Source organism: Schistocerca cancellata, chromosome 12 (genome assembly GCF_023864275.1).
Source record: "Schistocerca cancellata isolate TAMUIC-IGC-003103 chromosome 12, iqSchCanc2.1, whole genome shotgun sequence".
In the NCBI taxonomy this organism is placed as follows: Eukaryota; Metazoa; Arthropoda; class Insecta; order Orthoptera; family Acrididae; genus Schistocerca; species Schistocerca cancellata.
Window position 1 is genome coordinate 55816345 of NC_064637.1, and position 144179 is coordinate 55960523.

A 144179-nucleotide genomic window follows, 5' to 3' on the forward strand; every position below is an offset into this window, starting at 1 on the left:
TACGACCCCTTTTTCTTCTGCGAAAAAAAAAAAGTTACAGGACACGTGTATCTGGACATGCTGGAAAATTGGCTCATGCCACAAGTGCAGACCGACAGTGCCGACTTCATCTTTCGACAGGATGGTGCTCCACCGCACTTCCATCATGATGTTCGGCATTTCTTAAACAGGAGATTGGAAAACCGATGGATCGGTCATGGTGGAGATCATGATCAGCAATTCATGTCAAGACCTCCACGCTCTCCCGACTTAACCCCATGCGATTTCTTTCTGTGGGGTATGTGAAAGATTCAGTGTTTAAACCTCCTCTACCAAGAAACGTGCCAGAACTGCGAGCTTGCATCAATGATGCTTTCGAACTCATTGATGGGGACATGCTGCGCTGAGTGTGGGAGGAACTTGATTATCGGCTTGATGTCTGCCGAATCACTAAAGGGGCACATATCGAACATTTGTGAATGCCTAAAAAAACTTTTTGAGTTTTTGTATGTGTGTGCAAAGCATTGTGAAATTATCTAAAAAAATAAAGTTATTGTAAAGCTGTGAAATAGCTTCAATCATTTGTAATAACTCTGTATATGCAGTAGCTTGGACTTAGAATATTTTCACAGTGCCAGCGGAACATTCTGACCTCCCGCAGCTGCGTCGGGCTTACGCAATCACAGGGTGTATACGGGGACAAGGAAAAAAAATTCCCGGATTATTCCCGGATTTCTCCCGGATATCCCGTTTAAAAAATACGCTTTTTCCCGGGCGAAAATACACTTTTTCTGTGCTAAGTGACAGATTTTCCGTAGATTTTCCTTCGGAACTGTAAAACTTATCAATTCTTTGAATGGTTAACGTTTTATACAATCGCGTAGAACTTCCCGAAAAAAAAAGAAAAAAAAGACTGGCAGAGAAGTTTTGGAGAGACTTTTAATAAAAAATAAAAAAAATAAAAGGAGAGAAGTGTTGGAAAGACCTTTGATTTGCAGCAACATATACGTTGCATATTTTCTTATTACAAAAGTATAAATTCGAATTGCACCAAACAGCGCGTTAGTTTGCGGAGCGTTGAATCCGAGGTTGCGATGTCATTTTGTAAGCGAGTCATATCTCAAGCCACGAGATCTCGTCAGCCGATGACAGCAGCTATGCAGAGCGTAGGACACGTGTTATAGTCAGCCAATAGCAAGATCACTGGTTAAATAGCGCGAACACGCAAGAGGAAAAGTTTACGGTTTACATTGTACATGTACACAGTACCGTATATCTACAATAAAAGCTAAGCTTTCACATATAATATTATGTCTCTAAGATTAACACGCTACAACAGAAGCTTAGGTTTCACATGTAATATTGATCTTTTTTGCGTGTGTTATACTTTAAGATACATCACACAAATGTGCCAGTAAATTTAATATTATGACATAAATGTCTCGGCTCGAAATTCTTGTAAGTGGCTGGTCCTCAAACTGTTCAGTTTCGAACGCTCTGTGATTTAGATATCCAACCCACTTTCTCACACGTAACATAATTCATCTTGCGTAAAAAGAAATTTACTTTGAAAGTAAAGCTTTTCTAACCACCGTTCGCAATACTATCCGAAGACTGTTAGAAATAGGTTCGATTTACCAGTTTCCAGAGAGCGCCAGAAAACAGGAATTATTGTGCGTGTACAACTGCAGTGGTGTAGGAAGCCCTTATGTTCATGGGTATAAAGCACTAAAAGAGCTTACATTACACCATAAAAGAAACAGGGCATCAGAGGGTACTCCAAAGAGCATCAGAATTTCGTAAACCATACTAAAATGCATAATTCGGCTTGAAGTGCGAATTGGCTTTTTCCAGATTCACAATGAAGTATGTCCCATCTCATACTAAGCTTTCCAGTGTGGCTTTTGGGATGTAAATTTTCTTGGAGTACCAGTACTCTACGATCTCATTTTTGGTTCTTTATTATGGCATAATGCCATGTATGACAGAAGATGATAACGTGCACTTGAAATTCAGCGAAAAGTTGGAACTAGCCAACACTGTAGAATGAAACACTCCGTTTCAAATAAAATGATTGCCTCAGCGGAAAGATTAATAAAGCCAAATTTCTTTAGCAAACTTGCAAAAATAACTTCACTGTTCTGCAAGGCAATTAATGCTTGACTGCTGCTAACTTGGAAACAAAATAAAATCAGAAAACTGAAATTAATAATATATTTTTGCCCTCCATAATTATGTGAATGTATTTTAATTCACTTGATAGCTCCCCCGCCACAGAAATCCGTTTTGTTTTCATTTGACTTGGGAGCTGTACACGAAGAGAAGCAGCGAAATCACTTAACGTAAACACGCGTCACGTGGAGGTTAACCCCCTGCCCACTACAACTCAGACAACTTTGTGCAAGCGTGAAACTGGCAGCTATGGCGCACGAAAAAAATTTTTCTCGTTTGCATCTGGCTGCTTGCTGCTACTACCGACACAGTTAACAGTCAAACTTCAAGTAGCGGGAGAAGGTACTGCTTATACGCGAGTCAAATGCGCATGCCCAACAGACCGCTGGCAATTGGTCAAACGAACCTAATGTGAACAGTTGTGACGTCATGCTCATAGCAAGCAGTTTATTGTTACGAAGAATTACAGTCTGCGCCCTACGGCCTTTGACATATTTTTGCTATTTTCAAACGCTTGTGCGTGCACGGTTTTTTGTTGTTGTAAATTGCACATTTCCTTTGTCACTAAAGTTTTATTTTTTCCCCCTCTCGTTTATATTTTATTGATGCAGTATCATTCTCCAGTAGCAGGATACAATAACATTCTTTGCTAGAGAATCAATTCTGCAGCCAAATTAAAAAATTTAACTGAAAGCTAAAACAATGAAAAATTCCAGGAATTCCGAAAAATTCCCGGGTTTTTCCCGGTTTTCTCCCGGATGAAAAAATTCCCGGGTTTTTCCCGGATTTCCCGGTTGTCCCGGGTCGTATACACCCTGAATCATGGCGGCGCGCCAGCGGACGCACACACCTAAAACACCCAGTGTGTGTGTCCGGGATAACGTTCCGCGTACGTACATGTGTGTGTGTGTGTGTGTGTGTGTGTGTGTGTGTGTGTGTGTGTGTATGTAAAATGGAAATTTGGATCTTAGGACAAGTGGAGAGACAAGGTTGTGGAAGAATCATAAGCCACCACTGAACAATTCATAACACTTATGATTTTAAAAGCTCCTTTATTAGTTTGCAGTGCCACTGTGGAATGAGCTCACTCAGTGTGAGGCGATCAGAGTGATCAGTCAGGGTCGACGCTACCCGGGAAGATCCGTGATGACAAATGGCGTCAGCACGGCGGCCACTTCCGCGTGGCCCGCCACCAGCGTCACGCCCACGCTGGAGGCTGCCGGATCCATGCCACCGTCCACTGTGGCCACTTCCTCGTCCCCCAGGGAGGCGACCAGGGCTTCCAGGCTCAGCACCTGCGGGTGGACCCTGCACACAGAGATTGCAGCCACTTGTAACAGAGTGACATGGGGTTGTTCTTAAAGAACTCCTGATGGCAATGTTTTCTCTTCCTTGTTTCACCTCTTTTCATTAACACTGGCATATACAATAGTTATTTTGTACAACTAACTTCTTGTTCGAACAGAATTTCATTATTCACTGTTAGGATTGCCACAGGTTCTGGAACTCAGGGAATTTCAAACACATCAGGAATATCAAGGAAATATCAAGCACATTTGGAAAACAAAAAGGCTGGAAAAATCTTGTTGTTGTCTCAGCAGATGAAATGGTTCATTTACTGAGGTGTCACGCATCAACGCTCATTGGGTGCAGCTGAATACACGTGCCATTTCCCTACTCCCTCATCACTACTGCTTCTCTCCTTCCTACCACCCCCATCAGCTCTCTCCTCAAACTTCCTGGCAGATTAAAACTGTGTGCCCGACCGAGACTCAAACTCGGGACCTTCGCCTTTCGCGGGCAAGTGCTCTACCATCTGAGCTACCGAAACACGACTCACGCCCAGTCCTCACAGCTTTACTTCTGCCAGTATCTCGTCTCCTACCTTCCAAACTTTACAGAAACTCTCCTGCGAAACTTGCAGAACTAGCACTCCTGAAAGAAAGGATACTGCGGAGACATGGCTTAGCCACAGCCTGGGGGATGTTTCCAGAATGAGATTTTCACTCTGCAGCGGAGTGTGCGCTGATATGAAACTTCCTGGCAGATTAAAACTGTGTGCCCGACCGAGACTCGAAAGCTGTGAGGACCGGGCGTGAGTCGTGCAGGACCGGGCGTGAGTCGTGCTTCGGTAGCTCAGATGGTAGAGCACTTGCCCGCAAAAGGCAAAGGTCCCGAGTTCGAGTCTCGGTCGGGCACACCATTTTAATCTGCCAGGAAGTTTCATATCAGCGCACACTTCGCTGCAGAGTGAAAATTTCATTCTGGAAACTTCCCCCAGGCTGTGGCTAAGACATGTCTCCGCAGTACCCTTTCTTTCGGGAGTGCTAGTTCTGCAAGGTTCGCAGGAGAGCTTCTGTAAAGTTTGGAAGGTAGGAGACGAGATACTGGAAGAAGTAAAGCTGTGAGGACCGGGCGTGAGTTGTGCTTCGGTAGCTCAGATGGTAGAGCACTTGCCCGCGAAAGGCAAAGGTCCCGAGTTTGAGTCTCGGTCGGGCACACAGTTTTAATCTGCCAGGAAGTTTCATATCAGCGCACACTCCGCTGCAGACTGAAAATCTCATTCCAGCTCTCTCCTTCCTACCACCCCCATCAGCTCGCAGTCAGTGCTGCCACTTCTTTTTGCCGCCAGCCTAGTAGCTGCCGACGAGAGGTGGGGAGGCATGAGGAGTGGTTTGTTTGGATATGATTATCAGAGATTGTAGATACAGTGACCGAAGATGACAGTCATGAGCGATTGTGTGAATGTGTGTGTGTGCGCTCCTGTTTTCTGACAAAAGCTATGCCTGAAAATTTAGTTGTGAGTGTGAGATTGTCTTTTCTATGAGCTTGTCTGCGGCTCAGCAATCCTTTTTAATGGGAGTTGCTACCTATCTACATTATTATTGATTCTCAAAATATTTGAACAAGTTATCTGTTGCACGGATTGATCACCGCAATCTCATCCACAAGAGTGGATTCTCACAACGGGCCAAAACCACAGACCATTTCTGTGGGTATCTGTAACGGATCGGGCTTGCCGATCTGAAGCCATTCGGTTCTCACTAATGTGCAGGCCCTGCCTGTCAGATCTGGTCTCACCAATCTGCCCACTGGCTGCATCTATCTATGTGTGCCATAATGCTGTGGATTTTCATGATTTATCCATGGACCCAGGACTGCGGTATTCCTCAGCAAGCCAGAGGCCATAGGTGCTGGATTTCAGGAATTGCGACTGTCTCACCACAAGTACAGGGTAATTCAAAAAGAATACCACAACTTTAAAAATGTGTATTTAATGAAAGAAACATAATATAACCTTCTGTTATACATCATTACAAAGAGTATTTAAAAAGGTTTTTTTTCACTCAAAAACAAGTTCAGAGATGTTCAATATGGCCCCCTCCAGACACTCCAGCAATATCAACCCGATACTCCAACTCGTTCCACACTCTCTGTAGCATATCAGGCGTAACAGTTTGGATAGCTGCTGTTATTTCTCGTTTCAAATCATCAATAGTGGCTGGGAAAGGTGGCCGAAACACCATATCCTTCACATACCCCCATAAGAAAAAACCGCAGGGGGTAAGATCAGGGCTTCTTGGAGGCCAGTGATGAAGTGCTCTGTCACAGGCTGCCTGGCGGCCGATCCATCGCCTCGGATAGTTGACGTTCAGGTTTCATAACTAACCTTTTTCGTAGGACTCTCCATACAGTTGATTGTGGAATTTGCAGCTCTCTGCTAGCTCTGCGAGTCAATTTTCCTGGGCTGTGAACAAATGCTTGCTGGATGCGTGCTACATTTTCATCACTCATTCTCGGCCGTCCAGAACTTTTCCCTTTGCACAAACACCCATTCTCTGTAAACTGTTTATACCAACATTTAATACACCACCTATCAGGAGGTTTAACACCATACTTCGTTCGAAATGCACGCTGAACAACTGTCGTTGATTCACTTCTGCCGTACTCAATAACACAAAAAGCTTTCTGTTGAGCGGTCGCCATCTTAGCATCAACTGACACTGACGCCTAGTCAACAGCGCCTCAAGCGAACAAATGTACAACTAAATGAAACTTTATAGCTCCCTTAATTCGCCGACAGATAGTGCTTAGCTCTGCCTTTTGTCGTTGCAGAGTTTTAAATTCCTAAAGTTGTGGTATTCTTTTTGAATCACCCTGTACTTTGTACAGTGTGGCGTTTTATAGACTTTTTTGGTCTAGTACATTTTGGCACTTCAAAAGTAGTTTATATGTTAGAAAGTATGGACAATAAGGAGAAGAAAATTATGTCAGTTGCTTGCAGTTTGTATGCTATGTGTTCATATATTTCTCAAAAGAAAAATCGCACGACTCCTGTAAAATACGAGGGGCATTTGGAAAGTTCGTGCAAAGCCTAAGAGATGGCACCACCAGCGTGTATCAAGGTCATGTTTACTTAGTAGCATCTTTGGAAAGAAATGCACACCAAGTTTCAGCCATATTGGTCTATTTCTTTGTGTTTGGCATTCGCGTGAAACAAGGACATCGAGTGATTGCCAAAAACTGGACGAAAAAGAATTTCGAGTGGTGATTAAACATTACTTTATGAAAGGCAAAACGCCTCAGGAGACTGAAGAGAAGCTTGCTAAATATTACGGTGACTCTGCACCTTCGATTAGAACAGTTAATAAGTGGTTTCAAAATTTTCAGAGTGGCCATATGGGCAAAAGTGCTGCTGAACATTCCGGACGCCGTGTGGAGGTTACAACTCCAGAAACCATTGATAAAATCCATGATATGGTGACGGATGGCAGAAGAGTTAAGGTGCGTGAGGTTGCTAGTACTGTGGGCATCTTGAATGAATGGGTACATAATATTTTGCATAAACATTTGGACATGAGAAAGCTAACCACAAGATGGGTTCTGCGATTGCTCACGCTTGACCAAATACGGAATCATGTGAAGTGTTGCAAGGATTGTTGCAGCTGTTCAAGAAGAATCTGCAGGACTTTAAGCATCGTTTCGTCACTGTGGATGAAACATGGATACATTCCTATACTCCTGAGATAAAACAACAATCTAAACAATGGGTTACCAAGGGAGAATCTGCACCAAAAAAGAGGAAGACCATTCCTTTGCCTGGAAAGGTTATGGTGACTGTCTTTGGGATTCACAAGGGATAATCCTCATCGACTACCTGGAAAAGGGTAAAACTATTACAGGTGCATTTTATTCATTGTTATTAGACCATTTGAAAACCAATGTACAAGAAAAACGCCGTCAATTGGACCACAAAAAAGTCCTTTTTCATCACGACAATGCACCAGCACACACCTCAGCAGTTGTGGTCGCAAAATTTATGGAAATAGGATTCCAAATCATTTCACATCCCCCATATTCTCCAGACCTGGCTCCTTCGGACTACTATTTGTTCCCCAATTTGAAGAAATGACTGGCTGGACAAAGATATTATTCAAATGAGGAGGTGATTGCAGCAACTAATAGCTATTTTGCGGACTTGGACAATTCCTATTATTCAGAAGGGTTCAAAAAATTAGAACAGTGTTGGATGAAGTGTGTAAGTTTAAAAGGAGACTATGTCGAAAAATAAAAAAGGTTTACCCTAAACACATAAATAATTTTTATTTTTGCACGGACTTTTCAAATGCCCCTCATGATAGATATAACACAGTGGGTAATAACTGACAATAACGAACATAGTAGAACCAAAATTTTACTGCTGGTCACCTACAGTGTTGCTTTACATAATTTTTCCCCCTTATACACTTCTTTATTTCTGAAAACAGTGAAGGTATTTTAAATCCATCTTGTGACTCCACGTAAATGCGTATTTTTGCCACCAAATGTGTTTTGTATTATTGAAACAAAATATCAGTTGTCTTAATAAAACACTTACACCATTGGCTTGCTTTTGCCATCTAAAAACAGTTCATTACAAAAGATGTTGATGTTAGTACTTAAGATTTTGGCTCACATCAGAAAACGCCATCTGCTTGCAAGGTTCTTTTTAGATATTTCCTCATTTGCACTATTGTTTCTTGTACCACAGCTGCAAAGACAGATTGTCAATTTATATCTTAACTTATCCTTTTGTTCTCAAAATTTGTCAGAAAAATGCTAAAACTTGTCTGGAAATCGGGGAAATATCAGGGAACTGCACTTGGGGAAACTTATGGTAGCCCATTGCTGATGACAATAGTATAGTTTGTTCTTATAGAAACATTTTATTTACAGAATATCTGTGATTTATAAGGGGCAGTCAAATAAAAATCAGATAGATGGAGAAAAGTAAGTGAGCTATTTATTACTTCAAAAGTAACGGCCATAACTGTTAGTACATTTATATTACAATGATACAAGATGGTAACCACCTTCACGGAAAAATGTTTGCAATTACCTTTGGAATTACAACTGTGCACAGAGATATCCCTCTTTATCCAAAGTGAATCCACGGCCACTGACATCTTTCGTCAGGACTCCAAGAATATGGGAACTGCATGGGGAGAAACTTCTGCAACATATCTGAAACAACCTCGGCGACATCTGGCCGGGCATTTTGTTGGCAGGTTGTTTGACTATGCTGCAAAAATGTCACTGGGAAGCCCTTACACATCCTCTATATAGTCCCAATCTCTTCCCATGTGATTTCAACATTTATGTAGTTATGAAGAAAGAATTTCGTGGCTGTCGATTTGCTTTGGATGAAGACGGGTACGGTTGGGTACTATCGAGGTTCCATAGGCAACCGCGAACATTTTTCCGTGAAGGCAGTGACCATTTTATCTTATAGCGAGATAAATTTATTAACAGTTATAGGAATTACTTTTGAAATAATAAACAATTTACTTATTTTTTTCCACATATCTCGTTTTCATTTGACTGCCCCTTATAGAATACCTGCAAGTCATGTAAATGTCAGAATTCAATTATGATGTAAACTGTTTGCTTCCAGATTGAAAAGCTTATTTGAAAGTTCTTCTTTTCCTCCTTCAAACAGTCAAAAGTTATGTAAAATTTATGCTATCTTTCGAGCTTTTTACTCTTTGTCTAATGAAAGCACACACATACATACTATATCACACAGACACCCAAAATGCGCACAACTTTGGCCACAGTGACGCTAACTGTTGATTAGTTAGAGCAGTTGCAAGGGCAAGGGTTATCGTATTTACTCGAATCTAAGCCGCACTTTTTTTCCGGTTTTTGTAATCCAAAAAACCGCCTGCGGCTTAGAATTGAGAGCAAAGTAAGCAGAAGTTTGAAAAATGTTGGTAGGCGCTGCCACAACTAACTTCTGCCGTCGAATATATGTAGCACTACACAGGCATGCTTTGCAGGCACAAAGATAAATACTGGTGCCAAAACCTCTGCGTCAGTAAATAAATTTAAAAAAAAGGTGGAAGACGAGTTTTTTTCTACGCCCCGAGACTGGCTAGACTGTTTAGGATGTTTGTCAATATGGCCAACTCTACGTTCTGAACATTTTCCTACCTGTGACAAGTGATGGTTGCTAATAGGAACTTTTATGAATTGTGAATCACATGCAGTATTCTCCTCACCATAAGAATAATACGAATGTAAACATTTTGCCATGTATTTTTTCGTGTTTGCTGCTATCTCATTTAAATCCTGTCTGCCTAATAAACTACGAAACTAGAGTGAGACGAGGGAGGGAGGAAGGGGGGCGGGGAGAGAGAGAGAGAGAAGAGAGAGAGAGAGAGAGAGAGAGAGAGAGAGAGAGAGAGAGAGAGATGAGACAGTGGAAACAGGTTAGACACATCATTCAACTATAGGTGATTGCTTCCTTTTCTTTCATTTTATGTATTATTCCATTTATCAATTTCTATTGTTATTTTTGTGTTCCACAATGGTCCAATCTCCAAAAAGTAATTCTTTCAAAAATTTGGTACAATAGCTTTATAGCTTCAACTTTTCTATTTCCAAAAATATCTAGAGTTGCTTATATAACTCGTTAGTTTGTTAATTATTACAATTAGAAAATTTCACTTTTTCAAAACTTTTTGGTGAACTCTGAGAATCCCTGCGCACGTTAAAACTGCTCTCCCATAAACAAGTACTGATAATTTTTCTATTTGCTAGTAGTACAGCTCTTGATTAAATAAAATTACTTCACTACCTGTTATACCTATATCTTTTTAAAATTTCACATCTTTTATGTTGATATCTGAAATGAAATAGATTAGTATTCTACCAAATTGTAGTTTGTTTAACGTGCACATCTATAAATACTTGTGTGGTCACGGCTTCAGATAGTCAGCACCTGGGAGTCACAATGTGTAAATCTAAGTGAGTCATTTTTGGACATTCAGAGTGTGTAGTTACTGTATCACGTTCACAGCAAATCTAATAATTTGTGCAGTTGTATTGTCGAGTATTGCCACTTATGAAAATTTTGAACATCCTCAGAATTTTTGTAGCTTACTGACTTGTGCAAAGACAGTGATATCCAGTAGTTTACAAAGCTGATCAGCTGTTCACCAGGCTCAACTATGTGTTAATAAATGTAAAGAAAACTGAAAACTAAATTCTGCAATGTTGTGTGCATCATTTAATAACAGTTCACCATTGCCACTATCTGCATGAAGGAGAGCAAAGCAGCTGGATTTAATACCCACCTTATGCTGCACTACCTGCAAGGTACGTAATTCGTTGTGCCATTCTGACCTAACCTCAAGCCTCATGAAAATGGATACTAGTTACTTTGGAGCAGTGTTGGCCATGTAGAATTTGTGTCAGGCAGCCGTGTGTCCCTCATCCCTCCACTGATGATGTAAGTCAAGGGAGTGAAGTGGTGTGTGTGTGTGTGTGTGTGTGTGTGTGTGTGTGTGTGTGTGTGTGTGTGTGTGGGCGCGCGCGCGTGCGCAACTCAATTATATGGAGTCACTGCAGTAAGAAGGGTCAATGAGGAGGTGTGACAGAATGGCAGAAAGGAACTATCATGCTTGGACTGACCACACCATGAAGAAAGCTGCCCGATTTGTTGGTATATCAACACGGATTGCCCAACGTGTGCACAAGGAATGGAGTATCACTCAGGGCCCTGCAACGCAGTACGAGAACAGAGGTTGGAAAAGATTCTAACCGACAGAGACCAGAGATGAGGGTAACACATTGTCAGTGATACTTGGTTTCAAAGTCAACAGGAAATGCTACTGCTAGTGAATGGAGGTCCACCTCAACCACTTTCTGACTGAAGGCAACTGCATGCAGCAGGCAGCACTACTGCTCACAGTGGCACATACAGGGGTTGGACAAAACCGTGGAAACACCAAAATCTTAACGCATTACCATGCTTAATATGTTGTAGTGGTAAGCCTATGTGAAATCAGCCAGCAGTCTGATTCTTGACAACTCAGATTTTCATTATTTTTTGTACATTTGAACTAGTAGTTGTTTGCACGAAAAATTCCAAATTAAAAATTTTTCAAACCTTCATTTTTGAATTATCAATTATGTGATTTTTGAAAATTTTTAAATCAGAACTTTTTTCTTTTGAAAAACATATTTACATTGGGCACAAATTATTTGTTAATGTATGTGCCAAATTTAATGATGGTTGTGGTGTGCGTACTGTAAGACCTTCAGTACGCACATCATCAGATTATTCGACTTGTCGCTCTAACGAAGTAGGCGAGTGTCAGCAATATGTCTTGTGGTCTTATCGTGGCGTATTTATCTTCTGCCATTAGGGCAGACGATAGAAATGCCACTTGCATGCTTAGAGTAGCAGAGTGACGGTGACCAACTTTAAACAGAACTTGATTAATGTTGTGGGTTGGCAGGAGAGCCAACACCGGTTTACTAGAGGAAGCCGAAAGGCATGCGTTGTAGCTCACGCAGGCTGGCGTGAGGTCTGGAACAGGACAAGGAAATTAGACTTTAGAAAAAAGGACGTAGCTGGTGGAATACTTAACTTTAATTCATTAATGATGAGCGTCGCTCTTGACGGTACATGATTACAGTATCAATAGTAACTGGTAGTGGCGCCTTGCTAGGTCGTAGCAAATGACGTAGCTGAAGGCTATGCTAACTATCGTCTCGGCAAATGAGAGCGTATTTTGTCAGTGAACCATCGCTAGCAGAGTCGGTTGTACAACTGGGGCGAGTGCTAGGAAGTGTCTCTAGACCTGCCGTGTGGCGGCGCTCGGTCTGCAATCACTGATAGTGGTGACACGCGGGTCCGACGTATACTAATGGACCGCGGCCGATTTAAAGGCTACCACCTAGCAAGTGTGGTGTCTGGCTGTGACACCACAATTAATTTTCACACACATTTATTAAAATAATAAAAAGCATAAAAATTACTTAACTTGGTTCTGGATGCTATTTACAATTGACAATCTGAAGTTCCTTGGTATTGGTACGTTAATCTTATTCTCACATATATCTCTGATACTTGACAAAAGTGTCTATACATTTATTTTCACGGCTATGTACAGGAATATGGTAATCTTATTGGGTGCAGACTGAAACTTGACTATAGACTGGTACAGACAAATGTAGAACTCGTACAGGCTGTTGCAGACAAATGCAGACTGACTAATCGGAGGTCTGTACACTCGTTATAATACCTCGCGCGTTCATATATCACTGCGCGAGTGTGATCCGCGAGGAGAAAAGGTTCTACATTAGCAGCAATCTCATTGGCTGCGTTACCTATTAATACACGGATCGGCGGAAGCAGAATTTGGTCCGTCTCTATGGCAGCGCCATCTCGCAGTGCGGAGATGGACGAGCGCTGCGTCTGCGCTGTTGTGCTTAGTGGGGCGCGCTCTATTGGGAAAGTTGTGTACACACTGACTACGTGGAACTATGTACACAACAATGGTGTTCCAGTGGGAACATATTAAAATAAATTTCACTTAACAGGTCAGCGCAACACCTACTGCATAGTCTGTAGGGCTTTGAACTTGTTACTGAGAAGTAATATGTCAGAAACCAAATAAGACTGTCAAATCATAATTTTTGATTGAGTGACAACCAATTAATTACATTATTTGAATCACACACTTAAATTTCAATTCACATTTGGTCTTTACCATGCTGACTGTGAAGATATTTTAGCACACACCATAACATATGCCCAAACAAGTCTATGAATAATTTATTCATTTATGCCTTTGTTTCACAAATACATTGACATTATTAATTCAGCAATCATGTAGCTGTTATTATTTAGAAATGTGTTGTTTGAGAACCTTGCAAAGAGAACTTTTTAACTTATCTTCAACAAGAAAGATGTTATGGTTATCCACTAACAATCTTATTACAGTGTAAGATCTTACATTGCTGTTTTCTTTGTAATAACATAACCCAGTTCTCTCAAACGATAATGACAGGTTATCGTTGTAACAAGACGTTCTTTTACAATACAATCTAAGCCTTTTTGCAGCTCTTCATCTGAATGTCTATATGTCCTTCCAGTGACTGTTGCAGGATTTAATTTACGAAGTATGAATTTTTTTATTGTACTCAATTTATCTGGTCTTCTTAAGTATGAAAAATAAAGAGCTGGTCCACAAGGATGTACAAATATAAGGTTTACTTTTACTTTTTCATCTCTGGATAGCAAAGAAGACATCCACCATTTGTTGTCAAAGGCACAAGCAACAAGTCCTGTAATCTGTTCACAAGCTGCAGCATCTGGACACATTAATTTTATGAACATCAAAATCATTAAAATTGAAAACAATTTCTACTTTACATTTGTCTCAGCTCCTAGGAATAAATGCATGATACTTCTGCATGCCAGTGACTGTTATGGCTTTATAAAATCTGTTAGTCAAGTTCCTTTTTTATGCTGCATCCTCATCCTTTGTCACATAGATGTGACTGATGAATACATGCTTTACCCCACTGAAACAATTGATCATGTTGTGCTTCAACAACTGATTAATTCGAATGTTAAAAAAGTTATTTGGTCTTTTATTTTATGTGCATAACACCCAATGGTTTCATTCTATATGAACATCCTCACGTGACAAAGTGGCACATATTTGCCAGTGTTACAAAGAGTTAAAATGCTTGATTTCCCAATAAAACAATGAACCGCTCATGTCGGAATACAACAATTGCAACATTCCACTTCATTGGCTGTGCTTAGTACTTGTCATGTTCGGTGATTAAGCACTTTAAATCATGACACCTGTTCTTTTGTGCTACTTTATCCCCTGAGGAGATGTGCTTAATGAGTTACACACGCACACAACAAGCTGGTCCTATACACTCAGCAGTGCTCTGCTAGTTTTATCTCAATTTATCTCTACTGAACTGAATTACTGTCAATAGAAGTGATTGTTTTTGTTTCACTTGTTACACACACACACACACACACACACACACACACACACACACACACACACCACACATCTGTTGCTCTGCAAATACGAACTACAGTAAATTAAAAGTTATATAAAATGAAAACTGCATACTATCTCTTACGTTATTTATGTTTTATTTGACATAATTTAGTACAGATTTTAAATGGCAAACTAGAGTATGCTTAATTAGGACTCAATAATTTCATTTTAATAATACTGTAATGAACCAGCTTCCAAACTATGTGCAGTTGAGATACATTTGACAATACGAATAGCAGTCAAATAAAATTTATTCCATATATTCCCTTTGGAATACCATCATGAAATTTTGCACGCAAATTCAAAAATATTGAATGATTGGCATAGATTTTTTAAAACAAAAAAACATTCCAGTGTGGAAATTTTCAAAATTTAAGTTTTTTTTAGGAAACTGTAGCATTTTGATGAATTTTGTCAAACAGCACACATTTCTAAAGCCTATAATAAATTTTTAAAGCCTGTAATAAACTGAAACAATCTGTATACATTTCTGGTCTGTACATCAAATACTTTTTGGGATATGTTGCTTTAAAGTTTCAAAACATGGCAAAAATTACAAAATTTCAGAAACTTTAAAAATTAATACCTCAAAATGACCAAAAAATATTTTTAATGTCCAAAAATCTTTAATTAAATTACAAATTCCTAAAATAACAAGATTCCAATTTATATTTTTATTGGTTGACTTCACATGGAAGAATCCCGTTGGCATTCAAAACAATTTCCAGTTATCTCAGAATGGATGAATACACGTCCTCTCTGGTATTCAAGGGAATCGTTTACCATTCTACCTGCAAAACAGGAGCAAGTTCACGGAATGATGATGGAGGTGAATAGTGATTATGCACCCTTCTCTCCAAAGGCTGAATAATATTGAGATCTGACGACTGCGATGACCAGAACGGATGTGAAAATTCATCCTCGTGCTCACAAAAGCAGTCCTGGATGATACGAGTTGTGTGAATTGGAGCAGAACAGACATTCTACTGTGGGATGGACCTCCCCACATAAACCAGTATGCGACCTTGCATAGTACTTGTCGGTCCTGTGGAATATCACAATGGCTGCCGAAACCATCATCGAATCTCCGCCATGTGTCAGTCTTGGGATGTGAACTCAGCCACAAGTTGGGAACAGTGACAAAAAAGACCCATCCGACCAAATTACTCTGTCTATGGTTGACAAAGGCCTTAATGGCCAAAAGTTATAAAGGTGAGAGTATCTTTTTGTTTGCCTATCTGTGACTCAGCATCTGCACAATATAGTAAGTAGCAACTTTCTTCCTCATAATATTGTTACATTCCATCAAGGATTTTCCACTGTTCCATAGTCCAGGTTTTAAGACTTCAACACCACATTTTCCTGTTACAAACATTTGCACCATTGGTGAGTGCTTTTGAAATTCCAGGTCACCCTGTAATTTCCTGCTTATGGAGTTCCCTTAATGTTCTGTTTGGCACTGACAGGGTTAGAAAGTGTGACATTCAGTTCTACAGCAACTTTTACAGCTTTCATCTTCTTATTTTTTGGCACAATCCTCTTCAATGATCATGTGCCATGATCACTCAACATGTACTTTACTATGATTAAGACTTAGCAGATGACATTTCTCCAGTTTCCTTGGATGTGGTTCAAATCTTTGATGTGGTGCCTCTTGAATCACCAAAGGTTTTGGCTGCCTCCGTTGGCTTACCATATGAGTGCCAACAATTAACCCATGTTCAAATTCATTTAGCTCCAACATACACTATATGATCAAAAGTATACGGTCACTTGGCTGAAAATGACTTACAAGTTTGTGGCACCCTCCATCGGTAATGCTGGAACTGAGTATGGTGTTGGCCCACCTGCTACCTTGATGACAGCTTCCACCCTCGCAGGCACATGTTCAATCAGGAGCTGGAAGGTTTCTTGGGGAATGGCAGCACATTCTTCACGGACTGCTGCACTGAGGAGAGTTATCGATGTCGGTCAGTGAGGACCAGCACAAAGTAGTCGTTCCAAAAAATCCCGAAGGTGTTCTGTAGAATTCAGGTCAGGACTCTGTGCAGGCCAGTCCATTACAGGGATGTTATTGTCGTGTAACCACTCCGACACAGGCCGTGCCCTATGAACAGGTGCCCAATCACGTTGAAAGATGCAATCGCCATCCCCAAAATGCTCTTCAACAATAGGAAGCAAGAAGGTGCTTAAAACATCAATGTAGGCCTATGCTGTGATAGTGCCATGCAAAACGACAAGGGGTGAAAGCCCCCACCATGAAAAACATGACCAAACCATAACACCACTGCCTCCGAATTTTGCTGTTGGCACTACACATGCTGGCAGATGACGTTCACCGGGCATTCGCCCTACTAACACCCTGCCACTGGATCGCCACATTGTGTACCGTGATTTGTCATTCCACACAATGTTTTTCCACTGTTCAATCGTCCAATGTTTACCCTCCTTACACCAAGCGAGGTATCATTTGGCATTTACCGGCATGATGTGTGGCTTATGAGCACCTGCTCAACCACAAAATCCAAGTTTTCTCACCTCCTGCCTATCTCTCATAGTACTTGCAGTGGATCCTGATGCAGTTTGGAATTCTTGTGTGATGGTCTGGATAGATGTCTGCCTATTACACATTACGACCCTCTTCAACTGTCAGCGGTCTCTATCATTCAACTGGAGAGGTCAGCCTGTATGCGTTTGTGCTGTACATGTCCCTTCACATTACCACTTCACTAACGCATCGGAAACAGTGAACCTAGGGATGTTCAGGAGTGTGAAAATCTCATGTATAGATGCATGACAGAAGTGACAGCCAGTCACCTGACCACATTCGAAGTCTGTGAGTTCTGCAGAGCGCCCCATTCTGCTCTCTCACAATGTCTAATGGGTACTGAGGTCACTGATGTGGAGTATCTGGCAGTATGTGGCAGCACAATGCACCTAATATGAAAAACTTATGTTTTTGGGGATTTCCAGATACTTCTGATCACATAGTGTAATACAATCTTAACTACACAGACCACTGTCCACTCAAAGCAGTAGAAACACGCTGATTCTCTGCCACCAAAGAAAGTACAGACAATTTCTTCAGCTGGAAAGGTCATGGCATCAGTGTTCTGGGATGTGAAGGGGAGTCTGGTTGTAGATTATCTCCCCATTGGGTAAACAATTACTGGAGAATACTACGCTAACCTCATGGACAAATTGCATTAAAAGATACATGGGGCGAAGGGAAAAAAGAAAAGAAAAAAAAACAGGTTTAGAAGGGCAGAAAGTCATCTTCCATGAAGACAATTCACACCCGCACACATGTGCCATCGCCATGGCAAAATTACATAGACTAAGGAATGAATTGTTGCCACACCTGCCTTATTCACCTTATATGGTCTGTCAGACTTCCATCTCTTCCCAAAACCGAAAATTTTTCTTGGTGGATTAAGATTCTCTTCAAATGAAGAGTTGATAGTGTGGTGTCACCACCAGACACCACACTTGCTAGGTGGTAGCCTTTAAATAGGCCACAGTCCGTTAGTATACGTCGGACCCGCGTGTCGCCACTATCAGTGATTGCAGACCGAGCGCCGCCACACAGCAGGTCTAGAGAGACTTCCTAGCACTCGCCCCAGTTGTACAGCCGACTTTGCTAGTGATGGTTCACTGACAAATTACGCTCTCATTTGCCGAGACTATAGTTAGCATAGCCTTCAGCTACGTCATTTGCTACGACCTAGCAAGGCGCCATTACCAGTTACTATTGATGTTGTAAAACATGTACCGTCAAGAGCGATGTTCACCAATTATGGATTAAAGTTAAGTATTCCAACAGATATGTACTATTTTTGCTAGTCTCATATCCCTGACCTGTTCCAGACCTCACGCCAGCCTGCGTGAGCTTAAACGCATGCCTTTCGGCTTCCTGTCATAGTGGATTGGCTGTCTTGCCAGTCCACAACAGATAGCCAGAGTTGACAACTATTTTGAAGGCCTCAAGGAAACTCATTTTCAAGATGAAATCAAGGCACTGAAACATCATTTGATTGAGTGCATTAATCTACAAGGAGACTACATTAAACAATAAAAAACAGTTTCAGTGATGTAAGTACTTTCTTTCTATTCCGTTCCAATAACTTTTCAAACCACCCTCATACATTGCACCACTTCTGAGTCAATTAACAGTGAAGTTAGCCGATCGGGCCACCGCACGTGCAAATTTATGAGCGGCCCACCGGAATGGTGTCACCGTATATGTTCTTTGTTTGGTTTCCTAAAACCAAATGAGAGACCGATACAGATATCGGACGTGACACAGTAGAAAGGATCCAATCCATACAAAAGCCCGGGCAATGTTGTACACTGACACCTGCGCTATGAGAACGACTGACGCTTATTGTATCTGGCGCGCTGCTCAAATTTGTACACGCAGCAGCCTGATTGGCTAACTTCGATGATAATTAACTCAGAAATGGTGCAACATATTGAATTTTTTTCATAAGGATCCCACAGCACAGCCTACCCTGTGACATCCCTATGAGCTTTTCAGAATGTTTCTGACTACCCTCTGTAATGTAGTATTTTCAGCGAGGGGTACAGGGACTTTTCAGACACTTTGAATTCAGATCTCATCAGGCAGAGGTAAAGCAGTTTAGATAAACATATCACTTTTACTGATATGTAAAATGCAATGAAATTATTTGATTGGACAGATAAAAAAATCTACTGACCAGAACACACACATAAAAGACTGTTGTGGTTGGCAAGCTTTTGGAGCCAGTGGCTCCTTCTTCAAGCAGAAGGGTGTCTGTGGGAAGAATCCAGTTTCTCAGAACTCCGCAGGTGGGAACTATCACTACAACATTTCCTTGGTTCTCGCCACCCACCTGGCCTTAATTTACGTTAATTTCTTCCGTCTGAGCCTTTCTTCACTGTTATTACTCTTCGCTTCACTACTCTTTAGTTTTCTACATCTTTCATTGCCTTTCCAGTCTATTTTTCACTGCCCCCTCCCACTTACGTTACGTACAATGTATTTAGCTTACTCACCCTTATTAACTTGTGCACAATGTTTTAGCAGCAATCTCTGTCTTGCATATTATCCTGTCTTCCACCTTTAAGTTCTCAGGTTTCCAAATCTCATCCGATGCAGTCACCAACAATCAGTCTTTCCTACTCATCCTGTACGGTAAGTCTCCCCAGATCCACAGTTCTGGGTGACTTTCCCAAAATATACCCCTTTTCCTAGACCTCTCCAGTCATTTTCCTTCACCCTTCTTCCTTCCTCTTCAACCCTTCTGCCTGGAGAAGGAGCCACTGGCTCTGAAAGCTTACCAATCACAACAGTCTTTTATGTGTGCGTTCTGCTGCCGCTTGGTGAGTAGATTTTTTATCTATCCAAGCAAATAATTTCAACAATAATTTTTGTTGTTATAAAATACTGTGAGGAACCCTAAGACTGTTGTCTCAGACACACAGCAACACAATCAAGTTTTCAGCTGGCACCGCTGTAGTACACACACGAAAATCTGCCACCTCCACCACACTCACCTTCGCACGTGCTCACGGAGGTGCTTCTGTTCCTTGTACGAGCGTTCGCACGTATCGCACCGGTACGGCCGTTCGCTGCTGTGAACACGCACGTGGGACTCGTAGTGACTGCGCTTCACAAATCGCTTCTCACAAGTTTCGCACTGGTAACGAAACTCTCCGGTGTGGGTTTTCCTAAATTGGAGAAAGCACTCAATACAGCACATCAGCGTAATAACAACCTTGTGGTTGTAACAAAAAGAAAACCAGTTAACTTGCAAAAACGATTAATTCCATTACCATACCATGGCATCTGTGAAACCAAGAAGTGTTAAGACTGTAAGGACAAAAGGAATAAACAATGTGGAGAAAAAAAGGGACTGTACTGTAGCTGAATATTTTCAGCATCATGAATGTGTAATACCACAAAGACCCAGTGTTGAGGACACTAAAATACACAAGTTTATTCCCTTTGCCCATTTGCATTATGAATAACAACATTCACAAAATGAACATTAAACAGAAGAATAATGTCCACCTTCATAAAACCTGCTTCAAGGCTGTACAGAAAAGTGTGCATTATCTTGTAAATTCTATTTTGAGCAGGCTTCTAACAGAAATGAAAGTTACGAGCAAATGCAGATTTTTTAAGCTAAATTTACAGACTTTCCCCTTGCACTATCCTCATTCTGAGAGATCACAGACATAATTTAGACTAATTCCCTGCAGTACATGTTTTCTTGGTTGTCAAATTGGGCTCCACATCGAACAACACTTACACATTAATGTATGTCTGTTTTGGTGCTTTTTTTTAAAAATTTTCCCTCTGTTATGCATTTGTTATACGAGGGTCACTCCGAAAGAAATGCACACTATTTTTTTTATCCATCTTTTATTCTATATGTTTGAAAGTTTTACAGTGTGTAGATACATCCTTTAGGAACAATATTTTCATTTCTCAACATAATTTCCATCCCTCTCAACTGCCTTACGCCATCTTGGAACCAGCACCCGTATACCCGCACGGTAAAATTCTGGACCAACCTGTTGGAGCCACTGTTTTACAGCGTGTACAAGGGAGTCATCATCTTCAAACCTTGTTCCACGAAGAGAGTCTTTGAGTTTCCCAAAGAGATGATAGTCACATGGAGCCAGGTCAGGACTGTATGGCGGGTGTTTCAGTGTTGTCCATCTGAGTTTTGTGATCGCTTCCATGGTTTTTTGACTGACATGTGGCCGTGCATTGTCGTGCAACAGCAAAACATCCTGTTTTTGCCGATGTGATGAAACACGACTCAGTCGAGCTTGAAGTTTCTTCAGTGTCGTCACATATGCATCAGAATTTATGGTGGTTCCACTTGGCACGATGTCCACAAGCAAGAGTCCTTCAGCATCGAAAAACACCGTAGCCATAACTTTTCCAGCAGAAGGTGTGGTTTTGAATTTTTTTTTTCTTGGGTTAATTTGCATGATGCCACTCCATTGATTGCCTCTTCGTCTCTGGTGAAAAATGATGGAGCCATGTTTCATCACCTGTCACAATTCTTCCAAGAAATTCATCTCCACCATTCTCGTACTGTTCCAAAAGTTCGCTGCATACCGTTTTTCTTGTTTCTTTGTGAACCACTGTCAACATCCTGGGATCGCACCTGGCACAAACCTTTTTTAACGCCAACACTTTTAGTATTCTGCAAACACTTCCTTCCCCCATCCCAACGTAGCGTGACAATTCGTTCACTGTGATGCGTCTGTCAGCAGTCACCAATTCGTTAACTCTCTGCACACTGTCTGGAGTGTGTGCAGTACGAGGTCTGTCGCTGCGAGGACAATCCTCAATACTGCCATGCCCGCTTTCATTACGTAACCTGCTTGCCCACCGACTAACTCTACTGCGATTGACAGCAGCGTCTTCATACACCTTTTTCAACCTCTCGTGTATGTTTCCCACTGTCTCGTTTTCACAGCACAGGAATTCTATGACAGTACATTGCTTCTGACGAACGTCAAGTTTAGCAGCCATCTTGAAGACATACTGTGATGGCACCACTCATGGGAACAGGTTGAACTAAGTTTGAAAACAAGGGGGAAGGATGTATCTACACACTGTAAAACTTTCACACGTGAGGAATGAAAACTGTATTTTTACAAAAATAGTGTGCATTTCTTTTGGAATGACCCTCATATATTTGCTTCTTTGTGGAGGTCACTGGTGGTGTTGATAAATGCACTGACAGAAAAAAAATGGCAACACAAATAAGAAGTTATGTGACATAAACAAAAGTTGGCATCCATATTACTACCTCTGAAAGATAACGTGTATTCAGATTTTGCTCCAGTCACTTGAGAGTGGTGCCAGTAGAACTGCTATCAGGAGGCAAATCAAGTTTACTTTACACACATGCTTTAAGATTGGACATGGTGTGTTGATATTAAGTCAAGAATGCCTTTAAGGTGATGAAGAAGCCATATCGACACCTCCCCTAGTTTGAACAAGGTCACGTAATGGGGCTATGAGAAGTTACCTTCTGTGATACTGCAGAAAGATTTGGCAAGAATGTAGTCACCACATATGATTGATAGCAAGAATGTGTGGTCACAAGAAGACTACATTTCCGATGGCCAAGTGGCACTACCGAAACAGAAGACCGGCGTGTTCGGTGTACGGCTCTCGCACATTGTACCGAACCTGCAGCAGCAATTTGGGCAACAGTCGGTGTCACAGTGACGCGAGGAAGTATTACAAATTGGTTACTTCGATGACAGCTCCGAGCCACGCACACTGTAGCACGCATTCCACTCACCCCAAACTGCCGCCATTTGTGACTTCAGTGGTGCCAAGCGAGAGCTCGCTAGAGGGCAGGGTGAAGATCTGTTGTGTTTTCCTGCTGAAAGCTGGTTCTGCCTCGGTGCCACTGATGGCTGTGTATTGGCTAGATGGAGGCCAGTTGATGACCTGCAACCAGCTGTCTGCATACCAAACACACTGGACCTAGACCTAATCACATCTTAAGTGTACACACAACCAGCATTAACCAACCGTGTATTGACCGACCAAGTGCAACAGGCATACGGCAGTTGTACAACAAGTATTTACAGGGTGTTTCAAAAATGACCGGTATATTTGAAACGGCAATAAAAACTAAACGAGCAGCGATAGAAATACACCGTTTGTTGCAATATGCTTGGGACAACAGTACATTTTCAGGCGGACAAACTTTCGAAATTACAGTAGTTACAATTTTCAACAACAGATGGCGCTGCAAGTGATGTGAAAGATATAGAAGACAACGCAGTCTGTGGGTGCGCCATTCTGTACGTCGTCTTTCTGCTGTAAGCGTTTGCTGTTCACAACGTGCAAGTGTGCTGTAGACAACATGGTTTATTCCTTAGAACAGAGGATTTTTCTGGTGTTGGAATTCCACCGCCTAGAACACAGTGTTGTTGCAACAAGACGAAGTTTTCAACGGAGGTTTAATGTAACCAAAGGACTGAAAAGCGATACAATAAAGGATCTGTTTGAAAAATTTCAACGGACTGGGAACGTGACGGATGAACGTGCCAGAAAGGTAAGGCGACCGCGTACGGCAACCGCAGAGGGCAACGCGCAGCTAGTGCAGCAGGTGATCCGACAGCGGCCTCGGGTTTCCGTTCGCCGTGTTGCAGCTTCGGTCCAAATGATGCCAACGTCCACGTATCGTCTCTAGCGCCAGACTTTACACCTCTATCCGTACAAAATTCAAACGCGGCAACCCCTCAGCGCCGCTACCATTGCTGCACGAGAGACATTCACTAACGATATAGTGCACAGGATTGATGACGGCGATATGCATGTGGGCAGCATTTGGTTTACTGACGAAGCTTATTTTTACCTGGACGGCTTCGTCAATAAACAGAACTGGCGCATATGGGGAACCGAAAAGCCCCGTGTTGCAGTCCCATCGTCCCTGTATCCTCAAAAAGTATTGGTCTGGGCCGCCATTTCTTCCAAAGGAATCATTGGCCCATTTTTCAGATCCGAAACGATTACTGCATCACGCTATCTGGACATTCTTCGTGAATTTGTGGCGGTACAAACTGCCTTAGACGACACTGCGAACACCTCGTGGTTTATGCAAGATGGTGCCCGGCCACATCGCACGGCCGACGTCTTTAATTTCCTGAATGAATATTTCGATGATCGTGTGATTGCTTTGGGCTATCCGAAACATACAGGAGGCGGCGTGGATTGGCCTCCCTATTCGCCAGACATGAACCCCTGTGACTTCTTTCTGTGGGGACACTTGAAAGACCAGGTGTACCGCCAGAATCCAGAAACAATTGAACAGCTGAAGCAGTACATCTCATCTACATGTGAAGCCATTCCGCCAGACACGTTGTCAAAGGTTTCGGGTAATTTCATTCAGAGACTACGCCATATTATTGCTACGCATGGTGGATATGTGGAAAATATCTTACTATAGAGTTTCCCAGACCGCAGCGCCATCTGTTGTTGAAAATTGTAACTACTGTAATTTCGAAAGTTTGTCTGCCTGAAAATGTACTGTTGTCCCAAGCATATTGCAACAAACGGTGTATTTCTATCGCTGCTCGTTTAGTTTTTATTGCCGTTTCAAATATACCGGTCATTTTTGAAACACCCTGTAATATTTGCAATAACTTATCTCGTGATTACATTAACTATTGCGATGTTAATCACTTAAATTTGCTAACCGTGCAAATATATTCCTGAAATTTTGTAACTCTGCATTAATTATTTTTTGATGTTGCAATTTTTTTCCCCATAAGTGTAGTCTGAAGTGCAGGCTGGAATCTGTGTCTCCCTGAACAAGGCCTTGTACTTATTTATAAGGCTCTGTTCAGCAAGAGGAGGCTATTCTATAGTAATGTAGTTGATGTGCTGCTAATTTTTGGTACATTTCTGGAAAATGGTTCGAATAACTGGTCCGTGTACTTCTGCCACATCATATGGAATGTTGTAAACACCCAGAACTCTAAGGCCACAATTACGCTACATGAAGGACCAAAAAAACCCATAATATGTGAAGTACATACACGAATAAATAATATGTGGGAAAATGGAAGCATGCCTGAGACCAGAGAACTGCAATAATATGCCTTATTTATGAGAAAGGAGAAAACTGTATAAAGCACTAAAGGAACTGGGCATCTGAGACAGGCTACAGAAGATAGTTGGCAATGAAAGACACAGAGGCAAAAGTAGAGGTGAAACCAAAATGACCAAGAACTTTAATTTTACAAATGGAGTGAAACAGGGTGATGGTCTCTCTAGAGTGCTGTTCAACTTTTCACTTCACAGTCTGATAAAAAAAAAACAGAGATAATAGTATGAGACTGCGTATTACAATGATACAAAGTGGAAACAGAGCCTATTATGCAAACACACAGATACTCAAGAATTCTCTAACAACAATATCAACCAAGTTAATAGCATATCATTCCACGGTGCGGCCAGTTGTTACATGTGGGCCACAAATGTGGGCAACAATAGTATCAGATATGAGTAACCTAAGAGCATTTGAGCGGAAAATCCTGTGAAAAATTTATGGGCCTGTTACAGAATCAGAGAGTTGGAGAGTAAGGTTGTTGTTGTTGTGGTCTTCAGTCCTGAGACTGGTTTGATGCAGCTCTCCATGCTACTCTATCCTGTGCAAGCTTCTTCATCTCCCAGTATCTACTGCAACCTACATCCTTCTGAATCTGCTTAGTGTATTCATCTCTTGGTCTCCCTCTACGATTTTTACCCTCCACACTGCCCTCCAATGCTAAATTTGTGATCCCTTGATGCCTCAAAACATGTCCTACCAACCGATCCCTTCTTCTAGTCAAGTTGCGCCACAAACTTCTCTTCTCCCCAATCCTATTCAATACCTCCTCATTAGTTACGTGATCTACCCACCTTATCTTCAGCATTCTTCTGTAGCACCACATTTCGAAAGCTTCTATTCTCTTCTTGTCCAAACTAGTTATCGTCCATGTTTCACTTCCATACATGGCTACACTCCATACAAATACTTTCAGAAACGACTTCCTGACACTTAAATCTATACTCGATGTTAACAAATTACTCTTCTTGAGAAACGCTTTCCTTGCCATTGCCAGTCTACATTTTATATCCTCTCTACTTCGACCATCATCGGTTATTTTACTCCCTAAATAGCAAAACTCCTTTACTACTTTAAGTGTCTCATTTCCTAATCTAATTCCCTCAGCATCACCCGACTTAATTTGACTACATTCCATTATCCTTGTTTTGCTTTTGTTGATGTTCATCTTATATCCTCCTTTCAAGACACTGTCCATTCTGTTCAACTGCTCTTCCAAGTCCTTTGCAGTCTCTGACAGAATTACAATGTCATCGGCGAACCTCAAAGTTTTTACTTCTTCTCCATGAATTTTAATACCTACTCTGAATTTTTCTTTTGTTTCCTTTACTGCTTGCTCAATATACAGATTGAATAACATCGGGGAGAGGCTACAACCCTGTCTTACTCCTTTCCCAACAACTGCTTCCCTTTCATGTCCCTCGACTCTTATAACTGCCATCTGGTTTCTGTACAAACTGTAAATAGCCTTTCGCTCCCTGAATTTTACCCCTGCCACCTTCAGAATTTGAAAGAGAGTATTCCAGTCAACATTGTCAAAAGCTTTCTCTAAGTCTACAAATGCTAGAAACGTAGGTTTGCCTTTTCTTAATCTTTCTTCTAAGATAAGTTGTAAGGTCAGTATTGCCTCACGTGTTCCAACATTTCTACGGAATCCAAACTGATCTTCCCCGAGGTCGGCTTCTACCAGTTTTTCCATTTGTCTGTAAAGAATTCGCGTTAGTATTTTGCAGCTGTGACTTATTAAACTGATAGCTCGGTAATTTTCACGTCTGTCAACACCTGCTTTCTTTGGGATTGGAATTATTATATTCTTCTTGAAGTCTGAGGGTATTTCGCCTGTCTCATACATCGTGCTCACCAGATGGTAGAGTTTTGTCATGACTGGCTCTCCCGAGGCCATCAGTAGTTCAAATGGAATGTTGTCTACTCCCGGGGCCTTGTTTCGACTCAGGTCTTTCAGTGCTCTGTCAAACTCTTCACGCAGTATCTTATCTCCCATTTCGTCTTCATCTACATCCTCTTCCATTTCTATAATATTGTCCTCAAGTACATCGCCCTTGTATAAACCCTCTATATACTCCTTCCACCTTTCTGCCTTCCCTTCTTTGCTTAGAACTGGGTTGCCATCTGAGCTCTTGATATTCATACAAGTGGTTCTCTTCTCTCCAAATGCCTCTTTAATTTTCCTGTATGCAGTATCTATCTTACCCCTAGTGAGACAAGCCTCTACATCCTTACATTTGTCCTCTAGCCATCCCTGCTTAGCCATTTTGCACTTCCTGTCGATATCATTTTTGAGACGTTTGTATTCCTTTTTGCCTGCTTCATTTACTGCATTTTTATATTTTCTCCTTTCATCAATTAAATTCAATATTTCTTCTGTTACCCAAGGATTTCTATTAGCCCTCGTCTTTTTACCTACTTGATCCTCTGCTGCCTTCACTACTTCATCCCTCAGAGCTACCCATTCTTCTTCTACTGTATTTCTTTCCCCCATTCCTGTCAATTGTTCCCTTATGCTCTCCCTGAAACTCTCTACAACCTCTGGTTCTTTCAGTTTATACAGGTCCCATCTCCTTAAATTCCCACCTTTTTGCAGTTTCTTCAGTTTCAATCTGCAGTTCATAACCAATAGATTGTGGTCAGAATCCACATCTGCCCCAGGAAATGTCTTACAATTTAAAACCTGGTTCCTAAATCTCTGTCTTACCATTATATAATCTATCTGATACCTTTTAGTATCTCCAGGATTCTTCCAGGTATACAACCTTCTTTTATGATTCTTGAACCAAGTGTTGGCTATGATTAAATTATGCTCTGTGCAAAATTCTACAAGGCGGCTTCCTCTTTCATTCCTTCCCCCCAATCCATATTCACCTACTATGTTTCCTTCTCTCCCTTTTCCTACTGACAAATTCCAGTCACCCATGACTATTAAATTTTCGTGTCCCTTCACTACCTGAATAATTTCTTTTATCTCGTCATACATTTCACCTATTTCTTCATCATCTGCAGAGGTAGTTGGCATATAAACTTGTACTACTGTAGTAGGCATGGGCTTTGTGTCTATCTTGGCCACAATAATGCGTTCACTATGCTGTTTGTAGTAGCTAACTCGCACTCCTATTTTTTTATTCATTATTAAACCTACTCCTGCATTACCCCTATTTGATTTTGTATTTATAACCCTGTAATCACCTGACCAAAAGTCTTGTTCCTCCTGCCACCGAACTTCACTAATTCCCACTATATCTAACTTTAACCTATCCATTTCCCTTTTTAAATTTTCTAACCTACCTGGCCGATTAAGGGATCTGACATTCCACGCTCCGATCCGTAGAACGCCAGTTTTCTTTCTCCTGATAACAACGTCCTCCTGAGTAGTCCCCGCCCGGAGATCCGAATGTAAGGTACAACCATGAAATACAAGAGCTTATACAAGGGAAAGACACAGAGTAATTTGTTAAATCTGAAAGAGTATGTTGGTTGGGTCATATGAAGAACAGGATGACAGACAACAGGGTACCTAAATTAATAATGAAAGGCAGCCTGTGTTCTACCAGAAGGAGGGGCCAACCAACAGCTAGATGGCTTACACTTACATAGAGCTTTCGGTCACAACCTTCATCAGTAAGAGAGACATACACACAACTCACACTCAAAAGCAAGCGCATCTCACGTACACGTGATGGCGAATTGCAACATTTCAAGCCTGAGTGCTCGTGGCATTCCAGCCAAAGATGCTGGAGTTGGTGGTCATGTGTGCGTGAGGTGTACATCTCTCTTTACTGATGATGTCTGTAGGTGAAACCTCTATGTAATTGCCTTTTAAGTGTGCCAGTCTGCAACTTAATGTGTTTTCTTTACAGTAAGTAGCAATCTGTCTTTTCCTACATTGTTGAGATTTCTACCTGGAGTTTCGATTGTTTCAAATGTAAAGAGGTATGATAAGACAAACATGAAATTGACCATTTAAAAACATGCACAGTATACTTCCTCAGCTTGTATTTAAGATTGTCAATTGAGGTGAACAGCCAGAGTAGTCACTTTCGCTCATCCTAGCAGACAGCTATAGCATCGCTCCACCGATTTAGTAACTTACCTATTTACTTCCCCCGACTGCGTGAGCAACTCTGTGCCCTCCTCCCAATCGTGGTGGTCGTCTCTGCACTGCTCGCTCCTGCAAAGCTCACGGTCATTGGATGCTACACGATTTTCAACCTCTTACTCTACATTATGCCGCTACATCTATATAGGCTCTGTTTCCATTCTCAGTTCCCCAGTCACCGGGGTTGGGTGACATTTCTTATATTTTTTATTTCAACTAGCCCAATCACAGGTAGAATTCTAGCTAAGATAGTTCTTACTGGTATCCACTGCCTTATAAAGACCTTTTACAACTGAAGCGATTTAACTCCATACGAGGCAGCACAAAAAGAACTATATATTTTCAAATTGTTTACAAAACAACCTTATCCCCTTCAAAATACTCTCCATTACAACTAATACATTTGTCCCACTAGTGCTTCCACTGTTTGAAACATTTTTTTGTAGTCATCTTTAGAAATGGCTGAGAGCTTCTCCCTTGTTTTTTTCTTGACTTCTTCAGTGTCATAAAATCAGTGTCCTTTCATCCCCTTTTCACACTTGGAAACAAGAAAAAGTTGCACGGAGCCAGGTCAGGTGTGTAAGGTGTGTGGGACAGTGAAACTGTGCCTTTTTAGTCAAAAAATGTCTAACAGAAATGGCTGTGTGTGCAGGTGCCTTGTCTTGATGGAAGGACCAAACTCCTGTCTACCATAAATTTACTGAACCTAGCTCCGAGATAACCAACTAATCTCTGACAGTTGAGCAATTGTCTGTCTACTGTCTGTGAGCACAAGCTCTAGAATTTTTTCAATATTTTTTGGTCAATTCGGGCAGCTGATGGACGTCCAGAATGAGATTTGTCATCAATTGACATTTTGCCATTTTTAAATTGAGCAAACCATCCGTACACTCGAGTTTTTCCCATAGTGTCATCTTGGTAAGCTGTTTTCAATATTAAAACAGTTTCAGGAGCATTTTACTGAGTAGAAGACAAAATTTCACAGCTGTAAGTTGTTCACTTAAACTTCCCATCGTAAAAAATAAAACAAGAACAAAACAGCAGTATCAAAAAGAATCACTGCAGATGAACACTACAGGCCAGTTCGACAACACAGTTGGGACTGAACGGGCAACGAGTTGCGCAACACACACACACAGTGGCAGAAATGCGTACCACCAAGCCCCGCTCACAGCAATGTTACTCCAGGTTTTTCATACCCTCCCATATTTACAATAATGCTCAGTTGAGGATGTTTATTAAATGGGGCTACTATTGAGAAAGTTTAAAGAACCAGTATTTCTGAGTGCTGCAGATCCATCCCACTGCCACCGAGGTGCACCTAACGTAAGGAGCACAGAGGAAAGATAGGAGATAATGACACTCCTACGGAAGTATACAGGCAGATGTTTTTCGCTTCCTCCATTTGGAAGTGGAACAGGAAAAAGAGCTGACTTCAAGTGGTACAAGGGACTATCCACCATACACCACACGTGTGTGGATGTAGGTGACAGTGGCAGATACTGTCGGAAGCTAAGGTTCGGGTAGAGAAGTAACACAACAGTTAATGCGAGAGGTGCTCCTAGACTCACGTGTGCTCGATGAAGCTGCTCTTCTGCAGGTAGACCTTCCCACAGGTGGCACAGCTGAAGCGGCTCGCCTCGGGCCGCTCGGTGTGGCGCGCCTCCACGTGTGCCCGCAGGCTGGAGCGCGACGAGTAGCGCCGCCGGCAGCGGTCGCAAGCGAACGGCTGCGGGTCCGTGTGGCGCGCCACGTGGCGGTCCAGGGTGTCCTTCCGCCGGAAGCGGGTCCCGCAAAGTTCGCACGAGTACCGCGGCTCCTGTTGCACCGGGAAATGTAAGATAGTGTGGCATCTCCACTCACTCTGGTGTCACTCGTACCGTTTTAATAAGTACTAAGATTTAATTTTTCTCAATTTTTGCTATGTGGTGCACTACATATGTAACACTAATTTCAAGACTTCTGGAAGGCATGATGTCGGCAACTATTCTGTTTAACCCCCCCCCCCCCCCTCCCGCATGATTTTTATATATATGTCTGCTTGTGTCTGTGTATATGCGGATGGATATGTGTGTGTGTGCGCGCGAGTGTATACCTGTCCTTTTTTCCCCCTAAGGTAAGTCTTTCCGCTCCCGGGATTGGAATGACTCCTTACCCTCTCCCTTAAAACCCAAATCCTTTTGTCTTTCCCTCTCCTTCCCTCTTTCCTGACGAGGCAACCGTTGGTTGCGAAAGCTAGAATTTTGTGTGTATGTTTGTGTGTCTCTCGACCTGCCAGCGCTTTGTTTGGTAAGTCTCATCATCTTTCTTTTTAAATATATTTTTCCCACGTGGAATGATTCCCTCTATATATATATATATATTGTTTATTAAATGGGATTACTATTGAGAAAGTTTAAAGAATCGGTATTTCTGAGTGCTGCAGATCCATCCCACTGCCACCGAGGTGCGCCTCACGTAAGAGAGACATACACACACATACAGGGAAACATTCCACGTGGGAAAAATATATCTAAAAACAAAGATGATGTGACTACCAAACGAAAGTGCTGGCAGGTCGATAGACACACAAACAAACACAAACATACACACAAAATTCCAACTTTCGCAACAAACAGTTGATCATCAGGAAAGAAGGAAGGAGAGGGAAAGACGAAAGGATGTGGGTTTGAAGGGAGAGGGTAAGGAGTCATTCTAATCCCGGGAGTGGAAAGACTTACCTTAGGGGGAAAAAACGACAGGTATACACTCGCACACGCACACACATATCCATCCGTGCATACACAGACACAAGCATGAAAATGTCTGCATGTGTCTGTGTATGTGCGGATGTATATGTGTGCGGATGGATATGTGTGTGTGCGGATGGATATGTGTGTGTGTGTGTGTGTGTGTGTGTGTGTGTGTGTGTGTGTGTGTGTGTGTGTGTGTGTGCGCGTGCGCGAGTGTATACCACACACAAGCAGACATTTGTAAAGGCAAAGAGTTCGGGCAGAGATGTCAGTCGATGTGGAAGTACAGAGGCAAAGATGTTGTTGAATGACAGGTGAGGTATGAGCGGCAGAAACTTGAAATTAGCGGAGGTCGAGGCCTGGTGGGTAACGCAAAGAGAGGATATATTGAAGGGCAAGTTCCCATCTCCGGAGTTCTGACAGGTTGGTGTAAGTGGGAAGTATCTAGATAGCCCAGACAGTGTAACACTGTGCCAAGATGTGCTGGCCGTGCACCAAGACATGTTTAGCCACAGGGTGATCCTCTGCTCCAGTCCGGAATCCCTGAACCATTACACCAACTACCTGCAAACAGCTTTCGCATCCTGCAACTATCCTCTCGACCTGGTACGGAAGTAAATTACCAGAGCCACTTCCTCATCCCCTCAAACACAGAACCTCCCACAGAAGAACCACAAAAGTGCCCCACTTGTGACAGGATACTTTCCGGGGCTGGATCAGACTCTGAATGTGGCTCTCCAGCAGGGATACGACTTCCTCAAATCCTGCCCTGAAATGAGATCCATCCTTCACGAAATCCTCCCCACTCCAGCAAGTGTCTTTCCGCCGTCCACCTAACCTTCGTAACCTCTTGGTTCATCCCTATGAAATCCCCAAACCACCTTCCCTACCCTCTGGCTCCTACCCTTGTAATCGCCCCCAGTGTAAAACCTGTCCCATGCACCCTCCCACCACCACCTACTCCAGTCCTGTAGCCCGGAAGGTGTACACGATCAAAGGCAGAGCCACGTGTGAAAGCACCCACATGATTTACGAACTGACCTGCCTACACCGTGAAGCATTCTATGTGGGAATGACCAGCAACAAACTGTCCATTCGCATGAATGGACACAGGCAGACAGTGTTTGTTAGTAATGAGGATCACCCTGTGGCTGAACATGCCTTGGTGCACAGCCAGCACATCTTGGCACAGTGTTACACTGTCCGGGTTATCTGGATACTTCCCACTTACACCAACCTGTCAGAACTCCGGAGATGGGAACTTGCCCTTCAGTATATCCTCTCTTCTCGTTATCCGCCAGGCCTCAAACTCCGCTAATTTCAAGTTGCCAACGCTCATACCTCACCTGTCATTCAAAAACATCTTTGCCTCTGTACTTCCGCCTCGATTGACATCTCTGCCCAAACTCTTTGCCTTTACAAATGTCTGCTTGTGTCTGTGTATGTGCAGATGGATATGTGTGTGTGTGCGAGTGTATACCTGTCTTTTTTTCCCCCTAAGGTAAGTCTTTCCGCTCCCGGGATTGGAATGACTCCTTACCTTCTCCCTTAAAACCCACATCCTTTTGTTTTTCCCTCTCCTTCCCTCTTTCCTCATGAAGCAACCGTGGGTTGCGAAAGCTTGAATATTTGTGTGTGTGTTTGTGTGTTTTTTATTGTGTCTATCAACATACCAGCGCTTTCTCGTTTGGTAAGTTACAGCATCCGTTTTCAAACTACGTACCAAACAGCCTTATCCCCTTCAAAATACTCTCCAATTACAACTAATACATTTGTCCCACACTTGCTTCCACCGTTTAAAACATTTTTTGTAGTCATCTTTAGAAATGGCTGACAGCTCCTCCCTCATTTTTTTCTCGACTGCTTCAGTGTTGTCAAATCGGTGTACTTTCATGCCTCTTTTCATGCAGGGAAATAAGAAAAAGTTGCACAGAGCCATGTCAGACAAGTAAGACGCGTGAGGGACCATGCTATTTGTAGTTAAAACCTGCATAACAGTGATGGCTGTGTGAGCAGGTGTGTTGTCATGGTGGAAGAACCAGTCTCCTGTATGCAACAAATCGGGTCCATTTTGATAAACAAGATAATCCATTAATCTCTGACAGTTGATCAACTGTATGTCGATTGTCTGTGAAAACAAGCACTCAAATTTTTTCAATATATTTGTCGATTTGGGCAGTTGATGGATGTCCAGAATAAGTCTTGCCATCAATCGATATTTGCCATTTTTAAATCGAGTAAAACACTCTTACACTTGAGTTTTTCCCATAGTGTCATCTTGGTAAGCTGTTTTCAACATTAAAACAGTTTCAGCAGCATTTTTAGTAAGTAGAAAACAAAAATTTCACAGATGCACATTGGCCATTTAAGCTTGCCATAATAAAAAATGAAACAAGAATAAAACAGCGCTACCAAAAACAATCACTGTGGATGAACAGAACAAGCCAGGTTGACAACACAGGCGGCACTGAACTGGCAATAAGTTGTGTTATATATGCTCAGCGGCAGAAATGCACACTACACAAGGTCCATCCACGACAATGTTATTGCCTTTTTTTGTGAGTACCCCCTCGCATGCACTAAATTTCAGAGAATTGTCAAAGTTACAATATTAATTTTCTTTATTACTTGATGACCTTGAGCACTGGGCCACTGACAGGAAGGATACAAGAGTAGTGGACATGATGAAAAGGAGAAAGCTAGATATTTTAGACACGGTAGAGACGAGATGGAAAGGAGAAGGCTGCGAGCAACCGAGGAAAGTTTACTGATTCTACGGGCATGGAAATGAAGAAAGAAGACAAAAGGGAGTGGCAGTTGTTGTGAGGGAGGGTCTAAAAGACGAGATATAGAGGATAAGTGACAGTATGATGGAGATCAGAATAATGAAAAGGGAAGAAGTATGAAGGGAGATCAGATGTATGTCCCTGAAGTGGGTCACAATAAAAGCAGGACTTTGGAAGAGCTACAAAGCAGTCAAATTGACAAAGGATAATAGTCAAGGGAGACTTGAATGCACATGTAGGGCATGAAATATAAGGTTATTAAAATGTTCTGGGAGCAGAAGGATGGGGAAGTGGAAATGGAGAAGGAAAGAGATTGTAGGAATTATGCAAGAGAAATGGTTCAATGATAGGTAACTCAAGGTTTTGGAAGAAAGAGAGCCTCAAGTGGTATAGCAGGAATCTAGTGCAGAAATCTTTGGTACTATCATCTGAGGTACTGGCTACTAGGGATGAACATGAGAATCATGAAGGAATGGAAGAAGACAGAGAACAAGGAAAGGAGTATCAGGGTTTGGAAACTGAAGTCAAGGGAGAATGCCAGGAGATTATAAGGGAAAGATTACCAAAGAATGAACCAGAAACAGGAAAAGAGGAATGGCAACAGTTTAAAAGTGCTATGGTAGTAGGTGCAGTAGCTATATGTGGAAGGACAAGTAGTCGAAAACGGAGGAAGGAGACACCATGATGGAATGAAAGAGCCAAGGAGATAGTCAGAAGGAAGAACAAAGCCTTCAGCCCATGGTTCAGAGCAATGACTGAATTAGCAAGACAAAACTATAATAAAAGGAAAAAAGAGGCAAATAAGACAGTGACTGGGGAGAGAAGAAAGTGGATGGAAGAATGGACAAAGATGGTGGAGGAAGATAGCTGAGGAAGTAATAAAGTGCTATATGGAGTGGTCAAAAGTAGGAGGAGAGATTTGAGAGTGCATGCACTGTTCGAAGGTATACCAAAAGATCCTGAGGAGCAGAATCTGAACAGGGTTTGAGCAGCAGTCGATAGCACCTGTAGAAGAAAGGTCTGGGAAGCACTAGAAAAGAAGGGAGTGGAAAAAGAGACAACAAGCAGTACAATATTCTGCCACAAGAAGTCTTCAGGTACACATTTTAGCCACTGTGGCACAAAGTTGTGTCATCTTTTGTCGGATGCAGTTGGGAGTTGTTGTGGTGCACATCAGGACATGTTGCAGTGATCCTGAAAACTGTGAAATGGATAATGTGAAGGAGTGACAGATTTGCATCAAATTGTGTTTCAAGTTGAAGAAAACTGTGGCTGAATTTCACCAGGTGCTGACAGGGGCATTTGGTGAGAATGCATGAAGTCAAGTGTGAACATTTGAGTGGTTAAAGCACTTCAAGGCTGAGAATCTGTGGAAGATGACACACATTGTGGTTGACCGTTAACATGCACAACACTGGAAATTATCACAGAAGTGCATGACATGAGTCATAAAGATTGAAGGGAGACAATTCACAATGTTTGTAACAGACTTGGGCAATCATACGGTGCGTGTCAACGAATCCTAACCAATGAACTAAGCACGAGACGAACTGCAGCAAAGTTTGTCCCTCGCTTTCCCAGCATCGACCACTAAAACTTCCAGGATCCAGATGTGCAATGAGTTGCAACAAAGAGCTTTAGAGTGTCCCAAATTCTTATCCAGAGTTATAACAGGTGAGGAATGTGAGGTCTACAGTTATAACCCTGAACTGGAGCAGCAATCGTCACAATGGAAAACCCCATCTCCTCCGAGGCTCAAGTTTGCAGCAACATGAAGTTGATGCTGATCATTCTTTTTTGACATTCTGGGGATAGTGCATAAAGAATTTGTTCCACCTGGTCAGACTGTCAACAGGCAGTTTCACTGCAAGATTTTGAGGTTGCTGAGGAAAAATATTAGGCCCAAATGTTTAGAGTTGTGGAAAAAGACCAATCGGTGCACCATGACAATGCAAGGGTGCACGCTTCGCATCTTGTGGAAGAACTCCTGGGCAAAAGCAACACGGCAACAGTCCCTCAACCTCCCCACTTGCCAGACCTAGCCCAGTGTGACTTCTACCTGTTTCTGAAGACATTTTGGCTTGACTAAAGACGTCCGAGTGGAATCACTAAACAGATCCCGAACACCTTTCACCCTGTGGACTTCCAGAAGCTCTTCCAAAAATGTGAACACCACCAGGATCATTGCATACCATACAATGAGGTGAATCCAATCAGGTGGTATCAGTCGGATAATTTACCCATTTTTCCATGTTTGGATAACCGAGTGTAGCATTTTAACAATTACATTGCAGCTGACCATTGATGTGAATTCTTGACTAATCTATCAACAACAATGGCGTGTTGGAGTGTGCGCAACCAGCAAATCACATTGTCAGTAGGTATGTGATTCTTGTGTTATATTCGTATAGTCAAAACAACAGTGCGAAAACTTCTGCTGGCGCCTGTTACTTCTGAAGTGTAACTGGTAAGTTGCAATATTACTGCTTGCATATGAACGTTTTAGGTGATACAGCTTTGTTTATTTGTTCATTGCTAATACTGCTTAGAAACTATGCAGGCCTAATTGCAAAATTGCATTTTCATAAGGTGAATCCGATCATGCAAGTCTGCCAAAAGGTTCTGGGACCAACACAGAAATCTAACTACAAACCAGAATTTCTTCTAAATGTGGTCAAAGCTGTCAAATCAGGAAAATTAAGCATCTGGAAAGTTTCAGAGCAATACACAGTTCCATATACCACATTAAATGACAAAATCAAGGAAAGGTACAAATACAAAATAGACAGCCAACCAGTGTTAACCATTAGTGAGGAAAGAAGCCTGGTTGAAGGATTATTGTGTTGTGCAAAGTGGGGGGGGGGGGGGGGGGGGGGGTTGAGGAATAAAAGTGTTAGGGACATTGTACAGGCATATTTCAATCGAGTAGGGAGGATTGAAAAAAGATTTTGTGACAATCGACCTGCACACGTGTGGGTAAAATATTTTATGAAAAGAAATAAAGAACTAACAGTTAGAGTAAGTGAACATATGAAGAGGGCAAAGGCAGCAGTTGCCCAAGAAACAGTGACTGATTATTTTAAAAACCTTGAAGTGACCTTGAGTGGTGTCCCTCCCTGTAACATTATAAACTATGACGGGACAAACTTTTGTGACGATCCTGGACAAGTGAAAGTAATAATGAAGCGAGGCTCAAGACAGCCTGAAAGGATAGTGTATAGTTCTAAGTCAAGTGTCAGTGTGATGATAGTAGCAGCTGCCAACGGCTCAGTGCTCCCACCATGCACAGTTTATATGGCAAAACATGCCTACAATACTTGGACTGAAGAGGGTGTAACTGGTGCAGGTTATAACAGAAATCAAAGTGGTTGGTTTGACTGAACAATCTTTGAACCATGGTTTGTTGAAATTGTCTTGCCTTATGCCCAGCAATTAAGGAGACTTAAAGTGATTATAGGTGACAATCTTTCAAGTCATCTGTCATGTATCGTGATTAAACTGTACCAGGAACAGGACATTAAATTTGTGCTTCTACCCCCTAATTCTACTCATTTGTGTCAGCCACTTGATGTGAGGATTTTTAGATCTTTAAAATTTGCTTAGAGAAATGTGTTACATTATTGGAAATGGAAGAATAGAGGGGTAGAGCCAAAATCCAAATTTCCTAGGTTGTTGAAAAAAACTTTGAAAATATAGCTATCACGTCAAAATCCAATGTAATATCTGGGTTCAAAAAGGAGGAATTTTTCCTTTCTGTTCTGATAAAGGCATTCCACAGATTCCAGAAGCAACCAATAACAATAAACCACTCATCAGAAGTTTCTTGGGCAGGAGCCTTCAAAATGCAATTGAAACAGGTTCGCTCTAATGAAACAAAAGGAAAGCCGCACCAAGGAAAAAACATTAACTCCAGGAAAAAGGAATTGTTATCAGAGACTTCTATGAAAATGATAGGGCTGCAAGCAAGGAGTCCCTATCCGGAACATCTAACAGTGGTTTAGAACAGCACGGGTCAAATGAAAATGAAGAAATGGACAAGAAGAAGAATAACGATTGGCATGAATTTCAAGAAAATGATTTCACCATAGTAAAATTTCCTATGAAATGACATTTCTGAGAAAGAAAATTCTTGATGTAATGGTTATTTTGTCTTTCCAGAAAGTGATGATGCAACTGAGGTAGAAAGAGACCAAATTATAAAACAACTTGTTCCAGAACATAGAAGGCGAAGTATTTTTTTTTTTTTTTTTTTTTTTTTAAGGAATAGATGATTATGACATACTTTTCGTATTGATTATGACAGACAATAACTAAAAATTAATATTTGTTTGTCAAATTTCGTGAATGCAAGGATTTTTATAGCAAAAATATCAAGTTTAATGTGCTTGTAAACATTTGTTTAGTCTAGAAATTGTAAAATTTTGTTGCAAGTACAGCAATATATTCCTTAAAAATCAAAATAGTGGTCAGATTCACAACACTGAAAGTCTGACTTTGTTCCTGCATACAAAATATAATGGCGATCAGATTCGCCCCAATTGAGGGGGTGAAACCGATCAACAGTTAACTTAAAATAATAACTGCAAATATAAATGAAAAATAACGTAATATATGAATATATCACTATCAAGGTTGTGAAACTGACATACTGAATTTTTATTCCGATATCACAACTGTAAATGGGCAAATTTTTTTAAAAAAAGTGCCATTTTTTATTCGATTCACCTCATTTTACAGTACATGTTCACTTTAAAGGTGATGCAGGACATTGTGACATAAGTATAGTTTTCTGATTTTTACAACGAAATTTTCAAATATTTTGGGTAGCACCGCGTACATAGATGGAGAGCAGCCGTATCACACTTCCCCAGGGCACTTCTGATGATACCTTTACCTGTGAAAAACACTCACAATGGTACCTCCATAACACGATGTACAAACAAATGCAAGAGTGGCACGATTCCATCTGAATTTCACATCTGAAGCAAAGTCAGAACAAACTGTATGCATTAAAAGAAACGGTACCTCTAGATGGCTGACAATGTGCACCTGCAGCTTGGCCTTGTGGACAAACGTCTTCGGGCAGTACGTGCACGCAAAGCCGGGCGCGGGCGCAGGTGCCTGCCCATCCCCGTGATGGCGCCTCTCGTGCTCCCTCAGACGGCAGCACTTCTTGCCGCAAGTCGAGCACAGAAACGACGCTTTCACTCGTGTCCTCTTTGCCTTCCCGTGCAGCTTCTTTGGCTCCGAGCTGATGCCGTGTGTCTGCAATGCAGCAAAGTACAGCACGATTACTACTACTTAGAATGTAAGGAGGGAAACACATTTAGAGACACTGTAAGAGAAAGGGTGTCGTCTCGGTCCGGACAACATTTCAGAAATCGACCAGCTGTCGTGTGAAGACAATCACTAACTATATTGGAAGACCTTCGAGCAGGCACAGTATTGGGATAATATTAATTTGTTCACCGTATCCCAGAAGTCTCAACGTAAAAGATAACCTTCGGGCTTGTCGAACCAGTCAAGGTATACAAGGGGTGCACATATACAAGGGGCATTTGAAAAGTCCGTGCAAAGTCTGAGAGATGGCACCACCAGCGTGTATCGAGGTCATGTTTAGTTAGTAGCATCTTTGGAAAGAACACACACCAAGTTTCAGCCATGTTGGTCTATTTCTTTGTGTTTGGCATTCGTGTGAATCAAGGAAGTCGAGTGATTGTCAAAAAACGGAAGAAAAAGAATTTCGAGTGGTGATTAAACATTACTTTATGAAAGGCAAAACACCTCAGGAGACTAAAGAGAAGCTTGATAAACATTACGGTGACTCTGCACCTTCAGTTAGAACAGTTTATAAGTGGTTTCAAAATTTTCGGAGTGGCCATATGGGCACAAGTGATGCTGAACGTTCTGGTCGCCCTGTGGAGGTTATGACTCTAAAAATCATTGATAAAATCCATGATATGGTGATGGATGACAGAAGAGTTAAGGTGTGTGAGATTGCTAGTGCTGTGGGCATCTCTAATGAATTGGTACATAATATTTTGCATAAACATTGGGACATGAGAAAGCTATCTGCAAGACAGGTTCCGCGATTGATCACGCTTGACCAAAAACGGAATCGTGTGAAGTGTTGCAAGGATGATTTGCAGCTGTTCAGGAAGAACCCGCAGGACTTTAAGTGTCGTTTCATCACTGTGGATGAAATTTGGATACATTACTATACTCCTGAGATCAAATAACAATCTAAACAATGGGTTACCAATGGAGAATCTGCACCAAAAAAGGCGAAGACCATTCCTCTGGCCAGAGAGGCTATGGCGACTGTCTTTTGGGATTCGCAAGGGATAATCCTCATCAACTATCTGGACAAGGGTAAAACTATTAGAGGTGCATGTTATTCATTGTTATTAGACCGTTTGAAAACCGAGCTGCAAGAAAAATGCCAGTGATTGGACCGCAAAAAAGTCCTTTTCCATCACAACAATGCACCAGCACACACCTCAGCAGTTGTGGCCACAAAATTAATGGAAATAGGATTCCAACTCATTTCACATCCTCCCTCTTCTCCAGACTTGGCTCCCTCAGACTACTGTTTGTTCTCCAATTTGAAGAAATGGCTGGCGGGACAAAGATTTTATTCAAACGAGGAGGTGATTGCAGGAACTAATAGCTATTTTGCAGACTTGGACAATTCCTATTATTTGGATGGGATCAACAAATTAGAACAGCGTTGGATGAAGTGTACAAGTCTAAAAGGAGATTATATCAAAAAATAAAAAAGGTTTACTCCAATTGAAAGTAGTTTTTATTTTTGCACGGACTTTTCAAACGCTCCTTGTATGTGTGAACTAAAACACGTCATACTACGACGCCTAATACGGTTTAGCAAACCTGTTGACATTCAACACAGTTTCCAGTCATCTTGCAGCGAACAAATAGAAGTCCTATATGGTTTTCAAGGAAATCTCATATCATTCTTCCCACAAAATAGTGGCACATAGAGGTAGAGATGGTCGAGAAGGATACTGATCATGCACCCTTCTCTCCAAAGCAGACCACAAAGACTCAATAATACTGAGAACTGGTGACTATGGTGCCCAAAGGATATGTGACAATTCACTCTCGTGCTCACAAAACTAGTCCCAGACGATGTGAACTGTACAAACTGTACAAACGTAGGACCGTCCATATTTCACTTCCATACATGGCTACACTCCACACAAATACTTTCAGAAATGACTTCCTGACACTTAAATCTATACTCGATGTTAACAAATTCCTCTTCTTCAGAAACGCTTTCCTTGCCATTGCCAGTCTACATTTTATATCCTCTCTACTTCGACCATCATCAGTTATTTTGCTCCCCAAATAGCAAAACTCCTTTACTACTTCAAGTGTCTCATTTCCTAATCTAATTCCCTCAGCATCACCCGACTTAATTCGACTACATTCCATTATCCTCATTCTGCTTTTGTTGATGTTCATCTTATATCCTCCTTTCAAGACACTGTCCATTCCGTTCAGCTGCTCCTCCAGGTCCTGTGCTGTTCTGACAGAATTACAATGTCTTCAGCGAACCTCAAAGTTTTAATTTCTTCTCCATGGATTTTAATTCCTACTCCGAATTTTTCTTTTGTTTCCTTTACTGCTTGCTTCTTTCTCTAAGTCTACAAATGCTAGAAACATAGATTTGCCTTTCCTTAATCTATCTTCTAAGATAAGTTGTAGTGTCAGTATTGCTTCAGGTGTTCCAACATTTCTATGGAATCCAAATGATCTTCCCCGAGGTCAGCTTTACCAGTTTTTCCATTCATCTGTAAAGAATTCGTGTTAGTATTTTGCAGCTGTGGCTTATTAAACTGATAGGTAATTTTCACATCTGTCAGCACCTGCTTTCTTTGGGATTGGAATTATTATATTCTTCTTGAAGTCTGAGGGAATTTCGCCTGTCTCATACATCTTGCTCACTAAAAGGTAGAGTTTTGTTAGGCCTGGCTCCCCCAAGGCTGTCAGTAGTTCTAATGGAATGTTGTCTATTCCCGGGGCCTTGTTTGAACTAGGTCTTTCAGGGCTCTGTCAAACTCTTCACACAGTATCGTATCTCCCATTTCATCTTCATCTACATCCTCTTCCATTTCCATAATATTGCCCTCAAGTACACTGCCATTGTATAGACCCTCTATACACTCATTCCACGTTTCTGCTTTCCCTTCTTTGCTTAGAACTGTGTCCCCATCTCAGCTCTTGATATTCATACAAGTGGTTCTCTTTTCTCAAAAGGTCTCCCTGATTTTTCTGTAGGCAGTATCTATCTTACCCAGAGGGTAGAGAGTGAAATATTCAATTCTATAGTGGTTTTAGCAGCTGCTGTTCTCTTATTTTTATCATAATACTCTCCAATGTCTATTTTTAACACTCACTCAACAAACACTTTCGTCCTGAATGAGATTTTCACTCTGCAGCGGAGTGTGCGCTGATATGAAACTTCCTGGCAGATTAAAACTGTGTGCCCGACCGAGACTCGAACTCGGGACCTTTGCCTTTCGCGGGCAAGTGCTCTACCATCTGAGCTACCGAACCACGACTCACACCTGGTCCTTCCAGCTTTACTTCTGCCAGTATCTCATCTCCTACCTTCCAAACTTTACAGAAGCTCTCCTGCAAACCTTGCAGAACTAGCACTCCTGAAAGAAAGGATACTGCGGAGACATGGCTTAGCCACAGCCTGGGGGATGTTTCCAGAATGAGATTTTCACTCTGCGGTGCCTCTTGAAACATCAAACACTTTGGCTAGCTCGGTTACAGAAGCACCCAACATACGAGCACTGACAATGTGGCCACGATCGATTTCACTCAGCCCCGACATTAGGCAGTCACAACTGCACAGAACATTGTTCTGACTACAGCTGACACTCACAACATATTCAGGAGACAGTGGCAGTGCTGTCCATTGTCAAATACAACAGCGCAAACTGCAGCCTTGGTTAGCATCTGCGTCTACAGTCCCTGGCCAATTTATTAGACACACTACAGTTTTTAAGCAAATTTTGATTTATGTCTAATGAAATTTGTTTTTTGAATATAATAGAGGGAAACATTCCACATGGGAAAAATATATCTAAAAACAAAGATGATGTAACTTACCAAACGAAAGCTTTGGTATGTTGATAGACACACAAACAAACACGAACACACACACAAATATTCAAGCTTTTGCAACCCAAGGTTGCTTCGTCAGGAAAGAGGGAAGGAGAGGGAAAGACAAAAGGATGTGGGTTTTAAGAGAGAGGGTAAGGAGTCATTCCAATCCCGGGAGTGGAAAGACTTACCTTAGGGGGAAAAAGGTACAGGTACTCACTCACGCACACCCAGGCGTATCCATCCGCACATATGTAGACACAGGCAGACATATGTAAAGGCAAAGAGTTTGGGCAGAGATGTCAGTCGAGGCGGAAGTACAGAGGCAAAGATGTTGTTGAGTGACAAGTGATGTATGAGGGACAGCAATTTGAAATTAGCGAAGGTTGAGGCCTGCTGGGTAACGGGAAGAGAGAACATCTTTGCCTCTGTTCTTCCACCTCGACTGACACCTCTGCCCAAACTCTTTGCCTTTACATATGTCTGCCTGTGTCCGTATATGTGCAGATGGATGTGTGTGTGTGTGTGTGTGTGTGTGTGTGTGTGTGTGTGTGTGTGTGTGTGTGTGTATGTGCGCGCGCGCGCGCGTGCATACCTGTCCCTTTTTTCTCCCCTAAGGTAAGTCTTTCCGCTCCCAGGATTGGAATGACTCCTTACCCTCTCCCTTAAAACCCACATCCTTTCATCTTTCCCTCTCCTTCCCTCTTTCCTGATGAAGCAACCGTGGGTTGCGAAAGCTTGAAATTTGTGTGCGTGTTTTTTTTATTGTGTCTATCTACCAGTTCTTTCTCGTTTGGTAAGTCACAGCATCTTTGTTTTTTTAATATATTTCTCCCATGTGGAATGTTTCTTTCTATTTTATTCATAAAAGTTGTTTTTTAATACATAAATTGCTATAAAATGATTCATAACTAAGGTGATATAATAAATAAATAAAACAGAGTACGAGGGTAATCCCAAAAGTAAGGCCTCCTATTTTTTTTATAAGTACATAGATCTGTTTCCTTCTACAATGGTTTACATCAGTTTACAGCTTGAACATTTAGCTATTTTTTGACATAATCACCATTTCTGTCTATGCGTTTTTGTAGACACTGTGGCAGTTTTTGTATGCCCATGTCATACCAGCTCGCCGCCATGCTCTTCAGAAAATTATGAACCTGTTCTTTCACCTCGTCGTTGGAGCTGAATCGCTTTCTGCCCAAATGTTCTTTTAACCTAGGGAACAGGTGATATTCACTGGGCGCCAAGTCAGGACAATAGGGTGGGTGGGAGATTTATGTTCCAGTGAAACTGTTGCAGGAGAGCAACGGTTTGCCGAGCGATGTGTGGGCTAGCGTTGTCATGGAGAATGTGTACGCTCTTGCTCAACATTCCTCTTCTTCAGGTCTGAATTGCCCATTTGAGTTTTTCAGAGTCTCACAGTACCTGTCAGCATTAATTGTGGTCACAGTGATTCAGTTCCGACGACGAGGTGAAAGAAGAGGTTTGTATCTTTCTGAACAGCATGGCGGCGAGCTGGTATGACATGGGCATACAAAAACTGCCGCAGCGTCTACATAAGTACATTGACAAAAATGGTGATTATGTCGAAAAATAGCTAAATGTTCAAGCTGTAAACTGATGTAAACCATTGTAGAAATAAACTGGTCTATGTACTTATAAAAAAAAATAGGAGACCTTACTTTTGGGTTTACCCTCGTATTTGTTGAACATATTTTATTTCAATAATTACAACAAAAATTAAAATACTGTGAAAGTGAAAACATTAGTTTTAATATCTTGCTGAGCCACCTTTTCCAGCTATGTTAATACAATGTGGAATGCTGTTGGTGCAGGACTGTACTGTGTCCTGCATTTATGGGTGATGATACCACACATGGATGATCTTCTCTAACAGCTGTGGTTTTGTTGTGATGACATCTTTTGCCACCTCCCTCTGCAGTAGTTCCCATACATTTTCTATGAGGTCCATCGCAGGACTATTACCTGGCCAGTCTAACAGAGGGATATTTTGTTCCCTCAGAAAGGATATAACTGACCTGGCTGTGTGACAGGGAGCTACATCTTGCATAAAAATAAAACATTCCCCATTTGGGAACAATTCTCTGAGCTGTGGTATTAAATGTTTTTGCAGGACTTGTACTGGTCTTGCCTCATTATGTCTTTTAACCACGTAAAGATGCCCTGTATCATTGGAACAGATGATAGACCAAATTTTCACCTTAGTTGTGTGTTTTAAGGTCTGATTAATGCAGTCGGGATGAAATTTTTCACCTGTTCAATGCCACACATACTGAAATTTGTTAGTTAAAATTTCAAACATGCTTTCATCATTGAAGCATACCTGTAAAAATCAAGATAAATAATTAATATACTGTGAATAAATGTAAACAGGTTATATCATAAATAAGAATTTTAAAGTTAAATTACCGATCTCCAGAAGTCCACATTCTTATCACTGTTTAACCCACTTCAGATGCTTTGCTTTCATTGTGCCTGTTAACTTTGGTTATCTAGCAGGTTGCAGGCCTCAAAACCAATATCCTTCAACTTCCTGCGAACAGTGCTTTCAGATGCATGCACATTAGCGTCTTACAGTTGAGATTTTATCTGTTTTGTTGTTGCAAATCTGTTTCCTAGGCAAATTCTTTTGAAAAATCTTTCTGATCTTGGGGTGAAAACTGACCTTCTGGGGCTCAGTTCACACCTGAATCAATTTTCTTCTTTATGCACCTCACGCTAGCTTCTGACATTTCCAACCTTCGTGAAATTCCCCAATCGGAATACATTTTCATATTAATGAGGGCTCTGACCTCAGATTTTTTTTACGTGGTGAAATGTCCCCTCTTTTACCCATTTTTCAAGGTCACAATTAGTAATATCTGGCTGTTAAACAATCAACTGTGATGTCGATATTACAAAATTGATAATCAAAGTGAACAAAGTATTACACCAGTTACACGTGAGAATGCCACTGAACAGGTCCTTTCCCATATGCTGTACTCTGCACATTGATACCTACAATACCTCAACAATCCAATGTCACATAGCAACAATAGATACAAAATTCAACAATGTAATAAGTGCTCTGTAAAACTGTCATAAATGTTCTGATTAATTGCATTAAATATAGTACTCAACACACCCATGGCGTTTAATTTGTAAGCGAGCTGCAGTTGTTGGAATATACCGGGAGTGTTTGCAAAATTCTTCATCTTGATTTAAAATTTCATCCGTACAAACTACAGATGATGCAACAACTGAAGCACAATGATTACTGGTTACAATTAGGATTCTGTCAATAAATGATAACAAAAACAAACAATGATGAGAATTTCTAAACAAGGTGTGGATGTCAGATGAGACACATTTTCATCTCACAGGTTATGTGAATAAACAGCACTACTGATGTTCATGAGTGCCCTTTACACGCTAGTGAAGTGACAGTATGGTGTGGTTTTTCATCACATGGGATTATCGCACCATATTTTCTACCAAACGAACAGAGAAACCCAGTAACTGCCAATGCCAATCGTAATGTGGAGATGTTATGAACTTTCATTACACCTAAAAGGAACAACTTTCCATGAAGCCTGGTTTCAATAGGACACAGCGACATCACACACTGGACAGGGTTCAACGGCATATGTGCGAGAATTGTTTGGCAACCATGTGATCTCACGATTCGGTAGCATTCCCTGGCCCCCTAGATCACCAGATTTATCCATGTGTGATTTTTTTCTTGTGAGGCTACCTCAGGAGCAAAGTCTTCACGACTCGACTGAAAATCCTTGATGAGTTAAAACAGAGAATTCGGGATGTAATTCACAGTATCCCAGCTGAGATGTTGCAGTACAGTAGTCAATGAGGAGTCTCAACAGCAGACTTCACGAACGCATTCATACAGGAGGACGCCATCTAAAGAATATAATTTTTTAAAAATGAAAAATGCAATCAATGTCTCATAAATGGCAAAGTTCTAAGGTTTCAATTACTGTTGTTGTTGTTGTTGTGGTCTTCAGTCCTGAGACTGGTTTGATGCAGCTCTCCATGCTACTCTATCCTGTGCAAGCTTCTTCATCTCCCAGTACCTGCTGCAACCTACATCCTTTTGAATCTGCTTAGTGTATTCATCTCTTGGTCTCCCCCTACGATTTTTACCCTCCACGCTGCCCTCCAATACTAAATTGGTGATCCATCAATGTCTCAGAACATGTCCTACCAACCGATCCCTTCTTCTGGTCAAGTTGTGCCACAAACTTCTCTTCTCCCCAATCCTATTCAATACTTCCTCATTAGTTATGTGATCTACCCATCTAATCTTCAGCATTCATTCCGAAAGCTTCCACTCTCCTCCTGTCCAAACTATTTACTGTCCATGTTTCACTTCCATACATGGCTACACTCCATACAAATACTTTCAGAAATGACTTCCTGACACTTAAATCTATACTTGATGTTAACAAATTTCTCTTCTTCAGAAACGCTTTCCTTGCCATTGCCAGTCTACATTTTATATCCTCTCTACTTCGACCATCATCAGTTATTTTGCTCCCCAAATAGCAAAACTCCTTTACTACTTTAAGTGTCTCATTTCCTAATTTAATACCCTCAACATCACCCGACTTAATTCGACTACATGCCATTATCCTCGTTTTGCTTTTGTTGATGTTCATCTTATATCCTCCCTTCAAGACACCATCTCTTCTCCATGGATTTTAATTCCTACTCTGAATTTTTCTTTTGTTTCCTTTACTGCTTGCTCAATATACAGATTAAATAACATCCGGGAATTACTATGAATGCAATTTCATTCCTTCATCACTTCTAGTTTTATTGGAGTGTGGAAATGTTCCCATTTTTCTGTCACCCTGTATGAGATGTGCATCTATAAACCAATGGAGGAATATGACTGCATAAACTTTCTCATCATATTAACTGATCATATTCTTGTCAGGGTCACAGCCAGGTTATACAGTCATGATATTTCAGCTGTCCACCTGAGTGCCATCTTCAGGTGACAACAATATTTGCTAAATATTAACTGATTCCTGTCAAACAACAACCCTTTTATACACCACAAAAGTTTTTGAAGACAGGATGCTAAGAATGGCATTTTTGAAACCTGGCTGGTTTTGGAGGTACGATGATGGTAAGTTTACAGTGCAACCACATCGACTAGTCACCAACTGTTTCTGGGAACATTCTAATTGCCTTCACCACTGCATCAGGTTCAGGGGAGAAGTCAAAAGGGATGGAAAGCTTACTTCTCCGGACATACTGGTCTGCAGGATGGATGATGAGACTCTGGGACACAGTGTTCATAATAAACGGACACATATGGACTGGTATCTACATGCGATGAGTCATAATTTACCACACGAAAGCATACGGCTCCTGAGAATGTCAGCAAGCAGGGCTTTTATTATTTCAGATGCGGAACCTCGACACGAGAAGTATAGCACCTTAAATTTGAGCAGAATGGCTATAATGACAAACTGATCCATCATGGTTTGGAGTATGCACCTTCCACAGATCCAGAAAAATACAAATATAGATCAGTCACTTTCCAACAAAATACTGCGAGTGTATCTTTGAAGATAGGAAGGATTTAAAAATATAGAACATTTGACACATTCTTCATCTGCCAGTGTACTTTAGCCCTCCCCTTGGCTCCATTAAAGATGACCTAGGACCAAGGAAGTCTGGTATTTAGAGAATCCCTTGCAGTTGTGGGAAAACATGCATTAGCTTGACTTTTTCCTGTTAGCCTCTCTCAGCCAATATCAGAGGTCGGTGCCTTACTGACCCGCATGTGCGCAGCGAGCTGGGATGCCGTGCGGAAGGCCTCGTCGCAGTTGGGGCAGCGGCGGGTGCGCGGGAACGGCAGCCCGTGGCGCACCTCGCGATGCAACTTCAGGACATCAGGGCGGCGGAACATCTGGCCGCACAGGTCGCACTGCAACCGGGGCGCACCGTGCGACAGCCGGTGCGTGTTGAGCGCCGACGCCGATGCGAAGGATTTGTCGCAGACTTCGCACGAGTAGTTCAGTTCACCTGGAAAGTGACAGTGAAGATTCAGTTCGTGAGGTTCTCCTAATCCTACTGACAGAAGATACATTTCAGAGTTCTCGACCAGACCGACAGTTCCACTTTCCTGTACTATATCTAAACAACTGAACCAGTCCAACTTTTTGTGCTGCTATTTATACTGTAGATGAGGATCCTTACCACAGATTTTATTTGTGTGAGGGACTCTACACAGAGAAAACAGGAAAGAAAACTGAGCAGAAATTTGAAAAGAGAATCACAGTTCAGGAAGGAGAAATAAAAACTTTGAGGTTTGCCGATGACACTGTAATTCTGTCAGACAGAGCAGAAGGCTCTGAAGACCAGAGAGTTGAATGAACAGTGTCCTGGAAAGTACTTGTGAGATGAAAATAAACAAAAATAAAACAAAGGTAATGGGATGTGGCCGAATTGAACCAGAAGATGCTGAGGTAATTAGATTAAGAAGCTTTTCTGAAAAACAGGAATCTGTTAACATTTAGTACTCTGAAGGTATCTCTCTGGAAGTGAATGGGGGCAACAAGCAATTCAGAGAAGAACAGAAGAGAAATTTTTGAAATGTGCTGCTACAGAAGAATGCTGAAGATCAGATGAGTGAATCAAGTAACTGGCGAGGAGTTACCAAATCGAATCACGAAAAAAAGAAAGTGGCAGAAACTCTCACCGTGTGTGGGCAGGCATTATCTTGCTGAAATGTAACCCCAAGATCACTTGCCGTGATTGGCAACAAACTGTGGCTCTGAATATCATCGACATACTACTGTGCTGGAAAGATGCCACAGATGATAACCAAAGAGGCTCTGCTATCAAAAGTAACGGCATCCTGGACCGTTACTCTCTTGCCGGGTCGTACAGTGGGTGACACTCAGACCAGTATCCTAGTGCTACCTGGGACATCTGCACACACGTCTTTGGCCTAGAATCTCACTGAATGGAGTAGAACTGCCTTCAATGACGAGACCTGCTTCAAATCGAGTCCTGGATAGCAGTGGGATACTGACCTGAGTGTTGTCTACCATACAGCCTGACAACCAGAAGTGCTGGTCTCAGGTGCCACTTCTTTTCACAGCAGAAAACCTTCAGTTGTCACATGTGGCAAACTTACAGCACAGTGGTACATCAATAATGTTCTAGGCACCATTTTGTTGTCCTTCATAGTGAGCCATCCTGGGCTCACATTTCAGCAAAATAGTGCCCACCTGCATTTTTTTTCTATCATCATGATTCCATTCATCATCACTAGCAGAAGAATCAATGTTTTCATTGCCATATATACATTTCACTAGTCACTATATATTCATATTGTCACTTCAAATCTAGGCAGTTGTAAGAGCCTTAAAAACAAAATAAATAAATAAATAAATAAATAAATAAATAAAGGCTACAGGTGCTTGAATTTATGGCTGCGAAATGCCCAGCAATCACTTTTCTTTCTTTCTTGAAGCCATGCTTTTTTCTTTCTTTCTTCTTCTTTTTTTTTCCTGCCAGCCACGAATCCGGTTGTTGCTCGCATTGTGCTTTCTTCCCTCTGCTTCTTCAATAATTTTAAATTTTTCTTTAGCTGGGTATGAGTGATACCAAGAACTTGTAGGCATTATTAACAAGTTAACATGTGATTAATACTTAACATCCAACAAGCTAGTGACACATCGAAGACCGAGGTCGCAACAACGCTACAGTACAACATGATCTACTGTTGCACACAGAGCTTACCAACCTTACTGCAATAAATGCATGCACCCCAGTATTTTGTCTTCAAATTGGGGAAAAAATATGCACGGATTCAGGTGAAATGTCGGATTCACATCTCGTCTCGATCTTTGCAGCTGCTGCACCACAGGTTTCTCTGCATCCTCACTGCCAGTTGGGCCAATCGGGTGCGAGCGGAATTGGCTCGTGATGGAGGGCAGCCGCGGGCGCTGGGTCCCGGTGTCTCATCTCGGTGGGGCCCGTTTATTCCACCCGCCGCCACTGTCCTGCCGCGGTGTGCTCTCGTCTTATTCTTTCTAATGTTGTTTCCCACAAGAGCTGAGTCGGTAGCCGCTATCCCGGTTGACCAGGTTATCGCTGACCCGTTCTAATGGGTTTTGGCGACAAGAGAAGCGGTGCAAGACTTGATTGCTAAATTCACACCACCCTTGTGTCAGTTGACTTACTTGAAATGTTTAGTCGATCCTCTTCTCTGGGTAGTTGGCTGCGTCAATTTCCACAACTAATGCTGAACAGAGGAATTTAAATGTCTCTCTCTCTTTGCTCTTGAAATAATTTGTTACTCACATAATACTTTGAGTTCAGTTCTGGTATATTTTCATTCCCACAACTACAACATCACAAGTTTCACATAAGCATTCAAACTCTTGCAAGTCAACTGAGTCATTAACCACTAGACTCTATTAAGTATAATTACAATATCAAAGACAGGTCTTGCTTCTAGTAAGTCTACACCAAGGATTAAGTACGAGTCTCTAGTCAAATCATGTTTCCTTTGTCTATAACAATTACAATTTTTCCACCACACAGGAATAACACGTAATTACTCATTGTACTGTCCGTACAGTTCCTATGGCACGAGTGGCAATCACTTGTCGGCGCCGATCGATCGTCACGCTTAGAGTCTTCTCACAGCCAGCCACAGTACGAGTCTCTAGTCAAATCATGTTTCCTTTGTCTATAACAATTACAATTTTTCCACCACACAGGAATAACACGTAATTACTCATTGTACTGTCCGTACAGTTCCTATGGCACGAGTGGCAATCACTTGTCGGCGCCGATCGATCGTCACGCTTAGAGTCTTCTCACAGCCAGCTTCCCACCTGCACACAGAAACTGGTGGCACAGTAGATACTTTTCCACTATTCCACACTGATACTTAAAATATCAGGTGTTTGAGAAAGAGGAAAGACAAGTGTTTCTAGAATTTACTCAGAAATTCTCAAAGCACTACACCATAGCTTCACTGCCTCTTTAATAATGGAGTCCCAGATACTTTTCATTCTACACATTCTCCCGGTTTGTTCAAACTGCAACGTGTGTGCATCACCGAAGCTGTACTCCACTACCACAGAGTTTTCCTTTTGTCTGAGGCAAACGCTTCTCACACGTCCAGAGATGCATTGTGTATTACAATGCTGCATCTGTCCGATATATTGTTTTCCACATCCACAAGAAATGCTGTGGACACCCAGTATTCTTAGACCCAAGTTGTCCTTCACTGAGCCCAGCATATTCCTGATTTTTGCTGGAGGACGGAAGATGGTTTTTATCCTGTTTTTCTCCAGTATTTTGGCAATCCTGTCCATGAATGGCCCTGCATATGGGAGGAATCCCACGCCTTTGTTGTTCTATTCTTCCTGAAGGTCCTCCTCCTTCTTCTTGCTCATCTTGAGAGTGCGTCTAATCTGCATTTCAGTGTAACCATTCTCCTGGAAGGTTTTCTTCAAGTGCTGAATCTTGTAATGGATCCGTGACCCCACGAACATAGATGCTAGTATCCGGCGCCCAGGTCGGTAGTAGACAGGAGTCGATTGTCGAGCGCTGCAGGAGGCAGTCAGACAAGTGTCGAGTGCAGTAGTACTAGAGAGTGTCGAGTGAGAAGTAGTGTGGGAAAGACGGGCAAGAATGGTGGTTGAGTAAAATTCACCGGAGTATGACGAGTGAGCACGTCCCCCTGATCGTAGTGGGGTTGACCCTAACTAATACCGATTCGCGAGTGATATGAAACAGAAAGTGACTAGTCCCGAATTACGTGTTTCGCGTCAACCGCGTCAGCAACAACCGTGGATTGCAGTGAGGATTGTTGTGAATGTTAACCATCAGCATTGCGTGTGACAAAGTACTGAAAATCAGCACTCAATAAAAAGAGATAACCGCAATTAGACATGTAAGGCGAAGGTAGCAACTGCCTCAGCATTTGTGTGTTAGTAGGAAATATATATTAGTTTGTACATTGCAACCTTTGTGGTCCTTAATAATAGACAAACTTTCAATCATTCCACTATTCAGTTGCAAAACAGCCGCACTCGGTTGAAAAATCCCCGAAACCACAGCAGAAAAACCGATAGCCTTTCATCCATTAAGCACACGGTCATATATCATAATAATTAACTGTTTGGCAGCTTCGGTAAATTACCCAAAATCCAGTAAAGAAATTAATCAGGGGTGTTTCAATCTCAGTAGATAAACTGTCCTTTGTCGCATATGTCATGAGCTCTACCGACAAGGGTAGTGAGCACAGATTTCCATTGTGACGGGTGATGACAGCTGTTGGCACTGAGGTACAGAACTGTGTGCATTTTCTTTCAGTAGACCGAGTGTGCCAGTGTGCATCCGTTTTCCTCTTTATTGGGATATCGAGGAAAGGTATGCACCCACTTTCTTCTAATTCCATTGTGAACTTGATGTTCTCATGTATGCTCATCAGATGGTTGAGAAATTCCATTAGAGTGCCCTTGCCGTGCGGCCAGACTGTGAAATTATCGTCCACATACTGATAAAAGACCTTGGGTTTAAGGCATGCTGTTTCCAAGGAGATATACTCAATGTAGTCCACATACAGTTTGGCTATACACGGTGCCAGTGGAGATCGCAAAGCGATTCCATCCACCTGTTGGTAAAACTTGCCCCCACAGTGGAAATACCTGGTTGTGTGCGCATGGCAGAATAATTCCACTCAGTCTTCATCGAAATGATTCTCCAGTAGTTTTAAGGAGTCCTCTACCAGTAATCTCATGAAGAAGGATGTACCATCAAAGCTGACAGTAATATCATTTGCGTCAAGATGCTACTCCTCGAGTGTCTTTGCCCGAAGGTGGCAAGTAAGAAACCTGCTGAAACGTTGCCGGAGAACAACGCATTGACTTGGCTGTCAACCCGAGAAGATTTTATCATCAGTATGATCATGTGTTTGTGTGAGTAGTGTTTGTGTGAGTTTGCATGTAGGTGTAAGTTGTCCATTCTGATGAAGGCCTGTTTGGTCGAAAGCTTCGTTTGACAGTCTTTTTGTTGTGCCCATCTGTGACTCAGCATCTCAGCTATACGATGAGTAGAAATTATCCTTTTCACAATACTGTCATTATTCCATACTGGATTTTTCATTGTTTGAAAACGAAATTATGTCATAAATCATAACCATATATTTGTAAATAGTTAGATCATTTAAGTATCTGACCAGAGATGCAACAAATCTCAAAACAAAATGTGGTGTCACCGCCAGACACCACACTTGCTAGGTGGTAGCCTTTAAATTGGCCGCGTTCCGTTAGTATACATCAGACCCGCGTGTCGCCACTATCAGTGATTGCAGACTGAGCGCCGCCACACGGCAGGTCTAGAGAGACTTCCTAGCACTCGCCCCAGTTGTACAGCCGACTTTGCTAGCGATGGTTCACTGTCTACATACGCTCTCATTTGCAGAGACGATAGATAGCATAACCTTCAGCTACGCCATTTGCTACAACCTAGCAAGGCGCCATTACCAGTTACTATTGATGTTGTAATACATGTACCGTCAAGAGCGATGTTCACCATTTATGGATTAAAGTTAAGTATTCCACAGCTACGTCATTTTTTTTGCTAGTCTCATTTCCTTGACCTGTTCCAGACCTCACGCCAGCCTGTGTGAGCTAAAACGTGTGCCTTTCGGCTTCCTCTCATAGTGGGTTGGCTCTCTTGCCAATCCACAACACAAAATACTTATAATTGATGAAATTTTCCTTAGCTACATAATGAGCATAATTTATCAGCCAGTTATAACCGCTTTTCAGTGGAGTGATAATCAAGTGTCACTTAAATGTTCCCAACTGTAGTATTTATGCACAGTACAACCCAGAACAGTCAGTTTTACAAACACACCTGCATTATACATTGTAACACAATCAATAATTCCATATGCAAAAAGACATGGTGAGCTACAATGCCACTTCACCTGAGACTGATTAGTGTCCTAATCAAAATAAGTCATGGAAGGATAATTACAAGCTACTGGAGCTGTTGCATCAACACTATAACCACATTTTCATTTCCACCTGTATTTTTCTTTTTTCCTCTATGACAGTCATTGCATTCGGCGCCCTTAAATAGCTTTTTTATTAACAATTGGACCACGTACTGTGTTTACTAGTACTGACCTGTGTGTTGTGAAGCTATATGGATATTGAGAGAGATCTTCTGTGCAAATGTACGGTGGCACATGTGACATTCGAACGGCTTGTTGTCCCGATGGATCGACATGTGCACTTCCAGCGAATTCTTGCGAGAAAAAAGCTTGCCGCACACAGCTGCAAATCAAAATAGAGTACAGTGTTACATGTGGCAAAGACTGCACCGAGTAACAAGTGAAACATCTTCCGAAATCACAATGCTGCAGGAAAAAAATGTTCCAATTACTTGAGCAAATGACTGAAGAAGACAGTATGGAAGCACGTTAAACAGCTTCTCTAACAACACTTCAATTTCACTTACGATCATCAACCGTAAAAGTTAATTTAAAAAGACCGTCTCAAATGGAAAGAATCATGGCTGCACAAGTGTCTGGACACTAAATTTGGTCTTGCTGTCGTCACGTACGACCAGAATTCTGTAGGAGGTTTTTTTAATAATATTTGGCTAAGGTAGTCACTGAATAAGTCATGCATAGCCCTTTTGACAGCCAAGTCACTCCAACAATGTCCATTTCCTCCTCAGAGTATTGCTGCACATTGAACACAAACTGATGCAACTGTCCTTTAACTTTGTACAACTGTCATTCTCATTCCTGTCTGCCTCACTGACTGAGCATTTGGCATATTGCCATGTGGAAGATCAGGCTCCAATTCTTGGTACTGCCATCAAAGTATGGGAATAGGATACACACAGGTACTGTGAAGATAAGTAGCCACTTTAAGGTTGTAATATTTCTTCATTTTCCACCTCCATCATAGGTAGGATTTACATTAGCAATTTTGCAGTAAATATTAAACATATTAGCTTATCGCCCACTGCTTTGTTTGTGTAGACTGTATAGTCTGCACAGATCTTTTTTTTCCCCTTTAATCGTATTTTTATGTTGTTCACAAACCACAACACCTAGTAAACTATCATGCTGATTAAGGCTGTAGGAGCATAGTCTTTTCCGAATGTACTTCTGGACAAAAAGTGATTCTGGCAGCTGGAGTCCAGCGTTTTTGTTAAACATGCCTTTTGCATTCTTGCGGCGATACTTCCACAGAAATGTGCATTCTCTAACATGTATTTCTTTGTATCTAACTGAGATTTGGGATACCACATTTCATAGGTTTAGCTTCAAAAATGAAATGAAATATTTCCATAAAAATTTACAGCCCCTATTCCCATCACATAGTGGTTGAATTTCCAAAAATATCAAAACACGTATTTTTTTTATTTCCAACTGAGGTGCCAAAAACAATATTTTTATAGATTTAGCTTTGAAAATGCTTTCACAATTAAATAATTTCATAAACTTTTCAACCCCAATTTTACACCCTTAGGTGGTTGAACTTCCAAAAACACTGAAACACGTATTTCTTTTTTTAGTTTTTTAAGAGGGCAAATAGCAATTTCCATAGATTTAACTTTAAAAATGGTTTAGTAGTTCCCTAATAAATGATTTATTTCTATTTATTTCTAAAACAATCTTTCACCCACCATTTCACCCCCATATGGGTTAAATTTAAAAAAAATCCTGAAACACATGTTTCTTTATTTGTGACTGAGGAAACAAATACCAATTTCCATAGGTCTAGCTTAAAAACTGTCTTAACAGCAACATTATTCAAAAAACCTTTCATCTCTTATTTCACCCCTTAGGGGTCGAATTTTAGACTATCCCTTCTGAAATGAAGCCTCCAGTATGTGATCAACACTGTCGCCAAATCTCAGGTTTCTACCGTTAGTACTCAGGGGGTGAGTGATGCTGAATCAGTCAGTTGGGACACTGCCTTTTATATACAGAAATTATCAGTGAGTAGCTTCAATCTATGATTATGCAGCCCACCAATGACAATTATAAATTGGCTCTGCCTCTGTTCCAACATCTCCTCCTTTCTGAAAAAGAGGACAAGGAACACAGTTCTGGTATGCCCTTGAAGTATATCAGATGTATTGATTTTCTTGTCTATCATTATCCATAATCTGAATATAATAGAGGGAAACATTCCACGTGGGAAAAATATATCTAAAAACAAAGATGATGAGACTTACCAAACAAAAGCACTGGCAGGTCGATAGACACACAAACAAACACAAACATACACACAAAATTCGAGCTTTCGCAACCCCTGGTTGCTTCGTCAGGAAAGAGGGAAGGAGAGGGAAAGATGAAAGGATGTGGGTTTTAAGGGAGAGGGTAAGGAGTCATTCCAATCCCAGGAGCGGAAAGACTTAGGGGGAAAAAAGGACAGGTATACACTCGCACACACACACACACATATCCATCCGCACATACACAGACACAAGCAGACATTTGTAAAGGCAAAGAGTTTGGGCAGAGATGTCAGTCGAGGCAGAAGTACAGAAGCAAAGATGTTGAAAGACAGGTGAGGTATGAGTGGCGGCAACTTGAAATTAGCGGAGGTTGAGGCCTGGAGGATAACGAGAAGAGAGGATATACTGAAGGGCAAGTTCCCATCTCCGGAGTTCTGACAGGTTGGTGTTAGTGGGAAGTATCCAGATCACCCGGATGGTGTAACACTGTGCCAAGATGTGCTGTACTATAGCAATTTTAAGGAAGGAAGGAAGGGAGGGAGGGAGGAAGGAAGGGAGTTGGGGTTTAACATCCTCTTGACATCGAGCTCATTGGAGACGGAGCACGAGCTTGGAATGTTTCGAGGATAGGGAAGGAAATTGGCTGTGCCCTTTCAAAGGAACCATCCCGGCATTTGACTGGAGTGATTTAAGAAAATCATGAAAATATTAACCTGGACAGCTGGACACAGATTTGTACCGTCGCCCTCCTAAATGTGAGTACCGTGGTACAGAAGCTTTAATCTGTTATTGCATTGAAATCTAATGATGTGGCAGCAAAAGCAATTGTTATTTGTCAACACATATTATAGAAGTAAGTGTGTGTGTGTGTGTGTGTGTGTGTGTGTGTGTGTGTGTGTGCGCGCGCGCGCGCGCGCACGCATTTTCCACATCTCCTCCTAAACTGCTCGACTGATTTCAACCAAACTTGGTTACACATATGTATTACTGTCAGGGAACAACATCTACCTATGGGATAAACAGTGGGATGTGTGAAAAACTGACACATCATGCATGACATTTAAATGTATCATGCATATGCCCCCCGCCCCCCAAGCGCGTGCACGCCTGCACGCCTTCACATGCACATCACAAAAAAAAAAAGTTCAAATGTGTGTGAAACCTTATGGGACTTAACTGCTAAGGTCATCAGTCCCTAAGCTTACACACTACTTAACCTAAATTATCCTAAGGACAAACACACACACCCATGCCTGAGGGAGGACTCAAACCTCCACCAGGACCAGCCGCACAGTCCATGACTGCAGCGCCTTAGACCGCTTGGCTAATTCCGCGCGCGCGCATACACACACACACGCACACACGCACGCGCACACACACACACACACACACACACACACACACACACACACACACACACAAATAAATCACCTACTCTCCTAATCAGTTCAGTTAGTTATCCATTTTTAATAAAATATAAGCACTTACCACAGCATAGAGCTTTTTCAATCCCGATGTTGTGACTGCGGAGCAGGTGGGCGTTCAGATTCACTTTTGATGAGAAACACTTTCGGCAGTGCTCACATTTGAATGGCTTCTCACCTGAACACATAAAACGCATTTTTTTTTATTGTCTATCACAAAATTAATACACAGAAATATAACAGCATTCACCACAACATGATATTCCTACATTTAGGGTGTATGATGGACCATTCCACTGCTACTCGCTATATTCTGATGCAACATCAGTCTGTACAGCTATTGGTCTGACTAAGATAATGATGATGTTTGGTTTGTGGGGTGCTCAACTGCACGGTTATCAGCACCCGTACAAATTCACAACTGTTGCTCAGTCCAATCTCACCACTTTCAGGAATGATGATGAAATGATGAGGACAACACAAACACCCAGTCATCTCGAGGCAGGTGAAAATCTCTGCACAGCGCACAGTGCGGAATGCAGGGAGCACATCTTTGTAGCAGCGAAAGGGTTAATGCGGCCGTGGTGGCTTTACTTCATGAACTGCGCGCTCCCCCCTACACGTAAGCTTGCGAACTATGCTATACTATGGCGCTGCTTCTATTGGCGCGTGCGTCGCGTGCAACTGGCAACGCAGCAATCTCCCGCGTCTGGGCGGGCATGCGCGAGCCGCCAAGATAAAAGAATTGAACTATAGTTGGGTCTATGGTCTCATGGGTTCTCTGTCACACACAAAACCTACCATCAGCTCTTACCAACTGAAATCGGGACTCGTCTGACCAGGCCACTGTTTTCCAGTCATCTTGGGTCCAACTGAAACAATCATGAGCCTGGGGGAGGCACTGCAAACAATTTCATGCTGTTAGCAAAGGCACTCGCATCCGTCATCTGCTGCCATAGCCTATTAATGCCAGATATCACCACACTGTCCCAGTACATACATCAGTCGTGTGTCCTACATTGACTTCTGCAGTTATTTCATGCAGTCTATTAGCACTCAGAACTCTACACAAGTGCTGCTGCTCTCGGTCGAGTGGAGGCTGTCGGCCACTGCATTGTCTAAGGTGAGAGGTAATGCCTGAAATTTGGTATTCTTAGCACACTCTTGATACTGTGGATCTCTAAATACTGATTCCCTAATGATTTCTGAAACAGAATATCCCATGCCTTCAGAGTCTCTTATGGCCATATTCACATCGGACACCTGGAATGAGATTTTCACTCTGCAGCGGAGTGTGCGCCGATATGAAACTTCCTGGCAGATTAAAACTGTGTGCCAGACCGAGACTCGAACTCGGGACCTTTGCCTTTCACGGGCAACTGCTCTACCAACTGAGCTACCCAAGCACGACTCACGCCCCGTCCTCACAGCTTTACTTCTGCCAGTACCTCGCCTCCTACCTTCCAAACTTTACAGGAGCTCGTATGTTCGAGTCTCGGTCCGGCACACAGTTTTAATCTGCCAGGAAGTTTCACATCGGACACCTTTTCACACGGATCACCCGAGTACAAATGACAGGTCTGCCGATGCGCTGCCCCTTTATATCTTGTGTACACAATACGCCCACATGTATGTGCATATCGCCACCCCATGACTTTTGTCACCTCACTGTATTTGCCGACAAGGGGATGTATTCACTATTACCAGTCAATATTAGAAAATGCATTCTGTTTTTCTCTCCCCTCGGGTTGACCACAAATTTAAGAAAAAAGTTCTGGCTCAAATGGCTCTGAGCACTATGGGACTTAACATCTATGGTCACCAGTCCCCTAGAACTTAGAACTACTTAAATCTAACCAACCTAAGGACATCACACAACACCCAGTCATCATGAGGCAGAGAAAATCCCTGACCCCGCCAGGAATCGAACCCGGGAACCCGGGCGCGGGAAGCGGGAACGCTACCGCACGACCACGAGCAAAAAAGTTCTGCAAGCAGCATTAAGCACAGGCTGTGATGCTAACAGGTTTTCAAGAAGTTTCTTGTTCAAAACTGTAATGTCGGGCATAGTTACTCCAGCATCCAAAATAAAATTTCTAAGAAATTTATGCAAATGTGGCATATCCCAGAGAACCACAATCTTCTCATCAGATCCGTAGGGTTTCAGTAGTAGGTTTTTGTTGTGAAACATCCAAGCTCCTTCAAGACCTTTGAGTCCTTCCCTCCCATATCACAAATTACTGCTACAGTTTGGATTCCAGCTGCTTCCAACTGCTTTCATATGTTCAGGAGTAAGTCGCTAGTCGTGGTACAATTGAAGTGAAAATAATAAAGGCTGTTCCCATGATAACACCAAAACACCGCAACCATAAAATTTTTGTTTGCTTCTAAAATTACATCATCTGATAAGACATAACACACATGACCACCTACATTCATCCCATCAAAACATAGTCGTCCTATTTTCTTTGGTGCTTGTGACAACCTCAAACACATCTACAAGTCAATTTGGATTTTTTGGTGGTGTCTCAACAACACCCTTTAATCTTCTTTTCAAAGGCAACCCCAGTAGCTCATTCTTTAAGTCCCATTCATAATCTTCAGAGAGGAAATGATATGAACAAATCCTTGCATTATTCACATTAACAGGATCAGCTCTTTTGGAGTCCAGCTGTGCTGTAGTTCTGTCTTTCAGAAATCAATGATAAGCCACATCTGCAGTTACATATAATACATTCTTGCATTTAACAACAGTGTAATGATTTCTAATTTTGCTCACAGTACTACAAAATGGCCAGCAACGAGCATAGCTAACAAGAAACTCCATTCTATTAATTTCAACAGGAGAGTTTAGAACTTTGCTTCCATTAAGAACACACATGTAGTGTTCTCACTTCCAGTATTCCTGGCGATGTCAAGCTGTTTTGCCAGCAGTGGTCTCGCGTCTCCTCCATCAGTGTGCTGTGCTGGCTGCCACTTTGCAGAATTTTGGAACACGTATTGTGTTCGAGTATAATGACTTTTCTGGAGACTAGAAATCTACTCTGTAGGAATCAGCATGGGTTTCGAAAAAGACGGTCATGTGAAACCCAGCTCGCGCTATTCGTCCACGAGACTCAGAGGGCCATAGACACAGGTTCACAGGTAGATGCCGTGTTTCTTGACTTCCGCAAGGCGTTCGATACAGTTCCCCACAGTCGTTTAATGAACAAAGTAAGAGCATATGGACTATCAGACCAATTGTGTGATTGGATTGAGGAGTTCCTAGATAACAGGATGCAGCATGTTATTCTCAATGGAGAGAAGTCTTCCGAAGTAAGAGTGATTTCAGGTGTGCCGCAGGGGAGTGTCGTAGGACCGTTGCTATTCACAATATACATAAATTACTTTGTGGATGACATCGGAAGTTCACTGAGGCTTTTTGTAGATGATGCTGTGGTGTACCGAGAGGTTGTAACAATGGAAAATTGTACTGAAATGCAGGAGGATCTGCAGCGAATTGACGCATGGTGCAGGGAATGGCAATTGAATCTCAATGTAGACAAGTGTAATGTGCTGCGAATATACAGAAAGATAGATCCTTTATCATTTAGCTACAAAATAGCAGGTCAGCAACTGGAAGCAGTTAATACCATAAATTATCTGGGAGTACGCATTAGGAGTGATTTAAAATGGAATGATCATATAATGTTGATTGTCGGTAAAGCAGATGCCAGACTGAGATTCATTGGAAGAATCCTAAGGAAATGCAATCCGAAAACAAAGGAAGTAGGTTACAGTACGCTTGTTCGCCCACTGCTTGAATATTGCTCAGCAGTGTGGGATCCGTACCAGATAGGGTTGATAGAAGATATAGAGAAGATCCAACGGAGAGCAGTGCGCTTCGTTACAGGATCATTTAGTAATCGCGAAATGGTTACGGAGATGATAGATAAACTCCAGTGGAAGACTCTGCAGGAGAGACGCTCAGTAGCTCGGTACGGGCTTTTATTGAAGTTTCGAGAACATACCTTCACCGAAGAGTCAAGCAGTATATTGCTCCCTCCTACGTATATCTCGCGAAGAGACCATGAGGATAAAATCAGAGAGATTAGAGCCCACACAGAGGCATACCGACAATCCTTCTTTCCACGAACAATACGAGACTGGAATAGAAGGGAGAACCGATAGAGGTACGGAAGGTACCCTCCGCCACACACCGTCAGGTGGCTTGCGGAGTATGGATGTAGATGTAGATGTAGATGTAGAAGTGGCGGGATCACATAACTAATGAAATTTCCAACTTTTTCTTGTATTTCCCAAATTCTTCCGAAACTCAAAAATTTCAAAGGATGAAGAGCATCAAATTCTGTGTCAAATCATGTATATTTTGCTACACCTTGCGTTCTAGATTTATTTTGTGAGACAGTATTTAATTGCATGTTCACTGTGAGTTTGTGTGTAAATTGCTGTGATAGTTCTTTAGTGAAAGTAAATACAAACATTTATTGCAGCAAGAAAATTCAGGGTATCTTTGCACTTGTAATGTCTCTTGCAGCGGTCTCTCCGCGATATTTTCAGAAATTTTATAAATTATATAACTCAATACATATCTCGAAATATCTCTTCTTATCTACCGATTATCAATGCAAAGTAGTTTCAAGCCCAATTATTCCTTGGAGCGTCCATTTACTCCATGGAATAGCTTCTCTGCTATCTATGTTTTCTCTTATAAAAAGAATGAAGGAATGCTTGCCGATTAGTCGTGAAAGAAGGAGGATGTATATGTATGTATTGTCGAGCTAGTCACCATCTTGATGAGATTTTGTGTAAGAAGGAATTTAATACATGAACTAAACTAAAGTAAGTGTGTTCGCGTATTATTTAACTGATAATTATTGACAGTGTCTGCTTACTACGCTGTGTTGCACGGGATCAGTGGGGAACGTCTGATTTACACTGGACGAACCTGCCGTTTTGTATGCTCAAGATATCCAGTTACTTCAAATAAATAGGCTAACACGGTCTTACCAGCAGATCTCCGGTCTTCCCCATGTGATCACCGAAAGTTAATAATTATTACAAATGTTTTCAGGAGATTGACACAATTTTCGTCGCACCGAGACTTCGAAATGGCTTCACTGCCTTATGGAATTTAAGTTAAGCTCAATTTAATCAGGATAGAACAGTATTGAACTGTGTGAATGTGATAAGCCTGCTTTGTGAATGAAAATTCCCTTAACATATGCATGTTTTTACTATCCTGATCAGTGAAGCTAAATCAGGCCGGTGTGAGAGAGGTTTTTAAATTTTAGATCCCACAAAAAAAATATTAAACACTTTCACAAAAGATCACGTGCTTCAAAGCAAATTGGTATCAGGCGTAAGGACAGAAGTGTTAGGCATGAAAGAATATACCAGAATGAGGTTTTCACTCTGCAGCGGAGTGTGCGCTGATATGAAACTTCCTGGCAGATTAAAACTGTGTGCCGGACCAAGACTCGAACTCGGGGCCTTTGACTTTTGCGGGCAAGTGCTCTACCCACTGAGCTACCCCAGCACGACTCATGTCTTGTCCTCACAACTTTTCTTCTGCCAGTACCTCGTCTCCTACCTTCCAAACTTTACAGAAGCTCTCCTGAATATTTCACTCCAAAGAAGTACACAGTAGAGACCCACCACAGTATACAAACAACATTAGGAAACTTCTTAAGAAACAGCACATTCTCCATAATGGACACAATGCAAAGTGTGACCCGAAGATAGGCAAATAGAGTGTTCAGACAATCGTTGATACAGAACCCAAATACGAAAATAGCAAAAATAAAGCTAAAATGTTAAATTCTGTCTTCAAGTGTTCCTTTAGAAATGAAGATCAAGGTCTACTGCTGCCATTCAGTTACCATACTGATGCAAACATGAATGCCACTTTATTGAAAGGGCCAGTATGCCTGCAGGGTACTGCTCCACTAATCAGTGTTGGAATTAATGTCTTGTCACATCAATAAAGTCCTCATCATCCACGTACTGCTTCCTGTAGAGCAGCACTTGGGCTAAATGGATGGAAGTCGAAAGGTGTGTGATCTGGCCTGTAGGGTGAATGAGGAAGATTAGTTCAACGAAGTTTCATAGACAGACTTGTGCGAGGCCTTGCGTTGTTATGCAAGTTTTTTTTCCCCATTTTCATGGTGACAAATACGCTGAAGTAGTTTCTCCAGTTTCCTGAGGGTAGCACAATATACAGGGTGGTCCACTGATCGTGACCGGGCCAAATATCTCACGAAATAAGCGTCAAACGAAAAAACTACAAAGAACGAAACTTGTCTAGCTTGAAGGGGGAAATCAGATGGCGCTATGGTTGGCCCGCTAAATGGCACTGCCATAGGTTGAATGGATATCAACTGTGTTTTTTTAAATAGGAACTGTAGTAACATGATTCACGTTTCCGTCGCGCTTCACCTAGTGTAGACTGAGAACTGTCTGCTAGACCTAGCTGATGTGAACTGACTGGGCACAGCCCGGGCTGCCTGAGTTGTTGTTGTTCCGCCAGCAGAGGGTGCGGCCGAATTGTCACATGCCCTCTGGTGGACGGGACTCAACTTGCGGCAATTACTGTCCGTGACGCGCCGTGCCAATGTGCGCCTCCCACGATCTTTCTGGTGGCTACTACACTTCTACTCCTTCGGGGGTTGAAGCCACTGTGATCCACTGCATCAGAAGGTGGAGTGTCGTGCAGTAGCGATGACCCCCACATCCATCGGAAGGCTGGAGTCGGGGGGAATTGCCAACCCTTGAGCCGGAACCTTTGAATACGGCTGGAAGTGACCCACACGAAGAGGCCCCCGTCATCTCACGACCAGAGCCCGGGACAGAACGGGCGACAAGCCGTCGAACCCCCGATCCCGGTCCACCTCGGGAGGGGCAAGACCCAGTGGTGGGGATGATGGGGAAGGGACGACCACAGGTGAACCAGCCTCCTGAGAAACCGGGCCTGCGAGGGGGGCTGGCTCTCACCAGGGCATCTCTAATGATGGCGATGCCGGTGCTGGAGCTACTGGAGGCTGCCAAGGCTGAGAACCATCACAGTGCAGCGGAGTCACAAGGGGGAGGGGCGGTAGCGTCCCCTGAGAAAACAACATGGGTGCTGGCAATGGGGAAGCCGGCACCCGAGGGGTCAGAGGGTGGGTGCTCAAACGTGAACATAGCCGATTTTGGTGCTGACGTACCTCCCGGTCCCCTTCCTGCAAGGTATAGAGCCGGCGGCCATTGCGGCGCAGGACCACCGCCGGTATCCAACGTGGATTGCGACCAAACCCACGTGCCCTGAACGACATACCCGGCAACTTCTGAAGTGGTTGAGGAGCAGCGAACTACATATGGGAATTGGGAATAAGCATCAATGACAATGAGCCAAAAGCCATTGAGAAACGGGCCCGCAAAATCTATGTGAACACGTTCCCATGCCTAAGTTGCAGGAGGCCATGAAGAGAATGCTGACCTGGGAGACATCTGTTGGCTCGCACACTGGGAACAAGCGGCCACCAAGTGCTCAATTTCTCTGTCAATACCAGGCCAGTACACATGTCTGCGAGCCAAGGTTTTAGTACGGGAAACACCCCAGTGTCCCTCATGTAATAACGTGAGGACCTCCCTTCACAAACTTGCAGGAACAACCACGCGAGGAGCTGTATCATCGGTAGCCAGAAGGAGAACTCCTTCCAAGACTGAGAGGCGGTCTCGTAGAACAAAATAATTACGAAGAGGGTCTGAGGCCCGACCTGGAGGTCGGGACGACCACCCCTGCTGAATGAGGCGAACTACTTGTCAGAGAATCGGGTCAGCTGCCGTTTCTCTGGCGACTAGAACTAGTGATCGGGAAGCCATCAACCGCTTGGCAGGACGCCACATCCAAATGAAAACACATGATTTCCTCCAGCTCGAACTTAGGATCTGGGCCCACCAGAAGACAGGAAAGAGCATCGGCATTGGCATGCTGTCCAGTAGGGCGAAAATGAATGTCATAATGGTACTTAGAGGGGAACAAGGCCCAGCGCTGCAGTCTGTGGGCCGCCCTATCCAGAATCTGAGAGGCGGGGCCAAATAACGATATTAATGGCTTATGGTCAGTGATTAACTGGCTTCGTGCCGTACAAGAAATGGTGAAACTTGGTAACAGCGTAGACAATGGCCAAAGCCTCTTTTTCCACCTGGGAGTAATGGGCCTGCGCGGGACTAAGAGTTTTAGACGCAAACGCCAGTGGCTGCTCGGAGCCATCCGCGTTTCGATGGGCCAGGACTGCCCCCATCCCATACTGCGAAGCATCTGTAGCCAGAATCAACAGCTTATTGGGGTCAAAAGTAGCCAAACAAGGCGTTGACGTGAGGGGGCCCTTCAACGAGGTGAACGCTCGCTCGCATGCAGGCGACCTATCAAAAGGAACACCCTTGCACAGAAGGCAGTACAGGAGATGGGCTATGGTGGAAGCCCTGGGAATGAACCAGTGGTAGTAGGCAATCTTGCCTAAAAAAGCTTGTAACTCTTTCAGCGAAGCGGGCTGCAGAAGGTCGACGATATCTTGGACCAAACTTCCTGGCGGCTGGATGCCGTGCCGAGAGATGGTGTAGCCCACATACTCAATGTACGGTTGGAAGAAATTCGACTTACGCAGGTTGCAACGCAGGCCCACGGACCTGAATTTGAGAAAGAGGGCTCTAAGGTTGTGCAAGTGTTCCTTCGTGCTGTGGCCTGTGACAATTATGTCGTCCAGGTAATTAATACAATGAGGGATTGTCAACATGACGTGCTCAAGATAACGCTGAAATATCGCTGGGGCACCGGATATTCTGAAGGCCAACCACTGGTATTGGTAAAGGCCAAACGGGGTGTTGACGACCGCCAGCCGTTTGGAGTCCTCATCAAGTGGTATTCGATGATAAGCCTCCGAAAGATCGATTTTAGAAAAATATTGGCCTCCCGCCATGGCGGAGAACAATTCATCAGAACGAGGCAAGGCATAGGTGTCCACCACCAATTGGGAATTAATGGTGGCCTTGAAATCGCCACAAAGACTTAATTTTCCCGAGGGTTTCCTGACAATAATGATGGGCGAAGCCCACTCACTAGAAGAAATGGGAAGAACGACCCCTAGGGCTGTCAGCCAGCCTAGCTCTGCTTTTACCTGAGGGCGGAGAGCCAAGGGGATCTGCCTCGCGCGTAGAAAACGCGGGCGAGCCGACGCCTTCAAAGTCAAGTGAGCTTCAAAGTCTGAAACACACCCCAGGCCCTCACCAAAGATATCCTTAAAGTCAGAGATCAAAGATTCCAATGACTGATAGGGAACATCTTCGGAGACCAACAGTATGGTATCTGCAATAGAAAAACCGAAAGCTTGAAAGGCATCCGACCCAAAAAGGTTAGCGGAGCTCGCATCACTGACAACAATAAAAGTAAGAGGCCGAGTAACGGATTTGTAAGTAACGACAGTAGTGAATTGACCCAGTAGGGAAATGAACTGGTTACCATAACCGCGTAGATGCCGGTAAACTGGCGCCAACGGGGGCGACCCAAGGTCGGAGTAAGTTTGTGCATAGCAACAAGGAAACTGCCGCGCCCGTATCTACTTGCAGTTGTAATTGGCACGACCGAACCGACACCTCGATAAAGAGTTTGCATGCCGATGCGTCGGGAGCCTGGCCCGATGAAACTTCCTGAATGTCAACGTCCATGTCCTTCGATTCTTTTGAGGCTGAGCAGCAAACTTTAGCAATGTGTCCTTTTTTATTACATTTGTGACAAACGGCCCAATGCTGGGGGCACTCTGACTGATTGCGTTGTATATAGCACAACGCACAGGACGGTAACAGGGGCCGGTGGTCAGAACACTGTTTATGCCCCATGCGGGAGCGGCCGTAACGGCCGGAACGTACCGTTTGCACGTCGTCCACCCCGGATGCAGTGGATGCGGCCACACCGCCCTGAACCGCCGCGACGTCGCACCACGCTTCCAACTGTTGACCTGCGGCGTGAGAGACTTCATACGACTGAGCAATGGACAGGACTTCCTCAAAAGAAGGGTCTTCCAACTGCAGGGCCCGTTGCCGGACCTCCCTATCAGGGGCCGAACGAACAATGACATTGCGCACCATAACATGGGCATACGACTCTCGCGACTACTCCGTGACAAAATGACACTTGCGACTAAGACCGTGCAAGGAAGTGGCCCGCGCCCGGTAAGACTGATGGGGCTGTTTCTTGCATTGATAGAACTCGACCCTAACCGCCACAACATGCGTGCGGCAGCGATAATATGAAGACAGCAGTGAACGCAATGCGTCAAAAGACAAGGACGAGGGTTCCTGCAACGGCGCTGGCTGCCGCAAAACTTTATACAGCGAGGGAGATATCCAAGACAAGAAAAGAGCACGACATACCTCCGCATCGGCAACATGAAATGCCTCGAAATGCTGCCGAAGACAATGTTCATATGCGTCCCAATCCTCCGCCGTCTCGTCATACGGGGGAACAGCTCTGGAGCAGACTGCGTGGAGAGCAACGCTGGAAGCACTTGTTTCACGGTTGCCATGAGCTCCGTCTGCTGCTCAACCAAAACCTGCACCAAATCCTCCATGCCGTGGATAAGCTGCAAAACCGGAACAACGACGCAACACGCGAAAGAACGTCTCTACTCGTCGCTAATTGTGTAGTGACATGATTCACGTTTCCATCACACTTTACCTAGTGTAGACCGGGAACTGTCTGCTAGACCTACCCGATGTGAACTGACTGGGCACAACCCGTGCTGCCCGAGTTGTTGTTGTTGTTGTTGTTGTTACAACAGCAGAGGGCGTGGCTGAATTCTAGGGTGCCCTCTGGTGGACGGGACTTAACTTGCGGCAATTACTGTCGTGACGCACCGTGCCGATGTGTGCCTCCCGCGATCTTTCTGGTGGCTACTGCACGAACCCCCATTTTTTATTACATATTCGTGTAGTACGTAAAGAAATATGAATGTTTTAGTTGGACCACTTTTTTCGCATTGTGATAGATGGCACTGTAATAGTCACAAACATATGTCTCACAACTTAAGACGAACAGTTGGTAACAGGTAGGTTTTTTAAATTAAAATACAGAACGTAGGTATGTTTGAACATTTCATTTCGGTTGTTCCAATGTGATACATGTACCTTTGTGAACTTATTTCCGAGAACGCATGCTGTTACAGTGTGATTACCTGTAAATACAACAATAATGCAATAAATGCTCAAAATGATGTCCGTCAACCTCAGTGCATTTGGCAATACGTGTAACGACATTCCTCTCAACAGCGAGTAGTTCGCCTTCCGTAATGTTCGCACATGCATTGAGAATGCGCTGACGCAAGTTGTCAGGCATTGTCAGTGGATCACGGTAGCAAATATCCTGCAACTTTCCCCACAGAAAGAAATCCGGGGACGTCAGATCCGGTGAATGTGCTGGTCATGGTGCTTCGACGACCAATCCACCTGTCATGAAATATGCTATTCAATACCGCTTCAACTGCACGCGAGCTAAGTGCCGGACATCCATCATGTTGGAAGTACATCACCATTCGGTCATGCAGTGAAACATCTTGTAGTAACATTGGCAGAACATTACGTAGGAAATCAGCATACATTGCACCATTTAGATTGGCATCGATAAAATGGGGACCAATTATCCTCCTTCCCATAATGCCGCACCATACATTAATCCGCCAAGGTCGCTGATGTACCACATGTCACAGCCACCGTGGATTTTCCGTTGCCCAATAGTGCATATTATGCCAGTTTACATTACTGCTGTTGGCGAATGATGCTTTGTTGCTAAATAGAACGCGTGCAAAAACTCTGTCATCGTGCCGTAATTTCTCTTGTGCCAAGTGGCAGAACTGTACACGACATTCAAAGTCGTCACCATGCAATTCCTGGTGCACAGAAATATGGTACGGGTGCAATCGATGTTGATGTAGCATTCTCAACACCGACATTTTTCAGATTCCCAATCCTCGTGCAATTTGTCTGCTACTGATGTGCAGATTAGCCACAACAGTAGCTAAAACACCTACTTGGTCATCATCATTTGTTGCAGGTTGTGGTGGACGTTTCACATGTGGCTGAACACTTCCTGTTTCCTTAAATAATGTAACTATCCGGCGAACAGTCCGGACACTTGGATGATGTCGTCCAGGATACCGAGCAGCATACATAGCACACGGCCCTTGGGCATTTTGATCACATTAGCCATACATCCACACAATATCGACCTTTTCCGCAATTGGTAAACAGCCCACTTTGACACGGGTAATGTATCACAAAGCAAATACCGTCCGCACTGGTGGAATGTTACGTGATACCACGTACTTGTAAGTTTGTGACTATTGCAGTGCTATCTATCGCAAAGCGAAAAAAGTGGTCCAACTAAAACATTCCTATTTCTTTACGTGCTACACGAATATATAATAAAAAATGGGGGTTCCTATTTTTAAAAAATGTCCATTTGACCTATGGCAGCGCCATCTAGCAGGCCAACCATAGCGCCATCTGGTTTCCCCCTTCAAGCTAGACAAGTTTCATTCTTTGTAGCTTTTTCATTTGACGCTTATTTTGTGAGATATTTGGCCCGGTCACTATCAATGGACCACCCTGTGCTTCAGAATTGCTCATTGCACCCTGAGGGAGTATATCAAACAGAGTAACTATCCAGCATCCCAGAAGGCCATCATGTCGACTTAACCGGCTGAGGGTGCAGTTTTGAAGTTTTTCTTCAGAAAAGAGGTGGTGTGACACCACACAATGAATTGCCGTTTTGTTTCCAGTTCGAAGTGATGAACCCACATGACAATGTTCGACAAACATCTGTCACGATCAGCCCTGTAATGTGCAAGCAATCCAGAACAAACAGTCCTTCATTGTTCTCTGTAGTCTTCTGTCGAGCGGTGAGTATCCCAGCTGGTACACACCTCTGACAAGGGAACCTCCCCATCGCACACCCCTCAGCTTTAGTTATAAGTTGGCACAGTGGATAGGCCTTCAAAAACTGAACACAGATCAATCGAGAAAACAAGAAGAAGTTGTGTGGAACTACGAAAAAAAAAAGCAAAATATAGAAACTGAGTAGTCCGTGCGCAAGATAGGCAACACTGAGGATAATTTAAGCTCAGGAGCGCCGTGGTTCCGTGGTTAGCGTGACCACCTGCGGAACAAGAGGACCTGGGTTCAAGTCTTCCCTCGAGTAAAAATTTTAATTTTTTTATTTTTGCAAAGTTATGATCTGTCCATTCGTTCATTGACGTCTCTGTTCACTGTAATAAGTTTAGTGTCTGTGTTTTGCGACCGCACCGCAAAACCGTGCGATTAGTAGATGCAAGGACGTGCCTCTCCGATGGGAACCGAAAACATTTGATCGCAAGGTCATAGGTCAACCAATTCCTCCACAGGAAACCACGTCTGATATATTCTATATGACACTGGTGACGGCATGTGCGTCACGTGACAGGAATATGTTGTCGACCCACCTAACTTCTACACTTGGCAAATGGGTAAAAAGATTCTTCTACCTTGCGCGATTTAGGTTTTCTTGTGGATGTGATAATCACTCGCAAAAATGTGATGAAAACATAAGAGTGTGTCACGTAAACTGCAACAAATGAATGCAACAGTTTCCCAGTCGCACAGTTTTCCCTGTGCTCTGTCAAAACATATGTTTTTAACGATTTCAAATTTTTCCTTGTGTAGACCGTCAAATCCTGCATATGTCCAAGCAAATCTGAACATGTCCTGGAATTTTGGAGAGCGAAGTTGATTATGTGTGAGTACCTGAACTTTGATAATTGTCTGAAAACAAAAAATTAAACTTTTCACTCGAGGGTAGACTTGAACCGAGGACCTCTCGTTCCGCAGGTGGTCACACTAACCACGGGACCACGGCGCTCCTGAGCTCACAGTCTCCTCGATGTTGCCTATCGTGCACATGGACTACTCAGTTTGTATATTTTGCTTATTTTTTTCATAGTTCCACACAACTTCTTCCTGTTTTCTCGGTTCATCTGTGTTCAGTTTCTCAAGGCCTATCCACTGTGCCAACTTATAACTAAATCTGAGGGGGGTGCAATGCGGAGGTTCCCTTGTGAGTACCCCAACTGGCAGATGAGTGTTTCAGCACTACCGATAGAGACGTCCAGTTGTGCAGCAATGTGTCCAGGTGTGCAGCGACGTATTTGTGGTGTGACAATCACCTCGAATGAGTGTGTCCACATGTTCACACATTGTAGGAGTCACAGGTGTTTGTGGCCGGCGGGCATGCAGTTGATCAGACGAATTTGTGTGAAATTGTTGCAATGATGACACATGCTACACCAACAATTTGCAGTACTCCCCACCCCCCCCCTCCCCACTATGACTCTGTAGACATTCTGCTGGTGCTTATGAATATATGTGATGCTCTGGTTTTCTGCCAAAAGAAATTCAATTGCCGCTTTCTGCATGGATCGTATCTCCATTGACTGCTATGTATAGTGCTGCCACATACCAGAACTTCATGAAATTGTAGTTGCTGAAACAGGAATATTCCACGATGTTCCACAGCAAATTCTGCATTTTTGTCCAGTGAAATTGGCTGAGGAAAAAAGGATGTTGCATTACTTATTGAACACCCCTTCATATACTGCACGTGGATCATTATAACAACATTGGCGAAATCAGGGCAAATGCTCAGGCATAAAAGCGGACTTTTTCTGGGGACTGTACGCGAATGGAACTGCCAGAAGTAAGTGTGCTGACACTAAAGAACCCAGCCTCACATACCGTGTTGTGGCTTGTGAAGTACAAATACACAACAAACACAAATGTCGAAACACAAATGTAACAAAGCAAAGACACTATCATTTTGCATGCTAACTGTTCCTCTCTCCTACATAACACTAATTAAAATGAACATTTAAGAAAATACTCATTATGATAACAATGATTTCTGCATTGACTAGGAAGTGCAACACCAGTGGTAGTTCTAACCTGCAGCCATGTCGACGAACGTGTTCCCACTACAACCGGCCTCGACATCTGTGACAATTAGTGTAGGGACAATGCTAGCTGAGCTTTCCAGGACTCAAGACAAACCGTATACCTCTGAGGCTAAGTCAACACATTGGTGCCAACATCGTAGCCAATTCTGGATCATCGATGCTGTAAGCCCCTCACGCATTACGCCACACTGGCAATAGCCACCATTTGAATATGCAGTAAGTTTAAAATAATGATTACACTGCATTTGATTTTAAGATCACTTTTCCCTCTTTTTAGCTCCATCGACATTTCGGGATGGGTTTGAGCCCCCACAACCCCCCTCAATCTATGTACATGGTTGCAAACATTTAACTGTAAAGAACCAGAAGACAGTAACAACAACGCAGGCAAATACAAAGCACAGTAAACTCAAGACAAGAAAGGTACAGAAATAAATTGTCAAACCTGTATGTCTGCGGAAGTGCCTGCTGAGAGTCGCCTTGTCCCGGAATTCCTTGTGGCACGCCGTACAGATGTAAGGCCCGCCCTTGGGAATAGTCAATCCCAGTGGGAAGCTCTGCTGCAGTTCTGCCTACGATCAAACCGCAAAATCATTATTATACTACATAGTATGGCAACATGAAGCAAACAGAGTAAATACACTGACTAGCTGGAACATTATGACCTACGAGGTGCATTCAAGTTCTAAGGCCTCCGATTTTTTTCTAATTAACTACTCACCCGAAATCGATGAAACTGGCGTTACTTCTCGACGTAATCGCCCTGCAGACGTACACATTTTTCACAATGCTGACGCCATGATTCCATGCAGCGGCGAAGGCTTCTTTAGGAGTCTGTTTTGACCACTGCAAAATCGCTGAGGCAATAGCAGCACAGCTGGTGAATGTGCGGCCACGGGGAGTGTCTTTCATTGTTGGAAAAAGCCAAAAGTCACTAGGAGCCAGGTCAGGAGAGTAGGGAGCATGAGGAATCACTTCAAAGTTGTTATCACAAAGAAACTGTTGCGTAACGTTAGCTCAACGTGCGGGTGCGTTGTCTTGGTGAAACAGCACACGCGCAGCCCTTCCCGGACGTTTTTGTTGCAGTGCAGGAAGGAATTTGTTCTTCAAAACATTTTCGTAGGATGCACCTGTTACCGTAGTGCCCTTTGGAACGCAATGGGTAAGGATTACGCCCTCGCTGTCCCAGAACATGGACACCATCATTTTTTCAGCACTGGCGGTTACCCGAAATTTTTTTGGTGGCGGTGAATCTGTGTGCTTCCATTGAGCTGACTGGCGCTTTGTTTCTGGATTGAAAAATGGCATCCACATCTCATCCATTATCACAACCGACGAAAAGAAAGTCCCATTTGTGCTGTCGTTGCGCGTCAACATTGCTCGGCAACATGCCACACGGGCAGCCCTGTGGTTGTCCGTCAGCAATCGTGGCACCCACCTGAATGACACTTTTCGCATTTTCAGGTCGTCATGCAGGATTGTGTGCACAGAACCCACTGAAATGCCAACTATGGAGGCGATCTGTTCAACAGTCATTCGTCGATCCCCCAAAACAATTCTCTCCACTTTCTCAATCGTGTCGTCAGACCGGCTTGTGTGAGCCCGAGGTTGTTTCGGTTTGTTGTCACACGATGTTCTGCCCTCATTAAACTGTCGCACCCACGAACGCACTTTCAGCACATCCATAACTCCATCACCACATGTCTCCTTCAACTGTCGAAGAATTTCAATTGGTTTCACACCACACAAATTCAGAAAACGAATGATTGCAAGCTGTTCAAGTAAGGAAAACGTCGCCATTTTAAGTATTCAAAACAGTTCTCATTCTCGCTGCTGGCGGTAAAATTCCATCTGCCGTACGGTGCTGCCATCTCTGGGACGTATTGACAATGAATGCGGCCTCATTTTAAAACAATGCACATGTTTCTATCTCTTTCCAGTCCGGAGAAAAAAAATTGGAGGCCTTAGAACTTGAATGCACCTCGTACTATTGACATAAACCCTTCCAGGTGATAGCAGCATCGCCTGGTGAGGAAGGACTGCTTGTCAGACACATGCATGGTGCATGCAGTATCACAGAGTGTGTGGCCTGTGTGTAGAATGGGAAAGGAGCACAATCAAACAGAGTTTGACCAAGGGCAGATTGCGAATTTCAGAAACTGCATGTCTTGTCAAGGAGTGCTGTGGTGAGTGTCTTCAATGCGTGGCAAAACCAAGATGAAACTACGTCCAGATCTCATCATTACAGATGTCAGACATCGTAGGCTGTGCAGACTGGTGAAATAGGGCATGCAGTGAACTGCGGTGGAAGTAACATTAGACTTTAATGCTGGGCAGAGTACAAGTGTGTCTAAACAGTGCACCCAAAACTCCAAATGATGGACCACCATAGCCAATGACCCATGCGCCAATGTCAACGCGACATTGGCAACTACGACTGAAATGGGCACACGACCGTCAGCACTGGATGGTGGTGCAGTGCGTTAATGTGACACCCTTCTCTAACACTACCTTTTTTTACAGAAATGACTAATAACATGTATACTATCAATTCTTACATGGTGAACATTATCTCAGCTGTTTAACTAAATGAATTTCATATGATTTTGTATACAATGTATCATATTTCAGGTTAAAATGTGTAAAAAGAAATTAATTTGTTAGTACAATGTATGTGCAGTTAAAATAACTCTTCTTTTAAAAATATTTGAAATTATGAAATTTCTGGAATATTTAAAATTCATATTATTAATTATGCAACCTAATGCTAGTTATTAAATTTATTCCTGGACTCCTCTGTAAAATAATGATATATCTTGGTGATGATTCTTCTTTTGTAAAGAATGTTTGTAAACTCTTTGGAATATTGTGAGTACTGCAGAATGTTAGGAGTAGTAGGCATGCCTCCCATGGAAGTTGACTTTTTCCAAGTTTGTCAACAACAATGTAATTACTTGTTTTTTGAACGTGGAAAATGTAAAGTCAGTGTGATATTTAATAATGTGACAAAGAATAAAATTCAAGAGATATACAGGAAAATCTTCAATTATTCAGTTCAACAGGAACCCGCAACGTTATAAAAATTACAGCCACAAGAGTGTACCCTTAGACACAAAAAGTGGAGCCAACAACAAGAAGAGAAAATCAAGATAAGAAGTTTTTCTTTTGTATATCTTACACCTCTCAAAGCTTTCAAAATTTGTGCAAAGATGGAAAATTGTAATAGCGATGTGTGGGAGGGTAAGATTACGAGTGGAAGAGCATCAAACGGTCTGATAAATCCCAATAGCCTCTTTATCATGCCGATGGGTGCGCACGAGTCCGTTGTCTTCCAGGGAAACAGCTACTCGGCACTTACACTGAGAGACAGAGACAAGGTGGCGGCGGCTCCATTATACTCTGGGAAACATTCACGTGGGCATCCATGGGTCGAGTGGAGCTCGTGCAATGCGCTATGACGGCCAAAGAATATCGTACACTGGTTGCAGAACACATACACCAGTTCATGAAGATCATGTTTCCCAATGACAGTGGCATTTATCAATGCACCGTGTCACAAGACCAGGAGCGTTGTGGACTTGTTTGAGAAATACAGTGGCGAGTTCCAATTGATGTGCTGCCCCCCCCCCCTCCCCCCCCAGCTTGCCAGATCTGAAAGTGATCTAACACTTCTGGCACACAATTGAACGTGGAGTCAGAGATTGTCACCCTCCTCCCCAGAATTTACAGGAATTAGGTGACCTGTTCACTAACGCTGTACATACAGCAATAAGGAATAGCGCAGTAGGCAGTACAGTTGAAGAGGAATGGACATCTCTAAAAAGGGCCATCACAGAAGTTGGGAAGGAAAACATAGGTGCAAAGAAGGTAGCTGCGAAGAAACCATGGGTAACAGAAGAAATACTTCAGCTGATTGATGAAAGGAGGAAGTACAAACATGTTCTGGGAAAATCAGGAATACAGAAATAAAAGTTGCTGAGGAATGACATAAATAGGAAGTGCAGGGAAGCTAAGACAAAACGGCTGCAGGAAAAATGAAGACATCGAATGGCAACAAAACGACTATTCACGTTGGTGTGTAGTCTATATGAGTCTGGCGATATGCCATCTGACTTTCGGAAAAGCATCATCCACACAATTCCGAAGACGGCAAGAGCTGACAAGTGCGAGAATTATCGTACAATCAGCTTAACAGCTCATGCATCGAAGCTGCTTACAAGAATAATATACAGAAGAATGGAAAAGAAAATTGAGAATGCGCTAGGTGACGATCAGTTTGGCTTTAGGAAAAGTAAAGGGACGAGAGAGGCAATTCTGACGTTACGGCTAATAATGGAAGCAAGGCTAAAGAAAAATCAAGACACTTTCACTTTCATAGGATTTGTCGACCTGGAAAAAGCGTTCGACAATATAAAATGGTGCAAGCTGTTCAAGATTCTGAAAAAAGTAAGGGTAAGCTATAGAGAGAGACGGGTCATGTACAACAACCAAGAGGGAATAATAAGAGTGGACGATCAAGAACGAAGTGCTCGTATTAAGAAGTGTGTAAGACAAGGCTGTAGCCTTTCGCCCCTACTCTTCAATCTGTACATCGAGGAAGCAATGATGGAAATAAAAGAAAGGTGCAGGAGTGGAATTAAAATACAAGGTGAAAGGATATCTATGATACGATTCGCTGATGACGTTACTATCCTGAGTGAAAGTGAAGAAGAATTAAATGATCTGCTGAACGGAATGAACAGTCTAATGAGTACGCAGTAGGGTTTGAGAGTAAATCTGAGAAAGACGAAGGTAATGAAAAATAGTAGAAATGAGAACAGCGAGAAACTTAACATCAGGATTGATGGTCACGAAGTCAATGAAGTTAAGGAATTCTGCTATCTAGGCAGTAAAATAACCAATGACGGACAGAGCAAGGAGGGCATCAAAAGCAGACTCGCTATGGCAAAAAAGGCATTTATGGCCAAGAGAAGTCTACTAATATCAAATACCGGCCTTAATTTGAGGAAGAAGTTTCTGAGGATGTACGTCTGGAGTACAGCATTGTATGGTAGTGAAACATGGACTGTGGGAAAACCGGAACAGAAGAGAATCGAAGCATTTGAGATGTGGTGCTATAGACGAATGTTGAAAATTAGGGGGGCTGATAAGGTAAGGAATGAGGAGGTTCTACGCATAATCAGAGAGGACAGGAATATGTGGAAAACACTGATAAGGAGAAGGGACAGGATGATAGGACATCTGCTAAGACATGAAGGAATGACTTCCATGGTACTAGAGGGAGCTGTAGAGGGCAAAAACTGTAGAGGAAGACAGAGATTGGAATACGTCAAGCAAATAATTGAGGACGTAGGTTGCAAGTGCTACTCTGAGATGAAGAGGTTAGCACAGGAAAGGAATTCGTGGCGGGCCACATCAAACCAGTCAGTAGACTGATGGAAAAAAAAGAAAGGGGGTGACCTGTGCATGCAGACGAGTTGCCAACTCCCTCCAGTGACCTACTGAGGCCTCGTTGCCTCCATGCCACGACACGTCACTGCTGTTACCCGTGACAAAGGTAGACATACCAGATATTAGGCAGGAGGACATAATTTTCTGGCCGATTGGTGTACATACACTGGAGTTTTAAGAGGGTTCTGGTATGTGTTGTGATTGAACCAATAATCTCACAAATGACCTGTCAACCTGAGGCTGCTTGTGAACTTTTACCTTGACTATTTTCTTACAGACGCTTTCTCGTAGTTTCTTCATGCTGTAAACCTGCTGTGCAGTGCAAAAAACTCTGTTTGCAGAGGGTTGAGAGCTGTCAGAGCTCTGTAATCTACAAGCTGTGAAATGACATAACTGCCTTTTAAAGAACTCTCTTGTATTTTGTTGCTCTTATGAAACATTTACATGCATTGTATGAACAGGTCTCATATCAACCAGAAAAGCATTTTCGAAGTTAATATTGTTACATCACAGAAGAGAGTGACATTTTCCTTCAGCTTCGTTCAATTGGGCATTGGCATTGTAGATAGCACTTCTTTGTCTCTGCCTTCCAAAACACTGCCAAGCCATGATGCCAACGCATAAGCAAACCCTTCTGTCAGGTGGAGACGCTCTATAGCTGTCACACTTTCTTGATGCTTCCTTCATCACCTCTGCATTTACATTGAAACAAAGTGTGCACAGTTGAGATTCTCTAGATACTAACTACCTAAACAATGTTTTTACATGAAAATCTTTTATCTGATTGTGAGGAAAAGGTGGGACTACATGTTACACCACAACACAGATGAAATGAAACATAGTGATTACCCATTTAATGGCATGCCAGTTCACCTTAGGAAGGCAATGCAGCAGCAATTCTGCATGGTGCGGACTTGAAAAGTCCTCGGCAGCTTTCTGGAGGTATGTGTCACCAGACACCTACACACAGTTACCATATGCAGGGTGTCTCAAAAGACAGTGTATATTTGATGGAAATGAAGTCCCATGCTTCTTTACAGAGCGTAGGGGAACGATGCAGGAGACCCGCACCGCCTTACTAGGCAAGGTCCTAATGGAGGTGGTTTGCCGTTGCCTTCCTCCGACCGTAATGGGGATGAATGATGATGATGAAGACGACACAACAACACCCAGTCATCTCGAGGCAGGAAAAATCCCTGACCCCGCCGGGAATCGAACCCAGGACCCCGTGCTCGGGAAGCGAGAATGCTACCGCGAGACCACGATGTGTCAAAATACAATACAGGCTGAAGTTTACAGACATTATCTTTATTTATTATTCAAGTATACAGGTTAGGAATTTTCTTCTTAAAAAATGTAATTTAAATGCAAATCAGCATTCCTATGGCACTCATTTAAATGATGAACAAAATTTTGCATGACGGCTCAGCACGAAGATAGTGGGGTAGCTGCCACTTTGCTACGGATATTTTCCATAAGTTGATCCAGATAAGTCAGATTATTGACATATATTATAGATTTCACAGATCCCACATGAAAAAAAAAATCCATGACTCTAAAATCTAGATAGTGTGGGGGCAATTTATGTCATCTTTCCCAGAGATCAGTTTGTCAGGGAACATTTCATGAGCTCACAGATTAGATGCATAGATGTGTGTGCCGTGGTTCCATTTTGTTGAAACCACGTCCTTTTGTTACAACCAGGAATGTTTTGCAATTCAGTCACCAAAAAAAGTCATTTATCATTCCCATACAATGTTCCAAATTCACTGGAACAGCACGACCGTTCACATCCTTGAAAAGGTATGGGGCAATTAATCCTCGAGCCAACATAGCAGCCCTTGCAGTAACTTTTGGCAACTGAAGGGGTTTCTCATGCTTCTGTTTAGGGTAGCGGCAATTTTGCTATTCGATGTGACTATTCAGGTGAAAATAAGTCTCATCAGAAAACAAGATGATGATAAATGAAGGGCACTTAGTCACATCATTAACAAACTGCAGCCTATTCCTGGCATCCTGAGACTTTAATTCTTACACAAACTGGAATCTGTAAGGGTGCAGTTTGCCATTTTGCAGAACTTGGTGCAGTGATGAGCTATGCGCATTTAAAGAACTTGCACGCTTACGAATGGAGAGGTTAGCATCATCACGAAAAGACCGATTTGCACTCTCCACCGATTCACCTGTTCTGATGACCTTGACCACCCAGATTTTTTTCCAGTGTTGAACGTTTTGATCCATTTCCAGACAAGGGGAATACTTGAGGCATCAGTTACATTAGGCAACCCATGATCACTACAAAACTTTGTCCACATTACAGATGCCAAATAGCAATCTTTGTAAAATTCTCACACGGAGAAGGTGCAGTCCACTCCCGAGAAGGGCTCCATATCGACCGAGTTCCTAAAGGCCAAGCAGGTGATGAACGTAACCCACCCTGCCCCCGATTCTCCACTGATTTGCTTTACACGCACAGAGAGCTCTTCAAATATAAACTTTTGTTTGAGACACCCTGTATCACATGTTGACGGTCCGAGTGTGTGAAACATCCCACATGTGTACCATCGGGTTCAAACTGGGCAAATTTGGTGGCCGAGACATCAGTGTGAGTTCATTGTCATGGTCTTCACACCACTATAGCATTGTTCTGGCCTTGTGGCACATTAAGTTATCCTGCTGAAAGATGGTACTGCCATGGGGAAGATATCAAGCATGAAGGGAAGCAGGTATTTCATAATATTTTGTACATATTGCATAGCTGTGACTGTGCCTTCTATTACTCCAAGTCCCACGGATGCCATGGTGAATGTCCTCCACAGCATAATACTGTCCCCACAAGCCACATCCATGGCACACAGCACATTTCAAATACCTTTTCAACTCTGTGACGGCGTATCCACAGATGAATGTCAATCTGGTGTAATGAGGAACACGATTCAAATGACTGGGTGACATAATTACATCAATGTGTGATCCAATCTGAATTATCCCTGACCATTGCCTTCTTAATTGACAATGTCATCGTGTAAACACGGACACATGTTGGGGTTGTCTTCTGTGCAGCCTCATGTCCAACAATGTGTGTCGAATGGTGTGCTCCGAAACACTCGTGCCTGCAACACCACTGCTCTCCATCATTAGATCTGACACAGATTGCTGTCTATACGCTTTACAGGATGGGCAAGCATTCAACCACCACATTCTGTGATGAAGCACAGATGCCCAATACATTGTCTTTTTGTAGTTTCACCATCTTCCAACCTGTCTCCATTGGTGCTAATGCCAGCAGCCAATAAAGAACCAACTACCATTGGCATTTCTGAGATGCACGTTCCCACGTGCTGGGCCATAACAATCTGCTTTTTACCAAATCAATTATGTCAGTGGATTTCTCAACTCACGAGCTGTATCACTGTTAGAATGGTTACCCATCCATCTCTGTTCAGTGTATACAGATTGTTTGTTCTAACTTGAGACAGCTAAATATCTCAAAAACAATGCATCGCACAAAAGAAAGAAGAAAAAAAAGAATGTTCTACATGAAAAGTTAACATCAGTAATGAAGACATCTGTCTGTGCTTCAACTAGCCACCACCTAACCATCTCTCCTGCTTGGGTGTAGTCAGCTTTGTATTTTCAAATGACAATACCTCCTCCCCAATATTTGTTCCATATTTGAATCCTACACCAAAAAAAATGTACAGTTTAGTCAAACCATTGTCTCCTATTTGTGGTAGATGACATGGTAATTAACAAATATAAAGTGTGCCTGTTTTTGCAATTAAGAACCGACACATTCGATTCTACATTTAATTTACAACGTAAATGTAAACCTTTGTGCTCTAATAATTCCTATTGATGTTCAGACATTGTTCTAGTGTTGCAAATGTGATTGTACAGTACAAATAATATGGCAACACACTGACATTTCTGGCAAATGAGCTACTTGTATGGTAATGTAGTTTTCTGTTTGTTGTGTTGTAGGGCGCAAAAATGACTTGGGGTCATACACACTTGTGTCAGAAACGTAGGACATGAAGGTGAAAAAGTGTTAAAAACGACCACACATTAAGCCCAAGCGACTGAGGGTAGAACAGCTAAAAACAGGGACTTGCAGAAAGGTCCATAAAATATGCCATAGAGACAATGGAGGTTCTGAACTAAAGATTAAACATCCTTCGCTGTATTGTTACGATGGATAAAAAGTAAAATGCGATTGACAGTCTGTGTGCTGTTCGCTAAAATGGCCGATAACTCAGACGTCAATCATAAATGAGAATGTAAGTGATTACAAAAAAGGGCATTCCGTCAGGAAATGGTGAACTGTTAGAAGTTGAGGGCAATGAGCACAAAGTGGTTAGGATCACCACTTAACAAACGGCGATAGCTAAAAAGACAGTGCCCGATACGCACCTAGCTAAAATAATCTCCTCACAACGACAGGGTCGAGAGGAGGTCGGTCAAGCCCCTGGGAGAGGTTTAATTCCCAGGAGCTTGTTTCCGTGCAGGGAATACCAGTGGTGATGCCAAAGTGACAACGCCTTCAGACAGACGGCAACACAGAGATCGTCAGAAGGGTGGAAGAACTAGTGGCCTGAGATAGGACTGCAGCCTCGGCAGCAGCGTCAGCGGCCTCGTTTCCCATCAGGGACCCACATAAACATCGCAGTGGCTCCTTCAAGAGTCAGCAAGTGAAAGCTTTCCTAGGGCCATTGCACTACACAATGGACGGTGTACAGCACCCAGAGGCTCTGAAAGGCACCGAGAGATTCTGAGCGGATGACACAATTCATAAGCCTGTGTCGCCGGATGTACTGTAGTGTCGGACACAGGTTGAAGATTCAAATGGTTCAAATGGCTCTGAGCAATATGGGAAGAAACATCTGGGGACATCAGTCCCCTAGAACTACTGAAACCTAACTAACCTAAGGACATCACACACATCCATGCCCGAGGCAGGATTAGAACCTGTGACCGTAGCAGTTGCGCACTGCCAGATTGAAGTGCCTAGAACTGCTCAGCCACCGCGGCCAGCCAGGTTGACGAGCTCTGCTGTAAATACTAAGCAGTGTTCCAGGAGCCAATACTGAAAAATGTCGGTGCCAATGATGAAGGCACACCCGACACCACAGTCATTCTGAGAGCCACCAGTGTACACAAAGGAACTATCAAGAAGTTCCGTGCGAAGGTCGAGAAACATACGGCAATAGAGCACGGCAGGAAACGAGCGAAGTAAAAGGTGAACACGGACTGCGGCACAAAGCCAAGGTGGCGAAGGGCTCACACCAATTGGGAAAGTGGCAGTTAGAGTGAAGTTAAGCTGCCAGGGATATAGCTGAAAGCGAACTCCATGAGGTAACAGAAGAGGGACAGGCCCCATACTGGCCATCAAAGGAGGAGGCATACAGTGGGTGGCCAGACATGGCAGACAAATGGCCTGCATATATGCTAAGGAGAAAATCATGGCGGTATGGGAGTGGTTCCTCAGCAGATTGTGCGTAACGACTCTCAACTGAGTTGGTGTACAAGGCACCAGTGGGCAAACAGATGCCACTACAGTGGATTCCACTAAGACAGTATAAGATGGACAGACATGCAGATGCATACCGTATTTACTCGAATCTAAGCCGCACTCGAATCTAAGCCGCACCTGAAAAATGAGACTCGAAATCAAGGAAAAAAAAATTTCCCGAATCTAAGCCGCACCTGAAATTTGAGACTCGAAATTCAAGGGGGGAGAAAAGTTTTAGGCCACACCTCCAAATCGAAACAAAGTTGGTCCATTGTAATATGAGACACAATTTAGGTCGAATGAATGACAATACAGCTACAGTAGTTTGGTTCGGGTCGTAAGCTTAGCAGTTAAGCTTTACCACGTAGCCACTGCTATGCGTCAGGCGCTCCGTCCGTATTTATACGGGTACCCTTCGTTTTTCACGTGCTTCGCCTGGTTTGAATCGATTGCCTATTTTGCTTTGATCTGATAAGTGCCGTTTTCTTTGTTATAGGTGTTTGCGTCACTCTTAAGCTGAAAATGCATTACTGCACTGTGTCATGAATTGTTTGTCGCATTCTGATAGTTCGTGTTTACGGCCTGTCGCGGCTCGCGGCATGGCTTGCTTTTGTGCGCGCTACCGCCGCGTACAATTAAAACAAAAAAGAGAGGAATCGTCTCATTAGCGAAACAATGGCAAGAGACTGCTATTTGTTGTTACTTACGCTGCTGCTTTCTTTGATAATAATCAACAAGAGTCAAATAATACACTGCGTATGATAGAACATGTTCTGAACGAGAGTTAGGCGAAAATTTTTCTCCGTTTGAAAATCTTTGCGGCCGCTTCTTTATTACATCAAATTCTGCACAGAAATTAGAGTCATCTTAGATTTAAAAATCTAGTCACTTGCCGTGCTTCATTTCAGACTGTATCATTATTAGGCATAAGAATAATACGAATATAAACATGACACAATACGTATATTCTTCCGCGTTTGCTGTTGTCTCACTCTAGTTTCGTAGTTTATTAGGCAGACAGGATTTAAATGAGATAGCAGCAAACACGAAAGAATACATGGCAAAATGTTTATATTCGTATTATTCTTATGGTGAAGAGAATACTGTATGTGATTCAAATTTCATCAGGTTCCTATTAGCAACCATCTCTTCTCACAGATCGGAAAAAATTCAGAACGTGGAGTTGGCCAAATTGACAAACATCCCAAACAGTCTTGCCAGTCAGATTTTCGTAGTACACTGAAATTGTGCTACATTCGAAGATGAACAATACGGAATTTGAATTTACTTCGTTGGATAATGTATGAAAATGCAGTGGTCGAAACTCGCGGCGGAGAAAAAAAACTCGTCTTCCACTTTTTTCTTACATTTATTTACTGACGCAGAGGTTTTGGCGCCAGTATTTATCTTTGTGCCTACAAAGCATGCCCGTGTCGCGCTACATATATTCGACGGCAGAAGTTAGTTGTGGCGGCACGTACCAACATTTTTCATAACTTCCGCTTGCTTTGCACTCGATTCTAAGCCGCAGGCGGTTTTTTGGATTACGAAAACCGGAAAAAAAGTGCGGCTTAGATTCGAGTAAATACGGTAAATGAAATGCCCATACTCTAGGTTTGATCAGACAAGATACCAGTACAAACGGAGGAGGGTAGTCCAATCTGCTCCCCAGAAAGTACTGCTGAGGACACGTAGCAAACCGAGGGACCACGTACAGTGGCAGCCAGGTAAGACACATGGGAGGACCAAGAAATTTCCTATCAAGCATGAGCCCCAGGAATTTTGTAGTTTCAATCAACAGAAGAACAACAATTCTGGTAAACATTATTGGAAAACAGTGATCAATTAATTGTTATATTTTGACTAAAGTTCAGTCTTGATCACATCATTTATGTTTTAATGATATAGGTAACCGGTTTCGGTTCTTTTTACAAAACCATCATCAGACCTGTGGATAAATTTTAAGAAATACTAGATACCAATCTTTAAATAAAATGAAAGTGTCTAATGAAGTCAAAATTTAACAAGATAAAATAAAATTAATTATACCCATGGCTACCTTAGGATGGTAGGCGGAGCTCTCCTCGGTGCTATGCAGTCAACTGATGGTTATGAGTGCTGAGCACGAGCTTAAATATGCAGAGGCTCCGCCTACTTCCTGTCACATTACTTCACAATTTTAAAAATTTAATCAGCAGTCTCATCAGTTATTCAGATATACATAATGCGGAACGTACTCTTGGCTGCTACCATACTGCTATAAAGAATATTGCTATAAAAACTACAATTAAAATAAGACGACTCTGCAGCATCCAACAAAGATGCAATTGTGATGTAGGCGACTCGGTATAATCGATATATACCACAACGCCAAGGACTTTCACATCTTTGATGTAACTGACACTGTAATAGTATTAAGGTTGCCCATAGAGGGCACAACTATTACACATCGTAGTTCACTGTTTTTATCCAAAATATAAATAAGCTGTACACATACTAACTATCTGTTAATCAGACATTTAAATGAATCAATTTTATGTTATTAGTGTATTTCCTACTTTTATACTTTGACGATGGCGTCATATTACGAACGCTGATTGGCAGTTGTGAAGTAGTGTGACAGGAAGTAGGCGGAGCCTCTGCATATTTAAGCTCGTGCTCAGCACTCATAACCATCAGTTGACTGTGTAGCAGTGAGGAGAGCTCCGTCTACCATCCTAAGGGAGCCATGGGTATAATTAATTTTATTTTATCTTGTTAAATTTTGACTTCATTAGACACTTTCATTTTATTTAAAGATTGGTATCTAGTATTTCTTAAAATTTATCCACAGTGGTTTTGTAAAAAGAACCGAAACCGGTTACCTATATCATTAAAACATAAATGATGTGATCAAGACTGAACTTTAGTCAAAATATAAGAAGAACAACAGGCCAAAGATGTAAGGATAGGAAGGAACCAATTACACTGCCAGGAATTCATACAAACAGTTTTGTCAAAGGAAAAGCGAAAGCCATTGTCACTGCTCCACGAGTAAAGAAGATCAAGACAACGCCGGAAACGCCACTCGAGGAGACAAGTGTGCAGAAAACAATTCATGACACAGGTTGAAAAAGTGACAAGACAGTCAACTGCAGAATAGAGTGCTCAAAATCCACACTGTGCAGTGGTTGGTAAACTGCGAGACTCAAGCCACCAATACCAGTAGGCACGAATCATATATTCCATCACCTTTCAGATACAGATGGTGAGAGAAACGGGGCAGTAACTAGAAGGGAGGTGTTTGTCCTTACTGGACTTAAGTGTGGGTATGACACATCAGCATCTGTGCAAAGTGCCCTCTGCCTAAAGGCAGTAGCATGTATGAAGCAGAAAGTGCTTGAATGCAAGAGAAAAGTTCTGCAACATCTGGATATGAACTTCATCTGGCCCTGGGGTGGAGGATTGAGATGAAGTGAGAGCAGGACCTAGCTCTTCATAGTAAGGGTGGCACTGTAGCCCTCCACTTGTTTCCAATGGAGGAAGGCCGGGTGGTAGTTGGTGGAGCTTGAAATCTCCACAAAATTGTAGCCCAAAGTGTTGGAGATAGCAGTAGGATCCACTATGACATCATCTGCTATGGTCAGGCTGGAGATTGGGGAATGAACCTTGGTCCCGGAAAGCTAACACTGGTTGGCCCACTTGACTGAAGAGGGAGTAGAACTTTTAGAAGAACTACTAAATGAAATCCAGCGAGTATTTTTGCTATCTTGAAAAATGTGACAACACTGTGCACACAACTTTATAATGAATGCATTGTAGAATGACGGTTAGAAATGCTGAGCGCACGTCTCTGCCTGCAAATTGCGTCAAGACACACCTCACTCCAGCAAGGGACTTGGACAGGGCGCAGTACAGATGAAAAGCGAGGAATGGAACATTCTGGTCGGTAAGGATAACATTTGTAAAATATTCTACCTGGGTATCAGAACTACAGAAATGTTGTTCATTGAAGGTCTGCAGGGAGAAGACAAGCCTCCATTCGGCCATAGAAAGCTGCCATTTGGAGGTGCACTTAGGTAGGTGGGGTAGGAATTGGCAAGTGGATAGCATGAGTACGTGTTAGAGAGAACAGACCACTAGAGATAACAGATAAGCTGGGCAGTGCACAAGGAGAAGTCCAAATGGGAATAGATGTGAGTGGAGCCTCAGAGGAAAGTGGGTACTTACATGTTAAGGCAGATGGGGTTGAGTTGCTGAGAAGGTCAGTCAAGAGAGCACCTCTTAGACTGGTTCTTTGAGATCTCCAAAGGGGATAGTGGGCATTAAAGTCACCAAGCAGCAAAAAGGGGTGAGGGAGTTGTCACTGTGGTACAAATTCATGATGAACTAATCCTTCAAGGTCAAAGGAAACTATCAGCATGGCTTTGACATTTGACCGGATGAGCTTTTTTGGTCTCGTGGAACCTTTCCCGACCCATTGTGAAGAATGAACCTTGATCTCTACATCACAACCATAGATCTACATCTCATCAACAGTTATGATTCTCTTAAGAAACATATCATTCTCATTTGTGCAATCCGAAAGCTCTTCGCACACTGCCACGTGAAGATCTTTCCAGTCATGACTCATGAGCTTCGGAATGAACTTGGCGACAACACGATGCACTCCAAGATACTGTTACCGGATTTCATTATATGATCCAACTGAAATGTTACAGTCCTCTGCAATCTCTCGGAGAGTCAGTCTTCGATTGGCATGCACAAATTTGTTGATGTTGCTGACGTGAGGGTTATTGGAAGAAGCTGAAGGGCATCCTGAACGAGTGTCACCTGTAATTTCTGTCGAGCCATTTTTAAACCGTGTGAACCATTCGTAACACCAAGTGCAGCTTAAGCACTCATCACCGTAGGCTTGCTCCACCATTTGGTGTGTCTCTGTATCGGATTTCAAACTAAATCTAATGCAGACACATTGCTCCTTTAACTCTTCCATCTCAAAATTCGCTAACTGTGTGACACAACATTCTACTCGATAGCACTGATTGATAACTAACAGACATATAACAATGAAACTTCTGGCAGTTGCACATTAAACACAGGCGTGTGCGGGAGTGCCAACCGCATTTTGCATCAACACACCAATGGCGTGAAATTACAAATGTTCCAGACTTTTTTTAACACACCTCGTACTTTAAGTACAATACCTTACTATAGTGATCTTCATAAAGTCCACGACTTTATTTTCTATACTCTGAATGTAACAAACTTTGGTAAATCAGTATCTTTTCTATATCAAAATGTTGAATATAAGCAAAATGTATATTGTAATCAAAGTACTGAGGCTATTTTGGCACCGAGTTTGAGAGTGTTTGAAATTCTAAGCTTTCAGACAATATCTTTCAGAGCTGCAGCATCAGGGGGCCATTGTCAAGTCGGACAATGTAGGCACGGTTGTTGATTTTTGCTAGTTAACTCTTTAAAAAAATGACTGCCTACATACTCAGTGATGTTATCCATCTTATTTACATTCCTGTCAACGGCTCAACTCCTTGACTACACAGTGAGTTGATGTTTTACTATTCCCATCATTTATTTGGTACAAGTCATAAATATAACTATACATTACTCAACTATTGTGGTTGCTGACCTTTTTATTCTGAACACTGTTGTCTTTGGCCACTTCTCCACTGCAGTTTGTACTTTCTTCTTGATCAACAGCAACCTGATCTTGGGCAGTTTCATCTCCACTTTCTTCCTCTGTTGAAGATTTCTAAAAAATAAACAAAGATTATTTTAGATGAAAACAAACTAGTTTTCATCTTTAGATCAATAACAGAATTATATTTGGTGAAAGTGCATACAGCCCACAGAAACAGTAACTAAAAAGTTCAGAACTATTAGCAGATGAGCCTCGCTGTACTGTTGGGTCCTGACGGAAAATTGTGTGGGTTGACCAAAGCATCCGATCCCACCCGTCGGCTTTGACCCGTGACATAAGACTGTTGTGATGTGTGACGTCACGACGGCGCCAAATTTAGTTTGTGAGAATAGCGTGTTTGTAGGTGTCATTTTGTGTGATCAGTGTGATCTCTAGTGGTGTGTTCGGTGATGTTTTTGGTTTAGTTTGCATGTGTGGCGTGTTTATGAGTGGCGTATTGTTGCAGTCGGTGGTTCTATCTGGTGGTGTGTTTATGGGTAGTGTGTTACGTGGCATATGGGGTTCATTTGCGTGATAGCATTGCACGTGCGTGGTACCGGGACTGTGCTTTCAGAGGAATATATGTCAGTGAGTTAACGATTTTAGTTTTGTTATTTCGACATTACTGTAGTTTTTTTCTGTTTGTCGTGTGTGAATTTTGGTAAATTGCTTTTTTTATGTCTTTGGTAGGTATGGATATGACTGACAAAGTCAACAGTTTTCGGTTGTTGGTGATAATGGGGGACAGTGCATTGCCTCTAATAAAATTTCTTCAATTATTCAGATTTTTTGATGGAGTCGTGAAATGTTCAGTATGTTGTGAAGAAATAAGGCTTACTAAAGTTCCGGCATCTCAGACCAGGGACGGCTGCATGTGGAGATGTCGTAAGGATAACAGGTCAAGGGAAATGTTCAATTCCAATTTTGTTGGTTTTTTGAGGTAGTGATGATTGTGGACGTGGTTGTAGTTTTGGGTTTTATGATTTGGTATCGGTAGTTTCTGTTGACCAATATAGGTCAAGGGAAGTGTTCGATTTCAATTTGTGGGATCGGGAGCTGCTGTTGACTTATATAGGTCAAGGGAAGTGTCCGATTCCAGAGGATATTGTGTTTAGTGGAATTTGGGGAGTTTTGTGTTGTTGGTTTTTTTCGTCATTTTGTGTGGTTTGGTATAGTGGTGTGTGTCTAAATTTGTTTATATTTACTCTGTCCCCACCTAAAAACCCCCAATTTCCCACACTTGTCCTGTTAGTTGCATTAGGTTTTTTGTGGAACGTGTGTGTGTTGGTTTTTCAATGTATTTTCGTGTTTGTTGTCATGTTTAGGTAATAACGTCATAGGCGCCATGTTGGAGTCGTAGTGTATGGTCGCTTCCGCCATATTTTGTGACGTCATGGGTCAAAGCAGATGGGTGGAATCGGATGCTTCTGTATTTCTAATTGTGCCTGCAACAGCTTTGGGTATGACTGGTCAGTAGTATCTCAGCTGAAGGAAAGGGACAATCAACTCGCCTATGTCGTTAGATCCACTCATCTATGTCATCAGACATGATACTGACAAGTGGGACATTAGTCAGGTACTGGAGCTTCAACAGTCATTGATATACAGAGGTTCACTCTGACACAGATGAATCAAAGTGATGCGATTCACCAGCATCTGCGACATGTTAAGCCATTCAAAGAGCTGGAGCTAGTCAGAATATCATAATCTCAAGTAATGATTTCCCACAGTGTGTTCAGAACAGAGAAAAAAATGCTGTTTAGTGACAACAGCACCATAATTATCACAAATAATACACCAATACTGCTGACCAAAAGAAATTTGTCAAAGATGTCCACAAATGGTCACTGAACAACAGAGTAACACTAAATGTAAATAAGACAAAGTGTATGAACTCTCGACTGAACAAGAAACACGATGGTGCTAGACTCAAAGTGAATTATGCCTTATCAGAATGTGTAAATTAGACCTAATTCTTGGGGTTGCATGTTGACTGTCAACTGAAGTGGGCAGAACATGGGAAGGTTTTGGCAAGCCAATATCTACAGCTTCTTATGCCCTTCAGTTCCTTGCTCCAATTTGTAACATTTTGTGCCTCAATTGTTGCAGACAGACACTAAAAATACCATAAAAGCCATCTTAAAAATTTTCAAGGACAAGCATTAATAGATAAGTCTTGGAATACACAATAGTCCCTCACATATGACCCTCATATCGACAATGAAGGCACAATTAGATAAACTGCAGCATGCACAGAGGTGTTTGCGCAATCATTCTTGTTACTCTGTGGACATGAATTGAACAGGTAGCAACCCTAACGTGTTGCATAACAGAAAGTACCCTCTGCCGTGCACTTCACAGTGTTTGCAGAATATTGATTGAGAAGATTATGTCTACTATAGCACTGTTGTGTTTGGACAATTTTTGGACTGAAGACGCCTTTATTTTATGCTCTAATGTTGTAGTTGGTTGTAGGATTTATTTTGATAGTTAATACAATTTTTTAATTAGCAACTTAACAAATTTCTGAAAAAATTGATCAACACTTACGTTTTGAACACATTTTAAGCAGCAAGTTCTTTTATAGCTGCTTGGTAGGCTGGTTGCACTGCCCAAATCATGTGAAATCACACAAAAAACACTCCTCCTCCACCGCTGCCACCAGCACCTACGTAGTCATACTTTGGAAAGCAATATCGTGTGCAAAGCAAACTCTAGGTTGATGTGTATAAAACACTGCACTATAATATATCATGGCCGAGAGAAAGCATAACTGTGTCCATACCTCTGAATTGTGACAATCAGCTTGCGGTTCCAATGAGTCAGCCTTTGGCGTTATTTCAAAAAGAGCATCAAATGATTCAGCTCTCGGTGTTACTTCGAATCCAGCGGCGTTGTCTTGCCATTCCACTCCTGGATTATCGTCTTCTGCTGTATTCGCTGCATCGCTGCTGTGCCTGGGTAACTTGCATGCCTTTTCCCTCTCATCGAAGCAAGAATATGGCTCTGTGGCATCAAGCTGTCCATAATGTTTCTCTCTTGAACATGTTCCCAGCAACCCCTGTCAAGCATACATGGGAAAGAAAATTGATCACGTCATATATACCGAACTTATCACCGACGGCCTGTCTCGTACAGATTATTGTAAAATCATAACTGACATCAAACATATTCAGAAGATCTTCCTCATACCTGCAGCTGCTCTAGGTAATTAAGTAGTTTCTCAACAAATTCTTCATCCTTCTGCGCAAGGACAGCGTCGTTTACATCTGGATGTACGAGTATGTAACTATCTAAAAATCTGTGGCTCTTCAGCTGAAATAACAAGCTCAAGTCATCACTAACTCTACTGTACGAAATAAATAACACGCGAATTAACTTTACAACAATGGGACAAAAACCAACATATGTAACATGAAATAATGGTATTATGTACGCACAAACGCCAAAAAGTCGCCGAGGAACACATAAATACTCGTCAGTGTTTCACTTTGTATAGCCATTCGACGAGATGAGTTCACTACCTCACCGTCTTCAAAACAAAACTGACAGCTCGTCCAAAGAAGTTCGTATTTGTTTACAATGCAAAGTCGATTTTTGTTCCCAAATACATCAAGCAACTTATCAAGTAAATAAATAATAGTTTCATTTTTAATTAAAATCAACTACTCCTTATGCTAAGAGTATTTAAAGTGTGTCTCGTTATACGTTTCGCAGCTTGGTTGCTTTAAAATTGCTTCTGCAGTATTAGCTGCTATTGCATCGTACATGAACCTGCGTACTTGAAAAAGTACTTTCTTTCCTTTTAATCTTCACCTCAAACTTTTTAGTATTCCTTGCTTCTATAATATGCTATCGGTCCTGATAGTATGACAGTAATGCTGTAAAGTTGTGATCAAGGTGGCTAGATTCTAACCTCATTGGTTGTGGTAAACACAGTGATCTCTGAGTTAACAGCAGACTGCGGAATAAAGGCGCGGCAATACGAAAAGTACAGTTTGTGTTTAAAGCTAGCGCTAGTGACGTTCTACGTGGTATGAAGTAATTTCTTTAATGACATTGGCAGATCTTATTTAAGAATCAATTCTAACCACGCCACGAGTGGTAGCATGGCGCCTTGCCGTCTACCGTTGCTGAAATTTCCGCTGACGCTGGCGCAGTCGCACTCGGGCGGCTGGCGCGCGCAGATGCGTTCGCTTCCGTGCCGATCGATTCGCGTATCGCAGCAGACGGTGTTCGCCTAGCGAATCGCTGGGTGTTCCTGTACTTGTCACATCGAGCAAGATGGCGCTTGATTTTGCTGCGACTTACAAAGTTCTGGTCCTGGGTGACTCAAACGTAGGCAAGACGTGCATCGTACACCGCTATTGCGACGAACGCTATTACGACGTGTATATCGCCACCATTGGTAAGTCCCCATCATCACGTTAGCACCATACACCTGTCATTTTCACAAAGTTGTCTCCACCCATTGCAGCTACCTTTGTTCGAATATTGCATGATAACATCTGACAACGCGCTGGACATCAATAGTCAATGTTGAATGGTAAATCATGCCGTTAACGCTGTGTTACAGAATTAATTCTGATATACATCCTTAATGTTTCAGCAGTATACCGATTATGCACTTTGTACGGAGATATAATGGAACAATGGCAAGCGGACACTGTACTAGTCTGAAAATTAAGTTATACATTAACAGAGATAATACACTGTCATCTTGTTCGAGTATTATTATGAGACAAAAGTTTCGGTAGGTAATTTTTCCAGGTCGGGTGAATGCCATAAAACTGTTGAGAATTGATCAAAACAATTCACATTCTTATACCAATGGCTGAAAGCCCGCATTTTAATTTCTTTGCTCTTTTCCTATGGTTTAATATCACTTTGGAAGTAATGGTGTGAGTTTCCAATTTTTTGTCTAAACCAGTGTTAACGCTGTGATGTTGCCTTAAGATTTTACCGAATTACCGTTTATGACAATTAGACCGCGCGCTGTCGTGTGTAGTGGACAAGACAATTTTTTATCCGAATGCATGTCTGTTCTTATATACTGCGCAAGTTATTTAGAGTCTATAAATATTTCACGTTGTCTATCAAAGAAGAGCAGCTGTGTCTTAATATTGTTGGTATTTTTGGCGATTTTCTAAACACAGTGTAGAATGAGGCTGTTCTTCATCTGTGACAAACACAAATCCTTCATTAGCTCTCCCATGAATCCGATTGCGTTTCTCATGCTCGTAAGATAATACTTTACATGTGAAGAGATAGGAGTGACGCTTTTAGGACAGCAAATAAGATTTAGAAATAAACAATAACATTTTACACACGTTTAACCATTCAATAGGCCTATTCCGTAGGGCACCTTACTAGATAATAATAAAAGAGGCGTGGAACAGTTTCGGCTCTGAAGGCATTTTATAGCATTTTCAGCATGTTGCTATTGGCGTGTTTAAATTAGTTCTGGAAACTGTTTCCGAATCAACTTCATATCAAAATTTCTTTTCATCGCAGTAACGCTGCAAAAATATGCACATATTGCAAGCTGTAAACAAAAAGACTGTGTTTGAAACCTGAAGTAAATATTTGTTGCTCGTTACTGATGTTTATACCTGTCTTCGTCATGGTGTGTACTACACACGATGGCGATGACAGGTACAAACATCAGCAATGAGCCACAAATACTTACTTCAGATTTCAAACACAGCCATTTTGTTTACAGCAAACATTAATAGTAACGCAGTGTGCATATTTTTGCAGCAGTACTGCGACGAAAAGAAATAATTCATGAAAGCTATTTTTTCTATAATTAGTTTTTGATCAAGCAGAGCTTTACACACTATTCTAGAACGCCCGCAAAATCACAAAAAAGGTTTTAAAAATTACATTATTTACGGAAATATTGATAAATAGATGTTTGGATTGACGGGCTGCAAAAACATATTTATTGCACTTACGAGGTCTCTTCAAAAAAATTCCAGAACTTTGTGCACAAAATTTTTCTGCTCTTACCTTTTACTTTTGTGCATGGTCTCCTTAGAAATACCCTCCTCCACAGTTTATACACCGTCTTCACCGCCATTTCCACTTCTAGAAGCAATCTTGGTACGCCACTTGCTGTATCACGCAAACCGCCGTCTGAGAATTTTCTTTTATCTCGTCTGTCATTGCAAATCTTCGTCTTTTCAACGTGGTTTTCAACTTTGGAAATAAAAAAAAGTCCGCTGGAACCAGGTCTGGAGAGTAGGAAGGATGAAGGCAGCACAGTGATTTCGGTTTCTGTGCAATAGTCATGCACCAACACGGATGAATGTCCGAATGCGTTATCGTGATGCAAGAGCTATTGTCTTCCACATTTTCTTGCAGGCGTCGCAACACGTCCCGATACTACCATCGATTAAAAGTTTGTCCCTGCAGCACGAGTTCATGGTGAACTAATCCATCAAAATCAAAGAAAACTATGAACATGGCTTTGACATTTGACTTGACCTGGTGTAGAAGAACCTTTCGCGATCCATTGTGAAGACTGAGCCTTGGTCTCAACATCATAACTATACAGAGTGTTACAAAAAGGTACGGCCAAACTTTCAGGAAACATTCCTCACACACAAATACAGAAAAGATGTTATGTGGACATGTGTCCGGAAACGCTTAATTTCCGTGTTAGAGCTCATTTTAGTTTCGACCACCTACGCTCAATGGAGCACGTTATCATGATTTCATACGGGATACTCTACCTGTGCTGCTAGAACATGTACCTTTTACAAGTACTACACAACATGTGGTTCATGCACGATGGAGCTCCTGCACATTTCAGTCGAAGTGTTCGTACGCTTCTCAACAACAGATTCGGTGACAGATGGATTGGTAGAGGCGGACCAATTCCATGGCCTCCACGCTCTCCTGACCTCAACCCTCTTGACTTTCATTTATGGGGGCATTTGAAAGCTCTTGTCTACGCAACCCCGGTACCAAATGTAGAGGCTCTTCGTGCTCGTATTGTGGACGGCTGTGATACAATACGCCATTCTCCAGGGCTGCATCAGCGCATCAGGGATTCCATGCGACGGAGGGTGGATGCATGTATCCTCGCTAACGGAGGACATTTTGAACATTTCCCTTAACATAGTGTTTGAAGTCACGCAGATATGTTCTGTTGCTGCGTGTTTCCATTCCATGATTAATGTGATTTGAAGAGAAGTAATAAAATAAGCTCTAACATGGAAAGTAAGCGTTTCCGGACACATGTCCACATAACATATTTTCTTTCTTTGTGTGTGAGGAATGTTTCCTGAAAGTTTGGCCGTACCATCTACATCTACATCCATACTCCGCAAGCCACCTGACGGTGTGTGGCGGAGGGTACCTTCAGTACCTCTATCGGTTCTCCCTTCTATTCCAGTCTCGTATTGTTCGTGGAAAGAAGGATTGTCGGTGTGCCTCTGTGTGGGCTCTAATCTCTCTGATTTTATCCTCATGGTCTCTTCGCGAGATATACGTAGGAGGGAGCAATATACTGCTTGACTCTTCGGTGAAGGTATGTTCTCGAAACTTCGACAAAAGCCCGTACCGAGCTACTGAGCGTCTCTCCTGCAGAGTCTTCCACTGGAGTTTATCTATCATCTCCGTAACGCTTTCGCGATTACTAAATGATCCTGTAACGAAGCGCGCTGCTCTCCGTTGGATCTTCTCTATGTCTTGTATCAACACTATCTGGTACGGATCCCACACTGCTGAGCAGTATTCAAGCAGTGGGCGAACAAGCGTACTGTAACCTACTTCCTTTGTTTTCGGATTGCATTTCCTTAGGATTCTTCCAATGAATCTCAGTCTGGCATCTGCTTTACCGACAATCAACATTATATGATCATTCCATTTTAAATCACTCCTAATGCGTACTCCCAGATAATTTATGGTATTAACTGCTTCCAGTTGCTGACCTGCTATTTTGTAGCTAAATGATAAAGGATCTATCTTTCTGTGTATTCGCAGCACATTACACTTGTCTACATTGAGATTCAGTTGCCATTCCCTGCACCTTTTTGTAACACCCTGTATACTCGCGTCTCATTATTAGTTATGATCATCTTAAGGAACATCTAGTTCTCATTTGCGCGATCCAAAACCTCTTCAGAGGTCTTCGTGGTCTTGAATCATGAGCAATGGTACGGACTTGACGGCAACACGATGCACTCCAAGATGCTGTGTCAGGATTTCATGACATGATCCAACTGAAATGATAAATTCTTCTGCTATCTCCCGGAGAGTCGATCTTCGATTTGGTCAACGTTCCTGACATGAGTGTCCTCGGTAGACGTCGAAGGGCGTCCAGAACGAGCGTCATCTGTTAACTTCCGTCTGGCTATTTTCAAATCGTGCCAACGAATCGTAACGAGTACGGCTTAAGCACTCATCACTGTAGGCTTCCTGCAACATTTGGTGTATCTGTCTGAAGGTTCGCGATGTTCCACCAACTCTGCTATCTCGAAATTCGCGAACTGTGCAACACAACGTTCTACTCTGAACTGAACAATAACTAACAGATTTACGACTATGAAACTTCTGGCAGTTACACGTTAAACACAGGCGTGTGCAGGGATGCCAACCGCACTTCGCTTCAACTCACTGTTGCTGCGAAACTACGAATAATTCCGGAATTTTTTGAACGGACCTCGTATTCTAGGCTACAGCATAAATTTCTATGACTAAGCACATAACGTCATTTTTAGCTGATATACATTTATTTATGCAATAATTTTGCTAATATATGATTCGGTTCTATATTTGAAAACCTGTTGATGCATATTCGTATCAATAAAATAGTACGACTTCGTTTCTTTTATTCACTGAATACAGAAATCCTTTGACTTTCTTTCTTTCTTTTACTACTGCTTTTATGCCTCATTGTGAGCAGGGTCGGCAGGGTTAAGTACGGATTTGGCGTGGTGAAGTTAAGGGGTGGCCGGATGCTCTTCTCGCCGCTACTCCATACCCCCCCCCCCCCCCCCCCCCCGGGGACGGAATTAGTGTACCCCAGGTGTCTGCGTCTAGTGTAAATCGTGAAATAGTGTGAATGTGTTTCAAATGTCTGCGAGTTGTGTAACTGAGGCGGGACGTGGGGACCAGCCCAGTATTCACCTAGTAGGATGTGGGAAACCGCCTAAAAACCATATCCAAGCTGGCCGGCACGCCGGTCGCCTTCGTTAATCTGCCGGGCGGATTCGATCCAGGGCCAGCGCGCCTACCTGAGTCCTGGTGGGTCACAGAAATCCTTTGGCTACATTTTATTTATTCTCAAACAGTATTTTTTTCAGAACACTAGTTTTCATTGCGTCAAATTTAGTGATAAAGCTATTTTTTTTAGATCTGACAAGTAAATTGCAAACCAAAAATACATGGAGAAATGAGGGCTACTTTTCTTGCACTTAGTTACATGACACACTACCCATAAGTTCGTGCCACAGTCGGGACTCGGTAGCATGTGTCGCTATGACGGATGCTTGATCAGTTGTGTGTAAAGGCCACACTTGAATGCTCAGCGCCAATACGTAAGGGACATTATTCTGTCACCAACGAGACAGAAGCAACCGGAAGGAGAATCTGACGCGCGCCAAACAAATCGAGATGTCGCATACACATCATGAACTGAATTAAAACAGCAGACTAATGAAATATGCTGAAAAATAGGCAAAACAGAATAAAGTGCTCAACACGTCTAGCAAAAGACAGTAAAAACTTACTAAAACAGCTTCAAATAACCATACACACCTACAGTTACATTAGTATTCGAAACTTACTGACGGAGCAACTTTTGCATGATGTCACTGCCAAGTAAAATACACTGGTATTCAAAATTAATGCAACAAATGGAATTTTTTCAAGGTTGCGTTTATTTTGCCACGAAATCGTGTAAACAGGTGATAGTAAGGTGTAAATACTAAAGAATTCAGAACCTGCAATATGCCTAACAGTAGACAAAAATGTTCTTCGGTTTTTCCCAACTTAACGGATTTGCATACACATTCTGACAACTCACTCATGCTCATAAATTAAGGATAATTGCAGAATGTGGTGCCACACAACCTGGCACTACACAAAACTGGCGCTAATAGCATAGGCACATATGGAATACACACGACACAGATCTGTAAGTCCACAGTATCAGTGAGAAAACTGCCCCAAAACACAAGTGCTACAAAACGCCACTGTTTCCTGCGCATGGTTCAAATGGCTCTGAGCACTATGGGACTTAACTGCTGTGGTCATCAGTCCCCTAGAACTTAGAACTACTTAAACCTAACTAACCTAAGGACATCACACACATCCATGCCCGAGGCAGGATTCGAACCTGCGACCGTAGCGGTCGCGCGGTTCCAGACTGTAGCGCCTAGAACCGCTCGGCCACTCCGGCCGGCTCCTGCGCATGTACTCCAACATCAATATGGGATATGATCACCATCCACACGTACACAGGCCGCACAATGGGTTGGCATACTCTGGATCAGGTGGTCGAGCAGCTGCTGGGGTATAGCCTCCCATTCTTGCACCAGCACGAGCTCCTGAAGTGTCCTAGGGGTTTGAAGACGTGCAGCAATACGTCGAACGAGAGCATCCCAGCCGTGCTCCATGGGGTTTAGGTCGCTCCATTCACCTGATATCTTCTGCTTCAAGGTACTCCTCCATGATGGCAGCTCAGTGAGGCCATGCGTTATCATCCATCAGGAGGAAGGTGGGACCCACTCCACCCCTGGAAAGGCGGACATACTGGTGCAAAAACGTCCTGATACACCTGACCTGTTACAGTTCCTCTGTCAAAGACATGCAGGGATGTTCGTGCACCAATCATAATCCCACACCACGCCATCAAACCACAACCTCCATACAGGTCCCTTTCAAGGACATTAAGGGCTTGGTATCTGGTTCCTGGTTCAGGCCAGATGAAAAACCTGCGAGAGTCATTGTTCAGACTATACCAGGACTCGTCCGTAAACATAACCTGGGACCACTGTTCCAATGACCATATACTGTGTTCTTGACACCAGGCTTTACGGGCTCTCCTGTGACCAGGGGTCAGTGGAATGCACCTTGCAGGTCTCCAGGCGAATAAACCATGTCTGTTCAGTCGTCTGTAGACTGTGTGTCTGGAGACAACTGTTCCAGTGGCTGCGGTAGGGTCCCGAGCAAGGCCACCTGCAGAACTCCGTAGCCATCTGCGGGCAATGGCGGTGAGATATCGGTCTTCTTGTCGTTCGACGTCCCGTACTGTAGCGCCTGGAGACGTTTTGTGTATGCTGGAATCGTTGCCATAATCTTGTGATCACACTTTGTGGCACATGGAGGGCCCATGCTACGACCCGCTGTGTTTGACCAGCCTCCAGTCGCCCTAGTTTTCTACCCCTCATAACGTCATCAATATGTCTTCTTTGAGCCATTTTCAACACACAGTCACCATTATCACGTCGGATAACGTCTGCATACCTACTCTATGCACCGTACTCTGACATGCACCAACACACCTCTGCATATGTGGACTGCTGCCAGTACCAACGTGCGACAACTGCAGGTAACATGCACAGCATGGTCATACCCCGAGGTGATTTAAACCCACAAACTGCCCACCAGAGTGTTGTTTCACCACATATCAGCATTATCCTTAATTTATGAGCATGAGTGCAGGTAATGTTGACCTCCTCTGGCAGCAATACAGGCTTGACAAACGATGGTGCATGCTGTGAGTGATGTCGTCTCATGCTGAAGACAATAACATCCATTCTTCCTGCAGAGCTGCTCGCAAGTTTTGGAGAGTGGTTGGTGGATGCTGTCGTGATGCAACCTATCTCTCTAGAGCATCCCATACATGCTCTATGGGCCTCAAATCGAGAGAGCTAGCAGGCCAAGTCATGCAATATCTTCCGTTTCCTGAAAAAACATCAACCACGTGTACTCTATGAGGTTGAGCACTGTCGTCCAGCAATACGAAGTCTGGGCCCACAGCACCTCGCAATAACCGCAGATGAGGTCCTAAGATCTCGTCACTATACCTGACAGCAGTGAAACCTAACCGATTCACCTGTAAAATGTCATGAAGAGCTGTTCTATTGGTCAGGATAGCCCCTGTGCACACATTTAGGGATCCTCCAAGATATCGGTCTCTTTCCACAATGTCTTGGTCCTGAAATCGTATTCGACGGTACGGCTAGAGGCAGATCCGTCGAGAATCACCATCCAGACCACATCGGGACTCATCTGTGGGAAGGACATTGGGCAGTTGTTCGACCGTTCAGGATGAATGTTGACGTCTCCACTCTGGACATTCCCTTCTGTGAAGACGCATCAGAGTTACACGTACATCAGATCTCCAACAATAAACGCCACTCTACCGAAGTCCTTTGTACAGGGTTTGTCTCGATACATCATACCCATCGGATGATGTGAGGCCAGATGCCAGTTGCAGCGTACCCTTACAGCCAAATAATGGTTTCCCTTTCTGATGTCACTCGTGGTCAGCCCTGCCCTCGTCTTACTGATACAGTTTCGGTCTCTCTTATCTGAGATCGAAACTGTATCCCAATAATCCCAATAATAGAACAAGGTTGAAAATACGGCTCAGAGCCTGTCTCGGCGGGACATTTAGTACACTACTGGCCATTAAAATTGCTACACCATGAAGATGACGTGCTACAGACGCGAAATTTAACCGACAGGAAGAAGATGCTGTGATATGCAAATGATTAGCTTTTCAGAGCATTCACACAACGCTGGTGCCGGTGGCGACACCTACAACGTGCTGACATGAGGAAAGTTTCCAACCGATTTCTCATACACAAACGGCAGTTGACCGGCGTTGCCTGGTGAAACGAATGCGTACCATCACGTTTCCGACTTTGATAAAGGTCTGATTGTAGCCTATCCCGATTGCGGTTTATCGTATCGCGACATTGCTGCTCGCGTTGGTCGAGATCCAATGACTGTTAGCAGAATATGGAATCGGTGGGTTCAGGAGAGTAATACGGACGCAGTGCTGGATTCCAACGGCCTCGTATCACTAGCTGTCGAGATGACAGGCATCTTATCCGCATGGCTGTAACGGATCGTGCAGCCAAATCTCGGTCCCTGAGTCAACAGATGGAGACGTTTGCAAGGCAACAACCATCTGCACAAACAGTTCGACGACGTTTGCAGCAGCATGGACTATCAGCTCGGAGACTGTGGCTGTGGTTACTCTTGACGCTGCGTCGCAGACAGGAGCGCCTGCGATGGTGTACTCAACGACGAACCCGGGTGCGCGAATGGCAAACCGTCATTTTTTCGGATGAATCCAGGTTATGTTTACAGCATCATGATGGTCGCATCCGTGTTTGGCGACATCGCGGTGAACGCACATTAGAAGCGTGTATTCGTCATCGCCATACTGGCGTATCACCCGTCGTGATGGTATGGAGTGCCATTGGTTACACGTCTCGGTCACCTCTTGTTCGCATTGACGGCACTCTGAACAGTGGACATTACATTTCACATGTGTTACGAACCGTGGCTCTACCCTTCATTCGATCCCTGCAAAACCACACATTTCAGGAGGATAATGCACGACCGCATGTTGCAGGTCCTGTACAGGCCTTTCTGAATACAGAAAATGTTCGACTGCTGCCCTGGCCAGCACATTCTCCAGATCTCTCACCAACTTAAAACTCTTGATGAACTGTGGTATCGTCTTGAAGTCTTATGGGCAGCTGTACCTGTACACGCCATCCAAGCTCTCTTTGACTCAATGCCCAGACGTATCAAGGCCGTTATTACGGGCAGAGGTGGTTGTTTTGGGTACCGATTTCTCAGGATCTATGCACCCAAATTGCGTGAAAATGTAGTCACATGTCAGTTCTAGTAGAATATATTTCTCCAATGAATACCCGTTTATCATTTGCATTACTTCTTGGTGTAGCAATTTTAATGGCCAGTAATGTATTATGCCGGAAATACGAGACGTCCTGGGAAATTCGGAACGTCTGGCGACACTATTCGGGAACCAAACGTATTCAGAAACAATGCCAGACAATGAGCTGGAAAGGAACTGATGAACTGTTGTGGCATCTTGAACGGCGAAATGTTCGGGTGTGACGTTGAGCGCTCTGATTGGGGGGAACCATCTCCAATGAAGTATCAACTATCACGTAATTTTAATCGGACTAAAGTCAGTTCTCTTTTGCGTCGCGCAGCCGTCGTCATTTTATCATTTGAAAACATGCAGGCTGCTGAGCGTAATCTAGACCTTACAGGATTTTATGCAAAATTAGAGCTGGCCGTCTTGCAATTTAAGTCTTTGTGTTTCGTTTGGTTTGTCATAGGACACGGTTTTTTCCCTCAGTAGCTTCGATTGTTTTCTTTGACGCACAGAATCTTAGGTTTGTAGTCTTCTGTAAAACATATGTTGCAGTTTGCAAGGCACGAGCTATATTTGCTGGCATCCTCGTGTCACATCGATTCCCACTCGCGATACCCCACCCTGCTAACTTGAAATTTTTCCCTACAAGGGTTGAATGTTTTGCCCCACAGTCTGTTAAGACTAGCTCTCCTTCATTAAGTGATTTCGTCACATAAACCGTAGCAACCAGAAGTAACACACCTTTCCAAATAAATCAGACTATGTACTTTTTAGTTTGTGTAATAAATTTTCTATCGTTGATTATTATTTGTCCAGTACAACTCATTTTGGATTGGGCCAGTATGTTTACACACTCAGTCCTCTGAACGATGTTTAATTTTCTTGTATTATTCTCTGTCAGGGCACCACTTATTTTTTTCTGCCATCCCTTTGGAACTGACGTCAGTTACTCGTTTTTCTTAATTTCACTCTTAGCACTTACCATTTCAAGACATACTGTAGAGGGATGTGGCTTGGAGGCGCACTTTGATTTAGCTACTAGAATTGTCGTTTATTGTTGTTTATCGCTGATCTGGCTGCTTCGTTAGAATCGCCCAATATTTCTGATAATCATGCGATTTAATAACTTGAATATAACATAGTAATGTTCCAAAATACTATTTATTAGTTCGTTATGAATCGACCTTCGGCTTCTTAGGCTATCGTCAAGTTACTTTATGTTGAACATATCCTCCACATAACTTTAGCGAGATTTCATAGCTGTACAAGGCTTCCTACCGGAAGATCAGCGTTGACCCTACAAAGAAGGTGGAGAACAAGACGCGGGCGCTTCTCAAGGACGCAGATTTACCGGAGGGTGACGCTAAGAAATTGTTACCCCAAGGTCCGGTACCGCCTAGACTATATGGACTCCCGAAGGTTCACAAAGAGGGGATACCATTACGCCCCACTGTCAGCAACATCAGGGCACCTACATATTCTCCCCCTGCGGGTCCGGGGATTAGAATAGGCCCGAGGTATTCCTGCCTGTCGTAAGAGTCGTCTAAAAGGAGTTCATCCCCCTCACGGGGGTAGTTAGCGCCTGCGTCCGGAGACGGACGGTTTCACGACCTATAATCGTGGTCTTTTTGGTTTTTTCACTTCTCGTTTCTTCCTTCCTTTTGTTGGTTCCTTTCTTTGCTCTTCTCCACCTCACTGTCTTCCTTACTCTTTCCCTTGACTTCTCCTTGCCTTCTCATTGCCTTTTTCTCCTTGCCTTCTCATTGCCTTTTTCTCCTTGCCTTCTCATTGCCTTTTTCTCCTTGCCTTCTCATTGCCTTTTTCTCCTTGCCTTCTCATTGCCTTTTTCTCCTTGCCTTCTCATTGCCTTTTTCTCCTTGCCTTCTCATTGCCTTTTTCTCCTTGCCTTCTCATTGCCTTTTTCTCCTTGCCTTCTCATTGCCTTTTTCTCCTTGCCTTCTCATTGCCTTTTTCTCCTTGCCTTCTCATTGCCTTTTTCTCCTTGCCTTCTCATTGCCTTCTTCTCCTTGCTTCCTCATTGCCTTCTTCTCCTTGCCTTCTCTGGTCTCCGCCTCGGCGTTTGAGACAGTCTGTCCTCTTTCTCCCTCTCTCTCTTCTTTTTCCTCTTCTTCCTTCCTCCCTGTGCGTGTCTGAAGGCCGACCCACGCGTTCGCACGCGTAGCCGGTGACGGGGTAACGCGTAAGTCCCCGCCCTGGGTAGACACGTAAGGCACGCGCGTACCCCCTGGTACAGGCCAGGCCCGGGGAGGGGTGATTGCCTGAGCTGATACCTTCTGACCATGCCGATTGGTCCCTCCGTCTGTTTCTCGGGAGGTGTGACCTGAGGTGTAAACATTCACCTAAGGCGGGAGTGCCCTCTGAGAGGGTCCCCACAAGGAAGGAGCGCGCCATCGGAGACGCTGGCAATCATGGGGGATTCCTCCGCAATGGATTCTACTCCATCGCTTTCGACTTCGACCCAAAAACGGAAACGTGACCAGCCAACAGTGACAAAAGTACTACCGCCTGCCCCACAGTTCCTCGTAGTTTCTCGATCTGAGGACGGAAAGGATTTTTCCTCTGTCAACCCTTTCGTTATTCAGAAGGGCGTAGATGCCATAGCCGGATCTGTCAAATCTTGTACCAGGTTGCGTAACGGTACCTTATTACTAGAAACTGAGAATGCCTTTCAGGCACAAAAACTGCTTCGGGCCACACTCTTGTACACGTTCCCTGTCCGGGTGGAGGCCCACCGAACTTTGAATTCGTCTCGTGGTGTAGTCTATAGTAGCTCCCTCGACGGATTGACTGACGAGGAGCTTCAATCTTTCCTCGCTGAGCAGGGCGTGACGGCTGTCCATAGGGTCATGAAAAAGGTCAACAATAACCTTGTACCGACCCGGACACTTTTCTTGACCTTCGATAGTGTTAAGCTGCCATCGCGCATCAAGGCGGGCTACGAGGTTATTTCTGTTCGCCCCTATGTCCCGACACCTACGCGCTGCTACCAGTGTCAGCATTTCAATCACACTCGACAGTCTTGCTCCAATGCGGCTAAATGTGTCACTTGTGGCAGGGATGCCCATGAGGGTGACTGTCCACCTCCGTCTCCTCGTTTTGTGAACTGTCAGGGTGACCATGCCGCATCCTCCCGCGACTGTCCTGTCTATAAGGAAGAACGCTGTATCCAAGAAATTCGGGTCAAAGAGGAAGTGTCCACCTCGGCTGCTCGCAAGCTATTGGCTAGTAGGAAGCCCACGATGCTCCCAGCGGGGAAATACAGCACTGTCCTCGCCTCTCCTCGGACTACCCGGGAGGTAGCGACCCAGACATGCGATCTGACCTTCAGCACCACGGTCGTCCGTTCGGCCAGTGCTAAGATCGCGCGGTCGACGTCTCCTCTTCCTCCCATCACTCCACAGACACCAGCCACTTCCTCAGCTTCTGCTAAGTCGCAGACCCCGAAGTCAGATGCACGGGCCTTCAAGAAGGAACCATCCCGTGCAGACTTCCTCCGTCCCTCGACCTCCCAGCCTTCGACCGGTACTTCCACCAAACATCCTTCCAAGAAGGCTCATAGGAAGCACAGTTCTCCTTCTCCGCCATGGCGCATTTCTTTTCCTGCGCCACCCAGCAGTTGCCACCCCAGGCCGTCATCCATTTCGCCTGGCCGCACCGCTGGTAGCCGAACATCTGGCCATTCACCGACGGAGGAAGCTCCCCCTCCCGGCCATCCTCCCAAGATGGCCGATGACCCTATAGACCCAATGGATGATGACTGTCCGCCTAATGATAGCGGCGGCAGTGCTCGCTCGAAGCCAGGCCCTCAGCGGCCTTCGAGGTGACCCCTTCTTTCATCTTCCTTTTCTTACGATGGCACTTATTCACTGAAATATTCGCAGCATTCGCTCCAACCGAGAGGGCTTGAAGTTGCTGCTCCGCTTGCACCGTCCGCTCGTCGTAGCCCTCCAGGAAACGAAGCTACGCCCATGCGATCAAATTGCCTTGGCACACTACACCTCTGTGCGTTTTGACCTACCCCCTGTGGTAGGTATCCCAGCTCATGGAGGGGTTATGTTGCTGGTCCGGGATGATATTTACTACGATCCCATCACGTTGCACACCGGCCTGCAGGCAGTTGCCATCCGCATTACTCTCCCCACCTTTACGTTTTCCTTTTGTACCGTTTACACTCCATCGTCATCTGCCGTTACCAGGGCAGACATGATGCAACTTATTGCTCAGCTACCTGCACCATTTTTGTTAACTGGAGACTTCAATGCCCACCATCCCCTTTGGGGCTCTCCAGCATCCTGCCCGAGGGGCTCCTTGTTAGCAGACCTTTTCAACCAGCTCAATCTTGTCTGCCTCAATACTGGCGCCCCTACTTTTCTTTCGGACACATCTCATACCTATTCCCATTTAGACCTCTCTATCTGTACTCCCCAACTTGCACGCCGGTTTGAGTGGTATGCACTTGCTGATACATATTCGAGCGACCACTTCCCGTGTGTTATCCATCTCCTGCAGCATACTCCCTCTCCGTGCTCCTCTAGTTGGACCATCTCCAAGGCAGACTGGGGGCTCTTCTCTTCCAGGGCGACCTTTCAGGATCAAACCTTCACAAGCTGTGATCGTCAGGTCGCACACCTCACGGAAGTCATTCTCGCTGCTGCTGAATATTCCATCCCTCACCCTACTTCTTCTCCACGTCGCGTACCGGTCCCCTGGTGGACCGCAGCATGTAGAGACGCTTTACGTGCTCGTCGACGTGCTTTACGCACCTTTAAACGCCACCCTACAGTGGCGAATTGTATTAATTATAAACGATTACGTGCTCAGTGTCGTCGTATTATCAAGGAAAGCAAGAAAGCCAGCTGGGCTGCTTTCACAAGCACCTTCAACAGTTTTACTCCTTCTTCTGTTGTCTGGGGTAGCCTGCGCCGGCTATCTGGCACTAAGGTCCACTCCCCAGTTTCTGGCTTGAAGGTCGTGAATGAAGTCCTTGTGGCCCCTGAGGCTGTCTCCAATGCCTTCGGCCGCTTTTTCGCCGAGGTTTCGAGCTCCGCTCATTACCACCCTGCCTTCCTCCCCAGCAAACATGCAGAGGAGGCTAGGCCACCTGACTTCCGCTCCTCGAATTGTGAAAGTTATAATGCACCATTCACCATGCGGGAACTCGAAACCGCACTTGGCCGATCACGGTCCTCCGCTCCAGGGCCTGATTCTATTCATATTCAGATGTTGAAGAACCTTTCTCCTGCGGGTAAAGGTTTTCTTCTTCGTACATACAATCGCATCTGGATTGAGGGACATGTTCCCGCATGCTGGCGCGAGTCTATTGTTGTCCCGATTCCTAAGCCGGGGAAGGACAAGCACTTGCCTTCCAGTTATCGACCTATCTCGCTTACCAGCTGTGTCTGTAAAGTGATGGAGCGAATGGTTAACTCTCGATTGGTTTGGCTGCTCGAGTCTCGACGCCTACTTACCAATGTACAATGTGGATTTCGAAGGCGCCGCTCTGCTGTTGACCATCTGGTTACCTTGTCGACCTTCATTATGAATAACTTCTTGCGGAAGTGCCCGACCGCGGCTGTGTTCTTTGATTTGGAGAAGGCTTACGACACCTGTTGGAGGGCGGGCATTCTCCGCACCATGCATACATGGGGCTTTCGCGGTCGCCTCCCTCTTTTTATTTGTTCCTTTTTATTGGATCGACAGTTCAGGGTACGTGCGGGTTCTGTCCTGTCCGACACCTTTCGCCAGGAGAATGGGGTGCCACAGGGCTCAGTTTTGAGCGTCGCTCTCTTCGCCATCGCGATCAATCCAATAATGGATTGCCTCCCAGCTGATGTATCAGGCTCCCTTTTCGTGGACGATTTTACCATCTATTGCAGCGCGCAGTGTACACGTGTCCTGGAGCGCTGTCTTCAGCGTTGTCTTGACCGTCTTTACTCCTGGAGTGTCGCCAATGGCTTCCGTTTTTCTGCCGAGAAGACGGTCTGTATTAACTTCTGGCGCTACAAAGAGTTTCTCCCACCGTCCTTACGACTCGGTCCCGTTGCTCTCCCAATCGTGGAGACAACCAAATTTTTAGGCCTTACCTTTGACAGGAAACTTAGCTGGTCTCCACATGTGTCATATTTGGCCGCCCGTTGTACCCGTTCTTTAAATGTCCTCCGTGTTCTCAGTGGTATGTCGTGGGGAGCGGATCGAACCGTCCTACTTCGTCTATATCGGTCGATCGTCCGCTCCAAGCTGGATTATGGGAGCTTCGTATACTCCTCTGCACGGCCATCCATCTTACGCCGCCTCAACTCCATACGACATCGGGGTTTACGGCTTGCGATCGGAGCATTTTATACCAGTCCCGTAGAGAGTCTTCATGCTGACGCTGGCGAATTGCCACTCACCTACCGGCGCGATATACTGCTTTGTCGGTATGCCTGTCGGCTACTGTCAATGCCCGACCATCCGTCTTATCGTTCCTTTTTTTACGACTCTCTTGACCTTCAATACGGGTTGTATGTCTCTGCCTTGCTACCCCCTGGAGTTCGCTTTCGTCGCCTCCTTCAACACCTTAATTTTTCACTCCCTGCAACCTTTCGAGTGGGCGAGAGCCGCACTCCACCTTGGCTCCAGGCTCAGGTCCGCGTTCACCTCGACCTCAGCTCGCTCCCAAAAGAGGTCACCCCCGGTTCGGTCTACCACTCCCGTTTTTTGGAACTTCGTTCGAAGTTCATCAACATGACTTTCATTTATACAGATGGCTCTAAGACCAATGACGGGGTCGGGTGTTCCTTTATTGTCGGGGCACAAAGTTTCCAATACCGGCTCCATGGCCATTGTTCGGTCTTCACAGCTGAGCTCTTTGCCCTCTACCAGGCTGTTCTTTACATCTGCCGCCACCGACATTCTGCTTATGTCATATGCTCAGATTCCCTGAGCGCCATCCAGAGCCTCAGTGATCCGTACCCGGTTCACCTTTTCGTACACCGGATCCAACGCTCTCTCCAGCAGCTGGTGGACGTCGGTACGCCGGTTAGCTTTATGTGGGTTCCTGGCCATGTCGGTATCCCTGGGAACGAAGCTGCAGATGCCGCGGCCAAGGCTGCGGTCCTCCAGCCTCGGACAGCTTCTTGTTGTGTCCCTTCGTCCGATTTTAGCAGGGTCATTTGTCGGCGCGTCGTGTCGCTGTGGCATGCCGATTGGGCTGCACTTACCGACAACAAGCTTCGGGCCTTAAAACCTCTTCCCGTGGCTTGGACGTCCTCCTCACGCCCTTCTCGGCGGGAGGAGGTCGTTTTAGCAAGGTTAAGAATTGGACACTGCCGGTTCAGCCATCGCCATCTGCTGACGGCTGCGCCGGCGCCGTTCTGCCCATGTGGGCACTTGCTGTCGGTTAGGCACATTTTAATGTCCTGTCCAGATCTTACCACACTGCGCCTCGGTCTTAACCTGCCTAATACTTTCGATGCCATTTTAGCGGATGACCCACGAGCAGCTGCTCGTGTTCTTTGTTTTATCAATTTGACAAACCTCGCTAAGGACATTTGATGATGTTTTTTAATCCTCTGCCTGTCCGTCTGTCTTTTATTGTGTTTTCCCTTTTAGTTGTTGTTGTCAACTTGTGCCTCGCGGTGCATTTTTAGAGTAGTCAGGGCGCTAATGACCATTGAAGTTGTGCGCCCTAAAACCACAAAAAAAAAAAAACTACATATTCGTTGGCCAAATACCTGACGGGAATATTAAGTCCTTATGTGGGTAAATGCCCTCATCACATCCGTAATTCCGTGGATTTTGTTAAAAGCCTTGATAGCTTCAGGTTGGATGAGTCAGATATCATGGTGAGTTTTGACGTCGTTTCCTTGTTTACGAGGGTACCCCTTCGAGAGTCACTAGAATTGATTAGTCAGAAGTTTGACGAGAAGACCACTGAACTTTTTAGGCATGTCTTGACTTCCACGTATTTTCTTTTTAATGGAGAATACTACGAACAAACGGAGGGAGTCACCATGGGTAGCCCACTCTCACCAGTGGTAGCGAATTTGTACATGGAGAACTTCGAGGAGGAAGCCCTGTCGTCATCCGTATGGAAACCTTCGTCATCTGGCCACATGGTATGGATAAACTCCTTGACTTCCTTACACATCTAAACTCCATACACCCCAACATCAAATTCACAATGGAGACTGAAACGGAGGGTAAATTACCTTTCCTTGACGTCTTGGTCAAGAGAAGGGTTGACGGCACCCTAGGTCATGGGGTGTATCGGAAGACAACGCACACTGATCTGTATTTGCACGCAGACAGCTGCCACCACCCTTCACAGAGGAACGGGGTACTTAAAACTGTAGTACATAGGGCGCGCACTATCTCTGACGCAGAGAGTCTACCCCAGGAATTGGAACACCTGAGAACTGTATTTCGAAAAAATGAGTACTCAGTGTTGTGGACTGACAAGACAGCCAGTCCACAGTGACGGGTAACCGAAAGGCACGCGTTACACACGCAGGCTTGCTTTAGGTCTGAAACAGGATACGTAATGAATGCTATAAAGAAAAGTACGTAGCTGCTGGAATACTTAACTTTAATCCATCATTTGTATACAGCATTCTTGATGATACAAGTGAGACTCTCTAGATATGGTTAATGGCGCCTTGCTAGGTCGTAGCCATGGACTTAGCTGAAGGATATTCTAACTATCTCTCGGCAAATGAGAGAAAGGCTTCGTCAGTGTAGTCGCTAGCAAAGTCGTCGTACAACTGGGGTGAGTCCTAGTACGTCTCTCTAGACCTGCCGTGTGGTGGCGCTCGGTCTGCAATTACTGACAGTGGCGACACGCGGGTCCGACATGTACTAATGGACCGTGGCCGATTTAAAGCTACCACCTAGCAAGTGTGGTGTCTGGCGGTGACACCACACTCAGAGTGGCAGATTCAACGTGCTCTCCGCCCAACCACTGCAGCACAACCTGTTGAGATGGATGAAGTCACGAGGGAGGAGGTAGGCACTGCATTTATTCCATACACAGGCGCACTCTCGGGGAAAATCGCCCGCATTCTGAAGAAACACCAGGTCGGAACTGTGTTTTGTTCTCCAAATAAGACTCGTGCACTGGTGGGGAGCGCCAAAGATGACCTCGGTTTGAGGAAGGCCGGCGTGTACCAGATTCCGTGTCAATGTGGCAAGTCGTATATTGGTCAGACGATGCGTACCGTCGAGGATCGATGCCGTGAACATCAGAGGCACACTCGACTGATGTATCCGAGCAAGTCGGCGGTCGCTGAACATTGTTTGTCGGAAAATCACGCCATGGAGTATGACCGCACGAGGATTCTGGTACAGACGTCGAGATACTGGGACAGCGTTGTTAGAGAGGCCATCGAAATTCGCACCAATGACGACCTCATAAACCGTGACTGTGGCTATAATCTTAGCAAGGCTTGGGAACCAGCAATTGGGTTAATCAAGAGTAAATCGAGCAAACGTATAGTTGTGACGACCACGGCGGACAGAGCCATCACACCGACGTCATCTCAGACGCCGTCGCAATCTGTTCCACCGCGCGACCGTGGCGCGGGGCGCGGACGGCGGAGGGAGCGCGCCGCGGGCGGAGGGTATTTAAATCGGCCGCCGCTGCGACCGAACCCAATTCCCTCTGAGCAGCCATAGCGTACGGATCTCCGTGCCGGCACGTTCACAGGAGCTCAGTCCGTCAGTTCACCTGATGATGGCGACATGTATGATCGCCGAAATATTGTGCCCGTTGGACACTATAGACCGGCAGCACACCCGTGGATATTTTGATTATCAAATACGCCGGGAGAAACTCAAGAATCACAAGGGAGACATTGTTCGATACAAGACAAATCATGATGTAATACCTAAACAGACACTGACAAATAAATCTTACATTACAGTATATTCAAATATTAAAACTATAAGAGTGTATAAAACAAAAATGTTCTGCATGTGAGTAATTTCCCAGGCGACTATGCCGTGTGGACAAGCTGGTGAGTGTGATGAACAGATTGAATAAAGGGAGAAGAAGAAAAACGTCTATGCAATGTGGGTGTGGGACAGTTATGACAAGCTTATGAGCTAATGGTGAGAGGCCTAATAATTTGCGATTTCTTGGGATGATAGCGCACGAGAGTGCTCAGCCTTTGGCTCAGGTTCGATCATTAGTACCATCCCACGTCCAAGTTTTGTATCGCTCTCTCTCGTTCCGTTTAGGAAACCAAACGAAGAACACGTTTGGCGACATCGTATGTGTTAACAATTATTTCTCAGCGCAACCCACCCTGCAAGATCCTTAGAAGCTTTTCACACTGTTTCTGACCAACACCCCATATATACAGGGTGTTACAAAAAGGTACGGCCAAACTTTCAGGGAACATTCCTCACACACAAAGAAAGAAAAGATGTTATGTGGACATGTGTCCGGAAACGCTTACTTTCCATGTTAGAGCTCATTTTATTACTTCTCTTCAAATCAATTAATCATGGAATGGAAACACACAGCAACAGAACGTACTAGCGTGACTTCAAACACTTTGTTACAGGAAATGTTCAAACTGTCCTCCGTTAGCAAGGATACATGCATCCACCCTCCGTCGCATGGAATCCCTGATGCGCTGATGCAGCCCTGGAGAATGGCGTATTGTATCATAGCCGTTCACAATACGAGCACGAGGAGTCTCTACATTTGGTACCAGGGTTGCGTAGACAAGAGCTTTCAAATGTCCTCATAAATGAAAGTCAAGAGGGTTTAGGTCAGGAGAGCGTGGAGGCCATGGAATTGGTCCGCCTCTACCAATCCATCGGTTGCGTAGACAAGAGCTTTCAAATGTCCTCATAAATGAAAGTCAAGAGGGCTGAGGTCAGGAGAGCGTGGAGGCCATGGAATTGGTCCGCCTCTACCAATCCATCGGTCACCGAATCTGTTGTCGAGAAGCGAACGAATACTTGGACTGAAATGTGCAGGAGCTCCATCGTGCATGAACCACATGTTGTGTCGTACTTGTAAAGGCACATGTTCTAGCAGCACAGGTAGAGTATCCCGTATGAAATCATGATAACGTGCTCCATTGAGCGTAGGTGGAAGAGCATGGGGCCCAATCGAGACATCACCAACAATGCCTGCTCAAACGTTCACGGAAAATCTGTGTTGATGACGTGATTGCACAATTGCGTGCGGATTTTCGTCAGCCCACACATGATGATTGTGAAAATTTACAATTTGATCACGTTGGAATGAAGCCTCATCCGTAAAGAGAACATTTGCACTGAAATGAGGACTGACACATTGTTGGATGAACCATTCGCAGAAGTGTACCCGTGGAGGCCAATCAGCTGCTGATACTGCCTGCACACGGTGTACATGGTACGGAAACAACTGGTTGTCCCGTAGCACTCTCCATACAGTGACGTGGTCAACGTTACCTTGTACAGCAGCAACTTCTCTGACGCTGACATTCGGGTTATCGTCAACTGCACGAAGAATTGTCTCGTCTATTGCAGGTGTCCACGTCGTTCTAGGTCCTCGCCAGTCGCGAGTCGTAGGCTGGAATGTTCCGTGCTCCCTAAGACGCCGATCAATTGCTTCGAACGTCTTCCTGTCGGGACACCTTCGTTCAGGAAATCTGTCTCGATACAAACGTACCGCGCCACTGCTATTGCCCCGTGTTAATCCATATATCAGATGGGCATCTGCCAAATCCGCATTTCTAAACATTGCACTGACTGCAAAACCACGTTCGTGATGAACACTAACCTGTTGATGCTACATACTGATGTGCTTGATGCTAGTACTGTAGAGCAATGAGTCGGATGTCAACACAAGCACCGAAGACAACATTACCTTCCTTCAATTGGGCCAACTGGCGGTGAATCGAGGAAGTACAGTACATACTGACGAAACTAAAATGAGCTCTAACATGGAAATTAAGCGTTTCCGGACACATGTCCACATAACATCTTTTCTTTCTTTGTGTGTGAGGAATGTTTCCTGAAAGTTTGGCCGTACGTTTTTGTAACACCCTGTATATGGGGTGTTGGTCAGAAATATATATATATATATATGTGTGTGTGTGTGTGCGTGTGTGTGTGTGTGTGTGTGTGTGTGTGTGTGTATGTGTGTGTGCGGCGGGCGCATGCGCGCCAGAAACATGTATACATTCTTTGTTAGGCTATATCGAGATATCGATATTGCTGTTCAATTTAAGTTACGAGTGTGTTGGAGTGTGGTCTTTGGGTCAACAGATGTTAGTACTTTCATCTCGGTATCGAGAAAACAAGATGGCTGAAGCACGCTTGACATTCAAGCAACGAAAATGTGTTGTGAATTGGTTTTTCAAGTTTGGTAATGCCGTTGAAATACAACGTTAATGGAGGCAGGAGTTTGAAACAGAATCGCCAACCTGCCTAACAAACAAACACATCATTGACAAGTTTGAATTCGAACGATTTGTGATATTCACAAAGGAAGATTAGGATAACAGCGTACAGCTACAAGTCCTGCTCCGTCGGATCTCGTGTTGGAAACGCTTGTTAATTCTCTGCAGAAGTCCACTACGCAATGTGCACGTGAAGTGTGGGTTAGCAGTATAAATCTACGAAGAATTCTGAAAGCTGCAAAGTGGAAAGTTTTCATTCCACGATTACTGCACGTTATTAATTATGACGATGCTGATCGCCGAATGCTGTTTTGCGAATGGTATCAGTAAATTGTAACTGATGACGAACAATTTGTGACGAAGGTATTGTGGAGTGACAAGGCACAATTGAAACATAATGGAAACATGACTCGTCATAACAGTCTGTACTGGGCACCGGAAAATCCGCGTGTTTATGTGGGTAAAGTGGTCAATCTACCAGAGGTTCATGAGTGGTGTGGACTATCATCTACGGTCTCAGTAGGACCCATTTTCTTTGATGCTACTGTCAGTGGAGAAGTGTACCTGGAAATGTCCCACACATCAATTTTGCCAGGTATACATGCACTTTATGGAGCTGTTGAAGAGGTCTTCTACCAACAGCACACTACCACATAGCCATATGAGCTTTCCTGGATGACAGTTTTCCGGGGCATCGGATTGGACAAAGATGGCCCATTGTGTTCCCTCCACGGTCGCCAGGTCTAACACCTAAGGACTTTTACTTGTGGGGAACTGTGAAAGATAACGTCTATCGACGTAAGCCACGCATACTGGAGGAAATTCACCAGGAGATTACAGCGACACGTGCGGCGATCTCCACTGTAACATTGACTGACATAGTTGCGGCGACCGCTCGTCGTTCTGTTATGTACAGGGTGAGGCAGTGAAACGGCACGATTTCGATAGTGGTTGTCGGGCGCGGAGGGGGGTTGCGAGAGTGGGGGAAGTGACCTTGGGCGTCTAGAGTGGTGGAAGTTTCAGTAGCCATGGAGCGTTGGTCGAGTGCGCAACGTGCATATGCCGTAAAGGCATATTACAAAAACGCGGATAGTGTGTTTGGTGCTCAACGCGCCTTTCGTCGTGAATTCAACCTGCCGCCATGGGCTCCCGTGCCATCAAGGAAAGCCATTCTCCTTTGGGTCAAAACCTTTGAAGCTACTGCTAGCACAACAAAGAAAAGAGGCGGCAGCACGAAAACAATCCAGACACCCAAGAACATTAATCGTGTGCGCAAAGCGTTGGGACGAAGTCTGCGAAAATCCGCGAGACGGCACAGCGCAGAACTTGGTCTCAGCAATCGATCAGTAAGACGGATTTTGAAGAGTGACCTTCACTATTATCCATACAAAATTCAGGTAGTGCAAGCCCTTAAACGTAATGACTACAATAACCGTATACGCTTTTGCCAGTCAATGCTTAACGTTATTGAACGAAATGAAGAAAGAGTGCATAACTTATGGATGAGTGATGAAGCCCACTTTCATCTTAGTGGGTACGTAAATAAGCAAAACTTCAGATATTGGTCCTCAGATAACCCGCACAAACTTCATGAAAAACCTCTCCATTCTGAAAAAGTAACAGTCTGGTGCGCAATGTCATCTCGTGGAATCGTGGGGCCCTATTTTTTTGAAGATGAAGATGGCAACACAGTGACGGTAAACTCTGGACGTTATGCTGACATGTTGACCATTTTTGGTCTGCCTGGAATTGATCGACATGATCCAGATGCTGAAACACTCTTCCAGCAAGATGGTGCAATAAGCCATACTGCTAATGTCTCAATGGAATTGCTCAGACTTGCATTTCCACGACGTCTAATCAGCAGGAATGGCGATTTCCCCTGGCCTGCCCATTCACCAGATCTGACGGCACCAGACTTTTTTCTTTGGGGCTACCTCAAGTGCAAAGTCTTCCAGGAAAATCCACCAAGAACAAAAGAAGACCTGAAGGAGCGAATTCGACAGGAAATTAACAACATTCCAGTACAGATGCTACGAAACGTCATGGGACAATTTCATCTCAGGCTTAGACAATGTGTGCAAAACCAAGGACGACACCTCACTGACACCATATTTAAAAAATGATTGTTTTTAAGTTAAATCTTTAATTTCCACTCTTGTACTTGAGATCCATGTTCAACTATTATGATTTTACTTGTAAATAAATCTTTGGTGGTTTTACAAAATCGTGCCGTTTCACTGCCTCACCCTGTATATAGCCGCAAACGGTGAACATTTTGAACATTTAAAGTAACTGTGTGCTAAACTGAAGGTTCTACAATATGTGTGATCAATTATTAAATGTAAAATAAACACATAAGTAATACTTTTTGTTCATTAAAGTGTGTACACATTTTTCTGGAGGACTCTGTATATATATTTGTGTGTGTGTGTATGTAGGATACGCGCCTGACGACTCTTAGAAGGTCTATGATACTATCAAGGACGATCAGCAATTAAGGGTATATGGCATAGATAACGTGAAAGGTGTATTAGAAGAGGGAGTAAGGCAAGCATTACACAGGTAATTAAATGATGGACAAGCATTACAGCAGGTGGTTGCCACATTTGGAGAATGGCCACCAAGAGTGAATTTTTTTTGGTCATCAGTCTACTGACTGGTTTGATGCGGCCCGCCACGAATTACTTTCCTGTGCTAACCTCTCCATCTCAGAGTAGCACTTGCAACCTACGTCCTCAATTATTTGCTTGACGTATTCCAATCTCTGTCTTCCTCTACAGTTTTTGCCCTCTACAGCTCCCTCTAGTACCATGGAATCATTCCCTCATGTCTTAGCAGATGACCTATCATCCTGTCCCTTTTCCTTATCAGTGTTTTCCACATATTCCTTTCCTCTCCGATTCTGCGTAGAACCTCCTCATTCCTTACCTTATCAGTCCACCTAATTTTCAACATTCGTCTATAGCACCACATCTCAAATGCTTCGATTCTCTTCTGTTCCGGTTTTCCCACAGACCATGTTTCACTACCATACAATGCTGTACTCCAGACGTACATCCTCAGAAATTTCTTCCTCAAATTAAGGCCGGTATTTGATATTAGAAGATTTTTCTTGGCCAGAAATGCCTTTTTTGCCATAGCGAGTCTGCTTTTGATGTCCTCCTTGCTCTGTCCGTCATTGGTTATTTTACTGCCTAGGTAGCAGAATTCCTTAACTTCATTGACTTCGTGACCATCGATCCTGATGTTAAGTTTCTCGCTGTTCTCATTTCTACTACTTTTCATTTCCTTCGTCTTTCTCCGATTTACTCTCAAACCATACTGTGTACTCATTAGACTGTTCATTCCATTCAGCAGATCATTTAATTCTTCTTCACTTTCACTCAGGATAGCAATGTCATCAGCGAATCGTATCATTGATATCCTTTCACCTTGTATTTTAATTCCACTCCTGAACCTTTCTTTTATTTCCATCATTGCTTCCTCGATGTACAGATTGAAGAGTAGGGGCGAAAGGCTACAACCTTGTCTTACACCCTTCTTAATACGAGCACTTCGTTCTTGATCGTCCACTCTTATTATCCCTCTTGGTTGTTGTACATATTGTATATGACCCGTCTCTCCCTATAGCTTACCCCTACTTTTTTCAGAATCTCGAACAGCTTGCACCATTTTATATTGTCGAACGCTTTTTCCAGGTCGACAAATCCTATGAAAGTGTCTTGATTTTTCTTTAGCCTTGCTTCCATTATTAGCCGTAACGTCTGAATTGCCTGTCTCGTCCCTTTACTTTTCCGAAAGCCAAACTGATCGTCACCTAGCGCATTCTCAATTTTCTTTTCCATTCTTCTGTATATTATTCTTGTAAGCAGCTTCGATGCATGAGCTGTTAAGCTGATTGTGCGATAATTCTCGCACTTGTCAGCTCTTGCCGTCTTCGGAATTGTGTGGATGATGCTTTTCCGAAAGTCAGATGGTATATCGCCAGACTCATATATTCTACACACCAACGAGAATAGTCGTTTTGTTGTCACTTCCCCCAATGATTTTAGAAATTCTGATGGAATGTTATCTATCCCTTCTGCCTTATTTGACCGTAAGTCCTCCAAAGCTCTTTTAAATTCCGATTCTAATACTGGATCCCCTATCTCTTCTAAATCGACTCCTGTTTCTTCTTCTATCACATCAGACAAATCTTCACCTTCATAGAGGCTTTCAATGTATTCTTTTCCACCTATCTGTTCTCTCCTCTGCAAGAGTGAATATGTAAATGAAATTTTTCGCGCTGCTTGTATTGCTTTGATGAGAATTCATATAGTTTGGGGATAGTGTGGATGAGATGTGAGACCGGTACTGCACGTCAGAACAGAAGTGACAATTAAAGACGTAGCTCATAGACTGGTGGTGCTGCATAAAAAAAGGCAGAGTTGGGAATGGCTCTGAGCACTATGGGACTTAACATCTGAGGTCATCAGTCCCCTAGAACTTAGAACTACTTAAACCTAACTAACCTAAGGACATCACACACACCCATGCCCGAGGCAGGATTCGAACGTGCGACCGTAGCGGTCGCGCGGTTCCGGACTGAAGCGCCTAGAACGGCATGGCTACACCGGCCGGCAAAAAAAAAAAAAAAAAAAAAAAAAAAAAAAAAAAAAAAAAAAAAAAAAAAAAAATGGCAAAGTGGAAGTTGTATGCTGTAAATGGTTCGGTCGTATTTTTTCTCTCGGATTTCAAACAAAATCTTCTTGCTTTCATCTACAAAAATCCACATTCATTCCGCACCTTACTCTGTTCGTTCGTGACACCCAGAGGACCAAAGATAGCGTCGTACACCTTTATGATTGGTTCTTCTACTTCATGAAGGTGGTGAATACAGTACAAAATACGACATTGCCCAGCATAGGACCAAATTTGTGAGTAGATGTAGAACTTGGTTGCAAACAGAAGTCAATACATTCATCTTAACGGAACAAGACCAGAAAGGAAATGTGATAGGGCAGTCAGTGCTTATGATATATGCTGATGAGCCAGAAGATTACGACCACCTGTTGGTGAAAAGCTGTCGGGTTTCCAGCAAGCTGGCAGTGTCAAAGTGCTGCGACGTTTTGAAGAGTGTCATACTCATCATCTTCTGGAGATATGGGGATGATGTGATATTGAAAGTAAGGGAGTGATCTCCAGCTGGGTATGGTAGGCTGCGCACCATTTGGCGGGATGGCGTGAGGGGTTGGAGGGGGGGGGGGTTGATGCTGCAGTGGTGGGGATAGCGGAGGGTGCACATCTCTCTGTGGGCATTCCAGCCGTGTCTTGCGAGTTGGACGCTGCAAATGATGGTTATTCAAGGTTTTGAGGGGTTGTCTCATTAATGTGATGGACAGTGTATTCCAGTCTCAGATCCCGCAAACAGTATCATAACTGATTACTAGTGGTTAACAAGCAATCATCAGATGATAATTGTAAATGGAAAGCACAATACTGTGTATGTTCTTTTTCTTTTCCTTTCGACTTTGCCCATTTCTTTGCTGGGTGAGCCTTGTTAGATATCGGATCTGGCAGTGTTGGCGTCATCCGGTGGCTGGTGCCCCCTCTGACGTTCACACTCTTCTTAGGGAAGATCTATCTATCTATTATAGATCTATCTATCTATTACAGATGTCATGTTTAAGTTTGAAAACGTTTTCTAAGTGTTGTGTAGCATTTGTCTCCAGTAGGACGTGTTTAGCAGCGCAATATTCACCTAGTGGGATGTGGAAACCACATCCACACTGGTCAGCACACTGATGCTCCTCGTTAATCTGTGAGGTGGATTAGATATGGGAGAGGCTCACAACCCCATATCCCCAACAGGCGCTTTAGCATCGCTGACGGTCCGAGTGGGTGTCTACCTTGATCAGTCAGAACATTACAAGCCCCAACTGTCTATCTACACTCCTGGAAATGGAAAAAAGAACACATTGACACCGGTGTGTCAGACCCACCATACTTGCTCCGGACACTGCGAGAGGGCTGTACAAGCAATGATCACACGCACGGCACAGCGGACACACCAGGAACCGCGGTGTTGGCCGTCGAATGGCGCTAGCTGCGCAGCATTTGTGCACCGCCGCCGTCAGTGTCAGCCAGTTTGCCGTGGCATACGGAGCTCCATCGCAGTCTTTAACACTGGTAGCATGCCGCGACAGCATGGACGTGAACCGTATGTGCAGTTGACGGACTTTGAGCGAGGGCGTATAGTGGGCATGCGGGAGGCCGGGTGGACGTACCGCCGAATTGCTCAACACGTGGGGCGTGAGGTCTCCACAGTACATCGATGTTGTCGCCAGTGGTCGGCGGAAGGTGCACGTGCCCGTCGACCTGGGACCGGACCGCAGCGACGCACGGATGCACGCCAAGACCGTAGGATCCTACGCAGTGCCGTAGGGGACCGCACCGCCACTTCCCAGCAAATTAGGGACCCTGTTGCTCCTGGGGTATCGGCGAGGACCATTCGCAACCGTCTCCATGAAGCTGGGCTACGGTCCCGCACACCGTTAGGCCGTCTTCCGCTCACGCCCCAACATCGTGCAGCCCGCCTCCAGTGGTGTCGCGACAGGCGTGAATGGAGGGACGAATGGAGACGTGTCGTCTTCAGCGATGAGAGTCGCTTCTGCCTTGGTGCCAATGATGGTCGTATGCGTGTTTGGCGCCGTGCAGGTGAGCGCCACAATCAGAACTGCATACGACCGAGGCACACAGGGCCAACACCCGGCATCATCATGGTGTGGGGAGCGATCTCCTACACTGGCCGTACACCACTGGTGATCGTCGAGGGGACACTGAATAGTGCACGGTACATCCAAACCGTCATCGAACCCATCGTTCTACCATTCCTAGACCGGCAAGGGAACTTGCTGTTCCAACAGGACAATGCACGTCCGCATGTATCCCGTGCCACCCAACGTGCTCTAGAAGGTGTAAGTCAACTACCCTGGCCAGCAAGATCTCCGGATCTGTCCCCCGTTGAGCATGTTTGGGACTGGATGAAGCGTCGTCTCACGTGGTCTGCACGTCCAGCACGAACGCTGGTCCAACTGAGGCGCCAGGTGGAAATGGCATGGCAAGCCGTTCCACAGGACTACATCCAGCATCTCTACGATCGTCTCCATGGGCGAATAGCAGCCTGCATTGCTGCGAAAGGTGGATATACACTGTACTAGTGCCGACATTGTGCATGCTCTGTTGCCTGTGTCTATGTGCCTGTGGTTCTGTCAGTGTGATCATGTGATGTATCTGACCCCAGGAATGTGTCAATAAAGTTTCCCCTTCCTGGGACAATGAATTCACAGTGTTCTTATTTCAATTTCCAGGAGTGTATATAAACCCATTCAGGCTATAGCAGCGTCACCTGGCGAGGAATGCCTGCTAGTCACACACATGCATGGTGCATGTAGTATCAGTGAATGTGCTGTCTGTGTGTAGAATGGAGAAGATGTGCTATCTATCTGAGTTTGACTGAGGGCAGACTCTTGGCCCAGAGGCTTGGCACAAGCATTTCAGAAACTGCATGACTTATTGGATGTTTGATGAGTGCAGTGGCGAGTGTCTCCAGCACGTGGCGAAACCAAGGTGAAACCACACCCGAACATCGTGGGGTTGGGCGGACACCCCTGGTTAAAGATGTCAGACATCGTAGGCTGGGCAGATTGGTAAACCAAGACAGATGGTGAACAGTGGCGGAACTAACATCAGACTTCAATGTTGGGCAGAGTACAAGTGTGTCTGAACACACAGTGCGCCAAACACACTTCACGATGGGCCTCCACAGCCCGCGACCCTTGCATGTGCCATTCATTGTTAATACCAGGATATCAGCAACTACGACTGAAATGGGCACGTGACCATAGGCACTGGAGGTTGGTGCAGTGCAGAGCATTTCAATATCTGATGAACCCCAATACATTCTTCATCATGCTGGTAGGAGGGTATGAATGGGTCATCTTCCAGGAGAACAACTAATTGACACCAGTACTGTGGGACAGACACACGCAGTGGCTGTGTTACACTCTGGGGAACATTCATGTGGGCATCTGTGGGTCCAGTGGATCTTGTGCAAAGCACCATGATGGTCAAAGAGTATCATACATCAGTTGTGTACCATGTACACTCTTTCATGATGATCATGTTTCCTGATGGTAGTGACATTTTTCAACAAGATAATGCATCATATCACAAGGCCAGGATTATAATGGAGTGGATCTAGATCGAGGAACACAGTGGCGATTTCTAGTTGATGTGCTGCCCCCCTCCCCCCCCCCCCGCCCCTTGGCTCGTCAAATCTGAACCTGATCGAAAACAGCTGGGATGTGATTGAAATTGGCGTCAGAGCTTATCGCCCTCTCCCCGGAATTTACGGGAATTTGGTGACTTGTGTTCGTACAGATGTGGTGCCAACTCCCTACAGCGATCTACCAAAGCCTCTTTGCTTCCATGCCATGACTCATCGCCGCTGTTATCCGTGCCAAAGGTCGACTTATTGGCCATTAGGTAGGTGGTCATGATGTTATGACTGATCAAAGTGTGTACTATAGCAGTGATCGTCATGCTGCCCGAATCAAGTATTCAGAGATGTGATTAATTTTAATTGATTTTGATGATTTCAGCCGTGAGCTAAGTAACGTCCATGAGCTAAGTAAAGGTGGGTGCTTACCTAGGGTCAGAGCAGGTAGCAGTGTGGCCATTGCGGGGTCAGACAGTATAAGAGAGTAAGTGTTTTCCCGTTTTTCTTCCAGTGCCGATAACTCAGTGGCGTGTGCGACTTGTAACAGTTAGTTTGCTATAGCATGAATTTTGGCACAGAAGTAACATGTATGAATGCACATTCCACATACAGTCATCTCCGAATGAATCACTTGTTTATAGCAAGGAACTTTAAATTAATTAGGGCCATTGTAATACAACGCAATAAGTAGTAAATTTCATTTAACACAAATACTAAACATCTGTGATCGTGTTTCATATTGCATAATGCATTCAAATATAATCGTCTCCGTTGCTAGGTGGTTGCTGCCAAGGTAGCTCGGCATGTTCGCCCAGGGGACTGGTCGTTCTCTCCACTTAAAAAACACTGAGTGATATTCTCGTCGACAGAATCTGGAAGATGTAATGCGACATAACGACAAAGGAACACATCGAAAGAAAGACGACAGAAAAAAAGCGGTCAGCGTCGTTGGCGGGGTGACTGGGACGGATCGCATTCAATCAATTAAAGAGCTACTTGAGTGAGAATTAGCGACTTAAGGTCCAGAAAGCCGACAACTGCTGGCAAAGTGGATTGCTGACACCTCGTTCACATTTACAACGCATCTACACTGAAGCGCCAAAGAAACTGGTTTAGGCATGTGTAATCAAATACAGAGATAGGTAAACAGGCAGAACACGGCCTGCGGTCGGCAACGCCTACATAAGACAACAAGTGTCTGGCGCAGTTGTACATCGGTTACTACTGCTGCAATGACAGGTCATCAAGATTTAAGTGAGTTTGAACGTGGTGTTATAGTCTACGCGCGAGCCATGGGATACAGCATCTCTGAGATGACGACGAAGTGGGGATTTTCCCGTACGACCATTTCACAACGGTAGTGTGAATATCAGGAATCTGGTAAGACATCAAATCTCCGAAGTGCTGCGGCCGGAAAAAGATCCTGCAAGAACGGGACCAACGTCGTCTGAAGAGAATCGTTCAACGGGACAGAAGTGCAACACTTCCGCAAACTGCTGCATATGTCAGTGCTGGGTCATGAGCAAGTCTCAGCGTGTAAACGATTCAACGATACGTCATGTATATAGGCTTTCGGAGCCAAAGGACCACGTGTGTACTCTCGATGACTGCACGACACAATGCTTTATGTCTCGCCTGGGCCCGTCAACGCCAGCATTGGACTCTTGATGATTGCAAAGATGTTGCCTGGTAGGACGAGTCTCATTTCAAATTGTATAGAACGGATGGACGTGTACGGGTATGGAGACAGCTTCATGAATCCATGGACCCTGCATGTCGGTGGTGGATTGTTCAAGTTGGTGGAGGCTCTGTAGTGGTAGGGGGGGGGGAGGGGGGGTGCAGTTCGAGTGATATGGAACCCCCGACACATGTAGATACGACTCTGACAGGTGGCACGTAGGTAAGCGTCCTATCTGATCACCTGCATCCATTCATGTCCATTGTGCAGCCTGACGTACCTGGGCATTTCCAATAGGACGATGCGACACCCCGCACGTCCGGAATTGCTACAGAGTGGCTCCAGGTACGTTCTTCTGAGTTTATACATTTATGCAGACATAAACAAAGCTTTTGACAACGTTAACTGGAATACTCTCCTTCAAATTCTGAAGGTGGCAGGGGTAAAATACAGGGAGCGAAAGGCTATTTACAATTTGTACAGAAACCAGATGGCAGTTATAAGATTCGAGGGGCATGAAAGGGAAGCAGTGGTTGGGAAAGGAGTGAGACAGGGTTGTAGCCTCTCCCCGATGTTATTCAATCTGTATATTGAGCAAGCAGTAAAGGAAACAAAAGAAAAATTCGGAGTAGGTATTAAAATTCATGGAGAAGAAGTAAAAACTTTGAGGTTCGCCGATGACATTGTAATTCTGTCAGAGACAGCAAAGGACTTGGAAGAGCAGTTGAACGGAATGGACAGTGTCTTGAAAGGAGGATATAAGATGAACATCAACAAAAGCAAAACGAGGATAATGGAATGTAGTCAAATTAAATCGGGTGATGCTGAGGGGATTAGATTAGGAAATGAGACACTTAAAGTAGTAAAAGAGTTTTGCTATTTAGGGAGTAAAATAACTGATGATGGTCGAAGTAGAAAGGATATAAAATGTAGTCTGGCAATGGCAAGGAAATCGTTTCTGAAGAAGAGAAATTTGTTAACATCGAGTATAGATTTAAGTGTCAGGAAGTCGTTTCTGAAAGTATTTGTATGGAGTGTAGCCATGTATGGAAGTGAAACATGGACGATAACCAGTTTGGACAAGAATCGAATAGAAGCTTTCGAAATGTGGTGCTGCAGAAGAATGCTGAAGATAAGGTGGGTAGATCACGTAACTAATGAGGAGGTATTGTATAGGATTGGGGAGAAGAGAAGTTTGTGGCACAACTTGACTAGAAGAAGGGATCGGTTGGTAGGATATGTTCTGAGGCATCAAGGGATCACAAATTTAGCATTGGAGGGCAGCGTGGAGGGTAAAAATCGTAGAGGGAGTCCAAGAGATGAATACACTAAGCAGATTCAGAAGGATGTAGGTTGCGGTAGGTACTGGGAGACGAAGAAGCTTGCACAGGATAGAGTAGCATGGAGAGCTGCATTAAACCAGTCTCAGGACTGAAGACCACAACAACAACAAACATTATTGAGCATATCTTTACTGCCTTGCCACCTGCTGTTCAGAAGAGAGCTCCACCCCTTGTAATCTTACGGGTATATGGACGGTCCTGCAGGATTCATGGTGTCAGTTACCTCCAACACTACCTCAGACATTGATGGAGTCCATGGCACGTCGTGTTGCGGCACTTCTGCGTGGTCACGGGGGCCCTACACGATGTTAGGCAGGTGTACCAGTTCTCTCTTCAGTGTAGTAACGCTACTGGTAGAGGATGTCGGTTCCAATTAGACCAGCGGAACCAGAAGCTTCAACTACTTACTTGTAAGTAGAATTAGTCTTATTAATGAAACAATTATCCACTGACACAAACAAACGAACATACTGTTACGCTGTTACAGTATCACAACTTTGGGATCACTGAGCGTGGCAGCAACCTGAAACACAGAACACTCAACAAGAAATGAGAATCGTTCTGAGGGGTGATGCATAGCTCTTAAGGCATGCATTTTGGAGCCCATATTCACTAGACGTCTTTGCTTCAAATGATCGTTTATTTATTTACACAGCAAGTTCTGTAGGGCCAAATTGAGGAGCAAATCTCCATAGGGCGGCCAGTGTGGTCGAGCGGTTCTAGGCGCTTCAGTCTGGAACCGCGCGACCGCTCCAGGCGCAGGTTCGAATCCTGCCTTGGGCATGGATGTGTGTGATGTCCTTAGGTTAGTTAGGTTTAAGTAGTTCTAAGTTCTAGGGGACTGGTGACCGCAGATGTTAAGTCCCATAGTGCTCAGAGCCATTTGAACCATTTTTGAAATCTCCAAGGTCATGGAACGTGTCAGTAGATGAAATTACAACATAAGAGTAATAACAGATAAAAATGAAATGTTTATGAACCCGAAAATGTCAAGCCATCAGATTCCGTAAACGCAGTCAACAACATAATGTAAGAATCAGCTTAATTTTTCAAGGAACTCTTCAACAGAATAGGAGTGACCCATGAGGAAACTCTTCAGTTTAGATTTGAAAGCGCGTGAATTACTGCTAAGATTATTGAATTCTTGTGGTAGCTTATTGAAAATGGATGCAGGAGTATAATTGACACCTTTCTGCACAAGAGTTAAGGAAGTCCGATCGAAATGCAGGTTAGATTTCTGCCGAGTCCCCCCTGCGGGTCCGGGGATTAGAATAGGCCCGAGGTATTCCTGCCTGTCGTAAGAGGCGACTGAAAGGAGTCCATCCCCCTCACGGGGGTAGTTAGCACCTGCGTCCGGAGACGGACGGTTCCACGACCTATAATTGTGGTCTTTTTGGTTTTTCCTTCTCGTTTCTTCCTTCCTTTGGTTGGTTCCTTTCTTTGTTCTTCTCCACCTCACTGTCCTCCTTACTCTTTTCCTTGACTTCTTCTCCTTGCCTTCTCATTGCCTTCTTTTCCTTGCCTTCTCATTGCCTTCTTCTCTTGTCTTTTCATTGCCTTCTTCTCCTTGCCTTCTCTGGTCTCCGCCTCGGCGTTTGAGACAGTCTGTCCTCTTTCTCCCTCTCTCTCTTCTTTTTCGTCTTCTTCCTTCCTCCCTGTGCGTGCCTGAAGGCCGACCCACGCGTTCGCACGCGTAGCCGGTGACGGGGTAACGCGTAATTCCCCGCCCTGGGTAGACATGTAAGGCACGCGCGTACCCCCTGGTAAAGGCCGGGCCCGGGGAGGGGTGATTGCCTGAGCTGATACCTTCTGACCATGCCGATTGGTCCCTCCGTCTGTTTCTCGGGAGGTGTGACCTGAGGTGTAAACATTCACCTAAGGCGGGAGTGCCCTCTGAGAGGGTCCCCACAAGGAAGGAGCGCGCCATCGGAGACGCTGGCAATCATGGGGGATTCCTCCGCAATGGATTCCACTCCATCTCTCACGACTTCTGCCCAAAAACGGAAACGTGACCAGCCACCAGTGACAAAAGTACTACCGCCTGCCCCACAGTTCCTCGTCGTTTCTCGATCTGAGGACGGAAAGGATTTTTCCTCTGTCAACCCTTTCGTTATCCAGAAGGGCGTAGATGCCATAGCCGGATCTGTCAAATCTTGTACCAGGTTGCGTAACGGTACCTTATTACTAGAAACTGAGAGCGCCTTTCAGGCACAAAAACTGCTTCGGGCCACACTCCTGTACACGTTCCCTGTCCTGGGTGGAGGCCCACCGAACTTTGAATTCGTCTCGTGGTGTAGTCTATACTAGCTCCCTCGACGGATTGACTGACGAGGAGATTCAATCTTTCCTCGCTGAGCAGGGCGTGACGGCTGTCCATAGGGTCATGAAAAAGGTCAACAATGACCTTGTACCGACCCGGACACTTTTCTTGACCTTCGATAGTGTTAAGCTGCCATCGCGCATCAAGGCAGGCTACGAGGTTATTTCTGTTCGCCCCCTGTGTCCCGACACCTACGCGCTGCTACCAGTGTCAGCGTTTCAATCACACTCGACAGTCTTGTTCCAATGCGGCTAAATGTGTCACTTGTGGCAGGGATGCCCATGAGGGTGACTGTCCACCTCCGTCTCCTCATTGTGTGAACTGTCAGGGTGACCATGCCGCATCCTCCTGTGACTGTCCTGTCTATAAGGAAGAACGCTGTATCCAAGAAATTCGGGTCAAAGAGAAAGTGTCCACCTCGGCTGCTCGCAAGCTATTGGCTAGCAGGAAGCCCACGCTGCTCCCAGCGGGGAAATACAGTACTGTCCTCGCCTCTCCTCGGACTACCCGAGAGGTGGCAACCCAGACATGCGATCTGACCTTCAGCACCATGGTCGTCCGTTCGGCCAGTGCTAAGATCACGCGGTCAACGTCTCCTCTTCCTCCCATCACCCCACAGACACCAGCCCCTTCATCAGCTTCTACTAAGACGAAGACCCAGAAGTCCGATGCACGCGCCTTCAAGAAGGAACCATCCCATGCAGACTTCCTACGTACCTCGACCTCCCAACCTTCGACCGGTACTTCCACCAAACATCCTTCCAAGAAGGCTCATAGGAAGCACAGTTCTCCTTCTCCGCCATGGCGCATTTCTTTTCCTGCGCCACCCAGCAGTTGCCACCCCAGGCCGTCATCCATTTCGCCTGGCCGCACCGCTGGTAGCCGAACATCTGGCCATTCACCGACGGAGGAAGCTCCCCCTCCCGGCCATCCTCCCAAGATGGCCGATGACCCTATAGACCCAATGGATGATGACTGTCCGCCTAATGATAGCGGCGGCAGTGCTCGCTCGAAGCCAGGCCCTCAGCGGCCTTCGAGGTGACCCCTTCTTTCATCTTCCTTTTCTTACGATGGCACTTATTCACTGAAATATTCGCAGCATTCGCTCCAACCGAGAGGGCTTGAAGTTGCTGCTCCGCTTGCACCGTCCGCTCGTCGTAGCCCTCCAGGAAACGAAGCTACGCCCATGCGATCAAATTGCCTTGGCACACTACACCTCTGTGCGTTTTGACCTACCCCCTGTGGTAGGTATCCCAGCTCATGGAGGGGTTATGTTGCTGGTCCGGGATGATATTTACTACGATCCCATCACGTTGCACACCGGCCTGCAGGCAGTTGCCATCCGCATTACTCTCCCCACTTTTACATTTTCCATTTGTACCGTTTACACTCCATCGTCATCTGCCATTACCAGGGCAGACATGATGCAACTTATTGCTCAGCTACCTGCACCATTTTTGTTAACTGGAGACTTCAATGCCCACCATCCCCTTTGGGGCTCTCCAGCATCCTGCCCGAGGGGCTCCCTGTTAGCAGACCTTTTCAACCAGCTCAATCTTGTCTGCCTCAATACTGGCGCCCCTACTTTTCTTTCGGACACATCTCACACCTATTCCCATTTAGACCTCTCTATATGTACTCCCCAACTTGCACGCCGGTTTGAGTGGTATGCCCTTTCTGATACATATTCGAGCGACCACTTCCCGTGTGTTATCCATCTCCTGCAGCATACCCCCTCTCCGTGCTCCTCTAGTTGGACCATCTCCAAGGCAGACTGGGGGCTCTTCTCTTCCAGGGCGATCTTTCAGGATCAAACCTTCACAAGCTGCGATCGTCAGGTCGCACACCTCACGGCAGTCATTCTCGCTGCTGCTGAATATTCCATCCCTCACCCTACTTCTTCTCCACGTCGCGTACCGGTCCCCTGGTGGACCGCAGCATGTAGAGACGCTTTACGTGCTCGTCGACGTGCTTTACGCACCTTTAAACGCCACCCTACAGTGGCGAATTGTATCAATTATAAACGATTACGTGCTCAGTGTCGTCGTATTATTAAAGAAAGCAAGAAAGCCAGCTGGGCTGCTTTCACAAGCACCTTCAACAGTTTTACTCCTTCTTCTGTTGTCTGGGGTAGCCTGCGCCGGCTATCTGGCACTAAGGTCCACTCACCAGTTTCTGGCTTGACGGTCGCGAATGACGTCCTTGTGGCCCCTGAGGATGTCTCCAATGCCTTCGGCCGCTTTTTCGCAGAGGTTTCGAGCTCCGCTCATTACCACCCTGCCTTCCTCCCCCGCAAACAGGCAGAGGAGGCTAGGCCACCTAACTTCCGCTACTCGAATCGTGAAAATTATAATGCCCCATTCACCATGCGGGAACTCGAAAACGCACTTGGCCGATCACGGTCCTCCGCTCCAGGGCCTGATTCTATTCATATTCAGATGCTGAAGAACCTTTCTCCTGCGGGTAAAGGTTTTCTTCTTCGTACATACAATCGCATCTGGATTGAGGGACTTGTTCCCGCATGCTGGCGCGAGTCTATTGTTGTCCCGATTCCTAAGCCGGGGAAGGACAAGCACTTGCCTTCCAGTTATCGACCTATCTCGCTTACCAGCTGTGTCTGTAAAGTGATGGAGCGAATGGTTAACTCTCGATTGGTTTGGCTGCTCGAGTCTCGACGCCTACTTACCAATGTACAATGTGCATTTCGTAGGCGCCGCTCTGCTGTTGACCATCTGGTTACCTTGTCGACCTTCATTATGAATAACTTCTTGCGGAAGCGCCCGACCGCGGCTGTGTTCTTTGATTTGGAAAAGGCTTACGACACCACCTGTTGGAGGGCGGGCATTCTCCGCACCATGTATACATGGGGCCTTCGCGGTCGCCTCTTTTTATTTGTTCCTTTTTAATGGATCGACAGTTCAGGGTACGTGTGGGTTCTGTCCTGTCAGACACCTTTCGCCAGGAGAATGGGGTGCCACAGTGCTCAGTTTTGAGCGTCGCTCTCTTCGCCATCGCGATCAATCCAATAATGGATTGCCTCCCAGCTGCTGTATCAGGCTCCCTTTTCGTGGACGATTTTACCATCTATTGCAGCGCGCAGTGTACACGTGTCCTGGAGCGCTGTCTTCAGCGTTCTCTTGACCGTCTTTACTCCTGGAGTGTCGCCAAATGGCTTCCGTTTTTCTGCCGAGAAGACGCTCTGTATTAACTTCTGGCGCTACAAAGAGTTTCTCCCACCGTCCTTACGACTCGGTCCCGTTGCTCTCCCAATCGTGGAGACAACCAAATTTTTAGGCCTTACATTTGACAGGAAACTTGGCTGGTCTCTACATGTGTCATATTTGGCCGCCCGTTGTATCCGTTCTTTAAATGTCCTCCGTGTTCTCAGTGGTATGTCGTGGGGAGCGGATCAAACCGTCCTACTTCGTCTATATCGGTCGATCGTCCGCTCCAAGCTGGATTATGGGAGCTTCGTATACTCCTCTGCACGGCCATCCATCTTACGCCGCCTCAACTCCATACAACATCGGGGTTTATGACTTGCGATCGGAGCATTTTATACTAGTCCCGTAGAGAGTCTTCATGCTGACGCTGGCGAATTGCCACTCACCTACCGGCGCGATATACTGCTTTGTCGGTATGCCTGTCGGCTACTGTCAATGCCCGACCATCCGTCTTATCGTTCCTTTTTTGGACGACTCTCTCGACCGTCAATACGGGTTGTATGTCTCTGCCCTGCTACCCCCTGGAGTTCGCTTTCATCGCCTCCTTCAACACCTTAATTTTTCACTCCCTGCAACCTTTCGAGTGGGCGAGAGCCACACGCCACCTTGGCTCCAGGCTCAGGTCCGCGTTCACCTTGACCTCAGCTCGCTCCCAAAAGAGGTTACCCCCAGTTCGGTCTACCACTCCCGTTTTGTGGAACTTTGTTCGAAGTTCATCAATATGACTTTCATTTATACAGATGGCTCTAAGACCAATGACGGGGTCGGGTGTTCTTTTATTGTCGGGGCACAAAGTTTCAAATACCGGCTCCATGGCCATTGTTCGGTCTTCACAGCTGAGCTCTTTGCCCTCTACCAGGCTGTTCTTTACATCTGCCGCCACCGACATTCTGCTTATGTCATCTGCTCAGATTCCCTGAGCGCCATCCAGAGCCTCAGTGATCCGTATCCGGTTCACCCTTTTGTGCACCGGATCCAACGCTCTCTTCGGCAGCTGGTGGAAGTCGGTTCTCCGGTTAGCTTTATGTGGGTCCCTGGCCATGTCAGTATCCCTAGGAACGAAGCTGCAGATGCCGCGGCCAAGGCTGTGGTCCTCCAGCCTCGGCCAGCTTCTTTTTGTGTCCCTTCGTCAGATTTTAGCAGGGTTATTTGTCGGCGCATTTTATCGCTGTGGTATGCCAATTGGGCTGCCCTTACAGCCAACAAGCTTCGGGCCTTGAAACCTCTTCCCGTGGCTTGGACGTCCTCCTCACGCCCTTCTCGGCGGGAGGAGGTAGTTTTGGCCCGGTTAAGAATTGGACACTGCCGGTTCAGCCATCGCCATCTGCTGACGGCTGCGCCGGCGCCGTTCTGCCTAGAGATGGGCAAAACTGTTCTTTTCAGAGATTGGATCAGAACTGTTCACTCCCTGAAATGAATTAGCTCTTTTTCATGACTCACCACTCATTTACAATAGAAAATAAATGGAAGGCACATTGCCCTTTAAACTTGGTTTATTCCAGTACTATACCTGTATTTTGATCTTATTTGATCCTATTTTGAAGTAACACAGATATTGAGTAAGTATTTTGTATTGTTTATTGAAATTTCCACGATATGATAAAGTTTTTGATTATTGATTTATTTTGCACTATCGTGGTTTTTTGGGTGATCGGAAAATGTTGTAACTTGAGATTTACATTAACAATATATCTGGCTATAATGTATTAAAATTTCATTAACCTCATACAAATACATCGCAAGCCATATATTTTTAAAGTGAACGTTTCCTTCCAAAGACGCCTAAAATCGCAAAATCCGTAACAGAATAAGAAAAAAATATATAAATTTGACTGTAAAACGAAAGTGCTGCATATAGCCTTACGCAGAATAAAACAAGGAAAATATTGGTGTATCACATTTTGCGATACGTTTATCGGTTCGCTCGTAATTAAAGCGTAAATTCGAGTGTCCATAATAAAAATCCTATAGTAAGAGGAGTCATCAGGAACCTAATCTAATCAGTTTAAACAAATAAAAATAAAATAAAAACAATTGATGTATACATAACATAATAATGTAATATACATAGCGGTATTACTACGAAGAACAATATCCAGTGGGGACGAACTCCGATGCAGAGGCGCTGAGTCGAGCAGGTCGAGCCGCGAGCTGTATTACTGCGTGAGCTGAGACCGCAGAGACCAGAGTGACACCTGAGTCGCTTTGCTCAACGCTCTGGCTAGAGTCGAGACGGTGGGGTGAGCGTTGAGCGGGCGAGTTCTGAGGGTGGGGGTAGCGGTGAACTCACCCGCTCTGAGACAAATCGTCCGTTCCCTTGCGAGCAGGTTTTTGCAAGTAGTTCCTATGTTATCCGCTAGGTGGCTCTCTGTCCTGTTGCTCGCATCAGCTGCCCAGAGGGCAGGACGTGCGACTGAAACGATCGCCGACAGAGTCCGATGTGAAGTTAAGCTGCGCCAGACACTGCACACAGCAGACGACGCACAGAGACGGCATGGCATATGTGAAACACAAAATCCAATGGGGCACTGCACAATGCAGTCAGCCAAGGTAGAAGCAAGGCAGAGGCCGGCGAAAGCTGTGTTGTGTGGCGTGCACTGTGCTCTGACCAGCAGAGGCGCTGCTGATATGCTCGGTCTCTCTCTCTCTCTCTCTCTCTCTCTGCCGTGGGAAACGTTTGGAGCTACCGTTCTTTTTTTCTGAATCACTGATTGTTCACTCCTTTGAAAGATTCAACTCTATGAATTAGTTGAAGAGCGGATCCCTCATCTCTAGTTCTGCCCATGTGGGCAATTGCTGACGGTCCGCCACATTTTAATGTCCTGTCCGGATTTTAACGCACTGTGTCTCGATCTTAACCTGCCATGTACTTTAGATGCCGTTTTATCGGATGACCCACGAGCAGCTGCTCGTGTTCTTCGTTTTATCAATTTGACAAACCTCACTAAGGACATTTGATGATGCTGTTTTTTAATCCTATGCCTGTCAGTCTGTCTTTTATCGTGTTTTCCCTTTTAGTTGTTGTTTTAAACTTGTGCCTCGCGGTGCATTCTTAACGTCGTCAGGGCGCTAATGACCATTGAAGTTGTGCGCCCTAAAACCACAAAAAAAAAAAAAATTCTGCCGAGTATTACCGAGTGAAAGCTGCATATTCTTGGGATAATCTGATACTGTTAACGAGAAACGACACTAGAGAATATATATATTGATAGGGCAATGTCAAAATATCCAGATTAGTGAACTAGTGTCGGCAAGAGGTACGTGAACTTACACCACTTATTGCCCGAACCGCCAATTTCTGAGCCAAAAATATCCTTTCAGAATGGGAAGAGTTACCCCAAATATAATATCATACGACATAAGCGATTGGAAATAAGGAAAGTAGACTAATATTCGTGTTGAACGATTACTCACTTCAGAAACCGTTCGAATAGTAAAAATGGCAGCATTAAGTCGTTGAAACAAGATCCCAAAAGTGGGCTTTCCATGACACTTTACTATCTATCTGAACACCTAGAAATTTGAGCTGTTCAGTTTAAATAATCATGCGTCCATTCTGTGAAATTAAAACGTCAGATTTTGTTGAATTATGTGTTAGAAGCTGTAAAAATTGAGTCTTATTGTGATTTAGCATTAGTTTATTTTCTACAAGCCATGAAACTTATGTCATGAACTGCACTATTCGAAACTGAGTCAATGTTGCACACAACATCTTTACTACCAAGTTTGTGTCATCAGCAAACAGAAGATGTTTAAATGCATGACAGAACGACGATGTACTTCCAACATGATGGATGTCCGGCACATAGCTCGCGTGCGGTTGAAGCGGTAATGAATAGCATATTTCATGGCAGGTGGATTGGTCGTCGAAGCACCATTCCATGGCCCGCACGTTCACCGGATCTGACGTCCCCGGATCTCTTTCTGTGGGGAAAGTTGAAGGATATTTGATATCGTGATCCACCGACAACGCCTAAAAACATGCGTCAGCGCATTGTCAATGCATGTGCGAACATTACGGAAGGCGAACTACTCGCTGTTGAGAGGAATGTCGTTACACGTATTGCCAAATGCATTGAGGTTCACGGACATCATTTTGAGCATTTATTGCATTAATGTGGTATTTATAGGTAATCACGCTGCAACAGCATGCGTTCTCAGAAGTAATAAGTTCACAAAGGTATATGTATCACATTAGAACAGCCGAAATAAAATGTTCAAATGTACCTACATTCTGTATTTTAATTTAAAAAAACCTACCTGTTACCAACTGTTCGTCTAAAATTGTGAGCCATATGTTTGTGACTATTACAGCGCCATCTATCACATGCGAAACTGGTGGTCCAACTAAAACAATCATATTTCTTTACGTCCTACACGAATATGTAATAAAAAAATGGGGGTTCCTATTACAAAAAACGCCATCTAGCGGGCCAACCATAGCGCTATCTGGTTTCCCCCTTCAAGCTAGACAAGTTTCGTTCTTTGTAGTTTTTTCGTTTGACGCTTATTTCGTGAGATATTTGGCCCGGTCACGATCAATGGACCATCCTGTACTTACATTGTGCAGCCGATATTTTTATAGGCAGGTATGTCGATACTATTTCATTGATATATCGATACTCTCTCCCGATATATCGAGACGCGTTAGTGCGTCTTTTTAGTTATCGATATATCTATTACCAGATGTCTTTAAAAATATGAACACTCCTAGTCGATATGCGCACTGTTAATATCGCAACAGACATCTAATCTGTATTCCACTTCTCTCGATGTTTTTCGCAATTCAGGCGTAACATTTTCGACAGCTGGACGCATTCGATGTCGCAAATCTGCTAGATGGCGAACTGGTGTCTGATACATTTGAATTTCGGATTGACTACAGAGGTTTGCGCTGGCAGGGCGTACGTATTAATTCAACATCAGCCTCTGTCCGCCCCCGGTAGCTGAGTGGTCAGCGCGACAGAACGTCAGTCCCAAGGGGCCCGGGTTCGATTCCCGGCTGGGTCGGAGATTTTCTCTGCCCAGGGACTGGATGTAGTGTTGTCCTAATCATCATCATTTCGTACCCATCGACGCGCAAGTCGCCGAAGTGGCGTCACATCGAAAGACTTCCACGCGGCGAACGGTCTACCCGACGGGAGGCCCTAGTCACACGACATTTACATTTTAACGTCAGCCTCTGGAATTGAATGTTTGCCGTGGTGGCCTAACATTGCTGTGGTGGTCCAACATCGAAAGGAAGTTCCCTGTTTCCCGAAACCACTTGTCTCATTTCTTGATTGTTATCTAAGTCAGAATATCGTCAGTTGGTCGCAGACCATGCACACGCCGAAAACGACATTGTACCAGGGTAACAAACTTTAGCTCCGGGAGAGAAAGCACACAAGACCGTCTGCTGTGGAGTCCACATGGCTGCTGTCGTGCGTTTAGGTGAACAAAGCAGTTACGTGCAAACAAACACAGTCCCTGGTCATACAAGGTGTGTACTATAAGTAATGCGATCAAATTCATAAAAAATCATTTATTGAATACATTCGTACAAATAATCAAAAATTTTCAAAACAGCACCCTCTTGCGTCCATACATTTCTGGAGGCAGTGTTTCCATGCCTGGAAGGCATCCTGGAATGCCTTTTCCGGAATGTCATTTAGAGCTGATGTAACATGCGCCTGGATGCTTTCAATCGTGTCCCAATGTTTTCCTTTCATGGCTCCTTTTAACCGAGGAAACAAAAAAAAGTCAGCGGGAGCCAGGTCAGGACTGTAGGGAGGCTAGGAAACCAATGGGGTCTCGGTCCTGGCCAGGAAGTCGTTTACAATGAAGGCGCTGTGACTTGGCGTGTTGTCGTGGTGAACTTTCCACGTGTCCTTGATGTTGCTTCGGCAGTGCGAGACCCTCCTTTTCAGTCTTTTGAATACTTCAAAGTAGAAAGCTGAGTTCACTGTAGTCCCAGTAGGTACGAATTCGTGGTGGACAATGCCTCTGATGTCAAAAAAGACAATGAGCACGGTTTTGATCCTGGACTCGCTCATGCGTGCCTTCTTGGGACGGGGCGATGATGGGGTGTGCCACTCGGAACTCTCCCTTTTTGTCCCAGGGTCGTACTCAAAAATCCACGACTCATCACCAGTGACAACTGAGTTTAAAAAATGTGAATCGTTTTCGCACATTTCCTTCTCGGCACAGAAGCACTCACATGGGTTTGTGTTTGTCGGTCAACACTTTTGGGACGAGTTTGACACACACCTTTCTCATGTTCAAATCTTCGGTCACAATGCGGAAAACGGTTGTTTTTGACACGCTGTGGTGTACCGTTGCGTCAGAAAAAAATTGGTCGCATTACTTATGGAACGCACTCTGTATTATTATAGGTACCCGTACAATTCGTTTATTTCAGGGATTTGGTTTTGTAAACTAGCACAGCTGTTGTTGTTGTGGTCTCAGAGGTAAAAGCACTTGGCAGCTATCATTGTTTAATAGCTTAACAATATTCAAACAATTATTATTGAATGCAGAGAGCTAATTTTCTGTGCTACATCATTCTTGTCAGAATGAACAGTTGCCGGTTACAGTTCTGAGAACAGGAAGTGCTGGCGTCTTCCAAGTGTGAGCGCATTATTAATGTCTAGTATTGTTAGTTTCCTGGTGTATTTTCCATCTGTAGCCTTTGATTACAAAGTTTGCCGAGTGGCTTTAGAAGCAATTAGAAATGAAAATCTTGGATAATGTAAATGATTTGACGCCTCGAAAGATCGCAGAGGCCGGCCGTTGTGGCCGAGCGGTTCTAGGCGGTTCAGTCTGGAACCGCGCGACCGCTACAGTCGCAGGTTCGAATCCTGCCTCGGACATGGGCGTGTGTAATTTCCTTAGGTTAGTTAGGTTTTTAGTAGTTCTAAGTTCGTGGGGACTGATGACCTCAGATGTTAAGTCCCATAGCACTCAGAGCCATTTGAACCATTTAGATCGCAGAGGTAAAAGCACTTGGCACCAACATGCTTTCAAATCAGGAGATATCTCGAATGTTGGGCATGTCGGAGTCATCTAAAAGGCGTGTAAAGAAGATAGATGATTTTGGTGAAGAATTAGTCCCTGAAAGGAAGAACAGGAGTGGCAGAAGAGAAATACTTTCGCTAAGGTCTGAGTGCTCCTTGAGAAACGGTATACTTGTACAAAAGAAATTAAAACCAAACGAACACAGTGGCGTTATTGCATCTGAAAGAACTGTCGGACGCAAACTCTTACAAATGAACTTCGAGGCTGGTGGACCTGCCCGAAATCCAAAACTGTGCGTTGCTATGATGTCAAAACGTGATGCGCAGCGAAAGGGGCACAAGGATCGAAAGTTGGATTTCTGGAAATCAGTGTCATTAATTAGATAGTACTTCCCTTCATACAGTACTGATAAATAAATATACCGAGTACAACGCCTCACCTAAAGCAAATCTTGATAACTTTTTCATTATGTTTAAAGTCTGCTTCAGTGGTGACCCCACATTTAAAATTGTAGTAAACAAATCTCACCAATTACGAAGGCTCCCTGGTGAACAGTACCATCCCAACAGTATTGCTCAGACTGTGAAGTACATTAATGCTCATAAATTAAGGATAACTGCAGAATGTGGTGCCACACAACGTGGCACTACACAAAACTGGCGCTAATAGCATAGGCACATAGGGAACACACACAACACAGATTTGTAAGTCCACAGTATTGGTGGTAAGTGGAGAAAATCGTCCCAAAACACATGTGCTACAAAAAGCCACTGTTTCCTGATCATGTACCCCGACATCAATACGGGATATGATCACAATGCACACGTACACAGGCCGCACAACGGGTTGGCATACTCTGTATCAGGTGGTCGAGCAACTGCTGGGGTATAGCCTCCCATTCTTGCACCAGTGCCTGTTGGAGCTCATGAAGTGTCGTAGGGGTTTGAAGGCGTGCAGCGATACGTCGACCGAGAACATCCCAGACGATGGGGTTTAGGTGTGGAGAACAGGCAGGCCGTTCCATTCGCCCGATATCTTCTGTTTCAAGGTAATCCTCCACGATGGCAGCTCGGTGGGGCCGTGCGTTATCATCCATCACGAGGAAGGTGGGACCCACTCCACCCCTGAAAAGGCGGACATACTTGTGCAAAATTGCGTCCTGATACATCTGACCTGTTACAGTTCCTCTGTCAAAGACATGCAGAGGTGTACAAGCACCATCATAATCCCACCCCACACCATCAAACCATGATCTCCATACAAGTCCCTTTCGAGGACATTAAGGGGTTGGTATCTGCTTCCTGGTTCACACCAGATGAAAACCCGGCGATAATCACTGTTCAGACTATACCTGGACTCGTCCGTAAACGTAACCTATGACCACTGTTCCAATGACCATGTAATGTGTTCTTGACACCAGGCTTTACGGGCTCTCCTATGACCAGGGTCCAGTGGAATGCACCTTGCAGGTCTCCGGGCGAATTAACCATGTCTGTTCAGTCGTCTGTAGATTGTGTGTCTGGAGACAACTCTTCCAGTGGCTGCAATATAGTCCCAAGCGAGGCTACCTGCAGTACTCTGTGGCCATCTGTGGGCGCTGATCTTCATCTACATCTACATTTATACTCCACAAGCCACCCAACGGTGTGTGACGGAGGGCACTTTACGTGCCACTGTGATTACGTCCCTCTCCTGTTCCAGTCGCGTATGGTTCGCGGGTAGAACGACTGCCGGAAAGCCTCCGTGCGCGCTCGAATCTCTCCAATTTTACATTCGTGATCTCCTCAAGAGGTATAAGTAGGGGGAAGCAATATATTCGATACCTCATCCAGAAACGCGCCCTCTCGAAACCTGGATAGCAAGCTACACCGCGATGCAAAGTGTCTGTCTTGCAGAGACTGCCACTTGAGTTTGCTAAACATCTCCGTAACGCTATCACGCTTACCAAATAACCCTGTGACGAAACGCGCCGCTCTTCTTTGGATCTTCCGTACCTCCTTTGTCAACCTGTCCTGGTATGGATCCCACAGTGATGAGCATTACTCAAGTATAGGTCGAACGAGTGATGGTGAGATGTCGGTCTTCTTGTGGTGTTTTTTACACTGTGGACGTCCCGTGCTGTAGCGCCTGGACACGTTTCCTGTCTGCTGGAATCGTTGCCATAATCGTGAGATCACACTTTGTGGCACACGGAGGGCCCGTGCTACGACGTGCTGTGTTTGACCAGCCTCCAGTCGCCCTAGTATTCTACCCCTCATAACGTCATCAATATGTGTTCTTTGACCCATTTTCAACACACAGTCACCATTAGCACGTCTGAAAACGTCTGCACACTTACTCGCTGCACCGTACTCTGACATGCACCAGCACACCTCTGCGTATGTGGTCTGCTGCCAGTGCCACCGTGCGATGACCGCAGTTCAAATGCACCGCATGGTCATACCCGGAGGTTATTTAACGCGGAAACCGCCCACCAGAGCGTTGTTTCACCATGTATTAGCATTAGCCTTAATTTATGAGCATGAGTCTTGTTCGCTAAAGTCATGATATGGTCTGTCATGTGTGGGGAAGGCACTAGGTGTCTGTACTTGGTTAAGGGAGCAGTGCATGGTGCTGTTGAGGTGGCTACTACCTCAGATAAAACAGTGGTTCCCTAATGGAGAACCATTTGTGTTTATGCAGGACAAAACTCCATGTCACATAGAATGATCAGTAAAAACTCTTTTGCTCCAAGAAAACGTCCCTTTGTAGACTAGGCCAAAAATTCGCCCTACCTGAACCCAACTGGAAATGTTTG

At 44.1% G+C, this 144179-nt stretch overlaps 1 protein-coding gene and 1 non-coding gene across 3 annotated transcripts; both read right to left on the bottom strand.

Annotated features, from left to right (window-relative positions):
• Positions 1-3204: 3204 nt before the first annotated feature.
• LOC126109646 (zinc finger protein 791-like) lies at positions 3205-94910 on the bottom strand. 2 transcript variants are annotated; one of them, XM_049914694.1, is made up of 12 exons: positions 94719-94906; positions 94471-94593; positions 94064-94339; positions 91228-91350; positions 75081-75207; positions 59683-59796; positions 56121-56270; positions 49733-49980; positions 39808-40047; positions 30836-31083; positions 20052-20225; positions 3205-3459 (listed from the first exon to the last, which is right to left on the bottom strand). In XM_049914694.1, the coding sequence occupies exons 1-12, from the start codon at positions 94779-94781 to the stop codon at positions 3279-3281; spliced, it is 2067 nt and encodes a 688-aa protein (XP_049770651.1). In that variant the 5' UTR covers positions 94782-94906; the 3' UTR covers positions 3205-3278. The 2 variants fall into 2 exon arrangements, with proteins under 2 accessions (XP_049770651.1, XP_049770652.1); XM_049914695.1 differs by lacking the exon at positions 20052-20225 and having other exon boundaries at positions 94719-94910.
• Positions 60951-61025, bottom strand: Trnas-uga (transfer RNA serine (anticodon UGA)). The gene has a single exon. It is a non-coding gene; the product is annotated as a tRNA-Ser (tRNA).
• Positions 94911-144179: the final 49269 nt, after the last annotated feature.

Bases quoted from the DNA above. Each gene is read 5' to 3' on its own strand.
- LOC126109646 (XM_049914694.1), bottom strand. From the start codon at position 94,781: ATGGCTATACAAAGTGAAACACTGACGAGTATTTATGTGTTCCTCGGC. The intron at 59,797-75,080 runs GTTTGACAATTT...TTATGTGTTCAG, and splicing joins GCACTTCCGCAGACATACAG to GTGAGAAGCCATTCAAATGT. The intron at 56,271-59,682 runs GTAAGTGCTTAT...TTTGATTTGCAG, and splicing joins TGAAAAAGCTCTATGCTGTG to CTGTGTGCGGCAAGCTTTTT.